The 135229-nt window shown below is 43.0% G+C and overlaps 1 protein-coding gene across 10 annotated transcripts; it reads left to right on the plus strand.

Annotated features, from left to right (window-relative positions):
- Positions 1-43528: 43528 nt before the first annotated feature.
- Positions 43529-120524, plus strand: TRIM9 (tripartite motif containing 9). 10 transcript variants are annotated; one of them, XM_063440366.1, is made up of 15 exons: positions 43529-44329; positions 75752-75847; positions 81448-81570; positions 84286-84396; positions 85820-85973; positions 94815-94972; positions 96031-96169; positions 108266-108367; positions 109234-109344; positions 109732-109767; positions 115093-115116; positions 116207-116510; positions 117059-117241; positions 117425-117587; positions 118420-120524. In XM_063440366.1, the coding sequence occupies exons 1-15, from the start codon at positions 43529-43531 to the stop codon at positions 118483-118485; spliced, it is 2571 nt and encodes an 856-aa protein (XP_063296436.1). In that variant the 3' UTR covers positions 118486-120524. The 10 variants fall into 10 exon arrangements, with proteins under 10 accessions (XP_063296436.1, XP_063296440.1, XP_063296437.1 ...); XM_063440370.1 differs by lacking the exon at positions 117059-117241; XM_063440367.1 differs by lacking the exon at positions 109732-109767.
- The last annotated feature ends 14705 nt before the right edge of the window (positions 120525-135229 follow it).

A 135229-nucleotide genomic window follows, 5' to 3' on the forward strand; every position in this document is an offset into this window, starting at 1 on the left:
TTCAGACGGATTGCGTCCATGCAATCGTTTCAGGGGAAAACTATTTACACAAAAAGGCCTAAAAATGGACCAATCAGTGTACTGCAAAATATATATACATAATATAGGTGGTTCACTGGCTTTGCATCTTTTCATAAGTTGTGTTTCAAAGCTGTTGTATACAGCAAACACAGACTCAAAGAGGGAGGGGGCCATGAGGGTGGGACCTAAGGACTACATAGTGCCAGGAAAACAAGTTTGTTTTCCTGGCACTATAGTGGTCCTTTAACATTGTATTGACTATACATAATATAATGTAATGTAATGTATAATATAATGTATATGTAATGTATATATAATATCAACCTTGACCCTCACTTCCCATCCAACTACCATTCGATCTCGCTACTGCCTTTTGCATCCAAGATCCTTAAAAGAGTTGTGTATGCGAGATTGACAGACTTCCTCGAGTCCAACTCTCTGCTGGACCCGCTTCAGTCTGGTTTTCGCGCTAAGCACTGACCAAAGTATCCAATGATCTTGAGCTGCAAAATCTCGTGGTCACTACTCTATCCTAATTCTCCTTGACCTTTCTACGGCTTTTGACACTGTTGATCAACAGCTTCTTCTCATCCTCCGCAATATCGGTCTACAAGATATTGCTCTCTCCTGGTGCTCCTCCTACCTCTCCCAGCGCTCTTCCAGTGTTTCTTTATCTGGCTCTGCTTCTTCTCCCCAACTCCTCCTCTCTGTTGGTGTCCCCCAAGGTTTAGTCCTTGGTCCCCAACTGTTCTCCATCTATACTGCCTCCCTTTGTAAACTCATTAGCTCCTTTGGCTTCCAATATCATTTCTATGCGGATGACACGCAAATCTACCTGTCCTCTCCTGATCTCTCCCCGTCCCTATTGACTAGTCTCTCTGACTGCCTTTTTGCTATTTCTAACTGGATGGTTGCCCACTTCCTTAAACTCAACGTGACCAACACTGAAATTCTGGTCTTTCCTCCCTCAAGTGTTGTTACTCCTGTGTCTGTCTCCCACCAAGTCAACGGTGCTACCATCAGCTCCACCATGCAGGCTCACTGCCTAGGTGTTCTCTTTGAGTCGGACCTCTCCTTCAAGCCTCATGTTCAGTCTATCGCCAAATCCTGTCGTTTCCATCTCAAAAACCTTGCGCTCATCCGCCCCTACTTAACGCCAGATGCGACTAAGGTGCTGGTCCATTCCACTGTCCTTTCTCGCCTTGACTACTGTAATCCGCTTCTCAGTGGTCTTATGTGCTCCCAACTTGCGCCGTTACAGTCCATAATGAATGCAGCGGCAAGACTCATCTTCCTGTCCGGCCGCACCTCCCATGCCGCACCCTTCTGTCAGTCCCTACATTGGCTTCCTTTAAGATATAGGGCTCAATTTAAAATTCTGGTTATTGCTTTCAAATCTCTACATAATGCTGCTCCCACCTATCTATCCTCCCTAGTACAAAAGTATGTCCCGTCTAGGCCCTTACGCTCTGCTGAAGACTTACGTCTATCTTCTGTCCCCCCACCTCTGATGCTCGCCTTCAAGACTTCGAGGGCTGCATCGTTCCTGTGGAACTCACTTCCCTCCTCCGTTAGATGCTCACCCGGTCTCCACTCCTTCAAAAAAAAAAAATCATTAAAAACCCACTTCTTCATAAAAGCGTATCAATTAAACTGTTAATAGCTCCCGACTCATTTTTCTCTTGTAACTGTCATTAGTCTAATACTATCCTTACCTTTTGTGTCACTTTACCCCACTCCCTCTAGCATGTAAGCTCATTGAGCAGGACCCTCAATACCCTCTGTTCCTGTGTGTCCAACTCGTCTGTTTACAACTACATGTTACTAACATAATATTATGTAATGTATAATATCATGTATATAATCATGTATATAACGCAATGTATAATGTAATGTATATACAATGTTTAATAGAATATAATGTAATGTATAATGTAATGTATAATATAATGTACATATTTTGCAGTACACTAATTGGCGCACTTTCCCACCATTTTTTTCACAGATCATTGAAGTGATAACTAGCCCCTACCAAAAGAGGGTAAATGAGGAGGATCAGTTAAATAATATATATTTATTTTGAATTCTTTTTTTTTGTTGTGCATACAGGCTTGTCATGCCACTGCAGCAAATACAGACATTTCAAGAGGCAGAATACCGTGGCATGTAATAGAACTGCCCATTTTTTAAAGTAATAAACAATTAGATACAAGTAATGTCTGATAATGAGAGGACAATAAGAGTGATTGAGACATACTGTCTAGGAATAACTTTATTTATATGTAATATCTCTTTAATATAGATTTTTATACTGCTCTTCATTTCCCCCTTATTTATTAGTCACTTTTCACTAGATCTGTGAGTAACTATCCCCTAGTAATCAATCAGCATTTTTCTCAATCAATTTTATTTATTTTTATTTTTTTAGCGCCATAGTTGGAACTCTGAATCACGTAACAAACTAAACTGTTTGTCCTTACCCTGTTTCATTATTGGTCCATATAGCGTTTGGGAGTTACGGAATTTGGTGGAACCACAGATCGCCCAGAATTCATGCAATTCATTTTAAACCAAATGCACCAATCTGGTTTCTAGTGAGTAGAATTTGTTTCTTGGATTCTGCAACTAGCCAACCCCAACAAACTCACTGCGTTGCAGCTTTATTCCCTTGTCAATACTATAAGTGAACACGACAGCTACACAGTTACTGTACTAAAAGATTTCATTAAATTGCCAAATAAAGGAAGGGGCCAAATAAATGCCACATTTAACTGATGGCCGTCTATGGCAGTAAGCTCTATAAAGTGGAATGGGAAGAGCCATTGCTACTGAATAATGTTTAATGTAATTCAGTTTTCATTGGAAGTGGAACGTTTTAATAAATACGGATTAAATGACCACTGCCTTTTGCAGAATCCATTTTTTGATATTTTCCTGTTTTTTTCTAAAAGAGGTCACCAAAGTCTCTTACTAGCCAGTCACATCATCTTCTTGTAGACTCAACCCTCCCAACTCTACCAATAACATTGCTACCCCCACTGAACCCATCATTCTAATTTATTTAGTAGAAGTATAGAATTTGAAGTGAGCGTTTAGCAATATTACATGAAACAAAGAATAAGATAGGGTAACAAAACCATGTACGATGGAAACGGTTATTTAAATTGCATGTAATTGCCATAAAAAAGTCTTACCACACCGGCTCTATCGCTCCAGCCATGACAACTCTTAATCTTATATTCCTGTTATAAGATGTATGCACTAAACTGGATAACGTTCATGCGATTTACATCCTCTCTGGGACACTACAGGCTGGGGGTGACCCGTCTTTCTAATGCATAATAGATCACCGTAGATAACAGTTTAAAAAGCCATTAAAATAATATACATTTTTTTTTTACATTTTTACATTTTCTGTAAATACTGCGGCTGTCCAGCTTACACATCAAGTTCTCATCGAATGGGTCAGTCTAAGCACCATAACAACTTTGCATACCCTGCACCCAGTCGCCCAAGAAAAAGGCTTTTAACTTTAGTGATTTATAAACATCATAGAGCTATAAGCCAATCCCACCGCCCATTGGTTTTCATGTTCTTATCTTGTGGAATTCTGTGCGTTTACAATAATCCGATTCTGTTGCGAGTTATGATAGTGTATTTTACTTAATAGTGGAAGAAGTGACGAGTCCAGGAGATTATGTTCTGGCAGGACAGCCACCGAGAGATCATGTAGCTTCATCATTCGTGTTTACAGTAAGAACGAATTGATATTTTCCCTGACTGGTTTAATGACAAATCAGAAAAGATACCGATTGTCAGATGTTTCCAAAGGCCACTTTCTCTATTTATATTTTCTGTGCTACAGCAACACCTGTTAGTTAAAAAAAAAAAATATGCCATCTCGCAGAACTGGCTGCTGGATCCCAATTAAAGAGATTCAGATTTGATGTCTGTTTCTAATTTATGCAACATGTAAATATGTGTCAATCAGCAAGTTTCTATCTTTACAAAAGCAAAACACAGAGAGCTATCATCTGATTGCATGCATTAACCCTTTCAGGGATCATTCAGGAAATGTGTCCCATTGGCAGGGAACTGCTACATTTCGCTATAACCTCCAAATCAGAAAAATCCTCAAATAACAGCTTTGCTATTTCTGCAGAATGTTTTTTTTGTTTTTTTTAATCTTGGTTTGCTGCAACTTCCTTATGTTGTTTAACTATATTGCCGATAATCCATTAATTCATTAATCCGATTGCTGATCACATTTCTGCAATCTCAGTAATTTAAACTTTCACGGGGCATCCCGAGCACCATAACTGTGACAGACCGCCTGGCACCCCAACTGGTTGCCTCCGCCAATCGCTGCTTCCTAGTAGCCTGGAGTACTATAAGCACCGCACCGGACACCATAAGCACCGTAGCCCCTTAGTTTGGCTGGGGTCTCGCTGTCCTCCACCCACCCTGGACTCAAGACCAGAATCCAGCTTCCAGTGGGTGGACCTCTCTTACTCCAGAGAGTCTAGCAGGTATAGCTGTGTAGCTCTGACAAGAGCTAGTGATTATAGCCAGTATAGCAATCCGAAGCAGGTATAGCTGGTATAGCTGATATAGCTGTTCCCTACAATCAAAAGACGAGGCTGAGTGTTGAGGGTGCAGTGGACTGATTTTAATGGGACCACACTCGGCCTTTTATGACAGTCCCCATGCAAGGGGCACTCTCCCCTGGACCTGAGAGTAACCCACAGTAGAAACAAATACACAATCACATTGACTCTCAGATCCAGGACACTTCCATACAAACTAGGTCAATCCCTCCTCTATATCTGTGAGATAATTGAGGCAAGTACTGTATTAACTCAATTATCTACAGGCAGAAAAAATAAACATTTTTATAAAACCCCCAAAATACCTTTAAAACAGACAAACCATCCCCACAAAAGTTACATCCTCCGATAGCCCTGATCTGGGTGACCAACATACCCCCAAATCACCCAGATCAGTTCAGGGGGTCCGGGAATTTGCTGGCAGTCATAATTTGACCGACAGCCTGCCCGCATGCCCCAAAACAGTTCCAGAGAATCAGGGTTTGCGGTTGGTCTAGTTCAGTAGTAAAAAACAAAACAAAAAAACACCGAACAGAGTCAATAGTCTTACCCTGGAGCTTGATCCCTTTGTTCGTGGGAACGTTTCCACCGAACAGTGCCTTTATAAGTGTTGTGGAACCGAACGCAGGCGATGCTGGAAGTCCAGCGGTGTTCGGGAGTTTCTGTGTCTATTTTCAGTTCCATGAGATTCATGCCCAAACACTGCTGCCTGTGTTCGTGGGAACAAGATGGCCACCACCTCATGGTCGTCTGAAGGAATTGTGGCAACCCAGACGAACACTTAGAACACTGCGGTGGAAATTGCTACAACGTAGCAATTAGGCTTCACAAGCTCCAGGGTGGTCTCCGGTTCGTGCGGCTGTTCGGTTCATGAACCAAATATAAAATCCCACGAACCAAGTCTGTTCACATAGTTTTTTTTAAGGGCCCATAGTCTTTTGGTAAGAGGCTGGCCAGCAGGCCCCTTCCAAGAACACATGATGAGGCTCAGTTCGTGACGAACTGCACTCAGTTCATTGCACTCACAAGGTGCCCGTAACAGATCACCTGGACCCCGACTGAGTATCTCCTTTGAAGGATGCTCCTAGCGCTTCCCGAGGGCTCCAAGCACTCCACTTGACACCATAAGCACTGAAGAACCCACGAACCGCCACAGCTTGGTTGGGGGTTTCGCCGTCTCCTACCCACCCTGGACCTACGACAAGGCTCCAGGCTCGAGTGGGTGAAACTCTCTTCCTTCAGAGAGCAAAGCAAGAACAAGCTCTTGAAAGAGCTTAGTGATTATAGCCAGGGGAGTATACAGCGTATAGCAATCCCCAGTGTAGATGCAGCCTTTTCCCCCCACACATGAGACGAGGCTCTATGTTGAGGGTAAAACAGGAACTCAGCAGTCTGAGGGTTTATTGGCACTTAAATACAGGTTTTACCACAATGTTACCACCCATGTGGACCTTGTGGTACAGAGGACAAAAAGTTGCAAAAAACAATCAGGAGTTACTTGTACATTTAGACACTCCCAAATGCTGCACACAAACCCTCCCCTCTGCTTGGGAGATAATTGAGCAAGATACTGTATTAACTCAATTATCCCCAAGCAGAAAAAAATAATTTTTTACACATTTCTCATAACATCAAAATAATACATTCAATTCACATAAAACTTATATTTTCCGAATGGGCATAATTATGGGAACAACATATTCAAAAATCAGAGCAATCGGTTCAGGGGTTCGGGAGATAGCTGGAAGTCACATTTGACTGACCGCAAGCATGGCTTTCCTGCCCAAAACAGTTCCATAGATTTGGGCTGTGCGTCCCCCACTTAGCAGCAGTCTTCCAGAAGTTCCAGAAGGGTGGCGCTCCTAACCCGGACATGTCCCTGGCCACCATCGTACTACTGCCAAAACCAGATAAGGACCCCATGTCTCCCGGGAACTATAGACCCATCTCCCTCATAAACCACGACATGAAACTCCTGGCAAAAATCCAGGCAGATCGCCTCAACCCATTCCTAGCGTCTCTGATCGATGCGGACCAAGTCGGCTTTATACCACATCGACAGCTATTCGAAAACACCCGTAAAAACATAGACTTGGTATGGAGACGCGGAAAAAGCATTCGACAGGGTGACGTGGCCGTACCTGTTCACCCTGTTGACTCACCTAGGGTTCCCCGAACAGTTCATGACACTATTAAGAGCGATGTACACCAACGTCAGAGCACAGGTGAAGATCTCAGGGGCTCCGCTCCGACCATTCCAGCTTTCTAATGGTATGAGGCAGGGGTGCCCTCTTTCTCCTTTGCTGTTTGTTCTTTCGCTAGAACCTCTACTGCAGGCGCTACGGCGTCATCCGGGCATAAAGGGAGTAATGTTGGGGGGGAGGGAGTTACTGGTATCGGCGTACGCGGATGATGTGCTCTTGGCTATGACTGACCCGGTGAAGTCCATGGGGGCCTTACAGGAGGTACTGAGTACCTTCGGGACCGTCTCCGGGTACAAGGCAAATATGGCAAAATCGGGCGCCCTCCCAGTAGGGGTACCCGCAGCAACAGCGGCCCTTGTACATGTCACGTACCATCTCAAAATTGAACAACAAGCACTTAAATACTTGGGCATTCGATTGACAGCCAAACCAGACAAACTTTATGACCAAAACTACACGCCCTTAATAAACCAACACCGCCCATTACTGGGGTCGTCAACAGAATAAAAGAAGTCCACCTAATGGACGACCTGACAGCCAGAATAAGGGGTCCCCAAAAAAAGTTTCAAAAGATCTGGGAACCCTGGAAAAACTCTAACTTGGTTAACTAACACACAACTAGACCCCAAGGGAAACCATCCGGCACCGGCAGCGGAACCCCCATATACCCCTCTCCCCCCCACTACTATCCCCCACCCTCTCTTTTCTTTCACTCTGTTTACTATCTCTTTCTTTCTCTTCAAGCCTACTTGGCTACATTAAAATATTTGACCAACGCAAGGCATTCACGGGAACAGACACATAGTATAGATGGCACATCGACAACTTAGGAGAGGGAAGCGGAAGTATAGGCCGTCACAACACCCCATGGCTTGCCGGGGGCAAGGCGGTCAACTTACCTGACACCAACAAGACAATAATTGGGTCGCACCGACCAAAGATACAGTTCTCTAGGCTAATGGGGAGCAGCCCCATAATATTATACGCAACGATAACGTGTTCACTAAGTAAACTTAGAGAGCCTACGTGTCACGGTAATATACCCCAACACGCAGGAATAGTTCACAGTCAAGAGACAAGAAACAGTGTTCGTCTTACCGGACCTTAGAATGGCCGGACTAGGACGAGAGAAAGACAGAGTCAGAACAAGCCGAGGTCAAGGGAACTGAGAGACACCGTAACGTAGAACAAGCCGAGGACTGGTACACAGAGGACAAAACAGCGGATAAGCAAGCAAGGATAAGGAGAGAGCGGAGTCAGGAACAAAGCCAAGGTCAAGCACCAAAAAACCAACTGAACGATACAAGCACTAAAGGGAACTGGACAGAAACCACGATAGGGCAAAGAGCAAGGGAAACAGGTGAGTATAAATACCCTTAAGGTTCACTTTGATTGGCCCCTGTCATATCCACGCCCCCAAAACGTGAGTGTATGGGGAATGTGGCCTGACAGGGGCAAATGGAAGACTGATTCTAATTTAGTCTCCCACTGTCCCTTTAAGAGCGCGCCCGAGACGCGCGGCGCGCTCTTAGTGTCGGGCGGGACATGTGACCGCTTCTCGCGGTCACTGCCCGCCTGACTGATCCCATCGTAGGCTGAGCCGCGCGCGGCTCGTGCAGGAGCAGGACCGCGCGCGGCGAGAAGGGAGGACCCCGGCCGGCCCCTGGAGAGGGTAAGTACCGCTACAGTACCCCCCCCTGAAGACACGCCCACCGGGCGGGGAGGAGCAGGCCTGGCAGGAAAACGAGCGTGGAAAGAACGCACAAGGCGAGGAGCGTGAACAGCGTCAGCGGAAATCCAACTGCGTTCCTCAGGCCCATAGCCCTTCCAATGTACCAGATATTGGAGGCGACCCCGAAGCAAGCGAGAGTCAATTACAGCCGCCACTTCAAACTCCTCATGGCCCTCCACCGAAACCGGAGGAGGAGGGGGAACATGCCGAGTAAAACGGTTGCACAGGAGGGGTTTTAACAAGGAGGTATGAAACACGTTAGGAATGCGTAAATTTTTTGGAAGATCCAATGCATACGAGACAGGATTAACCACATGCAAGATACGAAAAGGACCAATAAAACGAGGGGCCAACTTCATAGAAGGCACACGAAGACGAATATTGCGAGTAGAAAGCCAAACCCGGTCTCCCACAGCATAGGATGGAGCCGCCCTGCGATGCTTGTCAGCGTGAACCTTCTGGCGAGCAGCTGAGGCCACCAAAGAACACTGAACCTGCTCCCAAGTATTACGTAGACTAGCCAAATGTTCGTCCAGAGCTCGCATGCCCTGTAAGGAGAATGCAGCTGGAAGAACCACGGGATGCCAGCCATAAACAACGTAAAAAGGGCTGTTACCGGAGGATTCATGAGCAGCATTATTACGAGCAAACTCAGCCCAAGGAAGCAGGTCAGCCCAATTGTTCTGATGGTGGGACACGAAACAGCGAAGATACTGCTCCAGAGATTGGTTGGCACGTTCAGCAGCTCCATTAGACTGGGGGTGGTAGGCTGAAGAAAACGAGAGGGAGATACCCATCTCTGCACAAAACGCTCTCCAGAATCTGGAAATAAACTGGCTACCCCTATCGGACACGATCGAAGTGGGAATACCATGCAACCGAAACACCTCCCCGGCAAAGATAGAGGCAAGTTCCTTGGATGATGGCAATTTGAGAAGAGACACAAAATGAGCCATCTTAGAAAAACGATCCACAATCATCAGGATGACAGTTTTACCATTAGAGGGAGGTAATTCAACAATAAAATCCATGGATATATTGGACCATGGCCTCTCGGGTATGGGCAACGGATGCAACAACCCACAAGGAACTCTGTGGGAGGACTTCATACTGGCACAAGTGCTACAGGCATTAACGTAATCGGTGACGTCCTTGCGCAAGGAAGCCCACCAGAAATATCTAGAAACTGCTGAGACTGTCTTAGAAATACCAGGGTGTCCAGCAGTTCTAGTGTCATGATATAATGACAAGATGTCTCGTCTCTCTGGTATATCAACGAATAGCTTATCAGCAGGCCTCTCCTCAGGAGCCAAGTTTTGTTTAGCCTGAATAGTTTGTAAGAGAGAAGACGAAATAGAAAGAACAGTAGTCGCTATTATTCTGTCAGGCGGAATGACAGGGGTAACATCGACCTCGAGTTTGTCAGTAGTTTCGAATTGTCTGGACAGAGCGTCAGCTTTAGTATTACGATCACCCGGTCTGTAAGTGATTATGTAATTAAAACGAGACAAAAAGAGAGACCACCTGGCCTGCCTAGAAGACAATCTTTTTGCTTCACTAAGGTATGAGAGGTTTTTGTGATCCGTTAAAATGAGGATAGGATCCCTGGTACCCTCTAGCAGATGTCTCCATTCCTTGAGCGCCAAAAGGATAGCAAGGAGTTCACGATTGCCTACATCATAATTCCTCTCTGCTTTGGACATCTGTCTGGAAAAGAAGCCACAAGGGTGTAACGGCTTTTCAGGTGAATCTCTTTGAGACAAGATAGCACCTACCCCTATCTCAGAAGCATCAACCTCAAGAATAAAGGGCAGTGAAGGGACAGGATGCTGTAAAACAGGAGCAGAGGCAAATGTAGCTTTCAAGAATTCAAAGGCCTCGAGTGCTTCTGGTTTCCAGACATGAGTATTACCATCCTTCTTGGTCATTCTGGTTATAGGCGCTACAATGGCAGAAAATCCTTTAATAAAACGCCTATAATAATTAGAGAACCCCAGAAAACGCTGAATGGCTTTCAAACCCTGGGGCAGAGGCCATTCCATAATGGCAGACAGTTTCTTGGGATCCATACGAAAACCCTTGGCAGAGATTATATAACCCAAGAATTGGACTTCAGATTGATCAAATGAACATTTTTCGAGTTTGCAATAGAGACCGTTAACCAGAAGAGTTCTCAACACTAATTTAACATGCATGTGATGAGTCTGTAAATCATTAGAATAAATTAAAATGTCGTCCAAGTATACTATAACGAATGTATGTATAAATTGACGTAGGACATCATTAATAAATTCTTGAAAAACTGCTGGGGCGTTACAAAGACCAAAGGGCATCACAGTGTACTCGTAGTGGCCACTCCTGGTATTGAAAGCAGTCTTCCACTCGTGATCCTTTTTGATACGTATGAGGTTGTAAGCACCCCTAAGGTCCAATTTAGTAAAAACTGTGGCCTGTTTAAGCCTATCAAAAAGTTCTGTGATCAAAGGTATGGGGTACGCATTTTTGACGGTGATTTTATTAAGGCCCCTATAGTCAATACAAGGCCTTAATTCGCCATCTTTCTTAGACACAAAGAAGAACCCAGCCCCTGCCGGGGAAGAGGATCTTCTTATAAATCCCTTCTCTAGAGATTCCTTGATATATTCCTCCATAACCAGATTCTCCTGAGGAGATAAAGGATATATTCTCCCTTTGGGAGGCATCGTACCAGGTAATAAATTAATTGCACAATCGTAAGGCCTGTGAGGTGGCAATCTTTCAGCCTCCCTTTTATCAAAAACAGATTTAAGAGACAGGTACTGAGAGGGTATGACCGTAGGCACGGGAGGAATATGAGTAGAATTCAAAGGGGTGACTTTAACAACACAAGACTCTTGGCAAGAATCACTCCAAGAAACTACTTGTCCTGACTCCCAATCAATGGTGGGATTATGAGTACGTAACCAAGGATACCCTAACACGAGGTGAGAGGAAGGAGAAGTAATGATCTGAAACCGAATGGTCTCAGAGTGTAACACCCCTGTAGACATATGTAGGGGAACAGTCTCATGTGTGATAATTGGAGAGCATAATGGTCTACCATCTATGGCCTCAACGGCCAAGGGTGTCTCCTTCTCTCTGGTGGGTATGTTATTCTCCTTGACAAAACTGGAATCAATAAAGTTTTCGGCCGCTCCGGAATCAACCAGGGCTAGTATATTCCCTGCTATGCAGTCACTATCAAGGTGCAGGGAAACAGGAAGAAGTAACTTATTAAGAGGCAAATGTGAGGACTGTGATGTCACACCCAAGGCCAGTCCTCTATACGGTCTTAGGTGCGATAGTTTCCCGGACGCACGGGACATTCTTGTCTCATATGACCCCTCCTACCACAATAAAGACAAAGTCCCTCCTTTCTCCTATAAAGCTTTTCAGCGTCGGTAAGTTTAGCAACCCCTAACTGCATAGGTTCCTCCTCAGAACCTTTAGATCCCTCGGGAGTCTCAGCTCTAGGGGAGTTAAAGGGAACAAAATGTCTATTTCTGGACCTGGTATATAACCTGTCACGGATCCTGTTATCTATATCGATAAGATAGTCAATCAGGTCCTCCAGGGGTACAGGGAGGTCCTTAGCTGCTACCTCATCTAAGATAGTATCAGACAGACCTTCCATAAAGGCAGTAGTAAGGCCATTATTAGTCCAATCTACCTGTGAGGCAAGGGTCCGGAACTGAATAGCATAATCGGCTACAGATTTAGATCCTTGCTTTATTCTCATTAATGCCCTGGCGGCATTTTTTGACCTTTTAGTCGTGTCAAATGTTCTACGGAACGCTGTGAGGAAGCTATTGAAGTCGTGTACCATAGGCCCATTAGCCTCCCAAATAGGATTTGCCCATTCTAGCGCCTTATCCGTAAGCTGGTGCATAAGAAAACCCACCTTAGATCTGTCAGTGGGAAATGAACGTGGGTACATTTCGAAGTGGAATTCCACTTGATTAAGGAATCCCCTACATGTCTTAGCGTCCCCTCCATACCTAGGTGGCGGGGTTAGATGTGCAGAAGCATTAGACATATTAGCTGTGTCCGGTATAGGGTTTACAGGAGGCGTAGGTACAGGTACCGGAACAGATCTGGATAACAGTGTCTGGATGGCTTGAGCCATTTGATCCATACGGTGATCCTGTTCTGCGAATCTAGCCTCATGAGTGGCCATCTGTTGACCTAAACCTGCGGGGTCCATGGCCCTATCGTAATGTCACGGTAATATACCCCAACACGCAGGAATAGTTCACAGTCAAGAGACAAGAAACAGTGTTCGTCTTACCGGACCTTAGAATGGCCGGACTAGGACGAGAGAAAGACAGAGTCAGAACAAGCCGAGGTCAAGGGAACTGAGAGACAGCGTAACGTAGAACAAGCCGAGGACTGGTACACAGAGGACAAAACAGCGGATAAGCAAGCAAGGATAAGGAGAGAGCGGAGTCAGGAACAAAGCCAAGGTCAAGCACCAAAAAACCAACTGAACGATACAAGCACTAAAGGGAACTGGACAGAAACCACGATAGGGCAAAGAGCAAGGGAAACAGGTGAGTATAAATACCCTTAAGGTTCACTTTGATTGGCCCCTGTCATATCCACGCCCCCAAAACGTGAGTGTATGGGGAATGTGGCCTGACAGGGGCCAATGGGAGACTGATTCTAATTTAGTCTCCCACTGTCCCTTTAAGAGCGCGCCCGAGACGCGCGGCGCGCTCTTAGTGTCGGGCGGGACATGTGACCGCTTCTCGCGGTCACTGCCCGCCTGACTGATCCCATCGTAGGCTGAGCCGCGCGCGGCTCGTGCAGGAGCAGGACCGCGCGCGGCGAGAAGGGAGGACCCCGGCCGGCCCCTGGAGAGGGTAAGTACCGCTACACTACGGCTTGTCCGGGGCAGGACCATATTAAGTACTTGTCACTCTCTGTTAACCCATGTATGCAACATGCTATAACATGTGTAATCCGTGCAAGTTTATGTATGTAACATGTCGTGTCAAGACAAAATAAAGACTGAAAAAAAAAAAAAAGGATGTCCTAAATAGAGTTATGGAGGCTCCGTGTGCATCCGACAGGTTTCATCCTCAGGAAATTTTTTAAGGAAGAGCTTAGATGTAGTCCACACCATTCAGACTTATAAACACCACCAATTTGTGTGCACCTTGGTTCCCCAAGTGGGTTGAACCATATCAGGTTTGTGTAAAAACAAATTCCCACCAAAAATGTGGCCACCAAGATATATGGAGACCAATTTGGTAGCCATTAGGTTATGTCTTCTGTATATATATATATATATAATCCAGTGACTAACCATTGTACTCCTTTCCCAGACTGGCCATCATGTGGGGGAAGAACACAATAATAAAATGCGCATAAAAATTTACATTTTAATCAACATAAATATCATTCGCCGGTATCTTCACCGGCTCCATTCATGGACACCAAAAAGATGGCTGCTCGCATATACAGCGGCGTCTACGTAGCCACGCATGCGTGAAAAAAATGGCTGCTCACATATACAGCGGCGCCTACGTAATCGTGCATGCGCAAAATGAATGGCAGCTCACATATACAGCAGCGACTACCTAGTCGCGCATGCGCAGAACAAATGACCGTGCATGCGTAAAAACAGGCTTCACAACTTTTGCAAGTGAATTGCAACTGTTTGCAAGTGCATACAGATAAAGTTACATCATACAGCAGTTCTGTCACAGGGAAACAGTTCTCCATTAAATCAGAGATCAGCTGCCGCTCGGACTGTGTTGTATATTTGCTTCAGTGCCCATGCGGCAGCCAATATGTTGGCCGTACAAAGAGATGTTTAAAAGTGAGACTTTTGGAACACATTAATAATATAAAGAAAAAATTAGATACCCACTCAGTCCCCCTTCATTGTAATAGTTGTCCACTTTTTTTCCTGAAGGGATTGCATTGTATCGGGATAGAACAAATTCAACCCCACTGGAGAGGGGGTAATAAAGAAAAAAGATTGGCACAAAGAGAATCATTTTGGATTCACAGATTACGCACTCTTACCCCAAGGGGGTTGAATGTGGATATGGATATTGTTTGTTTTTTAAATTAATTAAGTGATAATATATTAATTTTATATATAAAAAAAAGCATGGATTTGTAACTGAGTGTATATTATTCATGTCATTTTATTTGGACTGAGTATATGACCACTTATGCCATTTTACACAATATGGATATGTAATTGAGCATATAAACATTTATGCCACTTTACACAATATGGATATGTAATTGAGTATATAATCATTCATGTCACTTTAATGGATTTTTCACCATGTCAGGGTATTAAATATCACTGTTAATATATGAATATATGAATTTACCAATAACTAACCATTGTCTTTGCAATATTATGACAGATATTATGAATGGGCAACTTAGATAGGAAGTTGTTTTACATTCATTTTAAGAAAATGTTTAGTTAATTATTTTTAGAGGACATATCATTGTTATTATGATTTTTAATATGATTCCCAACAGTCCTTTGTTCTAGTTATGTGTGTATAACTACTAGGTATAAGAAAAGCGATACTCTAGGCTGTCACTATGCTGTGGAACGCACGGCCATGTTTCCTCCCGAGCGTGGAACGCATGATGATCATGTGATGAATAATGGGACACGTGACGCACGCGTAACGTATGACATATGCGGAAGTGGAACGAACCCGGTATTCTATTCCGGTAAAGCGATCACACCTGGGGAGAAGGAACTTTGGACGAATGGGAACTGAAAGATGAGAAGACACCCACTATTCCACCAATGACTTGAAGGGATTAGCCCTATATAAGATTATTTGATTGTTAGCGTTTTTAGGATGCTGTTTTTTCTGCACTTGTTAATTGTTTTTTGCTGAAAGAGTTCCCTTAGGAAGTCCTTTTGTATAAGGACGAAATGTGTAGGGCCAGCAACTCTTTCTTATATTGCTTTTATGAACTTTTATTTGTATACCTCCTGATTTTATAAGTGAATAAATCGCCTTTGAAGTATTCCTTTGGCTGCAATTTGTGGATCACCTTGCTGACCTGGATACCCTATTGGCTATCACTCGAGGAGGGATAATTAAAGGAAAACAACCCCCCATTTACATCGAGGGGAGGCACCCATAATACGCTTTACTTTTTGGAATATGTGAGTGCATATTAATCACCAGATGTTTTATAGTGTCTAGCAATATTTGCTTGTTATGTTTTGTCCTCTATTGTAGGTACACTAGCAGAATCCCAAAACATCCTATCAATTATACAGTCTTGTTATATGGTTATCAGCTGGGAAATAACCTGGGGAAGCAGTGTACCAATCAGTTAAGTTTTTGTGTTTTATCACTTTCTCTCACGGGTGTCCGTGTGTCTTTGTTATTATATATATTTGTATAATGTTATTATATATTTGTACAATGTTATTATATATTTGTATAATGTTATTAAATATTTGTCTAATGTTATATATTTGTATAATGTTATTCAATATTTGTATGTTATTAAATATTTGTCTTATGTTATATATTTGTACAATGCTATTAAATATTTGTATAATGTTATTATATATTTGTACAATGTTATTAAATATTTGTCTAATGTTATATATTTGTACAATGTTATTATATATTTGTATAAAGTTACTAAATATTTGTCTAATGTTATATATTTGTATAATGTTATTATATATTTGTATAAAGTTACTAAATATTTGTCTAATGTTATATATTTGTATAATGTTATTATATATTTGTATAATGTTATTAAATATTTGTCTAATGTTATATATTTGTATAATGTTATTATATATTTGTATAATGTTATTAAATATTTGTACGTTATTATATATTTATATAATGTTATTTTTTTCTCCTAAATACTTATATCCAAAGTAATAGAAAGTCAGATTTTCTTGTTCCGATACTAGCAGTTATGCGATAAGCACAGGTTTGAGAATTATGAATTAGGATATTTCTAGCGAAGTTCTAAGTGCAGTGACAGGTTTCGTGGCTATATAATATAATGATAAAAACAATGTATACATGACATGACGTAATGTCAGAAGGAAGTCTGCAAATCGCTGCTAGTGCTCAGCTTTCTTATTCCCGGTCTCATTAGTGCCGAGGAAGACCAGCAGCATCTATAAAAATATCTCATGATTCATCTTTTACCTGCAGTAACTAAATAACAGAATTCATTAAGCATCATGTAATATCTGGGTGGATGGACTCCCCAACACAATGAAGATTTGTCACAAAGGCTGGTGAGCTGCAAATTAGTCCCATGCCACACAGAACTGGTTTTAAACATATATAACCCCTCCCCCCCCCCAAAAAAAAAACCCAAAACATACACTAAACCCTCAATGAATAATATTCTAGCAACCTAGTTTTCTACTCCACCCTTCCCTTTTGTGTCACTATACCCCACTCTCTCTAGCATGTAAGCTCATTGAGCAGGGCCCACAATCCCTTTGTTACCGTGTGTCCAACTTGTCTGGTTTTAACTATGTGTCTGTCAGTCCATCCATTGTACAGCGCTACAAAAGCTGTTGGCGCTTTATAATTATTAATAATAATAATAATAATAACATGTACTATGAAATTTAATTTGTTTAAAGAGGTGACTTTTTCATGGGTCGGCTTGGGAACATGTAGTGAGCACTTAGACTCTTAGTCTTAGAAAATGTAAGGAAGAAACAGGGTGGAGTGCACAGAGAGGGTGCAGGGTAGAGTGCACAGAGAGGGTGCAGGCAGGGCCGCCACCAGAAATTTTGAGGCCCCTAACTCAGCTCAGGATCTGGGCCCCCAGGGCCCCGCCTCCAAATACCGCTCACTGGGTCCGCCTCCAAATACCGCCCACAGGAATACACACACAGACACAAACACACACACTGATACAAACATACATAGACATACATACATGCATGCATGCATCCAGACATACATACAGGCATACAGACATACACATACATACATACATACATACAGACATACATGCATATATACAGACCTACTGGCAGACATACATGCATACAGACATCCATACACACATGCAGGGTAGAGTGCACTCAGAGGGTGCAGGGTAGAGTGAACTCAGAGAGTGCTGGGTAGAGCTCCCTCAGAGACTGCAGGGTAGAGCTCACTCAGAGGGTGCAGGGTAGAGTGCACTCAGAGGGTGCATAGAAAGGGTGTAGGAAAGACACAGTGTAGAGGTCACTCAGGAGAGGCCAGAAAGAGAGCACTCAGAGTATACAGAGTTGGCGCCAAGTCCCCCTTTGTATTTCCCATAGCAGTATACTAGACAGAGGGGTACTAGATGGAGGGGTACTAAATGAATTGGTACTAGACGTAGGGTTACTAGACGGATGCGTACTAGACGTAGGGTTACTAGATGGATTGGTACTAGATGGGGTACGGGACGGAGGGTTACCAGGTGGCGGGGTACTAGGTAGAGGTGTTCAAGGCCGAGGGGTACTAGACATAGGGGTACTAGACATAGGGGTACCAGGTGGCAGGGTACAAGGTGGTGGGGTACAAGGTGGAGGTGTTCAAGGCGGAGGTGTTCAAGGTGGAGGGGTACTAGACATAGGGGTACTAGACAGAGGGGTACCAGGTGGCGGGGTACTAGACAGAGGGGTACCAGGTGTCAGGGTACAAGGTGGAGGTGTTCAAGGCGGAGGAGTACTAGACATAGGGGTACTAGACAGAGGGGTACCAGGTGGCGGGGTACTAGGTGGAGGTGTTCAAGGCAGAGGGGTACTAGACTGAGGGATAGAACTCGGACCAACCCTCCATAAATCCATCCCTGCTGTTTGAACTCAAAAAAAAATGGAAGTGTTAATTCCACACACAGCTGTCATAGTGAATAAAACACACACAATACTCAACTCCAGAAATAGATCCAATAATATTTCTCTAAGCATCACAATCTCTGCCATTAACACACAGAGAAGATGGGGTCACCCCTTTACTAATCTCGGCTCCGTCAAAATGCACAAAGTCAGAAAATATAGTGATCTGGAAAGCAAGGCTCTCGCAGATTGGATTTAATGACAAATTAACTGAATGCAAATTAAGAAAGCGGATGAAACCCTTTGTACGATGTAAATGTGTGTCGTCAATAGAAAATCTGTTTTGACAGCGAGTTCGCTAGGCTTTGTTTATGCAGAGTATTATAAAAACAGCTGTCTGGTAAATCATGTCTCTGTGCTCAATGTTTTGTCATTTTGCGTTGGAGCCATTTAAAGTTTATGCATTGTCCCTAAATATTTCAGTCCCCATGTATAGGATCAGCCAGCCATCGCTGTTGTGCAGTACGGGAAGCTCTGTGTGTGTAGGTGTAGCTCCAAACTCGCACAGATGGCTCTATCGGAGGAGGTAGTTATGGACAGACAGATATGATTCATACTCTGTAAAAATCAACAACACCGCCTTAGGTTACTTCCAAACGTATCTTCACTGACAATCCAGGGAAACTTTAAAACCAAAGAGAGGTTATTTGGGATTCTCACTAAAAAAGTACATTGACAACACAGCTTAGGTATAAATAGTGATCTTGGAAATGTTGGCTTAAATTTTGCCATCTGGACTTTCATTCACAGGGTCACTTACTAAATCAGAAATTCGGAGGAAAGGCAAATGGCAAATTTAGGCCAAACTTTTAAAACTCTTCTATAGATTTAAGGTTTGCTATTTCCGATGTGTGTGCACTGTTCCTTAATCTGTAGTTTGGATATTTTTGGGGGTCTTTACAGAAGCTTCACTACATGTTCCAGGTGTGCCCCAAATTCCCTTTTTTCGGTGTATATGTGAAGCACAGGTGTGTAGAGGGAAGACGGAGGCTATGCTTTTACTTCTTTATTTAAATTTTATTATTCTTTATCTTTGTAATGCTGTAAAAATATTGGCCGTTTTACTGGTATGTCCCTTTAAGAAAAGGATGGCGCTGGTTATTCCAGTGTTTGCTCCAGTATCTGCTCCTGTGTATTTTCTGGTGTCTTCCAGTGTCTGCTCCGGTATCTGTTCCACTATCTTTTCCAATGTCTGTTCCGTTTTTTTCCAGTCTTTGTTCCAGTGTCTTTTCTAGTGTCTGTTCCTGTGTCTTCCAGTCTCTGTTCCAGTGTCTGTTCCGGTGTCTTCCAGTGTTTGTTCTGGTGTCTTTTCTGGTATCTTTTCTAGTGTCTGTTCCTGTGTCTTCCAGTGTTTGTTCAGGTGTCTTTTCTAGTGTCTTTCTGGTGTTTTTTCTAGTGTCTGTTCCGGTGTCTTCCAGTGTCTGTTCCGGTGTGTTCCAGTGTCAGTTCCGGTGTCTTTTCTAGTGTCTGTTCTGGTGTCTTATCTATTGTCTGTTCCGGTGTCTTCCAGTGTCTGTTTCACTATCTTTTCCATTTTCTCTTCTGTTTTTTTCCAGTCTTTGTTCAGTGTCTTTTCTAGTGTCTGTTCCACTGTCTTTTCTAGTGTCTGTTCCGGTTTCTTCCAGTCTCTGTTCCAGTGTCTGTAACGGTGTCTTACATTGTTTATTCCAGTGTCTTTTCTGGTGTCTTTTCTAGTGTCTGTTCCTGTGTCTTCCAGTGTTTAGCAGTTTCTGTTCCGATGTCATCCAGTGTCAGTTCCGGTGTCTTTTCTAGTGTCTTATCTAGTGTCTGTTCCTGTGTCTTCCTGTGTCTGTTCTAGCGTCTTATCTAGTGTCTGTTCCTGTTTCTTCCAGTGTCTTTTCTAGTGTCTGTTCCTGTTTCTTCCAGTGTCTTTTCTAGTGTCTGTTCGTGTCTTCCAGTGTTTGTTCCTGTGTCTTCCTACATCTGTTCTTGTGCCTTTTCTAGTGTCTGTTCCTGTGTCTGTTCCGGTGTCTTTTCTAGTGTCTGTTGCAGTGTTTACAGTGACTGCACATCGGCCTCAGCTGCTGGTCCTGATATAAAGCTCTCCGATCTTATCTTGTCCTTTCTCTCAGCGTTTTTAGTTATTTTCCAGGATCAGTCATTCCATTCACTGACGATACAGTGAGGAGTATTGAAACGCCATCCTGGGAATGTCCCCTCTGGTTCACTATCTGCCTATCTGGCTCTCAGAGATGATTATTCCAGAAAGCGAACTGCTTTTCCCGTGAAGGCTGTGACTGCTGACTCAATAAAGATATGGAAGTTGTTGATTTTATGTGAAGGTCAAATCAATACAAATAAATCTTCTCTGATCACTGCCGATGTACCTGTATGAATGAGTGCTGGCTGGCTGAGAATGATGGGAATACTAATCCATGGGAAGTAGGACATGAGAGGCACATTATCCCTGACCTGTCTCGCCCCTCTGGCATGTTTTAATCTCCTTTCCGTGTGTGGTAAAATCCTCATTGCATTAAAGAAATTGAAGCAATCAATAGCAAGCTGTCATGTGGTCAGCGATTACTGTAATAAACCTTGTCCTGCTCACGCTTAAATTGCACGTTGACGTCACTCTTTACCATTACGTGCAATGCTTGGGAATTTTAAGGCAGTCCAGGCTGTAACTACCAGCTACACAGGTTGCCATGGTAACAAGAGGAAGAATGAGGTGTAAATAGGTATCTTAACCCCTTAAGGGCCAAACTTCTGGAATAAAAGGGAATCATGACATGTCACACATGTCGTGTCCTTAAGGGGTTAAGCCAGTACTAAGTGACGGGCCCGCGATAAAGGCACAACAAGGCTGCTCCATTGTATTGTGTTTCTTTTATTTTTTGTTAGTGTGTGTGTATGTGTGGTTTTGGTTTTGTTGTAACCTGTGTAGACTTGGAAAGCGTCAGTGAAATATTAATGCCCAATGTTCCCTACCGGGACTGCTTCGAGAGTCGGCGCCTGACACGTCTTTTATAATACATGATTTATTTGAATTGCTTTATAGATTTTTTTTTTTAACCCTTAATGGTGATTTTTATATTCCACTGGGTGCACTCTGCAGTCAAAAGATTAACCCCTGCGTCATTAAACAAGGCGATATAGGTGATGGCTAATCTGTGCTGACCGGGTGAGGATCATGGGAAATAGCACCCAAAACAGCTTGGGTACCACTGGTCCATCTATAGGTTTGTGTGAATAACATCCATTGCTAAAATGTGGTTTGTTGACTGTGAACACAGTATATTGGAATAAATGAATTTTATGCAAAGATTGTGAATAATTCATATTATTGTTATTGAGGGGAGAATATCAGTCGCCAAAAGTGTGCCAAGGGTAATGTGGTGGCAATATGTGCCAATATTAATGTAGTGGCAAAATATGTCAAGGGGTAATGTGTTGGCAATATGTGCCATGGGGTAATGTGTTGCCAATATGTGCCAAGGGTAATGTGTTGGCAATATGTGCCAAGGGTAATGTGGTGGCAAAATATGTCAAGGGGTAATGTGTTGGCAATATGTGCCATGGGATAATGTGGTGGCAATATGTGCCAAGGGTAATGTGGTGGCAATATGTGGCAATATTAATGTAGTGGCAAAATATGTCAAGGGGTAATGTGTTGGCAATATGTGCCATGGGGTAATGTGTTGGCAATATGTGCCAAGGGTAATGTGGTGGCAAAATATGTCAAGGGGTAATGTGTTGGCAATATGTGCCAAGGGTAATTTGGTGGCAATATGTGCCAAGGGTAATGTGGTGGCAATATGTGCCAAGGGGTAATTTGGTGGCAATATGTGCCAAGGGTAATGTGGTGGCAATATGGGCCAAGGGGTAATTTGGTGGAAATATGTGCCAATAGTAATGTGTTGGCAATATGTGCCAATAGTAATGTGGTGGCAATATGTGCCAAGGGTAATTTGGTGGCAATATGTGCCAAGGGAATGTGGTGGCAATATGTGCCAAGGGGTAATTTGGTGGCAATATGTGCCAAGGGTAATGTGGTGGCAATATGGGCCAAGGGGTAATTTGGTGGAAATATGTGCCAATAGTAATGTGTTGGCAATATGTGCCAATAGTAATGTGGTGGCAATATGTGCCATGGGGTAATGTGTTGGCAATATGTGCCAAGGATAATGTGAGGGCAATGCTCTGTGATTTCTGAATCGAACAGTTTACTATCTATGGGAGAGTGTTGGAATCGGATCGCAGAGTGATTGTTTGAACTGATATCGATTTGTCCAGCAGTTGGAGTCGCGTAGTGTCAGTTGGATCAGTTTGGTCAGATAAGGCTAAAATGGAGACAATGTCCTAATATTCTCCACCCGCCACACCTCACGTGTACCACATACAGTCTGGCGAGACCTGAGCACGTGCGAATGGTTATTTAACTAAAGACGTTTGTGTGAATGTTAGCGCGGCATGAATGGTGGAATCATTAAGGAACATTGGTGTTTATAGACTCACTGATACAATGTGTCCTCTAGTTTTCTCAAACAACGGAGGGGGAAAACACAATGGCTGCACAGATAAATTACATTTGCTTTGCCAGGTTAAAAGCTTTTATAGAAAATGATAATCTTTTTCTTTTTTTTCCCCGCAACTTTCAAATGAAGCCAGCTCTGGTTGCCACAGTAACCGCACTTGTTAACAAAATGATTAAGAAATACAACTGCGCTTTGGCTCACGGTGAGTCACATACTCAACCACTACTGAGAGCGGGATGAAGATTGAACTTAAAGGCAGAACTGCAGCAGTGAAGGAGTTAAGTAAATTAGATCTTCATGTGGATTTCTCACAGATAACTCAAAAAACTACTTAGTAATAAATAACAGTAGAATGTTCACTTGCAATGCCTTCTGATAAAGATTTCTGTGATTGCTAATTAAAGGCACCCTGTCATACCTTGTGTCCCGCGCAGTCCCGATCCCGCCGTCCGCCCTCTCCTGTCAGACGGTGTGGATCGTTGTCAGGCGTTGCGCGCGCACACCTCCAGGGGCGCGCGCGCATCTGGGAAAGCGTCCGCAGACGTGCGCGCGTGCACAAGGTAACCGGCAGGGGTAGCGTTTAAACTACTCTTAAAGAGATAGTAGTCAATTGCTACTACCTATTTTATACCTCCCTCAATTCTGTCCCTGCCTATCAGCATTCACTTTACCCTATATTAACCTCTTTCTGACACTTCCTTGCCCTGTCGTGGTTTATTATAGCCCGAGAGTGCGTTCTGAGTAGTTGTCTTTTCTTTGGTTCCTGGCTTGTTTATCGGTTATTCTCATTTCTGGCTCCCTGACCTTGGCTCTGTCTATTCGCTTTCCCGTATCTCTGTATTCCTGACCTTGGCGTCTCTTCTAGGCCCAGCCGGTCTGTATCGGCTCTGCTAGGCCCAGCCTTATTGTATCAGCTCTGCTAGGCCCAGCCGGTCTGTATCAGCTCTGCTAGGCCCAGCCGGTCTGTATCAGCTCTGCTAGGCCCAACCGGTCTGTATCAGCTTTGCTAAGCCCAGCCGGTCTGTATCAGCTCTGCTAGGCCCAGCCGGTCTGTATCAGCTCTGCTAGGCCCAGCATTATTGTATCAGCTAACTGCTAGGCCCAGCCAGTCTGTATCAACTCTGCTAGGCCCATCCGGTCTGTATCAGCTCTGCTAGGCCCAGCCGGTCTATATCAGCTCTGCTAGGCCCAGCCGGTCTATATCAGCTCTCTGCTAGGCCCAGCCGGTTTATATCAGGTCTCTGCTAGGCCCAGCCGATCTATATCAGGTCTCTGCTAGGCCCACCCGGTCTATATCATGTATCTTCTAGGCCCAGCCGGTCTGTATCAGCTCTCTGCTAGGCCCAGCCGGTCTATATCAGCTCTGCTAGGCCCACCCGGTCTATATCAGCTCTCTGCTAGGCCCAGCCAGTCTGTATCAGCTCTCTGCTAGGCCCAGCCGGTCTATATCAGCTCTGCTAGGCCCACCCGGTCTATATCAGCTCTCTGCTAGGCCCAGCCAGTCTGTATCAGCTCTCTGCTAGGCCCAGCCGGTCTATATCATGTATCTTCTAGGCCCAGCCAGTCTGTATCAGGTCTCTGCTAGGCCCACCCGGTCTATATCATGTATCTTCTAGGCCCAGCCGGTCTGTATCAGCTCTCTGCTAGGCTCAGCCGGTCTATATCAGCTCTCTGCTAGGCCCAGACGGTCTGTATCAGCTCTCTGCTAGGCCCAGGTTGTAAGTGGGGATGCAGGTTGTATTAATCAGGAGCTGAAGCTATTTCATCCTCTGTCCATGGTGCTGAAACTGAATCCTGGAAAAATCACTTTAAGAAAACTGTGATCTAGATGTGAAATCTTTCTCTTCACATGAGTACCAAAAGCTGCTTCCCATGGGGGAAAAGGGGAACATGCAGCAATACCTGCAACCAGTATAAGAACTCAATATAAATTAGAAGTAAAAATCCACATAGCTAAACTGGAAACATTCTCCATAAATATCCAACAAAATACATTTCAAAATTAAGGACACTATGTCACCAAAACAACTTTAGCTTAATGAAGCAGTTATGGTGTAAACATCATGCCCCTGCAGTCTCACTGCTCAATTCACTGTCATTTAGGCGTTAAATCCCTTTGTTTCCATTTATGCAGCCCTAGCCACACCTCCCCTGGCTATGATTGACACAGCTTCCATGAAAATAAAAAGGTTTTCATTTGAATCACATCTTAACTTACTTTAGAAGTTTTTATCTCCTGCTCTGGAGATTGCAATTGAATCAAACACAGGAGGCTCCTCTAGGGTCTACCAAGCTATAAACAGTGCAGGAAATAAGAAATTCTAAATTAAACAGACTGCAATAAAATTATTTTAAACATTAGATCTCTCTTTACAGTAGGTGTTTAGGAAGGCTGTGTAAGTCACATGCAGGGAGGTTTGACTAGGGCTGTATAAACAAAGTGATTGGACAGACTAGATGGGCCGAATGGCTCTTATCTGCCCTCACATTCTATGTTTCTATGTGATTTAACCCCTAACAGGCAGAGAATTAACCAATTAGACTACATGGACATGATCTATACACCAAAACTGCTTCATTAAGCTAAAGTTGTTTGGTGACTATACAGTACTGTCACCTGCCTAATATCATGTAGGTCCCCCTCGTGCTGCCAAAACAGCTCACATGCACAAAGGCATGGACTCCATAAGACCTTTGATCATATCCTGTGGTATCTGGCACCAAGACATTAGCAGCAGATCTTTAAGTTGTGAGGTGGGACCTCCATGGATCGGATTTGTTGCTCCAGCATATCGCACAGATGCACAATCAGATTAAGATCTGTGGAATCTGGGGGCCAAGGCAACATCTTAAACCGTTTGTCATGTTCTTCTAACCAATCCTGAACATTTTTTGCAGTGTGGCAGGGTGTATTATCCTGCTGAAAGATGATATCATTAGGGAACACCATTGCCATGAAGGGGTTTGCGTGGTCTGTAATAATCTCTAGGTAGGTGGTACATGTCACAGTATCATCCATATAAATGCCAGGACCCAACGTTTCCCAGCAGAACATTGCCCAGAGTATAACACTGTCAGGGTACCTGAGGCCTCTACCTCTAAGGGAGGTAGAGACTTGGTGGTTTGCCCGTCCAGGCGAGCTGTTTCCTTCGTTCCTCGCGGTTCATCCAGTCACTTAAACACCGGCCGCGAGGAATCCACGTCCTTTTCTAGCAGGACGCTCAATACGTGACGTCATGACGCTATCACGAGCGACCTGTCACTCAAGTGTCCGATATCCAATCGGTACTTGTCAGAGGCGTGCTTACCATCCGGAGCCAGGGTATTTAAGCTTACTTCTCTCTTCAGCTCATTGCCCTGTCGTGGTTCTAGCTTGTCTAGTCACTCAGTGCTCTGGTATTCTAGTTTGCTCTATTTGGTTTTGACTCGGCTTGTTGTACTACCCTGCTTCTCTGTTATCCCTTGACCCGGCTTGTCTCTCGCTTATCTGTCTTCTCGTTCCCTCGACCTCGGCTTGTCTCTGACTATTCTCTATTACTCTCGGTACGTTAGTCCGGCCATTCTAAGGCCCGGTATACATACCTTTCCACTCTTTGTACTCTGCGTGTTGGATCCCTGTCCCGATCCTGACATTACAAAAGGGCCAATGGATCCTGCAGGTACAAACAGTCAGCTTGGTTCTTCGGATCCCAGGTTTGACGCCATGGAGCATAGGATGGATCAGATGGCTTTGGCACTACAGGCACTTTTGTCTCGTGCTAGTAATCCACCTGAGGAGACACGTACTCCTTCTATTTCTCCTGCAGTCTCAGGTCTAGAGGTAGCCACTGTAGGTGCTTCTTCCCGTATTACCCCACCAGTACGTTATGGCGGGTCACCGGAGAGGTGTCGTGGCTTTCTGAACCAGATTAGCATCCATTTCGAATTACAACCCCGCTCTTATCCTACAGATAGAGCGAAGGTTGGATTTGTTATTACTTTACTCATTGAAAAAGCTCTGAGATGGGCCAATCCTTTATGGGAGAATGATAATCCACTAGTCTATAATTATAATGCCTTTGTAGCTGCGTTTAGAAGAACTTTTGACCCTCCTGGTAGAAAGGTCAATGCAGCTAGATTACTGTTGCGCCTTAGACAGGACAATCGAACACTTGTGGATTATGCACTAGAGTTCAGGTCCTTGGCGGCAGAAGTTAAGTGGAACGAACAGGCTTATATAGATGTGTTTCTGAATGGGTTATCAGATGTAATTCTTGACGAGGTCGCTACTAGAGAACTCCCTGAAAATTTGGAGGATTTAATTTCTTTTATATCTCGTATTGATGAACGCTTAAGAGAGAGGCAGAACACTCGAGATAGGACCCGTAGACCCTCCTTTAAACTAGCGCCTACCTTTCAAAATTCTGAGTTCGAGGACTTACGTATTCCTGAACCTATGCAGATAGGCAGTACTCATCTCACAGAGAGGGAGAGACAGTACAGGAGAAGGGAGGGTTTATGTATGTATTGTGGAGTCAGGGGTCATTTACGCCTAAATTGTCCCAATCGTTCGGGAAACGCTCGCACCTAAGTCCCTCTAGAGGACAGGCCTTGGGTGTTTCTACTTTGTCCTCTATTCACAACTACAAAGAGCTCAGGCTTCTGTTACCCGTTTCTTTAAAGTGGGAAAAGGGAGTAGTTAAGACTATGGCACTAATCGATTCTGGAGCTGCTGAGAGCTTTATAGATCAGGGTTTTGCTGCCAAGCATGCTATTCCATCCCAGTTAAAAGAGACACCACTGGCGGTTGAGGCTATCGATGGTAGACCGTTACTTGAGCCTGTTATTTTCCATGAGACCATACCGATTAACTTAACTGTTGGCATCCTACATAGAGAGGACATATCCTTACTGCTCATTTCTTCTCCGTCTATTCCCATAGTCCTGGGGTACTCCTGGTTGAGGAAACATAACCCTATTATTAATTGGGAGTCAGGGGAGATAGTTTCGTGGGGGCAGAATTGTCAAGAGAAATGCTTGCGGAAGGTCTCACCTCTCGGCTTAACCAACACATCGGCTAACTCTGACAATCCTACAGAGACACAAATTCCGTCTCAGTATCTAGATTTAAAGGCTGTATTTGACAAAAAGAAAGCCGATACCTTACCCCCACACAGGTCCTTTGATTGCAAAATTAACCTACTCCCTGGTACCATGCCGCCCAGAGGTCATGTATACCCGTTATCTACGAAAGAGAACTCAGTTCTAGAGGAGTATATTCACGAAAATTTAGACAAGGGATTCATTAGGAGGTCCTCCTCTCCTGCCGGGGCTGGATTTTTTTTTGTTAAAAAGAAGGATGGTTCTTTGAGACCTTGTATTGATTATCGAGGCCTAAATAAGATAACCATTAAAAATGCCTACCCGATTCCCTTGATCACCGAACTCTTCGATCGTTTGAAGGGCTCTACAATTTTCACCAAGTTAGACCTCAGAGGGGCATATAACTTGGTGAGAATCCAGCAGGGACATGAGTGGATGACGGCATTCAATACTCGATATGGCCACTATGAATATACTGTTATGCCTTTTGGGTTATGCAATGCACCAGCTGTATTCCAGGATCTGATAAATGAGGTTCTTAGGGAATTTCAGCAAGATTGCGTCATTGTATACCTAGATGATATACTCATTCATTCTAGTGAGATTGAGACTCATCACAAGCAAGTCAGGAGGGTTTTGCACAAGCTTCTCCAGCATGGCTTGTACTGCAAGTTGGAGAAATGTAGCTTTGATCAAACCCAGGTAACCTTTCTCGGCTATGTGATCTCTGGGGAGGGATTTAAGATGGATCCGGATAAGCTCCAGTCCATTCTAGAGTGGCCTTTACCCAAAGGTCTTAAAGCCGTACAGAGATTTATTGGTTTTTCTAATTATTATAGGCGCTTTATTAAGGGCTATTCTTCCATTATCGCACCTATCACTAATATGACCAAACAGGGGGCTGATACTAAGAATTGGACTACTGAAGCTCTCCTTGCGTTCAAAACTCTCAAGGAGCTTTTCGCTTCCGCTCCAATTTTAGTTCACCCTGACACTTCTCTGCCTTTTCTACTTGAGGTAGACGCATCAGAGACTGGTTTAGGTGCTGTCCTATCTCAAAGGTTGGGTGTTGATAAACCATTACATCCATGTGGATTTTTCTCTAAAAAATTGACCGGTACTGAAAGCAGATATGACATTGGTGACAGAGAATTACTAGCGGTTATCAAGGCTTTGAAAGAGTGGAGACATTTATTGGAAGGTACATTACATCCTGTTACCATTCTAACAGACCACAAAAATTTGTCTTATATCGGAGAGGCCAAGCGTTTGTCCTCCAGGCAGGCTCGTTGGTCGTTGTTTCTTACCCATTTCAATTACGTTCTGACTTACAGACCTGGGTCAAAGAATTCTAAAGCCGATGCGCTATCTCGCCAATATGAGCCTTCTGCTTCAGTTGAACCACTTTTGTCCTCCATTGTACCCAAATGCAATATTATTGCTAATACCAGTCTCAAAATTCATTCTCCGCTACTTGACCAGATCTTGAAGTCACAACATCTAGCTCCCGAAAACACTCCTGAGGGAAGAAACTTTGTTCCTCCTGAACTTCAACTGGAGCTCTTACAATGTTTTCACGAAAGTAAAATAGCTGGTCACCCTGGTATTCGCAAGACATACTCTCTGATATCCAAGGATTTCTGGTGGCCTTCACTTCGAAAAGATATTGAGGAGTTCGTCGCAGCTTGTGAGACTTGTGCCAAGACTAAACTACCTCATGCATCTCCATGTGGCCTGTTACACCCCTTGGACATTCCTGAGAAACCTTGGTCCTGTTTGTCCATAGACTTTATCGTTGATTTGCCTGCTTCCAAGAGACAGACTGTTATTCTCACGGTGGTGGATAGATTTACTAAGATGGCCCATTTCGTGCCATTACCTAAACTTCCGACTTCTCCTGAATTGGCGGAGATTTTTGCGAGAGAGGTTTTTCGCCTACATGGGATTCCTTCGGAGATTGTTTCTGATAGAGGCTCTCAATTTGTCTCACGTTTCTGGAGATCCTTTTGTTCTCAAATGGGTATCAAATTGAACTTCTCCTCTGCCTATCACCCTCAGTCTAACGGAGCTGCTGAACGTACCAATCAAAAGATCGAACAGTATCTGCGTTGCTTTGTTTCCGAACACCAGGACGATTGGCTCGGTCTGATTCCTTGGGCGGAGTTCGCACACAATAACCTTGTTTGCGATTCAACTCGCTCTAGCCCTTTCTTCATGAACTATGGCTTTCATCCTTCGATTTTTCCTTCGGTTTCCTCTTCTCAGGGGATACCGTCGGTTGATGATCATGTCGCCAACCTGAAGAAATTATGGGATCAGACTCGGCAAATTCTGTTACATAGTTCCTCGTTGTTCAAGAAACACGCTGACAAGCATAGAAGAGCGGCTCCTGTTTTTGTTCCTGGGGATAGGGTATGGTTGAGTACTAAGAATATTTGCCTAAAAGTTCCATCTATGAAATTTGCTCCTCGCTACATAGGTCCTTACAGGGTTCTCACTCGTATCAATCCGGTTGCGTATCGCCTTGCTCTGCCACCTGCCTTACGCATTCCTAACTCTTTTCATGTCTCCTTGTTGAAACCTCTTATTTGCAACAAATTCTCCTCTAAGGCCTCCTCGCCTCGTCCTGTTCAGGTGGAGGGTCGGGAGGAGTACGAGGTCAGCTCCATCATTGATTCCAGAATTTCAAGGGGAAAATTGCAATATCTGGTCAACTGGAGGGGATATGGTCCTGAGGAGAGGAGTTGGGTACCTCAAGAGGACGTTCATGCTTCTCGCCTTCGCAGAGCATTTCACCTCCGCTTCCCATCTCGCCCCGGTTCCTTCCGCCCGGTGGGCGTATCTGAGAGGGGGGGTACTGTCAGGGTACCTGAGGCCTCTACCTCTAAGGGAGGTAGAGACTTGGTGGTTTGCCCGTCCAGGCGAGCTGTTTCCTTCGTTCCTCGCGGTTCATCCAGTCACTTAAACACCGGCCGCGAGGAATCCACGTCCTTTTCTAGCAGGACGCTCAATACGTGACGTCATGACGCTATCACGAGCGACCTGTCACTCAAGTGTCCGATATCCAATCGGTACTTGTCAGAGGCGTGCTTACCATCCGGAGCCAGGGTATTTAAGCTTACTTCTCTCTTCAGCTCATTGCCCTGTCGTGGTTCTAGCTTGTCTAGTCACTCAGTGCTCTGGTATTCTAGTTTGCTCTATTTGGTTTTGACTCGGCTTGTTGTACTACCCTGCTTCTCTGTTATCCCTTGACCCGGCTTGTCTCTCGCTTATCTGTCTTCTCGTTCCCTCGACCTCGGCTTGTCTCTGACTATTCTCTATTACTCTCGGTACGTTAGTCCGGCCATTCTAAGGCCCGGTATACGTACCTTTCCACTCTTTGTACTCTGCGTGTTGGATCCCTGTCCCGATCCTGACAAAAACTACCTCGGCCGGCCTGCCTTCTTCCCATAATGCATCCTGCTGCCATCTCGTCCCCAGGTAAACACACACGCACCCAGCCTTCCCCTGATCTAAGAAAATGTGATTCATCAGACCAAGCATCCTCCTTCTACTGCTCCATGGTCGAGTTCTGATGCTTATGTCAGCACTGAAGGCACTTTCGGTGGTAGAGTGGGGTCATCACTCTGACCGGTCTGCACAGCCCCATATGCAGCAAACTGCAATACACTGTGGTTTTGACACCTTTCTAATATGGCCAGCATCAAGTTTTCCAGCAATTTGAGCTACAGTACCTCCTCAATGTGATGCATTAGGCAGTCTAGCCTTCGCTTCCCGTGTACCTCAATGAGCCTTGGGCACCCAGGACCCTGTTCAACAGGTGTGCTTCCTTGCACCACCTTTGGTAGGAACTAAACACTGCATACCAGGAACAGCCCACACGACTAGCTGTTTTGGAGATGCTCTGACCTGGTGGTCAAGCCATCACTATGTGTCCCTTGTCAAAGTCACTCAGATCTTTTTGCCCATTTTTCCTGCTTCCAACACATAAAATTCCAGAACTGACTGTTCACTTGCTGCCTAACATATCCCACCCCTTGACAGGTTCCATTGTAACAATATAATAATGTTTTTTACCTGTTAGAGGTTTTAATGTTGTGGCTGATTAGTGTAGCCTGTAGAATTAGAAAATCAGTCATGGGCCGAACATTAGTAGCGCAGTCGGACTTTAGAGAGCCTTCTTTTGGACCAACGGCAGCAATCCGGGACACATACAGGGTTGAACTCCATGGCACACCATCTGTTGTTGCTTCAAATTACTGTTACTATCAGGGTTAGATATACAATGTGTTGTGTTCTGAAAAGTCATGCAAACACGAAAAAGGGTCGTCAATGAAATGTGCCTGCTGGTTCCAGTGATTTCCACGGTAATTGCCCCACTTTAAATACTTTAGATGACTTTTCAGAGCACACTATTTATATATAACCGGCAGTGTCAGTGTAGAACACAGTTCCGAAGGCTTCTCGCGGCTACAATCTCTGGATGGATTTGCGTAGTGCAGGGCTACCTGTCTCTATGATACATTGTCCCTGACTTTGTCCCATTCAGGACTCAGGACTCAGAGTGCATGTTATTCAACCTGCGTTGTCTGTGGGCGAGTTTTATTCTATAAAACAAAGGTTGAAACTACGTAAGTATTATTTCTGTCTCTCTACTTCACACACATATCATTATAATTTAGTTTGGAGTCTGACGTCTGAGAAACACTGTCACCATTAACAAGAGTCAGGAACGTACAGTGTAAGATTCTTCATATAAATTAAAGGAACCAACATATCTCGCTGTCACATCAGTATTAATTGCCATCTTAGCTAATTAGCTGATTTATTATGGGTTTGGTTCTAACAAAATACAACTATTTGTCAAAATCTGGCCAAAACTGTTATAGTTATTTATTTTCCAAACTGATCATTGAGATCCACAAGGATATCAGGAAATCCGGACTGTCTACGGCACAGATTTCTCTCCGTGCTCCCACCTCTGTTACACAAAGGGATAGCATTCTGTCGATTAATGTCATATCTCGCAATCAATCAATCTCTTGCTCACATTATTTGATAAGGCTAAGGGGTAAAACACTTTGTACAGTATGTTTTGTATTCACGTTGTATTTTTCTGTTACCCCTCTTTACCTTCTATGTATTGATCTGTACACCAATTTTACTTTACTTTAGGGGTGCCCGAAAGGTGGATCCCCAGATTATTTTAAACTACAGCTTCCATGATGCTTTGTCATAAAGCATTCTAAAGGCATGCAAAGCATCATGGGATTTGTAGTCCTACAACATCTGGGGATCTACCCTGCTTTACAGTATGAAGGTATCTAATTTATTAAGTTGTATTTGGGGGGGCGGGGCCTGACAGCCATCATGGCAGGACGTGCTCTTTGAGAGCTCCAGCGAAAAAGGACAGAATCTTGGCAAACCCGGCTACAAAAACGACGCCAGCACCACAAGGGATCCAAAAACGGGTCCAGAACCTTACCGGGAACAGAATGACACCCGACTTGCATCGCTCCGCACTGCAAGCACAAGCTCCGACCATGCGGCCTAAACTGGAGCGGAGCCCGAGGCCTGGGGGAGGCGGCCGATCCCCCGGCCTAGGACCTGCTCCCAAACGCAACCAGACGACTGCCCTGCTGCCCCCCCCTCTGGACCGGCGGGGGATATCCCGGTCCTCGCAGGGGACGATTTCCCCCCCCTCACAGCACCAAAAAGCGACGAAACATGAAGCTACCCGGGAATACAAAGGTCCAATCAAGATGGCGGCCAAAGCACGAGCGGCGCCACAACGCTCCCTCACTAAGCCACCGGAAAGCGTCTGGATATTCCTAGAACGGATCAGCAACCACCTCTGGAGCGAACTCCACATCAGAGGCCGGCACCTCCACTCAGCTATCGGTGCATTGGCGGTATGGATACGGCCAGCAACCCGACGCCAACTTGGCAGTTACTCAAACTCAGCCATTGGAGCGGTCTCAGGTCAGCAAAAGAACCGAGGACCGAAGCGGCGAGTGCGGACGACATCCCACCCCGAAACCGGCAGACGGTCCTGCGACCACCGGACCGGCACAAGCGAACCCACCCGACACACTCCCCACTCAGAGGTACCTGACCCTTCCGACCACCACAGTGCAACCCGGCATATGCAGACCCGCATGGCTGATCGGGGATCAGCACAGCCTCACGCCACCAAATCTGTTCGGCTCCAATTCCCCCCGCGACACCCCATCGAGACCGTTTGGCCACAGCATAATGCCGAGTGGTTTCTTACTGCTGGGCGACGGGCCTCAAGGACTGGCGTAGGCTGAGAGCCTAAGGCGGACTAGCTTCATGTGCCCCACTGGACTGCCGAGGACTCCGTCTCCTTTTCGTAATTAGAATTCAATAGTGTCTAACAACTGACCAAGTAATTCACCCAGTGGTACCCTTAAGCATTTAATCCATAAAGCATGATACACTAATTATCATCATTCTGAGGACACTATCACGAGATTCTTATTGGGCACTATGCCCTTCATGTATAATTTAAGCCTGTTGGATATGCAGTTCTGTTCTCCTAGTACAACTCACGCTAACCACGTTACTTATCTACATTTCTAGCCTACCCTATACGTCTAATAGCACTGATGTTTAGACGTGTTTGTTATGCTTGTTTAATTGAAAAAACACCAACAAAAAAGAGGCAGTCACTCAGGAGATTATGTCATTGTGCATTTTATTGCAATGTTGTTTTGTGATCATTTGTTATAACTCCATCTCTTTTTTCTGTACTATGACTCTTAATGCCTCAAATAAAAGAAAGATTGACAAAAGTTGTATTTGATCCTTCTTGTACTTAAGCGATATTCATTTGGACAGACCATACATATATCAAATGTATTTTTCATGTAATATCAAATAAAGTAAAAAAAAATTATTTACGCTATTGGGTGTGCAGTTGGCATTTATGGCTATTTGTATGTTTGACCACTAGGGGCAGTGGTTAGTGCAACCTCTTATACTCTTCTCATATTAATATTATTATTGCCATTTATATAGTGCCAAATTATTCCGCAACGCTTTATAATATTATAACAGGGGGATATTTAACAACATATAAGACAATTACAAAATGTTACAGGAACAATAGGTTGATGAGGACCCTGTTCAAAAGAGCTTACAGTCCAGAGGAATAGAGTATAAAAACACAGTAGGGCATCACGGGGGAAGGCAAACAAACATTGCACTGGGTTGTATCTAATCATCGTTTGTTTAGGAGCTCTAATAAATTGCTTATGTTAACCTTTGCAGTGCCAGTGGATAGAATAATGACGGCTTGCAAAGTGTTAACTCAGCATTTTGGTATGAAACTTATAACGCACAGCAAATTATGTATTTCTTCTCGTAGGTAAGAGTGTTTGTACACTTTAAGAATTATTAATGCTGACGTAGTTTCTATAGAAACAAACAATATATGTGAGCCAGATTTAGTTAGGGAAAACAGGCTCAACACCTACTCAAAATCTTTAAAGGACTTTAATGCACTCCACAAGAATCAGACAATAGCTCATTGACAATTTACATAACTACCTCATCTTTCCTTTATGTTGAGAAAAGGTTCTGAAAAAAGTCTCAGTATGGACGCAAGACAAATGAGTCACGGTGACTATAGTTCCGCAACTCCTGCTTCTCAATTCAAGAAAATGTCGATAATTTGTCCCAACAAAAGAACACTATAAGGACTGCCTTATCCCTCCCAACTTTCCCATCTTTGTTAATGTGTCTGGCTTTATGATCTACCTGTCCTACTAATTTAACCCTGAAAGCATGGAGCACATTATATTGCCCCTGCTGAGTGCTGTTTTTGAACGCTCTGATGTCATGCCACCGGGAAGTGATGTCCGTATAACAGCACAACCTGTAAACCTACAGACTTGCAAGCCTTGGGACTGTGTTGGATAAAATAAAGTCTGCAGACTGCACTTTACATGCTACACCTCTAGGATCAATGTCTATGACAGCATTAAAGGGACTACCTCGCTTCTTAAATATAGTCTGAGAGTCACCAAGGCATGTTTTCTGTTAAACGAATAATATTGATTTACTCTATAATGCACCACCCATAGTGCAAGCTTTAAACCTTTGCTCAGTTCTGGTTAATGCCGCTCACATTTTATTTTTGGTTAATGTAAGGAGTGCACCTGTCAGGAGTACCGGCTAGGACAATACTACCTGTAGGAGCGTATTGCCAAATTGAGGAAATTAACTGAATAAAACCTATTTGGCTAAATAATATAAGTCAGTGTCAAAATTCTGAATGTGAAGAAGTCACGGTGAAAACCAACAGAAAGTTCCGTCAGAATGGTCAACATTTAGAACTTTGACCGAGATTTGTTATCTAAGATAAATTTAAAAATGGGCAAGATACGTGGGAGTAACTAATGGGAGAATTATATTTAACGACTTATATCAGCTTTGTTACGTTGGGTTCTGATTGCTAAGGATGATGCACAACTCTCTCCTACTCCTACGGTGTTCTGTGTTCTATAGAGAAGATGTGGACGCCCACACATAACAACCCAGGTCTGACATCCGGGGCTGCAATGTTAGAAGCATCATGTAAGCACAGAAGCTGCAGCAAAGATAACTCACACAAACCTAAATACTAGAACTTACTTATCGCTGCTCTTAGCCATCCTTGTTTAGCCGGCTTGCTGGTGGCTGAGCTGCTTGGGGGTTGTAGTCTATAAGTTTGGGTCTTATTGACTTTCAGTGATATTTTGAGCTATGTACTCTTTAGTGTCCTCTCTATGAATGTCTCCAAAAACATAAAAAACATTGATACATTGTCATAAAGTGTTTTGGAAAGCATCGGCCTACACCGCCTATATTTTTGTTTTGCATGCGTTTTGGTTGGTCATGCCAGCCCTTTATACAAAAGGAAGGGTCTAACAAGATTTAATATTGCAGAACTGACACCAGCACAGATGGACCACCAGCAGAAAATGCCGTATCTTAAAATCATCTTACAATGGGATGTTCAAAAGAACAAACCCCAAAACGACTAACGCATGTTAAATCTTGCACTACACTTGGTCTCCTAGACTGACCTTGGGCCCAAATCGCAGGGAAATGTTATTTCTGACAGACGTGAACTAGGAAACGGCCTATATAACTATTAGTTCTTCTTCACCCTTTATCTCGATTAAATACATCATGTTAGAATAGTTTAGCCTTTTAGTAACTAGAAAAGGAAGCCAATGGTTCAGGGTAACACAGATGTGACCATGAAACACTGAATGTTCCTAAGGTGCTTTGTAAAAAACACAGTTTATTAAACGTGCTAACCTTTGGCTAATGCAAGAGAATGTCTTTTGTCCGTGAGAGATTAGAGGCTGTGAAATTACAGATATTCTGGAAATGCTTAGAGTCATTAACTGGCAGGGAATTAATGTGGGAGATAGACTTTCTACGCATCATTACGTTTTCTCATTTTATCAGCATATCAACATTACTTTACTAGACAGCCATGCATTTTGCTGTGAAGATCAGTATATCGTATTGGCGTCCTATACGTTTAATGCTGGTTTCCATAATGTAGGCACTGAGTTTCTTGGGTAAAATATGAAATATGAAAAAAAAAAAAAAGATTTAGCTTTACAAAATCCAATTGACTTTGATGGCGACTTTTGTATATAATTTGAAAAGGTGATCAAAAATATTAAATCGAAACTTATGTCAGGAAGGAATTTAAATATTAGATTGCGATTGCTATCACTAAACAGCACATTATCATGTCATAGCAGAACTGCTATATGAGACTGTAGTCGTTTGTTTTAATTATTATTTTCTTTATTTACAATAATAATTGCCATAAGTTGCCAGTGTAGCTGCACAATACAGATAAAAGTAGACGGATCTGGAACTTGAATATTGCAACTACGTGGACAGCTCGTTACAACACATGATGGAGATGTTGGGTATTAATGATGGAGTTGTTGCTATGTTGGTATTAATGATGGAGTTGTTGCTATGGTGGTATTAATGATGGAGATGTTGCTATGTTGGTATTAATGATGGAGTTGTTGCTATGGTGGTATTAATGATGGAGTTGTTGCTATGTTGGTATTAATGATGGAGTTGTTGCTATGGTGGGGTATTAATGATGGAGTTGTTGCTATGGTGGTATTAATGATGGAGTTGTTGATATGGTGGTATTAATGATGGAGTTGTTGCTATGTTGGTATTAATGATGGAGTTGTTGCTATGTTGGTATTAATGATGGAGTTGTTGCTATGTTGGTATTAATGATGGAGTTGTTGCTATGTTGGTATTAATGATGGAGTTGTTGCTATGGTGGTATCAATGATGGAGTTGTTTCTATGTTGGTATTAATGATGGAGTTGTTGCTATGGTGGTATCAATGATGGAGTTGTTGCTATGGTGGTATTAATGATGGAGTTGTTGCTTTGTTGGTATTAATGATGGAGTTGTTGCTATGTTGGTATTAATGATGGAGTTGTTGCTATGGTGGTATTAATGATGGAGTTGTTGCTATGGTGGTATTAATAATGGAGTTGTTGCTATTTTGGTATTAATGATGGAGTTGTTGCTATGGTGGTATTAATAATGGAGTTGTTGCTATGTTGGTATCAATGATGGAGTTGTTGCTATGTTGGTATTAATGATGGAGATGTTGCTATGTTGGGGTAATATTGATGGAGTGGTTGCTATGTTGGTATTAATGATGGAGATGTTGCTACGCTGGGTATTAATGATGGAGTTGTTGCTATGTTGGTATTAATGATGGAGTTGTTGCTATGGTGGTATTAATGATGGAGTTGTTGCTATGTTGGTATTAATGATGGAGTTGTTGCTATGGTGGGGTATTAATGATGGAGTTGTTGCTATGGTGGTATTAATGATGGAGTTGTTGATATGGTGGTATTAATGATGGAGTTGTTGCTATGTTGGTATTAATGATGGAGTTGTTGCTATGTTGGTATTAATGATGGAGTTGTTGCTATGTTGGTATTAATGATGGAGTTGTTGCTATGTTGGTATTAATGATGGAGTTGTTGCTATGGTGGTATCAATGATGGAGTTGTTTCTATGTTGGTATTAATGATGGAGTTGTTGCTATGGTGGTATCAATGATGGAGTTGTTGCTATGGTGGTATTAATGATGGAGTTGTTGCTTTGTTGGTATTAATGATGGAGTTGTTGCTATGTTGGTATTAATGATGGAGTTGTTGCTATGGTGGTATTAATGATGGAGTTGTTGCTATGGTGGTATTAATAATGGAGTTGTTGCTATTTTGGTATTAATGATGGAGTTGTTGCTATGGTGGTATTAATAATGGAGTTGTTGCTATGTTGGTATCAATGATGGAGTTGTTGCTATGTTGGTATTAATGATGGAGATGTTGCTATGTTGGGGTAATATTGATGGAGTGGTTGCTATGTTGGTATTAATGATGGAGATGTTGCTACGCTGGGTATTAATGATGGAGTTGTTGCTATGTTGGTATTAATGATGGAGTTGTTGCTATGGTGGTATTAATGATGGAGTTGTTGCTATGTTGGTATTAATGATGGAGTTGTTGCTATGTTGGTATTAATGATGGAGTTGTTGCTATGTTGGTATTAATGATGGAGTTGTTGCTATGTTGGTATTAATGATGGAGTTGTTGCTATGGTGGGGTATTAATGATGGAGTTGTTGCTATTGTGGTATTAATGATGGAGATGTTGCTATGGTGGGGTATTAATGATGGAGTTGTTGCTATGTTGGTATTAATGATGGAGTTGTTGCTATGGTGGTATTAATGATGGAGTTGTTGCTATGGTGGTATTAATGATGGAGTTGTTGATATGGTGGTATTAATGATGGAGTTGTTGCTATGTTGGTATTAATGATGGAGTTGTTGCTATTAATGATGGAGTTGTTGCTATGTTGGTATTAATGATGGAGTTGTTGCTATGGTGGTATTAATGATGGAGTTGTTGCTATGTTGGTATTAATGATGGAGTTGTTGCTATGGTGGTATTAATGATGGAGTTGTTGCTATGGTGGTATTAATGATGGAGTTGTTGCTTTGTTGGTATTAATGATGGAGTTGTTGCTATGTTGGTATTAATGATGGAGTTGTTGCTATGTTGGTATTAATGATGGAGATGTTCCTATGTTGGTATTAATGATGGAGATGTTGCTATGTTGGTATTAATGATGGAGATGTTGCTATGGTGGGGTAATATTGATGGAGATGTTGCTATGTTGGTATTAATTATGGAGATGTTGCTATGTTGGTATTAATTATGGAGATGTTGCTATGTTGGTATTAATTATGGAGATGTTGTTATGTTGGTATTAATGATGGAGATGTTGCTATGGTGGGGTAATATTGATGGAGATGTTGCTATGTTGGTATTAATTATGGAGTTGTTGCTATGTTGGTATTAAGGATGGAGTTGTTGCTATGTTGGTATTAATTATGGAGTTGTTGCTATGTTGGTATTAATTATGGAGATGTTGCTATGTTGGTATTAATTATGGAGATGTTGCTATGTTGGTATTAATGATGGAGATGTTGCTATGGTGGGGTAATATTGATGGAGATGTTGCTATGTTGGTATTAATTATGGAGATGTTGCTATGTTGGTATTAATTATGGAGATGTTGGTATTAATTATGGAGATGTTGCTATGGTGGGGTAATATTGATGGAGATGTTGCTATGTTGGTATTAATGATGGAGATGTTGCTATGGTAGTATTAATGATGGAGTTGTTGCTATGTTGGTATTTTTGATGGAGTTGTTGCTATGTTGGTATTAATGATGGAGCTGTTGCTATGGTGGTATTAATGATGGAGTTGTTGCTATGTTGGTATTAATGATGGAGTTGTTGCTATGGTGGTATTAATGATGGAGTTGTTGCTATGGTGGTATTAATGATGGAGTTGTTGCTATGTTGGTATTAATGATGGAGTTGTTGCTATGTTGGTATTATTGATGGAGTTGTTGCTATGTTGGTATTAATGATGGAGTTGTTGCTATGGTGGGGTATTATTGATGGAGTTGTTGCTATGTTGGTATTAATGATGGCGATTTTGCTATGTTGGTATTAATGATGGAGTTGTTGCTATGGTGGTATTAATGATGGAGTTGTTGCTATGGTGGTATTAATGATGGAGTTGTTGCTATGTTGGTATTAATGATGGAGTTGTTGCTATGGTGGTATTAATGATGGAGATGTTGCTATGTTGATATTAATGATGGAGTTGTTGCTATGGTGGTATTAATGATGGAGTTGTTGCTATGGTGGGGTAATATTGATGGAGTTGTTGCTATGTTGGTATTAATGATGGAGTTGTTGCTATGGTGGGGTATTAATGATGGGGTTGTTGCTATGTTGGGGTAATATTGATGGAGTGGTTGCTATAGTGGGGTAATATTTATGGAGTGGTTGCTATGGTGGGGTAATATTGATGGAGTGGTTGCTATGGTGGGGTAATATTGATGGAGTGGTTGCTATGGTGGGGTAATATCGATGGAGTGGTTGCTATGGTGGGGTAATATTGATGGAGTGGTTGCTATGGTGGGGTAACATTTATGGAGTGGTTGCTATGGTGGTAATATTGATGGAGTGGTTGCTATATTGGGGTAATATTGATGGAGTGGTTGCTATGTTGGGGTAATATCGATGGAGTGGTTGCTATGGTGGGGTAATATTGATGGAGTGGTTGCTATGGTGGGGTAATATTGATGGAGTGGTTGCCTTGGTGGGGTAATATTGATGGAGTGGTTGCTATGGTGGGGTAATATTGATGGAGTGGTTGCCATGGTGGGGTAATATTGATGGAGTGGTTGCTATGGTGGTAATATTGATGGAGTGGTTGCTATGTGGGGGTAATATTGATGGAGTGGTTGCCATGGTGGGGTAATATTGATGGAGTGGTTGCTATGGTGGTAATATTGATGGGGTGGTTGCTATGTTGGGGTAATATTGATGGAGTGGTTGCCATGGTGGGGTAATATTGATGGAGTGGTTGCTATGGTGGTAATATTGATGGAGTGGTTGCTATGGTGGGGTAATATTGATGGAGTGGTTGCCATGGTGGGGTAATATTGATGGAGTGGTTGCTATGGTGGTAATATTGATGGAGTGGTTGCCATGGTTGGGTAATATTGATGGAGTGGTTGCTATGGTGGTAATATTGATGGAGTGGCTGCTATGGTGGGGTAATATTGATGGAGTGGTTGCTATGGTGGGGTAATATTGATGGAGTGGTTGCTATGGTGGGGTAATATTGATGGAGTGGTTGCCATGGTGGGGTAATATTGATGGAGTGGTTGCCATGGTTGGGTAATATTGATGGAGTGGTTGCTATGGTGGTAATATTGATGGAGTGGTTGCTATGGTGGGGTAATATTAATGGAGTGGTTGCTATGGTGGTAATATTGATGGAGTGGTTGCTATGGTGGGGTAATATTGATGGAGTGGTTGCTATGGTGGTAATATTGATGGAGTGGTTGCTATGGTGGGGTAATATTGATGGAGTGGTTGCTATGGTGGGGTAATATTGATGGAGTGGTTGCTATGGTGGGGTAATATTGATGGAGTGGTTGCTATGGTGGGGTAATATTGATGGAGTGGTTGCTATGGTGGGGTAATATTGATGGAGTGGTTGCTATGGTGGGGTAATATTGATGGAGTGGTTGCTATGGTGGGGTAATATTGATGGAGTGGTTGCTATGGTGGGGTAATATTGATGGAGTGGTTGCTATGGTGGTAATATTGATGGAGTGGTTGCCATGGTGGGGTAATATTGATGGAGTGGTTGCTATGGTGGGGTAATATTGATGGAGTAGTTGCTATGGTGGGGTAATATTGATGGAGTGGTTGCTATGGTGGGGTAATATTGATGGAGTGGTTGCTATGGCTGTTTCTGGTTATATAAAGGGATAATATTAGTTATATGAAGGTGCAGACTGGGTTCTGTAATACACGGTATTGGAGGAGGGGGATGGGAAAGATGGAGGCTGATGGCTGAGACATTATTATTGGGAGGGAGGGAAGGGATGGATGCTGATGCTGTAGCCATGGAAGCTGACTGATGTCACTAAGCCCCGCCCCCAATTTGCCCCTCAGGTTTAACCAACCAATGACAGAGCTGGAAGGGGCAATGTCGTCACTGAGTTCCCGCCCAGGACCCTCCTATTCCTCCAGTGACAGACTGTAAGAGGGAGTATTTCTCCTAGCCCCTGCCCAGGAGCCGCCCCCTCCGCCAATCACAGCCCAGTTGGAAGCCGTCCGCCAGTCACAGCGCTGTTCGGAGCAGTATCCCCGCTCGCCCCGCCCTGTCCCCCGCCCACCGCTCCAATCAGAGCCCAGTCAGTAGCAGTCCCCTCCCCTGTCCCCGCCCCCATCGCCAATCAGAGCCCAGTGTGTAGCATTACCCCGCCCACGCCCCGCCCTCTCCAGCCCCGCAGTGCCGGCCGGCCGGTGGGGGGATTGCAGTCGCTCCATGGCAGAGATGGAGGAAGAGCTGAAGTGCCCGGTGTGCGGCTCTCTGTACCGGGAGCCGATCCTGCTGCCGTGCTCGCACTCGCTGTGCCTGGCCTGCGCCCGCCATATCCTGGTGCAGACCCCGGACTCGGAGCTCCCCCCCGGCCGCCGGGCCTCCGCGCTCTCCGACTATGACTACCTGGACCTGGACAAGCTGAGCCTGTACAGCGAGGCGGACAGCGGCTACGGATCGTACGGCGGGGGCGTGGCCAGCGCTCCCACCACGCCCTGCCAGAAATCCCCCAACGGAGTGCGCGTCTTCCCGGCCCCGCCCCCAGCCCCGCCCCAGGCCACGCCCCCGCGGAACGCCTGCCTCACCTGCCCGCAGTGTCACCGCAGCCTGCTGCTGGACGAGCGGGGGCTCCGCGGCTTCCCCCGGAACCGCGTGCTGGAGGGCGTGATCGAGCGCTTCCAGCAGGGCAAGGCGGCCGCGCTCCGCTGCCAGCTCTGCGAGAAGAACCCCAAGGAGGCGGCCGCCATGTGCGAACAGTGCGACGTCTTCTACTGCGAGCCCTGCCGCCTGCGGTGCCACCCGCCCCGGGGGCCCCTGGCCAAACACCGCCTGCTCCCCCCGGCACAGGGCCGCATCAGCCGCCGGCTCAGCCCCCGCAAGATCGCCACCTGCACCGAGCACGAGCTGGAGAACCACAGCATGTACTGCGTGCAGTGCACCGTGCCCGTCTGCTACCAGTGCCTGGAGGAGGGCAAGCATGCCAGCCACGAGCTCAGGGCGCTGGGGGCCATGTGGAAGCTGCACAAGGTGAGACCTGGGAGGGGGGGGGACTGCACAAGGTGAGACCTGGGGGGGAAACTGCACAAGGTGAGACCTGGGGGGGGGGGGAAACTGCACAAGGTGAGACCTGGGGGGGAAACTGCACAAGGTGAGACCTGGGGGGGAAACTGCACAAGGTGAGACCTGGGGGGGAAACTGCACAAGGTGAGACCTGGGGGGGGGGGGGGGGGACTGCACAAGGTGAGACCTGGGGGGGGGACTGCACAAGGTGAGACCTGCGGGGGGGGGGGAGGAGGATTGCACAAGGTGAGACTGGGGGGGGGGGACTGCACAAGGTGAGACCTGGGGGGGAGGGGGGGACTTCACAAGGTGAGAGGGGGGGGATGGGGGGCCGGGGGGGGAGGAGAACTGCACAAGGTGAGACCTGGGGGGGAGGGGGGGGGACTGCACAAGGTGAGACCTGGGGGGGGGGACTGCACAAGGTGAGACCTGGGGGGGGGGGACTGCACAAGGTGAGACCGGGGGGGGGACTGCACAAGGTGAGACCTAGGGGGGGACTGCACAAGGTGAGACCTGGGGGGATTGCACAAGGTGAGGAATGGGGGGCTGGGGGGACTGCACATGGTGAGACCTGGGGGGGACTGCACAAGGTGAGGAATGAGGGGGAGAGCAGCCTGACACCCCAGTCTAGATCTTCAAGAGATACAGCATTGGGATGGAGTGAGAGCTTGGTCCATATATTTGGGATGGAGTGAGAGCTTGGTCCAGATATTTGGGATGGAGTGAGAGCTTGGTCCAGATATTTGGAAAGGTGTGAGAGCTGGGTCCAGGTACCTGGGATGGAGTGAGAGCTGGGTCCAGGTACCGGTGGGATGGAGTGAGAGCTGGGTCCAGGTACCGGTGGGATGGAGTGAGAGCTGGGTCCAGGTACCGGTGGGATGGAGTGAGAGCTGGGTCCAGGTACCGGTGGGATGGAGTGAGAGCTGGGTCCAGGTACCGGTGGGATGGAGTGAGAGCTGGGTCCAGGTACCAGTGGGATGGAGTGAGAGTTGGGTCCAGGTACTGGTGGGATGGAGTGAGAGCTGGGTCCAGGTACCGGTGGGATAGAGTGAGAGCTGGGTCCAGGTACCGGTGGGATGGAGTAAGAGTTGGGTCCAGGTACCGGTGGGATGGAGTGAGAGCTGGGTCCAGGTACCGGTGGGATGGCAGAGGATGTGAGTGCAGGTCTGGGCAGAATGTTACAGTGTTGTATTATTTGTAACAATCCACTGATATTTTCTGATACTATTTACTGTTTGTACATTATTTATATCTGTGTTTGGATTCCAATCCTGACCACCTCAGGCTGGTTTTGGTCGTTCGTTCCCATCATTCTGGAGATGATAGGTGGTATTGACCAGACATTGCTTGCCCAGCCTTGGCACATGCCACCCACCAGGACCTTCCCTTACTGGCCATCCCATTCTAGATCTTCATGAGACCCAGCACTAGTAAGAGCGGGATCCAGGTGCCGCTGAGATGGGTGAGGGTGTGAGAAGAGTACAGTATTGTAGTATTATTGGTAACAATTCATGGTTGCCCACCCGTGGCATGTTCCATCAGACCCACCAAATAATAAAGTGCCCGCTCGCCATGTATCTCCGTGTAGGTATATTTGCATTTGTTGTGCCAGTTTGTACGTTTGGTATTATACCCCCGTACCCACTGTCTGGTGATCAGTTCCCATATGAGCCTAGCCAGTCACACAGTTATGGTACTTTTCCTGTGACAGATCTGATACACTAACTGTCATGATGGATTCACTAAGGCAGCAAAAATAATCTCTGCTTATCTAAATGTTCGATGATATAATGTCAAACTTTGTATATATCCCTATGATATCACATATACACATGCATGGGATCCTTAATTTTCACATGTTTGGCCATAGCTTCAACAACTGGAAGGCTATTCCAGGTATCTACTACCCTTTCTATATCACTGTTACTGCTCCCACTGGAAGGCTATTCCAGGTATCTACTACCCTTTCTCTATCACTGTTACTGCTTCCACTGGAAGGCTATTCCAGGTATCTACTACCCTTTCTATATCACTGTTACTGCTCCCACTGGGAGGCTATTCCAGGTATCTACTACCCTTTCTATATCACTGTTACTGCTCCCACTGGAAGGCTATTCCAGGTATCTACTACCCTTTCTATATCACTGTTACCGCTCCTACTGGAAGGCTATTCCAGGTATCTACTACCCGTTCTATATCACTGTTACTGCTCCCACTGGAAGGCTATTCCAGGTATCTACTACCCTTTCCATAACTGTTATCCTTTGCAGCTTTCTCTGGAAGGCTGTTCCTTGTATGTACTATCTCTCTATATAGGATGACTATGCAGTGTGAGTAATGTATCACTGAAATATCTGGGTTGGCAAGCCTTGTGTAATTTGGTTTTAGTTTGATGGCTCCTTCTTTCTAGAACACTTTGTTTGGTTCCATGTTGGGTTGATAGTTGCCCATTTTCACATGGAGTGACTGACTGCATTGCAAGGAGATCTCTTACATAATCCGTCATCTTTACATAGCGCGACGCCAATCTGCCGAACATATTCTACATCAGGGACAGAACTGGGAATTTATCTGGACAGGTTTCTGGAGAGAGTCACACGGGAGCTCCGATAGAAACCACACAAGCTGTTTACTTCAAAAACTAATCTAAATCCAACTATAGACAGTTCTGGAGAATTGCTCATTATAGGCCAAACATTGCTGAGATGGAAAAAAATCCTCCAAATTATATATTTTTTCCCCAACTTGATTTATTGTACTTTGTCAATAGTCCACATTAGACGATATAGTAAATAAACCGCCGTGGAATTTTCACATTTCTCAATTAGATGTGTGTTCCAGATGTTATCACAATACAAACAGCACTGGTCATTATCTGGATACCAAATGCATCTCGAAAAATGGAATTGCAAATTTTAGGTCTAAATAGTAAAAATGAAGATTTAACAGTTGGATAAATTCTCCACCTTGGACTAGTCTGCTTCAGGTTTGCAGTTCCCTTGCTGAGTTTACACAATGACCAATGTAGTAAATATTTTGGTTTTTTTTTTTATCAAAACTGTTATTTTTGTGTCTGTTCAATAACCCATGCCATACTCTGCCGAAATGGGGTTTATTTACTAAACTGAGAATTACGGGAGATAGGGAAATTGCACAATTTAGGCCAAACTCCACTGTTTTTCATTTTCAACTATTTTGAGCTAAAATTGCAATCCCTCTGTCATTTTTTTTTTTCACAATTTCCAATTTAGTAATTTGTATCCTTAGATTTCGTACCAATCCCAATAATGCTAGCTGTCCAGGCCGGTGAGTCTGTTAACGCAGAGAGAGCCAGGTCAGCTGAACATTCTGGGCCTGTGACATGGTAATAGTCCTGCCTGAGATATTCGTAGCCGTTTAGGTGAGAGAGTTAAGCTGTGTAAAAGCCACGTGACCCAATGAGCAATAGGCCTGAAGACACACTGTATTTATCATTGTATTTATCACAATCTGCTCTAGGTCTGTAGAAAGCCGTATCGCAATGCAGTGCAATGCAGGCAAAACGCTGAGGTGGTAGGAGGCCTACTAATGTCTGCATCACTCTCTGCTAAGCAGTGGCGCAGTACAGGTTAATATATTAACCCTTTCAGGTCGGAGCATTGATATGCTGCTGATTGCATACCAGATGCTATGTGTATGTTCAGGCAGCTCAGGGGTTACACCTCCCCTGGGGAATTAGACAAAGGAGATTGAATCCTGAGAATGAGAGGGGAGGGATGAGTGACAAAGAGGGTATTTTTTTTGTTTGTTTTTTGTCATACACGGGTCTGGGGGCTCTAACGGCAGGATTGCAGTACTCCCACTCTCTGACAAACCAGCAAGGAAGCAGACATTGTTACTCTTTATAGAGAGCCAATATTGCCTGCCGAGCTGTCACATGTGTTAAAAGGAAACTGTCACTTCTCTGGGAATTACACCTGTGAGTAAAACGTTGAAACTCGTTCTGAGACTTCATTTTTTTTTTTAAATGTATAGTAAAGGTTTAACGGTTGGCATTACAATCCCAATCAGACCTGAAATGGCCAGGAAACACATTCCTTTGTAGGAGATACTGTATAGAAACATTGATTTCTCCGCTTCTCTAAACTGACTGACAGGTGTAAAGGGCGGAGCTTATAACAATGACTGACAGGTGTAAAGGGCGGAGCTTATAACAATGACTGACAGGTGTAAAGGGCAGAGCTTATAACAATGACTGACAAATGTAAAGGGCGGAGCTTATAACAATGACTGCCGGGTGTAAAGGGCGGAGCTTATAACAATGACAGGTGTAAAGGGCGGAGCTTATACCAATGACTGGCAGGTGTAAAGGGCGGAGCTTATAACAATGGGCGAATTAGTAAATACCTCCAATGGTGACATCGCTGCTGGGAGGCCGGTAAATGGTGAGCTCTACTACCTGAACCTGTCCCTTGCGGGCGCGGCCATCTTGATCCGATGGGTCCTTTTCAGAGCCGACCTCACTGCTGTACTCTCGTGCATGCGCAAGAGTACAGCATTGAGGTCTATGGGGGATAACACGAGATCCACCATAGACACAACCCATTCCCCGCAGCCGTCTGTGATGGCTCTTCCCTGAGAGAAGGAGAAATACAGAGACATTGTAATTTAACTCTTTTGTCAGGATTGGAATTTCAGTCACAATGAGTATTTAATAAAGATTCTATATTGATGAAATATTCATTTTTCAGGGGAGAAGGAAATGCTGCTTTACGCGAGGAATCCTAGCCTCACAATGGTTTATACAGGAAACTTGGAATTCTGGAGAAATGACAAGGAAAATGCTCATTTTAGGCCAAAATAAAAAATGTCAGATGTTTTAATTTTTTATTTTATTTCTAAATTGGCTGTTTTGCCCCATATGTTGTAATTTCCATGATGATTCTCTAGAATTTTAAGGTTAGTAAATAATGTCTTTCTGAATGGCTGGCTTCCTAAAGTATTGCATAACAATTGCTTAAATCGCTCCATTCTATGTTTCTATTATTTTAATAACATTTGTGGAATTGGATATATTAAAGGGACACTTGGCACTGTAACTGCTTCATATAATTGAAGTGGTTATAGTGTCTGGAGTCCCCTGACGCTGTTCTTCCATTCAGGATAATCGGTTTTTAATGGATGTTGCAATTGTCCTATGTATCCCGGCGATTTTCTCCCCAAAACGCAGGATACCATAAAATAATGTGGGGCAAGTCTTACAATGGACCGTGTAATAGGAACAGGATGTACCCTCTTGATGTCACTCAGAGACTATAACGGGTGTGAAAGTCTACACCAGCAGCTCCCAGTCCTTAAAGTACACCAACGGTCCAGGATCTGGCGGTATACACAGTGTAACAGAACTGGTAAATACCTATATAATGGACTGTTGGTGTACCCAGGAGCGTAGTGCATCCCAAACCTTGAAGATAGGCCCAGGACTCATTGCCGGGCTGGTTCAGCTGGTCGTTTGACTCTCTCTGTGCACAGAAGTCAGTCCTGGCCGTGGTACCTAACAGGAGATATTGCTGATGGTGAACTCTCGGAGATCAACCTAAAATATTTTATGGCTAGCGGTAGGACTGAGACGGATCCTTTTTTGAACTAATTTACTGTACACATTCTGCTAACTGCCATTTCCTGTTACCCTCACGACCATCAGCCTGTCTCCAGTTTGGCTGAGATTGATGGGAATTATATTCAAGGAACACAGTTTGAAAGCTGTGTTTGTCATGGTACGTTGAGAACGCCACGCCAGTTGTGGCGGTGTATATTGGACATTCTGACCATGTGATAAAGCAGTAATTAATCTAATACCAGGCCTTCCAGCAATAGAATGGTTAATAAAGCACTTTAGAGGCAGTGGCCATTCAGTGAGGTAATGGGGGCGGAAATGATTTAGATGCAGACAGACTGCTGATCCTGGGTAATGTTTACAAAATAAGCAATTTAGGGCCCAGGCTTTGCAAATACTTCACTGTACTGTCTTATCAGACGGGATGAGCTGACTATTGTAGGGTACAGACTTCAATATAGCAACGTAAAGATAATGTGCTGATGGCTAGATTACTTGTAAAATTATACCGCCGTTAGAAAGATTAGCTCCCGTTACAAGGCGTGGGTGAAATAACCAGGTAACCGGGCACTGAGTGACATTACCAGGTAACCGGGCACTGAGTGACATTACCAGGTAACCGGGCACTGAGTGACATTTCCAGGTAACCGGGCACTGAGTGACGTTTCCAGGTAACCGGGCACTGAGTGACGTTTCCAGGTAACCGGGCACTGAGTGACATTACCAGGTAACCGGGCACTGAGTGACATTACCAGGTAACCGGGCACTGAGTGACATTTCCAGGTAACCGGGCACTGAGTGACGTTTCCAGGTAACCGGGCACTGAGTGACATTACCAGGTAACCGGGCACTGAGTGACGTTTCCAGGTAACCGGATACTGAGTGACGTTTCCAGGTAACCGGGCACTGAGTGACATTTCCAGGTTGTCAGGCACTGAGTGACATTACCAGGTAACCGGGCACTGAGTGACATTACCAGGTAACCGGGCACTGAGTGACATTTCCAGGTAACCGGGCACTGAGTGACGTTTCCAGGTAACCGGGCACTGAGTGACGTTTCCAGGTAACCGGGCACTGAGTGACGTTACCAGGTAACCGGGCACTGAGTGACATTTCCAGGTAACCGGGCACTGAGTGACATTTCCAGGTTGTCAGGCACTGAGTGACATTACCAGGTAACCGGGCACTGAGTGACATTACCAGGTAACCGGGCACTGAGTGACATTACCAGGTAACCGGGCACTGAGTGACATTTCCAGGTAACCGGGCACTGAGTGACGTTTCCAGGTAAACGGGCACTGAGTGACGTTACCAGGTAACCGGGCACTGAGTGACATTTCCAGGTAACCGGGCACTGAGTGACATTTCCAGGTAACCGGGCACTGAGTGACATTTCCAGGTAACCGGGCACTGAGTGACGTTTCCAGGTAACCGGATACTGAGTGACGTTTCCAGGTAACCGGGCATTGAGTGACGTTTCCAGGTAACCGGGCACTGAGTGAGGTTTCCAGGTAACCGGGCACTGAGTGAGGTTTCCAGGTAACCGGGCACTGAGTGAGGTAACCGGGCACTGAGTGAGGTTTCCAGGTAACCGGGCACTGAGTGAGGTAACCGGGCACTGAGTGAGGTTTCCAGGTAACCGGGCACTGAGTGAGGTTTCCAGGTAACCGGGCACTGAGTGATGTTACCAGGTAACCGGGCACTGAGTGACGTTTCCAGGTAACTGGATACTGAGTGACGTTTCCAGGTAACCGGGTACTGAGTGATGTTACCAGGTAACCGGGCACTGAGTGATGTTACCAGGTAACCGGGCACTGAGTGACGTTTCCAGGTAACCGGGCACTGAGTGACGTTTCCAGGTAACCGGATACTGAGTGACGTTTCCAGGTAACCGGGCACTGAGTGACGTTTCCAGGTAACCGGGCACTGAGTGACGTTTCCAGGTAACCGGGCACTGAGTGATGTTTCCAGGTAACCGGGCACTGAGTGACGTTTCCAGGTAACCGGGCACTGAGTGACGTTTCCAGGTAACCGGGCACTGAGTGACGTTTCCAGGTAACCGGATACTGAGTGATGTTACCAGGTAACCGGATACTGAGTGAGGTAACCGGGCACTGAGTGAGGTTTCCAGGTAACTGGATACTGAGTGACGTTTCCAGGTAACCGGGTACTGAGTGATGTTACCAGGTAACCGGGCACTGAATGACGTTACCAGGTAACCGGGCACTGAGTGACATTTCCAGGTAACCGGGCACTGAGTGACGTTTCCAGGTAACCGGGCACTGAGTGACGTTTCCAGGTAACCGGGCACTGAGTGACGTTTCCAGGTAACCGGGCACTGAGTGACGTTTCCAGGTAACCGGGTACTGAGTGATGTTACCAGGTAACCGGGCATTGAGTGAGGTTTCCAGGTAACCGGGCACTGAGTGACATTACCAGGTAACCGGGCACTGAGTGACATTACCAGGTAACCGGGCACTGAGTGACATTACCAGGTAACCGGGCACTGAGTGACATTTCCAGGTAACCGGGCACTGAGTGACATTTCCAGGTAACCGGGCACTGAGTGATGTTACCAGGTAACCGGGCACTGAGTGAGGTTTCCAGGTAACTGGGCACTGAGTGACATTACCAGGTAACCGGGCACTGAGTGAGGTTTCCAGGTAACCGGGCACTGAGTGACATTTCCAGGTAACCGGGCACTGAGTGACGTTTCCAGGTAACCGGATACTGAGTGACGTTTCCAGGTAACCGGGCATTGAGTGACGTTTCCAGGTAACCGGGCACTGAGTGAGGTTTCCAGGTAACCGGGCACTGAGTGAGGTTTCGAGGTAACCGGGCACTGAGTGAGGTTTCCAGGTAACCGGGCACTGAGTGAGGTAACCGGGCACTGAGTGAGGTTTCCAGGTAACCGGGCACTGAGTGAGGTAACCGGGCACTGAGTGAGGTTTCCAGGTAACCGGGCACTGAGTGAGGTTTCCAGGTAACCGGGCACTGAGTGATGTTACCAGGTAACCGGGCACTGAGTGACGTTTCCAGGTAACTGGATACTGAGTGACGTTTCCAGGTAACCGGGTACTGAGTGATGTTACCAGGTAACCGGGCACTGAGTGACGTTTCCAGGTAACCGGGTACTGAGTGATGTTACCAGGTAACCGGGCACTGAGTGACGTTTCCAGGTAACCGGATACTGAGTGACGTTACCAGGTAACCGGGCATTGAGTGACATTTCCAGGTAACCGGGCACTGAGTGACGTTTCCAGGTAACCGGGCACTGAGTGACGTTTCCAGGTAACCGGGCACTGAGTGACGTTTCCAGGTAACCGGGCACTGAGTGACGTTTCCAGGTAACCGGGCACTGAGTGACGTTTCCAGGTAACCGGATACTGAGTGATGTTACCAGGTAACCGGATACTGAGTGAGGTAACCGGGCACTGAGTGACGTTTCCAGGTAACCGGGTACTGAGTGATGTTACCAGGTAACCGGGCACTGAGTGACGTTTCCAGGTAACCGGGTACTGAGTGATGTTACCAGGTAACCGGGCACTGAGTGACATTTCCAGGTAACCGGGCACTGAGTGACGTTTCCAGGTAACCGGGCACTGAGTGACGTTTCCAGGTAACCGGGCACTGAGTGACGTTTCCAGGTAACCGGGTACTGAGTGATGTTACCAGGTAACCGGGCATTGAGTGAGGTTTCCAGGTAACTGGATACTGAGTGACGTTTCCAGGTAACCGGGTACTGAGTGATGTTACCAGGTAACCGGGCACTGAGTGACATTTCCAGGTAACCGGGCACTGAGTGACGTTTCCAGGTAACCGGGCACTGAGTGACATTTCCAGGTAACCGGGCACTGAGTGACGTTTCCAGGTAACCGGGCACTGAGTGACGTTTCCAGGTAACCGGGTACTGAGTGATGTTACCAGGTAACCGGGCATTGAGTGAGGTTTCCAGGTAACCGGGCACTGAGTGACATTACCAGGTAACCGGGCACTGAGTGACATTACAAGGTAACCGGGCACTGAGTGACATTACCAGGTAACCGGGCACTGAGTGACATTACCAGGTAACCGGGCACTGAGTGACATTACCAGGTAACCGGGCACTGAGTGACATTTCCAGGTAACCGGGCACTGAGTGATGTTACCAGGTAACCGGGCACTGAGTGAGGTTTCCAGGTAACTGGGCACTGAGTGACATTACCAGGTAACCGGGCACTGAGTGAGGTTTCCAGGTAACCGGGCACTGAGTGAGGTTTCCAGGTAACCGGGCACTGAGTGAGGTTTCCAGGTAACCGGGCACTGAGTGAGGTTTCCAGGTAACCGGGCACTGAGTGAGGATTCCAGGTAACCGGATACTGAGTGAGGTAATCGGGCACTGAGTGAGGTTTCCAGGTAACTGGATACTGAGTGACGTTACCAGGTAACCGGGCATTGAGTGAGGTAACCGGGCACTGAGTGACGTTACCAGGTAACCGGGCACTGAGTGACGTTTCCAGGTAACCGGGCACTGACTGTTGTTACAACAGAAAAAAACTCAAAACGAGAAGAAAAATAGCAGAGTTGTAGAATTTTTCCAGTTTGAATATTTATTTTATAAAATTTGCAAATTCCCTCAAACATTCTCAGCCATTCCCCAGTTAGTGAATACACCCCTGTAGGTTTTTTTTGTTTTTTTTTACCCGTGACTGTGTACATTCCCATAGTGTAGGATGGAATTCATGTAACAGATGCTACCCAGGAATTTGTCCCATTGTTATTTTGCGACATCATATATACAAAGGGCTAAATACACATTCTATCAGACTCACTTTGCATCGTCCTCCCTCTCTCAACCCCCACTGCTTTGTGCCCACGTCTTAACCCCCTCCTATTGTCCTCAGCTGTACATTAATGAGACGCCTCTAATGCTTCACGTTGCCTGCAGACTCCCATTTCTTTGAGCCCATGCTGTGTGCATCAGAGCACAGCGCAGCACTGGACGTATCCCTAAAACGTCCCACAAGAGAAAAGCACAGAGCCCTGCCTTGGAGCCATCATACAACACAATGTGTAATGTCTAATTCAGTTTATCACTTGGTTTTCTAATCACCTCCACCAGCCAGAGCTCCCAGAATAATGTATCAGAACTGGGCTATTCTCAAGGAAGAGATGTGATTGGCCTGGAAAACTTGCATTGTCAATCTATCTTTAAAGGGGTAATATTACTTTTATACCACTCAATAAAACATTGAGCATTACCTATAACTCGTGTTAACCTTTGTTTCCTGAGAGGCTCCATTTTTATTTTATTTTTAAATGTACATTAAAGAATTAGAAATAAATATTGTAATATCGTATCACTTCTGTTCTTATACTTTTCTATCTGGTTTCTGTATGCGGACTGCCTGTCACAATACCTGTCCCCTCTCCAGCCTGCCAGGTGTAAAGGACGGGGCTTATAAAAATAAATGACAGTGCTGCAAAAAAGGGGAGGGCTTGCAATGGCTGCAGATGGCTTGTCTGCAGCTTTTACATCCTCCCCCTCTCCCCGAAACACTCGCAAATACACGTTTCCAATAGATTATAAAAAATAAAGACATTTTCAATTGAGAGTCGCTTTAGGATTATTGTTATTTAAGCTTTTAAGTGCTGGCTACTACAGAGGTTTCTGCATACGTTTTAGTAATATTATTGGGAAAGAATATCTATATGTTTGTTGTGCGTTTTGGTATGTAGCATGTGATACAATATAACTAACTCACTGGGGTATGTTTTGCAATTCAAAGATTATGAAAGATTTCAAAACATAACAGAATAACAGAAAAAAAAAGCACAAAATGTAAAACGGATCAGCTGCACGAGACTCCCATCATGACCTCAAAATACCTTCATCATATAGATTTATTTTCAAGTCATCCTTTTATTACAGGTAATTCATTTATTTTAGTAAACTATTCTTACAGGTGTTTGTGATTACATTGTGAGTCTATAAATCTAATACGTAGCCAACGCACACAAATACATGGGACTCAAATACCTCAAAAATAATTCAAAGGATCACTATAGGATCATGGACACAGACGTGTATTCCTATTAGAAACAATATCTGGCACTGTAAATATAGTAAAAACTCATCTTATTATCAGTGCTGCACGATGCAATCAATTCTCATTATCTCAGCCAAGCAGCCGGGGCTGATGGGGCAGAGCCGAACACCACCCTGGTCACTCAACATCTCCTCATAGAGATTCAATCAATGCATCTCTATAGGTAAGGTTCAGCGCCTCCATGCAGAGTGTGGAGACGGTGAACACCATTGCTGCACACTGGGCAGCACGGATCCAGGAAGCACCTCTGAGTGAATGGCACTAGATTGTTCCTAGGGAGCATTGCAAATATTGCCTTTTCTCTGTAATGGCAGTGTTTCCATTAAAAAGCCTGTAGAAACGGAGTATACTCACCAGAACAACTACATTAAGCTGAATATTATACATTAAGCTGTATACTGTACATTAAGCTGTATATTATACATTATGCTGTATACCGTATATTAAGCTGTATATCGTACATTAAGCTGTATACCGTGCATTAAGCTGTATATTATACATTAAGCTATATACCGTACATTAAGCTATATACCAGACAATAAGCTGTATACCATACATTAAGCTGTATATTCTATATTAAGCTGTATACCGTACATTAAGCTGTATACTGTACATTAAGCTGTATACCATACATTAAGCTGTATACCATACATTAGGCTGTATACCAAACATTAGGCTGTATACCATACATTAAGCTGTATACCGTACATTAGGCTGTATGCCGTACATTAAGCTGTATACTGTACATTAAGCTGTATACCATACCTTAAGCTGTATACCGTACATTAAGCTGTATGCCGTACATTAAGCTGTATACCATACATTAAGCTGTATACCATACATTAGGCTGTATACCGCACATTAAGCTGTATGCCGTACATTAAGCTGTATACCATACATTAGGCTGTATACCAAACATTAGGCTGTATACCGCACATTAAGCTGTATGCCGTACATTAAGCTGTATGCCGTACATTAAGCTGTATACCGTACATTAGGCTGTATACCATACATTAGACTGTATACCGCACATTAAGCTGTATGCCGTACATTAAGCTGTATGCCGTACATTAAGCTGTATACCATACATTAAGCTGTATACCGCACATTAAGCTGTATACCGCACATTAGGCTGTATACCGTACATTAGGCTGTATACCGTACATTAGGCTGTATACCGCACATTAGGCTGTATACCGCACATTAAGCTGTATGCCGTACATTAAGCTGTATGCCGTACATTAAGCTGTATACCGTACATTAGGCTGTATACCGCACATTAAGCTGTATGCCGTACATTAAGCTGTATACTATACATTGAGCTGTATACCGTACATTAAGCTGTATACCGTACATTAAGCTGTATACCGTACATTATGCTGTATACTATACATTAAGCTGTATACTGTACATTAAGCTGTATACCGTACATTAAGCTATATACTATATATTAAGCTGTATACCGTATATTAAGCTGTATACTGTACATTAAGCTGTATACTGTACATTGAGCTGTATACCGTACATTATGCTGTATACTGTACATTAAGCTATATACTGTGCACCCTTCCTTTCAGTCCCGCCTGAAACCGGAACCTGAAATTGAATTTCCAGTACCGGCGGGACTGAAAGGAAGTGTGCACACAATAGTGTGCACACTTCCTTTCAGTCCCGCCGGAAACCGGAACCTGAAATTTTAGTTCCAGTACCGCGGTGCGCGCTGAACACCGGCCCACGCTTCAAGACAGGTAAGTAATTATTGGATATCGGCGTATAACACGCACCCACGATTTTCCCCCTATTTTTAGGGGGAAAAAGTGCGTGTTATACGCCGATAAATACGGTACATTTCACTTTTCTAATCTCTCTGAATGCTCCGTGGCAAAACCAAACCAACAAAATAAAGAGTATTCTATACCATTAGTTTTTCGAGATAACTTTCCTAATTTGAAGCTTAATAGGGTCCATTAGAAAGGGATCGAATTGCACTTGTATGTAGTTAGACCGCGTGAGCTTTTGATTAGACTGGATACGGAAGAGGTTTGGAAAAGCAATAATTCAGTGTTGGTATGGTAATATAATACATGATGCTTTGGGAGTTGAAGCAGTTTTACTTCTATTAAGCTGTGTACGTTTATTTTGTGGTCAGTGGCTTGCGAGGCCTCTTACTCCGGTACATTACTGCAGGAACCTAGTCCTATAATGAAATATTTTACTTAATCCACAAAGGGTTTGTATCGTGAGGCTTCGCTGCTCAGGTCTGGCCGTGTAGATATGGATTCATTACATCGCAACTCGGCATGGGTAAAGCCGACATCGGTAGAGCAAAACAAGACTTTGAGACTTCCTGCAGGACGATGTAATGGAATAACTTATAGATTTCATGGGTATTAGTGCTAGGTAATATGTTGTTTTATGGTTTTACTAATGCATGAGCCCATCTGCCCAACTACTTTAAAATCACATACAATTAATTAACTGTTTCAAAGCCAGAAGGGTGCACCAAGCACTTAGTTTAGAATTCTTATTACTGTTTATTTCAATAAAGAATTTGCAAGTTTGTTACAATTAAAGGAGCACTACAGGGTGAGTTAGGAACACAAACATGCATTTCCCTATAGTGTTAAAAAAATCATCTTGCCCCCCTAAATATATTAATATCTTTTATTCAAGTCTGCTGCTGCTAACTCTGCCCCTGATCTACCTCCTTGGCTGACATCAGAAGTGTTGATCAAATCCAATCACAGTCCTTTCCCATAGTATTGGTTGAGACTGTCAAAGAGGCAGATCAGGGGCAGAGCCAGTGCAAGTCAAACACAGCCCTGGCCAATCAGCATCTCCTCATAGAGATACATTGAATCAATGCAATGCTATGAGGAAAGTTCAGTGTCTGCATGCAGAGGGTGGAGACACTGAATGTCAGTCACACTGTGCATCACTGCCCCAGGAAGGATCTCTAAGAGCCATCTGAGGAGTGGCCAGTAGGGGTATCCGTAGACTGTAATGTAAACACTTCATTTTCTCTGAAACAATCAGTGTTTACTGCAAAAAGCCTGAAGGCAATGATTCTACTCACCAGAACAAATACAATAAGCTGTATACTATACAATAAGCTGTATACCGTACATTAAACCGTATACTATACAATAAGCTGTTATTGTTCTGGTGAGTATAGTGTCCCTTTAAATCTGGAGCCAGGAAATCAGGTAATGAGGAAACATGGCTTCATTCACAATAATAATAAAAAGGTTTGCATGCCTGATCCATAACACCAGATCTCAATGTTAGGCAGCACCTGAAAGACAAATTTATTATAAAAAGCGCCGTTAATGGATCTTTATGAATTCTTGATGTAACGTCACCTGGGATTTTATATATTGTTGTTGTTCTTCAATGTAACGAAACTGAAAGTGGGTCCGAGAAAGTATCAAACACAATTAAAGAACTGGATTAGGAAGAAGAGTAACAGTATGGGGGGTCCATGAGAGCTGCTATGGTTATTATAACCAGAATTACTTAATGTCCACATTTGGGCAACTTCACTGAACATTCCCTCCCACAGAGAGAGGTATTCATTACAGGGTATTTCACTGTTAACGCAGCTACGCTTTCAAATTGGCTACTCTGGCCTTAAATTTTAAAATCTCACTTAATTAAATAATTGGTCAAATGTTGCACAGGTTTTTCCTTCTTTGTCACTCTGAAAATTCCTCTCTGACATGTGCATCATACTAACTCACTTAACTAAACGAGAACAAAAACTGTTACAATCTAGATCTCATTAACTAAAACATTTGTGCTGTTTTACATGTGCCATGAAGTTGTCTTTTTCTACTTTTATTATTGTACTTGCCCATGCTGTCGTGGCTGCGCAAGCTCTTCTGTTATAACATGCACAACAAAAATAAAGAATTAAAAAAAAAATAAAAATAATCTTAATTATTACAATATAGCTGTATAACGGCATACAAGGAAATCTTTTGTATAAATGTTTGGTTTGCACAGTGGAATGTTTTTAGTAAAAGATACTTTTTACTTGGCATTATGGAACTGAAAGTGCACTTAGTAAACATACAAAATTATTTTCTGAAATTAGAATTCATTGTGAAGGCCAGAGTAGCCAAACTGAAAAGAGAGCTGAGAAATGCATTAGTAAATTGGAAATTCACTTTGAATCATCACTTCAGTGAATAATCCTGAAAGTTTGTTACTCCAAGCAAAAAATAAATAAATACTAAAATAGAAAAAAAATAAAATAATTGGTCAAATGTAAATAGATGGTGCCTTGTGTTTAGAGGAAAGTCATGGTCACCTCAACAGGAGAATGGGTTTGGTAAACCGAGGAGTCAAACACGAACGACTACTAAAATGGAAATATCAGTTACCTCAGTTTTGTAAATTTAACAGAAAATGCTAGAGTTATAGCTCTTCTTTTATTCCTTGAAAATTCAAATTCACATACACCCATAGTGTCTCCAAAGTTGATCCTCTCTGGAAGAGTGAGGACAATCGTACAAATCCATTGGTGACGTTTAGATTTTGTTCTGACCCTGTGCACCATCTCAGTGCAGTGAATAGAACTGATATCCTACTGGGTATTTAAACATTTATAAAATGCTGATTAGAAGATAAACCCCCTTTTTTTTAAGTTATACCCATATTTATGCACAAAGTATCGACTCATCTTACATCTAAATAGTCAATGTAGTTTGGAGAAAACCTGTTAATGAATTTTTATGTTTTCCCCAAGGCACTTGGTTTTGTAGCAGGTTTGATAAAAGTGTAATTAAGACCCTGTTAAAATCTTTATAGATCAAAGAGTTGTAACTAATTGCTTGCTCTGGGATTTCCATTGATGGTATTCGAACCATGTTACGTTGGAAGAGTCTTGGGGGGAGAATACACAATGCTCGATGATCCTTCTGTGGGAACTTTGATACTCAGAGCTGTTTAGCGATGATCTATGAGGTTCTAGTTCATTTTAGTCCCATAACGTTTCACAGAATGAAACAAACAAAAAACTCACAAACCTGCAATTTCACTTATTTGTACTGATTAGACAAACTAACAGCTTTGCCTATTTAAGAAGCCATTGGCAAGAATCTTGGATGACACAATAAGGAAAACACAGTATGTTCCTGTGTTCTGAGACTAGTTAGAAACGAGATCTCTCTAGAAGGGTACTGAATCATAGGGGTGGACATGTACCCAGTACCAGCAGTTAGAGGGTGTAGTGAATAATTGGATTCTGGAGTCACCAGGATATCTGGACTGCGTTTGAGTCAACAGCGTCACCAGTTCCTCTAATCTCAATTTATCTCAACAACATTGCAGAACAACCTTATATCCTAAAGGGCTACTCCAACTTCTTAAAGCACTGGCTTTAATTACCGAAACCATTTCTGATGTAATTCTCCCCCTCTAAAAGTTTAGAATTAATAAATACTAAAATTTATATTTGTATCTACATCTGAGTCATAGTACTCCCTGCAGACTGATCCTCCTTGCCTGAAGTCACTCCTTCTCGCTAGAGAGTGAGGTCAGGGCGGGTGGACTGTGGAGAAGACAGGGGCGGTACGAGGATGGGGGCATGACATTATTGGCTGTCTGGTACCATCAGGCTGTGCATTCTGCTGTCAGTTTTGCACAGAATTGACATTAGCCAGCCTGGAACTTTGTCCATTGTGAAACAACTCCAAGCACCATAACCACTTGAAATCACTGTGCTTGGAGAAACCCTTTAAGAGTTCCACGTGATGTGAGAAGCGTGGAATACTTAATGCCTCGTTTATTGTTATCGAGAGTAACACCGTTGTTAATACATAGTTGCAGTGTAACACCCGGAAGGTGTATTTTCACTTTCCTTTTCACTTCTTACAGGGAAATCTCTTACTAATTAAATCTAAATATACTGATAAAACGTGTTAAACTACATTAGCTGTGAATGGATTACAGTATAACGAATCTCTTACTGATTAAAACTAAATATACTGATAAAACGTGTTAAACTAAGCTGTGAGTGTATTACAGTATAACGAATCTCTTACTGCAGCTCACACAGCAGACGCTTTCTGTTTATAAGTAAAGAATATAAACTTTATCCTAAAATGTCAAATGTTGCTAAACTCTCTGACAAATGCCATTGTATGCTTTCTGTGCAATGAAATGTCACTGTGATTTCATTTGAGCTGTCACAGTAATATTGAACGCTCCATGGGCCGCACTGAGAGGGAATTCTGCCAAACACAGCCACTTTGTTATTTTCTCTCTCTAACTAGCAACATCACGGCAATAAAATTAACCCATATCGGGGTTTATTCACTAAACACTGCATTCAGAAATTAAGCCTAACGTGACCAAACTGAGACTATAGCAGAGTTGGAGATATTTTCTAAATCACAGTTTTTGCCTAAACTTTGCAGTTTGTTTTCCAATTTGTACAAAAATGTTAGGAGGGCGATTTCCTCCCAGTCGGTCCCATCGCAGTATCCCCCCAATACGTCACAAGGTCCTAGAGAGGTAATGTATTTTACAGGGTGTGGCTGGAAGTGTGGCCAGGGGTGGGACTATTTCATTGTACGATTACTTCCTGACCTCTGATAGCCATTCAGGGAGCTGAGCAATGCGTTTATTTACACAGACTGCTTTCTAAACACATTTATTGTAGTTTAAAGGGCTATTCCAACCCTTTTTTATAAAATCTTTTTTGTTTTGATTTCTGTAAAATAAAGTATAAACTTACCTGGAACCCAGCCGAAGGCCGAGTTCCCCATGCTGGATTTAACGTACTGTCTGACGTCACAGCCTTTCTCTCCGGGGTCCAATCACGTGCTTCTCGTATAGAAGCATTTTACTGGACCGTTCAACTGACTCAGAGTGATGGCTTCCTCTTGCAGGCGCACTCCCAGTGCTCCCAGTGCTGCTTGTAAATGGAGCATCTTACATCTGTCGCCAGTAAGGAGTGCGTGCACACAAAAAGTGCAAATATCTTTGTATGTGCAGTGTTTCAAAATACACATTCTGCTAAAAACACAAGTGGTAATGTGGTTGGAATAATCCTTTAAAATGACTGGGAGTATTATTGCTGTGGAGCTCTGTGATACACTCAGACACATTACTGGGAGTATTATTGCTGTGGAGCTCTGTTATACACTCAGACACATTACTGGGAGTATTATTACTGTGGAGCTCTGTTATACACTCAGACACATTACTGGGAGTATTATTGCTGTGAAGCTCTGTTATACACGCAGACACATTACTGGGAGTATTATTGCTGCAGAGCTCTGTTATACACTCAGACACATTACTGGGAGTATTATTGCTGTGGAGCTCTATTATACACTCAGACACATTACTGGGAGTATTATTGCTGTGGAGCTCTGTTATACACTCAGACACATTACTGGGAGTATTATTGCTGTGGAGCTCTATTATACACTCAGACACATTACTGGGAGTATTATTGCTGTGGAGCTCTGTTATACACTCAGACACATTACTGGGAGTATTATTGCTGTGGAGCTCTATTATACACTCAGACACATTACTGGGAGTATTATTGCTGTGGAGCTCTGTGATACACTGACTCACCAACAACTCCGAGCTTAGAGCAATGGTGGACTTAGATGATGTAAAGAATAGCGTAATATGAATTGTTAATCTTTCTTTTTTATTTTATATCCTGTATAAAAATATAAAGCCTGCTACCTCTCCCAATTAATAAACTCCATTTATTTGCCACTTCCCGAGTGACCGTATAGTGATTTCTCATCCCCTCCCGTGTTTCCAGTAATAAAGCGTGTCGTACCCGCAGACCGTGTTAGATTAGAAACCGACGCTATTTTTGCTTTAAAATTAAATCATTACTTTAAAGGGACTCTATAGTCACCATATAAAAGCAAGAAAGACAGGTCCCCCAGCCTTCCTTCTTGCTTTTATATGAACTTTCATTCATTAAAAAAAAAAAATCGGTGTTTTTATATTAAAAACTTACCTCCGTTCCAGCGCCGAGCTCCCCGCTAGGCCGCGCCCCCTTTTTCGTCAAAATGACGAAATCGCGGGGCCCAATGGGACGGCTTCGCGCTGGACCAATCGCGTTCTTCATAGAGCGGCATTGAATGCCGCCCTATGAAGAACCTGAGCGCTTTACCGCGCATGTGCGCGGAATGCGCGTTCGCGAGCTGAGCTGTCTGACTGACAGCTCAGCTCGCTTTCTAAAATTATCAATAATAATTTAGGGCCCCCACCCGCCCTGTGCGGCGGGTGGGGGCCCTAAAATTATCAATGAGGGGGGGGACCTACTGTCCCCCCCCCGGCCCCCACCCCTGTGCGGCGGGTGGGGGCCCTAAAATTATCAATGAGGGGGGGACCTACTGTCCCCCCCCGGCCCCCACCCCTGTGCGGCGGGTGGGGGCCCTAAAATTATCAATGAGGGGGGGACCTACTGTCCCCCCCCCCCCGGCCCCCACCCCTGAGCGGCGGGTGGGGGCCCTACAATTATCAATGAGGGGGGGGACCTACTGCCCCCCCCCGGCCCCCACCCCTGAGCGGCGGGTGGGGGCCCTAAAATGATCAGTAAGGGGGGGGACCTACTGTCCCCCCCCGGCCCCCACCCCTGAGCGGCGGGTGGGGGCCCTACAATTATCAATGAGGGGGGGGACCTACTGCCCCCCCCCCGGCCCCCACCCCTGAGCGGCGGGTGGGGGCCCTAAAATGATCAGTAAGGGGGGGGACCTACTGTCCCCCCCCGGCCCCCACCCCTGTGCGGCGGGTGGGGGCCCTAAAATGATCAATAAGGGGGGGGACCTACTATCCCCCCCCCGGCCCCCACCCCTGAGCGGCGGGTGGGGGCCCTAAAATGATCAATAAGGGGGGGGACCTACTGTCCCCCCCCCGGCCCCCACCCCTGAGCGGCGGGTGGGGGCCCTAAAATTATCAATAAGGGGGGGGGACCTACTGTCCCCCCCCCCGGCCCCCACCCCTGAGCGGCGGGTGGGGGCCCTAAAATTATCAATAAGGGGGGGGGACCTATTGTCCCCCCCCCGGCCCCCACCCCTGAGCGGTGGGTGGGGGCCCTAAATACAAAGGGGGGGGGACCCTAGTTAACCCTCCCCCCCCCCAAAAAAATATCTCCCTACCTACCCCCCTCACCCTAAAAATAATGAGGGGGGACCATTAACTAAAAACCTGTAAAAAAATGAGATAAAATCAACTTACCATTCGATGTTTTCTTTCTTCTAAAATCTTCTTTCTTCAGCCCCAAAAAAGGCCAAATAAAAATCCATAATAACCGACGCAATTAAAAAAAAAAAAAAAAAAACCGAGCGCAAAAAAAAATAATCCATCTTCACCCATGGAGGGCTCCGCGCAGACTGAGCTCCGCAGGGCGGGGGAAGGCTTATAAAGCCTTGCCCCGCCCTGCAATTAGGCTAAGAACACTCTGATTGGTGGGTTTAAGCCAATCAGAGTGCTCTTTGTCATTTTACAAGCGTGGGAAAGTTCTTTGGAATTTTCCCACGCTTGTAAAATGACACAGAGCACTGTGATTGGATGGATTTCAAGCCATCCAATCACAGTGCTCTGTGTCATTTTACAAGCGTGGGAAAATTCCAATGAACTTTCCCACGCTTGTAAAATGACAAAGAGCACTGTGATTGGATGGCTTGAAATCCATCCAATCACCGTGCTCTGTGTCATTTTACAAGCGTGGGAAAGTTCTTTGGAATTTTCCCACGCTTGTAAAATGACAAAGAGCACTGTGATTGGATGGATTTCAAGCCATCCAATCACCGTGCTCTGTGTCATTTTACAAGCGTGGGAAAGTTCTTTGGAATTTTCCCACGCTTGTAAAATGACAAAGAGCACTGTGATTGGATGGATTTCAAGCCATCCAATCACAGTGCTCTTTGTCATTTTACAAGCGTGGGAAAATTCCAAAGAACTTTCCCACGCTTGTAAAATGACAAAGAGCACTCTGATTGGCTTAAACCCACCAATCAGAGTGTTCTTAGCCTAATTGCAGGGCGGGGCAAGGCTTTATAAGCCTTCCCCCGCCCTGCGGAGCTCAGTCTGCGCGGAGCCCTCCATGGGTGAAGATGGATTATTTTTTTTTGCGCTCGGGTTTTTTTTTTTTTTTTTTTATTGCGTCGGTTATTATGGATTTTTATTTGGCCTTTTTTGGGGCTGAAGAAAGAAGATTTTAGAAGAAAGAAAACATCGAATGGTAAGTTGTTTTTATCTTATTTTTTTTTTCTTTACAGGTTTTTAGTTAAAGGGTCCCCCCTCATTATTTTTAGGGTGAGGGGGTAGGTAGGGAGATAAGTTTTTTTTTTTTTTGGGGGGGGGGGGGGGGAGAGAGGGTTAACTAGGGTCCCCACCCCCTTTGTATTTAGGGCCCCCACCCACCGCTCAGGGGTGGGGGCCGGGGGGGGACAATAGGTCCCCCCCTATTGATAATTTTAGGGCCCCCACCCACCGCTCAGGGGTGGGGGCCGGGGGGGGGGCAGTAGGTCCCCCCCCCTTATTGTGAATTTTAGGGCCCCCACCCGCCGCACAGGGGTGGGGGCCGGGGGGGGACAGTAGGTCCCCCCCTATTGTGAATTTTAGGGCCCCCACCCACCGCTCAGGGGTGGGGGCCGGGGGGGGGGGCAGTAGGTCCCCCCCCTTATTGTGAATTTTAGGGCCCCCACCCACCGCTCAGGGGTGGGGGCCGGGGGGGGGGCAGTAGGCCCCCCCCCTTATTGTGAATTTTAGGGCCCCCACCCGCCGCTCAGGGGTGGGGGCCGGGGGGGGGCAGTATGTCCCCCCCTTATTTTTTATTTTAAGGCCCCCACCCACCGCACAGGGGTGGGGGCCGGGGGGGGACAATAGGTCCCCCCTTATTGATAATTTTAGTGCCCCCACCCGCCGCACAGGGGTGGGGGCCGGGGGGGCAGTATGTGCCACCCTTATTTTTAGGGCCCCCACTCACCGCTCAGGGGTGGGGGCCGGGGGGGGGGGGAGGAGAGTAGGTCCGTCCCCCCCCTCCCTTCAACCACTATTGTGGCCAGACAGCATCCCTGTGGGTTCGGGCTTCAGCTGTCAGCTGAAGCCACGCCCACAGCAGTGCTGACAGGCTGTCAGCACACAAAGCGCGTTCACAGTGCTTTGTGTGCTGATAGCCCGTCTGATGCATTCACCCAGAATGCATCGGACGAGAGGCCTTTTTAGGGCCTCTGAACTCGGAAGTCCCTCTGGTGGCCGTCTGATTGACTGCAACAAGAGGTGTTCCAAGCTTACAATGTAAACACTGCATTTTCTCAGAAAATACAGTGCTTACAAGAAAAAGGCTCCGGGTAGCTGTAGCACTCACCTAAACAACCTCATTAAGCTGAAGTTGTTCAGGTGACTATAGTGTCCCTTTAAGGTATAAAACAAATATACATTGACTGTGACATGGAAGTGGCTGAAACAGTGTATGAGTCTCCATATTGAAAAGCCATGAACGTGTCACTAAGAACGAGAGCGAAGCATTCTGGGCATCTCCTAGAGCGTCATTGTCTGTTTCCAGTAAACAGGGATAATTATTGCTTTCAGTGCCATTCATTTATGTGTGCTTTGTCAGGAATTCAAAGTTCATTTAAAGTGAATTTCCGGACACAAAAGCCAGATTGGAAGGATTTCACATTGGTTCACTGATTTTAGCATAAAGTGTGAAATTCGCTTTGTATTCACTTTGACAATCTGACCACTCTCGCCTTAATGAATAACCCTGTAGGTCTTTAACTGATCACGACCATCCCTATAAAATTCCCTCAGTAATTAACTAATTATTTATTTCCTCTGGTACCCTGGGAATTCAGTGTACTTCCAAACAGCACAGTCCGTGTACCTCCCAACAGCATGGGAAAGCCAAACTAATGTATACATTAAAAAATATCCCCAGCACCATAACCACTACAACTCGCTGTGGTACGAGTACTGCCTTGGTGTTGTCACAGTGTAAGCTGTCAAAGCGTTTACACAGATTTTATCTGGCTTTGTAGGGTGCACAAGGTCCATGGGGTCTTTCTTGCGATGTTAAAGTGAATGTTCAGTTAGCACACCAAATTTGGATGCATTTTATTGGCTGAGAGCATCAGCCTGCCGCTGTGGTTATGGTGCTTGGATTGCCCTTTTAAAGGAACACTATAGTGACAGAAATACAAACATGTTTTCCTGCCATTATTGCTGTGATAACATAATTTATGTATCTGGCCCCCCGTAACCAATGTAAAACGATTTACTCATCCTTATTACAGCACCGTGCGGGTCTGTTGCAGCTTGCCTCGCCACCATTCCACCTCCTTGGCTGAGATCATCAAAATAGACGATCTCAGCCAAGCCAAAAATATTGAGAGGCTATTGCGCATGCTTTGCAAAACGTCATGCAGCACTGATCGCGTCTGAGTGACTGCCACTAGTCAACAATGTCTTAACTTTACATTAAAATGCCTGCAAAGACAGACTCACCAGAACAACTACAATAAGCTGTATACTATACATTATGCTGTATACTATACATTATGCTGTATACTATACATTGAGCTGTATACAATATATTATGCTGTATATGATACATTATGCTGTATACTGTACATTAAGCTGTATACCATACATTATGCTGTATATGATACATTAAAATGCCTGCAAAGACAGACTCACCAGAACAACTACATTAAGCTGTATACTATACATTATGCTGTATACTATACATTATGCTGTATACCGTACATTAAGCTGTATACTGTACATTAAGCTGTATACCGTACATTAAGCTGTATACTGTACATTAAGCTGTATACCGTACATTAAGCTGTATACTATAAATTAAGCTGTATACTGTACATTAAGCTGTATACCATACATTATGCTGTATACCATACATTATGCTGTATACTGTATATTAAGCTGTATACCATACATTATGCTGTATACTGTACATTAAGCTGTATACCATACATTATGCTGTATACTGTACATTATGCTGTATACTATATATTATGCTGTAGTTGTTCTGGTGACTATAGTGTCCCTTTAAGCTGCAAAGTGTTTTTACTTCTTACCGATTACAAATAATGTGTGAAATGCATGCAATTCCCGTTTTTAGAGTTCTACGATCACTACAACAGCAGCAGTTTAAACAGATTAGATTCAAACAGAATTCTATATCATTAAAGATGACATGATATAAGAGTTCATGTGATGTAAATACCCCGAAGCATTCTGGTGAGAGCGCCCCCTGCAGGCTGCGCATACAATGTATCAAACTGCGAACCTAGCCACAGCGTGTCCTTTCTCTCCATGCAAACAGAACGGCTCAAAGATTTCCTAACTGTATGGTGCGTGGTGTTTAAACCATCTCCGTCTAGAAGTATATTCTGCTATTTGTCTTCCTTTACGATTCAGAGAAAGAAAATGACAAGAGTGTACAAGTTCAGCTGGCAAAGGTTCATGGGATTTGTAGTTCTGGAGCAGTCAGGATCTTACCGTGTGACCAGTCCTGCAAAAAGATTTGATTTATTACATTGCGAAATGTGGTGTATTCAAGTACAAACGTGACAAATTATTGCCAAATAACCGAGTTGACAAAGTTCCAAAGCAGACTATTTTACCCTACGTTTTGAAGATTTAGTTTCAGCTCACTGTTTAGTAGATAACCCCCCCCCCCCCTCAGGAAGAAGGTGGGGGGGAAATCGCACGCCAAATATAAATGTCAATTTTGCAACTGGATAGAAATCAATGCCAGTTAATGATGGGTGCAGCGCAGATTAATAAGTCTATAGGTAATATTATTTATTACGTGACCTCCATATTGATTACCAAAACGCCAAGAACTGAGACATTACGTGTATTGAGTTTCAGAGAGCTGGGGAAATAGGAGCTAAATGTTCTCTCTCCCCTGTGGCACAAAAACTGTTAAACAAATTATCTGAAAATGAGTGAGAAGCACTATGCACTTACAGACCGAGTTATGTTTTATTAGACGGTCCTACATCTAGGTCAATCACAGGCCAACAAGCGTCACGGGTGTGGCACATATTTTGCTTTGTAAATCACAGAGGAAAAGTTAAATGTGCCAGATCATAGGAATAAACAGCTCTGCAGCTCCTGTTAGCACAGTGATGGCTTATGTTGGTAAATTAAATGAAACATGATCTAGTAGCTGTCTGTCCATTCCACATTATGGAGATCCATCAATAATGCTGCCCCGCAGTATGAAGAATTCACATTCTGCTAGGGGTAATCAATATATTCTGATCAATGAGGGTATTATGGGATTCCTTCTGTCATTAAGTAGCTTTCTGGCTGAGAACTATGAGAAATTATACTTCTTACAACTTTGGAAGCCGAGATTTGCGATCACTGGTCTGGATAGATTGGGCTAACTCCAATTGATCCATACTCACAATACGATTAGTCTTTGATATCTTGTATTTGCACACAACAAGCAAACCGCAGTTCATGAATGTATGTACTTATCCCCTTGTTCATACTTGTCAACATTTACAAGCATGAAGCCAAGACAGGTGGGGTTCCGCAGGGGTGGGGCCAGCATTGGAGGGTGCCAGTAATGCAAACCAATGACACCAGACTTAGAGGGCTGGTGGTCTGGCTAGCAAGCAAGACAGGGGTGCCCAGATTCGGACTGCGATGAATCACCAGCATCTGGGCTGAAATGTCCTGGAGTTCCCTAGTCCAGCAGCAAGTACAGTTACACATGCACTCGTCTCCCCAAAAATGGACAGGGTCATTAATGGCCTTTTGGTCGCCTAACTGACGCTGGATGACCTCACGCTTTGCATGAGGACATCCAGTGTCATCCAAAATCTCATAGGAAAGCATTGATTCAATGACCCAGCGCCGAGGGATATGATGGAAGTGATAAAAAGGGCTTTTTAACGCTTTATGCGCTGCGGAGGTGGGGAGGGCGCACAAGCAAGGTGGGCAATATAGGGTACTATATGCTAGGAATACAACGTTGTATTCCTAGCCTGCAGTTTCTCTTTACATTTATCTCATCTTCTGTGGGAAAATAAATGTTAGGGAAATCATATATCTGTAACCAGTGCTATTGAGAGATTTCTGCAGATTTTAATCAGTTTTGGGTTTAAAAAGATTAGAGGTTGTTTTTCCAGGTTGGCTTTTTGTTGTCTAAACTTGCCTAAAATGTAAACATTTATTGTCATTAGACACCAGTGTTATGTGCAATAGTTTATGAAATCGAATGCTTAATTATGAAAAAAATATATTTTAATGCTCTTTGTGATAGAATCTCCATTAAATGTTTTAATTCAGTTAAAAAAAGGTTTTTAGTACAAAAAAAAAAAACAGCACAATTACAAGTGTTTAAATCTCACTTTTAAGTTGGAATCCATGGTAACCAGAACCCGCCTATCTAAGGCTATATATAGACCCTAATTATATTGAGAACAGGCGTAGGTGCTAAGCGCAATTTTCTCTGTGGGAGCAACGAGCAGGCGCCCCAGATTCACATTGTGATTGATTAATTTATTGACATTGTGAGAGCCGCTTCTTAAAACGGGGATTATTCGTTAAACTGTGAATTGTGGAGAATTGAGCTCGGAATTGGGTTTTCGCTGACTGTTACAACACACAGAACACGTTCTTTTTCAGTTTGTTTCAGCAAATTACAAACCATTTTATTTAACTACTCTAGATTTCTAACTACTCTAAGTTAAATATTTACTTGGAAAATCGGATGCATAGGTAGGACCAAGGATAGAAACAGCGTTTTCATGCACTTGCTGTTCAGGGACACCTAAACAATTAAAGGAACTCTAAGCATTAGGAATCCAAACCTGCCTGTCATCAAAAAGTTACTCAATATAGTATCCCTTAAATATTCTGAAATATTAGCATTGAAGCACAACTACTGGCCTCAGATGAGAAGCAGAACTCCTCCCTTTTAACTTGTGATGTCATGTAAAGAAATGGCACTTCCTTATTCCATATTGCAGTGTTTGTATGACTTGCAATGTGTATCTCAAAGCATTATATAGGACAAGGTACTTTGCTCCCTTTGTCAACCTCCCAGAACAAACACTGTCAGAGGAGATGTACTATGTCTGATTAAACATCATGTATTATTCATTTTACATAGTTTGTTAGGTTTCTCCAGGTTTAGCGAGTTTTTATTTAACAGAATCCCTAATTTATAGCTGGAGAGTAACTGCTCACAGCTTTTATAAAGGGAAATCCCCATGATAGTGAATTCAGAGCTTGATATGTGATGAATATGTTTAACTACCAAACAGAAAATTGCCAAATGAGCCACCAAATTACAAATAACACAGTAACTGGTTTTATTTATTTTAATGCAATTTGTTTATTCCAGAGTAGTGTTTACAAATTATAAAATTAAGGTTTATAGAATGTACCGGTAAAAGGTTTTGTTTTTTTAATGGAATAGATTTACAGAGGCGCCGATATTAACATTTCTTATATTATATCAATAAAGCCAGTTCCCAAAGTGCTAACAAATGAAATGTATTTTTGCCTTTACTTTTATACCGTTAAAAACGTCCAATATGGCGCCCAATGTAGGAGGTGGCTCTGCTCCCATATTGGAATAAAGGGTAATGTTCAGTTAACAATAATTTGTTTTCACAGATATGATTCAGACACTGAATAAACCTCTATACTTTTGATATTGCTTTATTCATTGATTGCGTAGTGTGTGTCCCTTTACATGGACACGCTGTGCATCATAATCATTACAGCTCATTGTATTTCTACAGCTCATTGTATTTCTGCTACTCATTTTATTTCTACAGCTCATTCTACAACTTCAGCTCATTGTATTTATGCAGCTCATTCTACAACAACAGCTCATTGTATTTCTGCTACTCATTCTATAACATCAGCTCATTGTATTTCTACAGCTCATTCTATAACTACAGCTCATTGTATTTCTACAGCTCAATCTATAACTACAGCTCATTGTATTTCTGCAGCTCATTGTATTTCTGCAGCTCATTCTATAACTACAGCTCATTGTATTTCTACAGCTCATTCTATAACTACAGCTCATTGTATTTCTACAGCTCAATCTATAACTACAGCTCATTGTATTTCTACAGCTCATTGTATTTCTGCAGCTCATTCTATAACTACAGCTCATTGTATTTCTGCTACTCATTATATAACTACAGCTCATTGTATTTCTACAGTTTATTCTATAACTACAGCTCATTGTATTTCTACAGCTCATTCTATAACTACAGCTCATTGTATTTCTACAGCTCATTCTATAACTACAGCTCATTGTATTTCTACAGTTTATTCTATAACTACAGCGCATTGTATTTCTGCAGCTCATTGAATTTCTACAGCTCATTCAAAAATGTCAGCTCATTTACAGCTGATTGTAATGTTTATGATGTTATAAATCGCGGGGGGCACATCCCCCAATTTAAAAAAAAAAAAACAACTAAACAGTATTTAGTTTTTTACAACGCCATGACTCCCGGTGGCGCCCATAAGCCACACTGACAATGCAGAATTTCACAATACCAGTTTTGTCTCATGAATGATGGCGCTGTGCCAGCACGGGAAAGTAACACAAATATTTAGTAAAATTGTTTATTGATATTGTTCAGTGACCTGGATCATAACTCCGCAGAGATGCAGTCAAGGCCTCGGGGGATTTACAATGTTTTGTTTTACAAGAGCAATCATGTGTTCACCACGAGTCTTAGAAAAGGGTTTCGATATATTATTACTAGGTAGACAAATCAATAAAAGGCGATATATCGAGAGGAGAAGGAAATAGCGGCTTCGTTGTTTTGGTATTTTGCCTGAAATACCCCAATTCTCTATAAATGGCCTTATTTAGACACTGTGTTTGTGTGTGAATTAATATGTTGTGTATTTCATGTCAGCCTGTCATTCTTTTTGTAATATCATTGAATAGATAAAGCTATCATCCAAAGGCAAAAACATCACAGAGAGACCACCAATCACACGCTGAGCTCCCCTCCCCTCCCCAGCCATTACCCCCATAACCAGACATATATTACCCCTGTACTATTCAGGAGGTGCGAGAGCACGATGTTTTGGAGAGTTTGCCCTGAGTTGAACTGATGAGTCCCAAGTTCTGATTAAACATTGCACGCACGGTTACATGGTGTTGGTTAATGAGCTCTCAATATGCAGACCCGGGCTGTGTAGAATCTCTTTTCTGTTCGAGGCTTGGATAAGTGAGGCTGTGGGGAGCTAAAACTAGCCTGCAGGGCACCGTAGGGGGTAAACGTGCCATATCGATACAGTAAGTGATTCCGCCCCCGGTTGGTTTTACATTAACCCGGTTTACGGTTTCTTTTCATCTTCTTGGTGATATTTGGTTGATCCTGGTTACCCTAAGGATGGGTAATGCGATCAGAGAAGGTTTAAGATACCACAGAGCCCCAGGCACGTTACCAATCTGGGGCCCCATCTACACTCTTCGTTTAGGGATGGTGAATGGGACCACGCTTGGCCAAGTATCTCCATTGCTCTTGGCTCTGGTCTAATCCCCAGGCGGCCCCTTTTGTCACATTATGGTTAGTCCTGCAATGATTTCGATGAGTAATATGATACAAGCCTTCTATCTGTTCAGTTGTTCCTGGGAAGAGACTCACCTGTATTTAGCGAGTTTTTTCTGATTGATCCATGACAGTTTTCCAAGACCCTGCGGAGGTCAGTGACAGCCGTCCTCTCCTATAATCACAAATCTCCTCACACCATCTTTATTTTTCAGCCTTCCATTCGTCTTTAAGCAGCCCGATTTATTCAGCAGCTGCGTACGCTGTCCCAGCTCGACTAATTCCATTCCCGTACACAATCTGATGAATCTCCGGGAGAAAGCAGACAACTAATTACATTTCCAGAGCCCCACAGAGACATGCAATATTAATTCCAATTGCCCGAGTCTTGAAGGTCATTTAGGGAAGATTGCAGCAGATGATAGAAAACATTGCTATTTATTTATAGCGGTCTGACTGATCTGTGGTCTGCACGTTTACCACTCAAACAGTTCATATTTAATAACAAAGTAAGAAAGTGATTTTTATTTAAAAGTGTGTTTTAAATAAAAAAATGAGGTGACTAATTGTTCTTGTTTAATATATGTGTTTACAGATACAGCAGCCGAGTTATTTTTCTACCTTCTAAGGACACTATAGTCATAACTCTATCTTAATGAGGCAGTTTCTGAGTATAGGGCATGCCCCTGCAGTCTCGCTGCTCAATTCTCTGCCATTTAGAGGTTAAATCACGTTTGTATCTGTTTATGCAGCCCTAGCCACACCTCCCCTGGCTGTGACTGACACAGTCTGCATGGAAAAAAAACACTTCATTTTTCAATCAATCAAGGTTCTAAAGTCGAGCATTCTATTGGTTTCCATGGTGATTACTCCTTTCAAAATGTTACCCCAGAATGACTATTTATCCATATTCCGTTGTTGCCAGGATATTATGGGAGAGTCTGATAGAGAAAGCTGGACTTGTGGATGAATAGTTAATAAAATGGACCGAGCTCGACTCCAAACGAATGTAAACATTTCTGTTCATTTCCTCCTGTTTGCAGATCAGTCCCTCCCCCAATATATCCCTTGCGATTGCACGTTTTGGTCTGTCCCTCCATTGTGTTTTTAAGTGACCCGTTCGTGTTTGTTTTTGCAGAGTCAACTTTCCCAGGCCCTGAGTGGGTTGTCAGACAGAGCGAAGGAGGCCAAAGAATTCCTTGTACAACTGCGGAATATGGTCCAGCAAATCCAGGTACATTCATCCACTGACAACAAGGCAAGGAGACAGAATAATCAGTTACTCCCCACTCCATTCATGTCATTTACATCATTCTGCTTCCTGACGTTGGCAGACAAGACACTAGAACAGTCGGATAGAAGTTCATCCATGCATTTGCTGCCATGCATTGACATTTCTAGGATCACAAAGCCGTGGGGGTTACAGTGAGCTGTGTCTGTACAATGGGTTTAGAATTAACAGTTACACTTTTTTATTCTGTTTGTAATATTATTTGTGTCTATTGCGTCATGAAGGACTAACAGAGTCGTGTATAAAGATACACAAATTACCTAAACAGTAGGCCTTGAAAATCTTTATATCTGGAAAAAGCTCAACCAGGATACCCTATAAAGTGTAATAGTTTATTAAAGAAAATATATAAACTAATATAAAACCGTCTCCTCCTCCCCCCATCAAGGTGGCTACTTACAAAGTGCCGATACACCAGCACTGAAGAATTTGCACGTTATATGAATAGAACATCTCCGAGTTCTCATTGTCAACTTTCTCCGATTAAAAATATTGTCATGCACACAGTAGTTCAATATGCACTATTCTCCAAAATAGTGTCAGACAGGGTTCCCAAAACATACAGCATGGGTATCGTGTTAATCCTACGTGTTTCGTAGGTTTGCACCTACTTCTTCAGGGCTATAGTACGATCACCCACCCTCCACGCTATTTTAAATGTTCTGAAGTTAGCGGTTTAGCTCCCCTCTGCTCCTAAACCGAGCTACATCAAACTGAATTCAATACATTATATTCAAAACAATAAATACATATTAACTAAGAGTAGCACGTAGTTTGTTAAATATCGTCTCAATACATTATAACAAACTATATATATATTGTTGCAACTTTAATGATTAGCTGCATAGAAAATTTTTTTATATCTTTATATATATATATATATATATATATATATATATATATATATATATATATATAAACACCAAAGGAATATGAAATCCAGGACATGTCACTTGATCCTGAGGAAGGTCCCTGCGTGGACTGAAACGTTGATCTCTTTCACTTAATGGAATAAAGAATTTTTCATTGCAAAGACCGTGAGTGCAGCCCTGGATTTCATATTCCTTTGGTGTTTATCTACATCCCCATTAGGACTGGCACCCGGCAAGTACACTAAATGCTTTAATGCATAAGAATTTTGAGCGTGAGTGCAAGGATTTGTATATTTTTATATTGATATATATATATATATATATACTCATTGTACAGCGCTACGGAATTTTCTGGCGCTATATATGTAAAATAATAGTACATACTAGATATTTCATAAATGCAAGTCTTAACATGTTTGTTGTCTATTTTCAGTGTAAATCCATTAAATAAAACAAATACCATTAAATCAATTAAAAATACATAACTTTATACAATTGTTTGCAAATAAATAATCCGAATAATTAAAAAGCTTGTATTTAAACCTCCGATTATAAAATGTAGCCAATTTAAAATCCCAGTACAGTTCTGTGGGTCTTAAAATGTTAAATCTACCTCCTTCTCTTTGGGTGGGTGCAATTATTTACAAACGTTTTACTCCAAGACCCCAATGTTTTAATCATTTTATCCTGAGCAATAATAGGCCAGTGTTTCCATAGGGTATTTTTAACTTGTTAGCTGCAGTGTTCATTTTGTCGACTAACAATTTTAGTCGACAATTTCTTTTAGGTTTAGTCGACTACAACTGGATTATTGCCAAAATTAACACTGGTTAGCTGCTGCATTAAAAGTGATTAAATTGGTTCTGTCCAAAAACATTGTCTTGTCTCCTGTCATTCTTAGTATCACTATGTGTGAACGTAGTTCTGTCCATTCGCATAATCTCTTCTTGATTATGATTTAGCCGATAAGAACTATAGTGTTTGGATATAAATCTCGCAGTGAGTTAATTAATTTCCTCCTTCAATTCTTGAGGTCTACTACGTTGACTTTGTATTGACTTTTTGGAATATTTCGGATCCATTTTGAATGGTGTCCACTGTGAGTAGTAAGAAAGACATTTCAATCTTTTGAATGTCTATGGGTGTCTGTGGTTTCCCTTCTTCAAAAATCTTCATATATCCGGGGAGATAAATTCCTGCGAATTTCAGACCCGTTTTATTGCTGTTTGTATATTGTATAAATTGTTCTAGATTTTCCTAATTACCCTGCTATATTAGTAGGATATAATGTATACATTTAGACATTATAAAAGAGTATATTGTCACAAAATGGATTGTTTTTCCAAATATAATATGTTTCCCACAATTCCATAGTAAAGTAGCATAGCCTGGTGCTAACTTTGTCCCCATGGCTGTTCCCATAATTTGTAAATAAAACAGATTATTTAATTTAAGATAAATATGTTAGAAGACGAAGGTAGCACAATTAAGAATAAACTCTTGATGTTTAAGGGTCAATGTGTTCTTTTTAAAAAAAAATCTCAATACCTCTCTTCCAATATGGTGGGCTATATTTATGTATAAGGCTGTGACATCCAAACTCCGTAATAGTTATCCTTTAGAGCCATTTATATCAGGTGTAAGGCTCAACAGATGGGATGTGTCTCATAGATGCAACCGAATAACCATAGGCTGTAGAAAACAATCTAAATAAGTTGAGACATTACTAGTAAGTTAGTTTATACTGGATATGATTAGGGGCCCAGGGGGGTTAATCATACTTTTGCACATTTTGGGTAAGTGATAAAAGATAGGGATACTGGGAAATTAGGCAATAGAAATAGATATTCCTTCTTTATTTGAGAAATCCTTCGTCTTAGCTAAATCTAATAATCCCTTCAGTTCTTTGGAGTGTTGAATCTCTGTAATTTAATGCATGTTTGTTCATGATCCAAAAGTCTATAAGCCTCCCTAGTATAATCCTGTCTGTTCTGTATAACAATTGCACCCCCTTTATCAGCTCTCTAATTTGAGTTCGATCATTATTTTGTAAATTTGTAAGGGACATCCTCTCTTTTTGAGTGAGGTTATTGTCATTTGTTCACACATGTCCTTAATGTCTTGCAAAACTAATTCTCAAATATCCCCCTTGGCTGCGGTAAAAACTATGCTTTTAAACTGAATGAGAAGAATTTAGAATCCACTATGTTATATACTTATGCACATAATGTAATATTATATTCTACTAATTAAATGTAATTATTTACCACTGAGCACAGTCTAAAGAGACCTTTAAACTGCGTAAGGTTTGTGGGGAGCTGATGTGTGAGAATTGGGGTGAGCGAACCTAAGGCATAAGAGCTGCACGTGGTATATGGGAATTAATAGGGGCAAGGGGCTTGGAAACAGCTGATGCAAAAGGACTGAGAAGGGAGGTAACCCCTCGAGGTATTAGGGACTATGGATCTATGGGGATCAAACGGTGGAGCTATTACTGAGGTCACAGAGATCACAGGGTCACTGTTCTAATACACTTTGACACTACGATGCATTCCAATACATTTTACCTGAATCAATAAAAAAGGGCCTCTTAGCTTACGTTAAATAGTATAACTTAACTGATCACAATACTTCCGAAGAAGAATTATCAAAACTTTAAAATACGCATCTGACACTGCACAAATTCAACAGCAAAAAGGACTCATTGCTCCCACCTGTCTATCCTCCCTTATACACAAGTATGTCCCGTCTAGGCCCTTACGCTCTGCTGAAGATTCCTCCCTTGCAACTGTCACTAGTCTAATACTATCCTTACCTTGTTGTGTCATTTTACCCTATTCCCTCTAGCATGTAAGCTCATTGAGCAGGGCCCTCAACCCCTCTGTTACTGTGTGTCCAACTTGTCTGGTTACAACTACATGTCTGTTCATCCACCCACTGTAAAGCGCTGCGGAATTTGATGGTGCTATATAAATATCATAATAACAATCATCATCTCCAAACGTGTCTGTGTTTGGCAATGAGCAAAACAAAATACCACAAACATCTCTGCCGAGTCAATGGCAAGTAAAAGCAACCTTAACTATTGCGCACCAATGAAAGGAAATAAAGTACAAATAAGCACTGTAACAATGTAATAACATAGCATAATAATAACAACAAATAGGTGTACTGGACATTATACCCAACACAGCTGTAAAACCGGGTCAGACAGACAAACCAGATCTTTCATAGACATCCATTTTGTTTGGCGTTAAAGGGACACTATAGTCACCAAAACAACTTTCGCTTAATGAGGCAGTTTTGATGTATAGATCATGCCCCTGCAGCCTCACTGCTCAATTCTCTGCCATTTAGGAGTTAAATAGCTTTTTTTAAATGCAGCCGTAGTCACACCTCCCTGCATGTGACTTACACAGCCTTCCAAACACTTCCTGCAAAGAGTCATCTAATGTTTACACTTCCTGTATGGAAAATACTGTTTAATTTAGAATTATTTATCTCCTGCTCTGTTAATAGCTTTCTAAACCCTGCAGGTATGCAATTAAAGTTCAATTTACAGAGCAGGAAATAAAAATTTTACAGTACGTTACATCTGATTTAAAGTGAAACCATTTATTTTCATGCAGACTGTGTGAGTCACAGTCAGTGGAGGTGAGGCTATGCCGGCATAAAAAGAAACAAAAATGATATAACTCCTAAATGGTGGAGAATTGGGCAGTCAGACTTCAGGGACATGATCTATACACCAAAACTGCCTCATTAAGCTTGCAATCTCAATGTATCAATTTCGAGATTGTGAAATTTACAAAGGTGACTGAAGTTTTAAGTGAATGACAATTTCTTACTTTAGCCACATTACTGTTAGAAAACGGTTCTAACTTTTTTGGATTGTAATCGCAATACCATCAAAAGTCAAAAAAGTTACCTGTTCTGTCACTGGATTGTGATTTACTGCTTAGCTAGTTATTCTGTGTTTTTTTTTAGTTTTTTTTTTCATTGATTGTTATTACCTCTTGATTTTGATCAGTGAGTAATTATAACAATAATAATTAATAAGTAATGAATAATCAACTTATAGATAAGTTATAGAGAGACTGGCCACTTAGAATCCTCCCTGTTCTATGTTCCCTGTCTCACGGTGTAGGATATTTACAACATTCCATTTAGAATCCCCTGTGTTTGTACAGGGTGGTCCCTTGTTCAGTTGTGTATTTCTCTAGATTTTACTATTTTAAAAATGATTTTAAAAGCTTATCTAAAAATATTACAATCAATGCCATTATTTGCCTGCAGAGCTTACCATCTAACATCTCTGCTTCCATATTCCTTATTGGGTCATTGTATAGATCAGGCATAGGCAACCTTCAACACTCCAGATGTTTTGGACTACACCTCCCATGATGCTTTATCAGCATTATGGCGGATGTAGTTCACAACATCTGGAGTGCCGAAGGTTGCCTATCCCTGGTATAGATCCTGCACTGTATCGAGGGCTGGAGAGTTTTGTCATTGCTGATACATCGAATTGTTAAAGGGCATTCTACATGGTATCTGGAATTGCAGTATTAACTCTGTTTAGAGAAGGACCCCTTTAATATCGCTGACCCGTTGTAGTGTGCAGTGTAACAGTGATGTATCATTTATCCTATTGGTCTGTGTATACTGCAGGAGAATAGCGTGGAGTTTGAAGCCTGTCTGGTCGCCCAGTGTGACGCTCTGATTGACGCGCTGAACAGGAGAAAGGTTCAGCTTCTCGCTAGGGTTAACAAGGAGCACGAGCACAAGCTGAAGGTACGCGGCGTCTGATGGAATTAATGTCTTCGTTCATAACGTATGAAATAAACAATATTTATATCTTAAAGCAGATGTTAATTTATATTATAATAACTTATGTCATGTTTTCGTTCTAGAAGTCAGTAAATGGTTCACAATCCTTTAATCTTAAAGGGACAATCCAAGCACCATAACCACCGAGGTGTACGTCTTATTACATATCATGCAGCGTATCGTACAGATTACCGTACAGCACATTGTATTGCATTCATACAGGGTATTCAATTCTAAGCACCATAACCACCGAGGTGTACGTCTTATTACATATCATGCAGCGTATCGTACAGATTACCGTACAGCACATTGTATTGCATTCATACAGGGTATTCAATTCTAAGCACCATAACCACTAAAGCGCACTGGCTGTAAGGGGGGGGGGGATTACGACCCCTCAAATCCGCTAAACAATGGTTTGACAGAGAAGTAAATTTGGGGTCAAAATAACAGATTTGGAAAAAGTCATCAACTCAACTCACTGTTTGCGTATTTTTTCTGTTTAGTTTCAGTTGAAATGAGTGCTCAAACCTTAAAGGACCACTATAGTGCCAGGAAAACATACTCATTTTCCTGGCACTATAGTGCCCTGAGGGTGCCCCCACCCTCAGGGCCCCCCTCCCGCCCGGCTCTGGAAAGGGGAAAAGGGGTAAAACTTACCTTTTTCCAGTGCTGGGCGCGGAGCTCTCTGCCTCCGATCCTCCTCCGTTCCGCCCCGTCGGCTGAATGCGCACGCGCGGCCAGAGCTGCGCGCACATACAGCCGGTCGCATAGGAAAGCATTTACAATGCTTTCCTATGGACGCTTGCGTGCTCTCACTGTGATTTTCACAGTGAGAATCACGCAAGCGCCTCTAGCGGCTGTCAATGAGACGGCCACTAGAGGATTTGGGGGAAGGCTTAACCCATTTATAAACATAGCAGTTTCTCTGAAACTGCTATGTTTATAAAAACAATGGGTTAACCCTAGCTGGACCTGGCACCCAGACCACTTCATTAAGCTGAAGTGGTCTGGGTGCCTAGAGTGGTCCTTTAATGTTTACTGTGTTGCCTCTATTAACAAACTGGTTTTGTTTCTGTAATAAATTATCACAGTGTGCGTCTCTCTTGCCTGTGATCAGTGCAGTTGTGGAATGAATCTGTGTTTCTCACAGAAATCTTAAATTATTTTATGAGACGTGGAGAATTGCCAAAGGCAATCACAGACGAATCTAAAATTAAATTTAAAAGCAATTACAGCTTTTCTTTTCTCCACTGGCATGTTCTCATAAAAAGGCCCTAGGTGACTGTTTGACTGTTCTTTGTGACCTGTCGGTAAATTGATTCCCCCCTCACCCTCCGCCCCGAACCCAGCTGCCAACCTGCTAAATGGACAGAGAGGGAAAGATAAATTATAGAGAAACTGGCCACGTAGAATCCTCCACGTTCCCCGTCTCATGGTGTATCTGTTGATATTTGCAACATTCTGTTTAGAATTCCTTGTGTTTGTTAAAGGAATACTCCAACCGAAAAGCAGTATGTTCATAAAACATTGGTTTTGATTAGTATATTCTTTTTTGTGGTGGTCCTCCCCCCCATGCAAAAAAAAAAACCAAAAAGGTTCCTGGACTGATGTCACTTCCCCCATGGGAGGGTAGGTTGACGGGAGGACATGGCCATGGGGGAGGATGCCACCATGCGATGTCTGGTGCCAGCTTGATGTTCATTCTGGTGTTAGATGCCAAATTTGCACCTAGTTCACATTAGCCAGCCTGGAACAGCCTGGTTCCCATCTGGCTAATGACGCCCCAATGTCGTGGCCAGAGTTCGAGTTTTATAGGAGTACCTTGGGCAGCAGAGGGATTCATTTCCTTCTGTGCAATTTATAGCGAAATTCTGCACAAAACATAAACTGTAGTGGTGATGGTGCTTGGAGTAACTCTTTAAAGTAACGAGTCACTGATTTCCTTCTTTAGGAGTTACAGACGGTCATGTGTTACTGGATCACTTTCTCTCCAGATAACATAAAAGGCCCCTCCATAATGTCCTGTTTAGTGCACGAATATTTAAATTGAATAGTTCATTTTCTGCCCTCACTCCATCCCTGCTATACCATTATATAACGCAGGTAACAACGTAAGCTGATAATGCCTTTTAATGGCAGTGTATGTAAAGGATACCTCGTCCAGGGCATCGTTGGATTAATCCATCACATGTTATGGTTTATCTAATCCCTCAGTCAGTTTGCAGATTATTTTGATCCATTGGAGGTCAAATTTCCTATAAATGGGATGGGCTATAACAAGATCCAGTATGAAGGCAAGAGTTATAATATGGCAGTAAAGATGATTTACATCCCATATCTACATCCACACCCTTTCCAACGGGGTAATACTACATCGTGAAACAGATTGACAGAGGATACTGGACAAACATAGAATTATATTCTGAACAGATATCTTTAGGTAGTAACAGTATTTTATCCTGATCACCGAATGAGGTATTATAGTTACATCGGCTAGAAACATCACTAAATATGAATATTCTGCAAATATTAAGTTAGTAAACTCTGCCCCCTACTGATTGGATATGAGTTTACATTTGTTCTTTTGGGTTTATATTTTTAGATAAATTGTTTTATTTTTCGATGTTTATACTTATTAACCGTAATATGGTTTAATATCTACTGCGTCCGGTCTAGGTTGTGCGCGATCAGATCTCTCACTGCACTGTGAAACTGCGCCAGACCACAGGATTGATGGAATATTGCCTCGAAGTTATCAAAGAAAATGACCCCAGTGGCTTTCTGCAGGTGAGCGCATGTTCCCATCGTCTCGGACGTGTGTGGGAGATGTATCAAGGCAAAAGAGGGGCAATTCTGGGTTTCCATGGTGACTGCTCCGTATTTAGCGCATCACTCAGAATAGCATCTGTTTGTGTCTTAATAAATCTTCCCCACTGAATGTTTAATGAGTTTCATGCTCATGTAAAACCCACAATAAGAGTATATTTATTACCTCGGATGGAATGTTTTAACATTGAATATTTTTATCGTATGTGGAAGAATTTGTTGATAAACTAGCATTATGTATTGTGAGCCATTCTGGGGACTGTACCTTAAAGGGTTAATTTTATTTAAAACATTAACTGGAGTATCCGTTCCTTTAACTAAAGTGTACTTAGTGCTTGACATTTTGCTACTGTAAAGAAAGTAATCAGAAATGGCGAGAGCATTGTTTAGAAGATCAGTGTATAATAGTCTGTGGGGTGAATCATGTACAAACAATGTTATAATGTATCAGTTACACCATAATCAGTACCAGACGGACCGAGGAGACCACAAATTTTGAAACAGATTAAATTTCCAGCAAGTTTTATTCCAGCTCGCTTATTTTGGCGTAAAATTCCCCTTTTAGTGAATTTTCAGCGGACAGTACTAAGACCCAGTATCTTTGTGAATCCTGGTTACATTGCAGATCACAGTGCTACCATTAGACGTGACGCAGACAGGCCGTGTGTTCCTTTGACTAGACATAGTTCAGGCAATATAGTGACCATTTCCAGTGACTGTCACAGTCATGCCTTGCTTCCACAATGTCTGAGAAATATTGAAATATTAAAATGAGCATAGCTACAAGTGTTGTATTTAATAAGTCCCAAAACTAACCTCAAATTAATTTCTTCATCCATCAACCTGTTTCACACATTTATCCCTCTCTCTCAATTCTCAATCTAGCTCTCTAGATCTCTCGATATCTTTCTTAGACTGTCACTCTATAAATCTCGCTCTCCCATTTTGTCTTTCTGTCTCTCTCATTCTGTCTGTCATCTTGACATGTCGATTATTATTAACCAGGATATTTTTACCTTTTTTTTTTTTTTTTTTTTTTTAAATAAACATAAACTGCTTTTATTAATGGTTTTTAAAGTAGGATAAAAAAAGATTCTGTTCAGAATAGTAGAGCGATGTGGGACACATTGTCACACTATGAGGAGGTAAATATCCCAGGGCCGGACGTAGCTGTCACTTATCGATGGAAATGTAGCGGCTGGGTCGATGTTTGAATATTAATACTTAAAACCTTGTGCCAGGCAACAAATGGCTTATCTTATGGAATTAGCATATATTGTAATAGATTTCATTTGGAAAACCGCAGAGTAACTTTGCCAGCAAGGAATTCATCATCTTATAGTAAAATCTCTATATATATCTAAATGGATTTATCTTACATTAGATTTCAGACGCCCTTATACGACGAGTGCACCTCACCGAGGACCAATGGGGAAAGGGAACGCTTACTCCGAGAATGACAACGGATTTCGACCTAAATCTCGACAGCGCGCCTCTCCTCCAGTCAATTCACCAGCTGGATTTTGTGCAGATGAAAGGTAAGTACAAATAGCACCGTTCGTAATGTATGTATGTAGACAGAATGCTAGACTTTAGGGGTTTGTCTGAAATGTGAGATGTGATGAATGAACAATGAAATTAAAACGATTGCCCTTAATAAACAGCCATGACAATGTGTGCAATTGGAGAATTTTTTCAGTGTGAATATTTTGGTTTAAATCCTAGAATAAAGGAAAGAGGAAGGGCCAAAACTAAGCCCAAATGGAGAGTAATGGGGGAGGGAAGTCCCTACCTTTTAATGATCCTAAAGGAAAACACAAAATATATAAAATAGATAGGCAGGGCGCATAGCGAGCAGCTGTCTTAGTATTATCCCCCCAGGCTTGGTCCAGTATTACTCCCCTGCCTATCTATTTTATATATTTTGTGTTTTCCTTTAGGATCATTAAAAGGTAGGGACTTCCCTCCCCCATTACTCTCCATTTGGGCTTAGTTTTGGCCCTTCCTCTTTCCTTTATTCTACTATTATCTAAGGGTTATTCCCTATGTTGGGAGAGTAATTTTTTGAAGGCCTCTGGCACTGACTCATTGGCCACTTTATCTGACCTCTGAATCGGCGCCGTTATTACTTTATTGGTTTAAATCCTGCATTCACCTTAATTTCCAGTTTATTAAATAAATCCCCTAGTTTCTATAATGCCGTCAAGATAACGGTCTGAACACGTGTACCCATTCAGTGCTACCTTTAACATCTGCTTTCTTTGTGAGATCTACAAATAGACCACTGTGGTCAAACTAACAACTCTATAAGCTGATCAGCCGCAACATTAAACCCACTAACAGGTGAAGTGAATTACTTTGATTATTGATTTGTTTGCTGCGTATGGGGCTGCGTAGCTGCAGACCAATCAGAGTTCCCAAAATGCCCCTGTTCATTGCTGAAAGCACCTTCAAAGAGGACGTGAGCATCAATTGCACCATGGATCAATGGAAGAAGGTTGCCTAGTCTGATGGCCAAAGTGCGAGTGCATTGTTTACCTGTGGAACAGATGGCAACAGGATGCACTATGGGAAGAAATCAGGTCGGCAAAAGGGGGCAGCGTTATGCTCTGGGCAAACCTTGGGCGCTGGGAAACCTTGGGTCCTGGCATTCATGTGGATGTTACTTTGACACGTACTACCTACCCAGAAATTGTTGCAGACCACGTACACCCCTTCATGGCAATGGTGTTCCCTGATGTCAGCAGGATAATGTACCCTGCCACACTGCAAACCTTGTTCAAGAATGGTTTGAGGAACAGGATAAAAATTTCAAGGTGTTGCCTCGGCCTCCAAATTCCTCAGATCAGATTGAGCATCTGTGGGATGTGCTGGAACTACAAACACGATCCACGGAAGCCTGACTTCGCAACATGCAGGACATAAAGGATCTGCTGCTGACGTCTTGGTGCCAAAAACCACAGGACACGATCAGAGGTCTTGTGGAGTCCATGTCTCAATGCATTGAAGCCGTTTTGGCAGCAAGAGGGGAACCTGCACGACATTAGGTGGTGCTAATGCTGTGGCTGATCAGTGTAATACTTCACTAATCTTTGGCAGAGAATTATGGGAGTTGTAGTTAAGGTGAGGTGGCGGGTTGCTAGGCAGAGACAGATGTATCAAGATGAGATGCAGTCAGTAGTTTCTATCTGAACAGTAAGGGAATGGTGTCTGTGAAATGGATAAAATTGGAACAGAGGGGGCATGATTTTGCGTATGTGCTGCTTGGGAAATGTGGGAGCTGTGTGGGTACCGTGAGTGATTGCTGCTGCGTAGGCAATGTTTCTGAGTGTGCAATCATAATGTCACTCACAGATCCTTGCATTCCTGCCAGTAAGGCATTGGAAGAATTTGTATTTAATTATTTCTAATTAGAGTGTAATGTGCAGGCCGAGCATCGAAGCCTTGCTGTCTGGAGAAATCACATCTGGATCTGTCCTGTACGGAGACACGTTTTATTTCTACTGCTAATATTTAATGTAATTTAAACATGAGCACAAGAGAGTCATTGCCCATCATAAATACATGCTTACATTTGCACATTTTGTTTTTCTTTTTTTAAATGACTAGTTGAATCTTCTTGGTGTTACGTTGTATTTTATAATGTTGAAGTTCTGCCTTAAATTGCAGTGTGAATGGTGTATACATGGATAATGAAATACTGAACGTGAAGGTTATTAAGAAAAGACTGTCCTGTCTACTTTCCATATCTTTTTCCTTCGTGATGCTGGCATGCTTTACTGAACGTTACTGTCAGCAGAGAGATACGTGAGGCCCACATACAATAACTGTACTTAATATCAAACTGGACTAGAGAGAAATCCTTAAATAACCTCATATGTCTAAAGCCTTTGGGTTCAGTTACAGTCCTCAAGATCGTGCCTATATATGGTTATCAGACCACGGGACAGCCAGTGACATCAAATGCATTGTCAGTAAAAAAATAATATTGGATTAGAAAAATCTCTCGGTGACATCACAGAATGGCTGGGTCTGTTGCATTATGGAACTCCTTCTGTGACATCAAATATTACCTGGGGTTATAGAATTCCTTCTGTGACTTCATAAAATGCCTGGGTAATGGGGTTATAGAATTATTCTGTGACATCACAAAATGCCTGGGTAATGCGGTTATAGAATTATTCTGTGACATCATAAAATGCCTGGGTAATGCGGTTATAGAATTATTCTGTGACATCGTAGAATGTCTGGGTAATGAGGTTATAGAATTATTCTGTGACATCATAGAATGCCTGGGTAATGGGGTTATAGAATTATTCTGTGACATCATAGAATGCCTGGGTAATGCGGTTATAGAATTATTCTGTGACATCACAAAATGCCTGGGTAATGCGGTTATAGAATTATTCTGTGACATCATAAAATGTCTGGGTAATGAGGTTATAGAATTATTCTGTGACATCATAGAATGCCTGGGTAATATGTTTATAGAATTATTCTGTGACATCATAGAATGTCTGGGTAATGAGGTTTTAGAATTATTCTGTGACATCATAGAATGCCTGGGTAATGCGGTTATATAATTATTCTGTGACATCATAGAATGTCTGGGTAATGCGGTTATAGAATTATTCTGTGACATCATAGAATGTCTGGGTAATGTGGTTATAGAATTATTCTGTGACATCATAGAATGTCTGGGTAATGAGGTTATAGAATTATTCTGTGACATCATAGAATGCCTGGGTAATATGTTTATAGAATTATTCTGTGACATCATAGAACTTCTGGGTAATGAGGTTATAGAATTATTCTGTGACATCATAAAATGCCTGGGTAATGAGGTTATATAATTATTCTGTGACATCATAGAATGTCTGGGTAATGCGGTTATAGAATTATTCTGTGACATCATAGAATGTCTGGGTAATGAGGTTATAGAATTATTCTGTGACATCATAGAATGCCTGGGTAATATGTTTATAGAATTATTCTGTGACATCACAGAATGTCTGGGTAATGAGGTTATAGAATTATTCTGTGACATCATAGAATGCCTCGGTAATGGGGTTATAGAATTATTCTGTGACATCATAGAATGCCTGGGTAATATGTTTATATAATTATTCTGTGACATCATAGAACTTCTGGGTAATGAGGTTATAGAATTATTCTGTGACATCATAAAATGCCTGGGTAATGAGGTTATATAATTATTCTGTGACATCATAGAATGTCTGGGTAATGCGGTTATAGAATTACTCTGTGACATCATAGAATGTCTGGGTAATGCGGTTATAGAATTACTCTGTGACATCATAGAATGTCTGGGTAATGAGGTTATAGAATTATTCTGTGACATCATAGAATGTCTGGGTAATGAGGTTATAGAATTATTCTGTGACATCATAGAATGCCTGGGTAATATGTTTATAGAATTATTCTGTGACATCACAGAATGTCTGGGTAATGAGGTTATAGAATTATTCTGTGACATCATAGAATGCCTCGGTAATGGGGTTATAGAATTATTCTGTGACATCATAGAATGCCTGGGTAATATGTTTATAGAATTATTCTGTGACATCATAAAATGCCTGGGTAACGAGGTTATAGAATTTGTCTGTGACATCACAAAATGCCTGGGTAATGCGGTTATAGAATTATTCTGTGACATCATGAAATGCCTGGGTTTTATGGGCTTAATGGAATCTCAGTTATGTCATAGAATGCTGGATTTTATGGGGTTATTGGAATCTCAGTGATGTCACAGAATGCTGGGTTTTATGGTGTTATTGGAATCTCAGTGATGTCATAGAATGCTGGGTTTTATGGGCTTGTTGGAATCTCAGTGATGTCATAGAATGCTGGGTTTTATGGGTTTATTGGAATCTCAGTGATGTCATAGAATGCTGGGTTTTATGGGTTTATTGGAATCTCAGTGATGTCATAGAATGCTGGGCTTTATGGAATCTCAGTGATGTCATAGGATGCTGGGTTTTATGGGGTTATTGGAATCTCAGTGATGTCATAGAATGCTGGGTTTTATGGGATTATTGGAATCTCAGTGATGTCATAGGATGCTGGGTTTTATGGGGTTATTAGAATCTCAGTGATGTCATAGAATGCTGGGTTTTATGGGCTTGTTGGAATCCCAGTGATGTGATAGAATGCTGGATTTTATGGGGTTATTGGAATCTCAGTGATGTCATATAATGCTGGATTTTATGGGGTTATTGGAATCTCAGTGATGTCATATAATGCTGGGTTTTATGGGCTTGTTGGAATCTCAGTGATGTCATAGAATGCTGGGTTTTATGGGGTTATTGGAATCTCAGTGATGTCATAGAATGCTGGGTTTTATGGGGTTATTGGAATTCCAGTGACGTCATAGAATGCCGGGTTTTATGGGGTTATTGGAATCTCAGTGATGTCATAGAATGCTGGGTTTTATGGGGTTATTGGAATTCCAGTGATGTAATAGAATGCTGGGTTTTATGGGGTTATTGGAATCTCAGTGATGTCATATAATGCTGGATTTTATGGGGTTATTGGAATCTCAGTGATGTCATATAATGCTGGGTTTTATGGGCTTGTTGGAATCTCAGTGATGTCATAGAATGCTGGGTTTTATGGGGTTATTGGAATCTCAGTGATGTCATAGAATGCTGGGTTTTATGGGGTTATTGGAATTCCAGTGACGTCATATAATGCTGGGTTTTATGGGGTTATTGGAATCTCAGTGATGTCATAGAATGCTGGGTTTTATGGGGTTATTGGAATCTCAGTGATGTCATAGAATGCTGGGTTTTATGGGGTTATTGGAATTTCAGTGATGTCATAGAATGAGGGGTTTTATGGGATTATTGGAATCTCAGTGATGTCATAGAATGCTGGGCTTTATGGGATTATTGGAATCTCAGTGATGTCATAGAATGCTGGGTTTTATGGGGTTATTGGAATCTCAGTGATGTCATAGAATGCTGGATTTTATGGGGTTATTGGAATCTCAGTGATGTCATAGAATGCTGGGCTTTATGGGATTATTGGAATCTCAGTGATGTCATAGAATGCTGGGTTTTATGGTGTTATTGGAATCTCAGTGATGCCATAGAATGCTGGGTTTTATGGGGTTATTGGAATCTCAGTGATGTCATAGAATGCTGGGTTTTATGGGGTTATTGGAATCTCAGTGATGCCATAGAATGCTGGGTTTTATGGGGTTATTGGAATCTCAGTGATGTCATAGAATGCTGGGTTTTATGGGGTTATTGGAATCTCAGTGATGTTATAGAATGCTGTGTTTTATGGGGTTATTGGAATCTCAGTGATGTCATAGAATGCTGTGTTTTATGGGGTTATTGGAATCTCAGTGATGTAATAGAATGCTGGGTTTTATGGGGTTATTGGAATCTCAGTGATGTAATAGAATGCTGGGTTTTATGGGCTTGTTGGAATCCCAGTGATGTCATAGAATGCTGAATTTTATGGGGTTATTGGAATCTCAGTGATGTCATAGAATGCTGGGCTTTATGGGATTATTGGAATCTCAGTGATGTCATAGAATGCTGGGTTTTATGGGGTTATTAGAATCTCAGTGATGTCATAGAATGCTGGGTTTTATGGGGTTATTGGAATCTCAGTGATGTCATAGAATGAGGGGTTTTATTGGGTTATTGAAATCTCAGTGATGTCATAGAATGCTGGGTTTTATGGGATTATTGGAATCTCAGTGATGTCATAGGATGCTTGGTTTTATGGGGTTATTGGAATCTCAGTGATGCCATAGAATGCTGGGTTTTATGGGGTTATTGGAATCTCAGTGATGTCATAGAATGCTGGGTTTTATGGGGTTATTGGAATCTCAGTGATGTTATAGAATGCTGTGTTTTATGGGGTTATTGGAATCTCAGTGATGTCATAGAATGCTGTGTTTTATGGGGTTATTGGAATCTCAGTGATGTAATAGAATGCTGGGTTTTATGGGGTTATTGGAATCTCAGTGATGTAATAGAATGCTGGGTTTTATGGGCTTGTTGGAATCCCAGTGATGTCATAGAATGCTGGGTTTTATGGGGTTATTAGAATCTCAGTGATGTCATAGAATGCTGAATTTTATGGGGTTATTGGAATCTCAGTGATGTCATAGAATGCTGGGTTTTATGGGGTTATTAGAATCTCAGTGATGTCATAGAATGCTGGGTTTTATGGGGTTATTGGAATCTCAGTGATGTCATAGAATGAGGGGTTTTATTGGGTTATTGAAATCTCAGTGATGTCATAGAATGCTGGGTTTTATGGGATTATTGGAATCTCAGTGATGTCATAGGATGCTTGGTTTTATGGGGTTATTGGAATCTCAGTGATGTTATAGAATGCTGTGTTTTATGGGGTTATTGGAATCTCAGTGATGTCATAGAATGCTGTTTTTTTGGGGGGGTTTGAAATCTCAGTGATGTCAGAATGAGGGGTTTTATGGGGCTATTGGAATCTCAGTGATGTCATAGAATTCTGGGTTTTATGGGGTCATTGGAATTTCAGTGATGTCATAGGGTGCCTAGGTCCATGATATCGTAGAAATCTCACAATGGGTGCTGCCACGTTTATATTATATGTTATATAATATCCCCAGGGTGAAACATGTAATACATAGCTTGCAGATCACAAGTAGGAAGCTAGGGGGCGCTGCCTGGCCTGAGACCGGAGTACTGTAAATACCAGCCGGGAATAAACTATTTGCTGATTTTAATCTTGGCAAATTCCGTGTCCAACTCTCACCCTAGTAACAGTCTTCATCGCTGAGAGTTTATGCAAGGACAGACATTGTTCTTACTTTCTGCCGTGTCATTCACAAGTAGGCATAAATCTCAGCTATTACATTAACTCCCAACAATCTCAGCCGTTAAATTAAATCCCATCAATCTCAGCTTTTACATTAACTCCCAACAATCTCAGCCGTTAAATTAAATCCCATCAACCTCAGCCTTTCAATGAAATCCCATCAATCTCAGCCAGCTATAGGTTTTCCGTTTATGGTTTTATTTAAGCACCAGAAAAAACAGGATGTCTCTGTAAACCCTTTATAACTATTTAATGGTAAATAGAAAATCTAAAGTTTTATAATAAACATCGCTCCCTAGCGTATGTAGGACTACAACTCCCAGAATTCTCTGTCAGCGAATTTGGATTCTTTGTTCTACGTGCGGAATGTTATGCCATGCTGTGTAAAGCTATGCGTGAGTCTGCAGTGGTCTCACATTTGAGTAAATATCCAGATACAGAGGGTCGTATTCACTAAAAGCAAAATATTAGAGATTTGACAAAGGAGTTGGAGATTTTAGGCCAAAAAATCTAAATTATGGGAAATACGAAAAATCTCCAATACTGTTTTACCAGCCTGGAGTTTTTCACCTGTCATTTGCAATTCTTCTCAAATCTTCCGAATTCCCAAATTAGTAAATAATCCCCAATGTGATATAGAATATTTATCCGAGGCGGCTCATTAATCCCCCATCGCTCGCACTGCGCAGTATTGCAGTGTACGAGCAGAAACAATAAACTTGTAGTTATTTACAGAAGGGGTGTGTAAATTAATTAAATATTGACTTAAAATACAGTTAAGCTGGTTACACCCCTGATATCAGTAATAATTATCGCTGGCACGGCTCCTGTTTATAAACTGCGGATCGCGTTGTGTTTGGCCCGTATACCAGAATAGAAAGCCATTTTGATGAAGCATTAGCTATTCTATAAAGCCCCTGGTATTACTAACGACATTTATCGTGGGCTCGCTTTCCCGTTGCACACCTTTGCTGAACACATCACAACATGCCTGAATCAGTTACATAGTCCCTGCGTTGCCATCCTTGGTTAGTACCCTAGTGTCGCGCTTATTAAAAGGTTAAATATCCACTTAACACGGTTCCTATTGGGTTATAAAATCCTTCTCTTTCTCAGTGTTTGGTTATTGTACAGGTATGTTAAATGTGTCGGACTTCCTACGGGACCAACACCACTGTGTGTCATCTAACCATTTCCAGAAGTGTTTATTTTTTTTAATTGCTCTCAATGTGTTATTTTTACGTTCCACGGGATATGATAAACGCTCTAAGATGGATGAAGAACATTAACTAAGCAACAAAAACATTGGCCTACTCGCAAGTTTTGTAAATAAATAAGTGTGTATGTGTGCATATATATTTAAAAAAAACATAAAAAGAAAAAGTGATCTGTCTGCTTGTTTTTGATTGTTATTGGTTTCAGTACCATGTTAACGAAGCAGTCCTGTACCTAGAGTTTAGGAGTTATTTATAGTGGGCTTTTTTCGTGGTGGAGACTCATGTTCCTTCGTTCCCGAACTCACATTATGTTTTATTCAGTTCCCTGTCTAGTACCAGCACCCCCAATTCTGCAGATGGAGGAATGTTGCACCCACAATAACAGTGCCACCTTGTCGTGGAAGCAGCCGCCGCTGTCCGTGGTACAGGCCGAGGGATACATTCTGGAGCTGGATGATGGCAATGGCGGACAGTTCAGGGTAAGAGACCATTTACGTGGTGTGTAACTAAGTATGTGGGGGGTACGTTTTACTTTAATTATCTGGTGAATCCCTCACACTGACTAATGCAATGTAAATGTGTTACTACGGTCGCTCTGGTATAGACATCATTAGTCTTTAGATTAGTTTAGAGTGCTCGGATTTACCATCTGTCAGGATTACAGTTGATCCAGCATGCAGAATAGTATCGCACCGAGGACTAAAGGGAACGTCTAACCAGACCTTAGAATGTCTGGACTTAACGTACCAGAGAATAGTCGAAATACTAGCTGAGGTCAGGAACACAGAAAGAAACACAGTTGCAAGGAATAGCCAATAGTCAGGGATACCAGAAATCAGGAAAGTCAGAACAAAACCAAAGTCAATAACCAAAGAAACACAGATAGAACAAAAGACGGCGTTTAGAGAACATGTATAAATGTAGGCTTTGTTAAATTTGCTTATTTTTACTTTAAATTGGTCACATCTATATTTTCCATTCTTTAAGGACCTAATATTAGTTTACTCTTTTGTTACCAGAAGAATAAAAAGTCAGAACTTTGCAACATGTCTGTCTATTTTATCTGGAAAAGCTACGAAAAGCTATTTTACATTAAATCCTTCCCAGTCTACAAATGCTAAACGAAAGCCTAGCTAAGTGTCCAGGGGACAATTCAATCAATGAATATGGTGAAAAGCAGCCTTGGGAATCATCAGAACGCCAACTGGGTTCCCAATTATTTTCGAGTTGGTCTAGGGATGCTCTAAGGGCACAAAGTAACAATAACAATAATAATATTAATTTAAAAAATGCTTTGCCATTGTTGATCATCCTCCTCCATCATCTGTACTTTGCCAATGGTGTCATTAACATCAGGTCCAAGATGAACAATTTTCCCCCTTCTCCCTGTCCATGATTTTATCCTTATTTTATCATCACCCCTTTTTCTGCACTCTCGTTATCTATTGGATAAGGCAAACCCAAGCAGTCCCATGAATGCATTGTATCGATGTCCAACGTTCAGTCCAAGTTCTAACAGAGATCCTTTCTGCCACAGGAGGTGTTTGTTGGGAAAGAAACCATGTGTACCGTGGACGGCCTTCATTTCAACAGCACGTACAACGCTCGCGTCAAAGCCTTTAACAAGGCCGGGGTCAGTCAGTACAGTAAGACTCTGGTTCTGCAGACCTCGGAAGGTAAGGACGTGACTACATTAACATCTAGAATCTCTTCACCATTATAGAAAAATAATTATAAAAGAAAAACGTCACGCTGCACTATTTTGTGTAAAAAAAAAAAAAGTTTGTAGATCATAGATTTTGGTAAAGGGACATTAGATATTATAATTGCGTTATCATATATTTCAATAGTGTCTGTAAAGAGGCAATCACAATTTTTTATATAAAATAGTTTTCATTGTAGGAAAAGTGCACATTAAAGGCCATATTTACACTGCAAAGACATAAATAGTGCTAACCAGGGGCGGACTGAGAACCCTCAGGGCCCCCGGGCAAAATAAATCAAGGGCCCCCTTACAGGCCCCACCCATACTCCGCAGCAAGCGCCACCCATGTCCCGCCTCCATGCACCGCCTCCAGCCACACCCTACACAATCTTTAGACACAAGGAACAAAAGTGCAATAATCCCTTCAAGGCCCCAGTAGAGACTACAATTGAGGGCTAATGGGCCATGGAGGGGGGTCTTTCTAGCAGAGGCTATCTCAGTGTCCTTTAGAGAGTGTGTTAGAAAGAATCCCCTCCAGGCCCTATTAGAGACTACAATGGAGTCTAACAGGCTTGGAAGGGGGTCTTTCTAACAGAGGCCATCTCAGTGTCCCTGCTGGAAACAGTCGCCTCCAGGCCCCAGTAGAGACTACAATTGAGGGCTAATGGGCCATGGAGGGGGGGAGCATTCTAGCAGAGGCTATCTCAGTGTCCTTTAGAGAGTGTGTTAGAAAGAATTTCCTCCAGGTCCCATTAGAGACTACAATGGAGTCTAATGGGGCCTGGAGGGGGGTCTCTCCAACACTCTGGTTCCTATTCACAATATAGCAACACAACATAGCTGATACCTAGGCCAAGTTGGCTCCTCTTACCTTAATTACTGTTGCTGGCTGGCAGTCTGTGGGCTTGCTGGAAGGCTGTGGGCTTACTGGCTGCGGCTGGCAGGCTGTGGGCTTGCTGGCAGGCTGTGGGCTTGCTGGCTACTGCCGGCAGGCTGTGGGCTTGCTGGCTGCGGCTGGCAGGCTGTGGGCTTGCTGGAAGGCTGTGGGCTTACTGGCTGCGGCTGGCAGGCTGTGGGCTTGCTGGCAGGCTGTGGGCTTACTGGCTACTGCCGGCAGGCTGTGGGCTTGCTGGCTGCGGCTGGCAGGCTGTGGGCTTGCTGGCTGCGGCTGGCAGGCTGTGGCTTGCTGGCTGGCAGGCTGTGGCTTGCTGGCTGCGGTTGGCAGGCTGTGGGGTTGCTGGCTTTAAGCCTAACTGGTGGCCTGTAGGCTGGCTGGCTGTCTACTGGCCAGCCTGTGGGCTGGCTGGCCTGTGGGTTGGCTGGCTTGCTGGCTACTGGGGCACTCGTAGATTATTTAAAGAAATAATCCATGCACAATAACCACTACTACTCTGTGTAGTCGTTATGGTGCCAGGAGGGCCGGGCCCCCCTCCCAGAGTAAGTAGTCAAACCGTTTAAGAACAGTTTGACAACTTACCTGGGGTCTGCTGGGATATGAGGCTGTAGTAGGGTATAGGAGCAGTGGTGCAATGTGTAAGGGGTGCAGTCTGTGTGACAGGTTCAGTGTGTGTGAGGGGGTGTAGTGTGTGAATGTGTAGGGTGTGTGGGGCAATGTGTGTACGACGGGGCTGTGTATGTGTGTGGCAATGTTAGTATGGGGGGCTGTGTGTGTATGGGTGGGCAGTGTATGTGTGTGTGAGGCAATGTGTGTAAATGTGTATGGTGTGTGTGGGGGCAGTGTGTGTGTATGGTGTGTGTGTGGGCAGTGTGTGTGTATGGTGTGTGTGGGGGCAGTGTGTGTGTATGGGGGGCAGTGTGTGAATGTGTATGGTGTGGGGGCAGTGTGTTTATGGGGCTAAAGTTCACTCTCACCACTGCGACCACCTTACTCCCCCTTCTTACTCTCCCCATCTTCTTACTCCCCCTCCCCCTCTTCTTACTCCCACCTCTTCTTACTCCTCCCTCTTCTTACCCCCTCCCCCCTCTTCTTACCCCCTCCCCCCTCTTCTTACTCCCCCTTCCTCTTTTTACTCCACCCTCCCCTCTTCTTACCCCCTTTACTCCCCCCTCTCTTCTTAATCTCCCCTCTTCTTACTCTCCCCTCCCCCTCTTCTTACTCCCCCCTTCCTCTTTTACTCCCCCCTCCCTTCTTACCCCCTCTCCCTCTTCTTACCCCCTCCCTCTTCTTACCCCCCTCTCTTCTTACCCCCTCCCTCTCTCTTCTTACCCCCCTCCCTCTCTCTTTTTACCCCCCTCCCTCTCTCTTTTTACCCCCCCTCTCTTTTAACCCCCCCTCCCTCTCTCTTTTAACCCCCCTCCCTCTCTCTTTTAACCCCCCTCCCTCTCTCTTTTAACCCCCTCCCTCTCTCGTTTAACCCCCCTCCCTCTCTCTTTTAACCCCCCCTCCCTCTCTCTTTTAACCCCCCCTCCCTCTCTCTTTTAACCCCCCCTCCCTCTCTCTTTTAACCCCCCTCCCTCTCTCTTTTAACCCCCCTCCCTCTCTCTTTTAAACCCCCCTCCCTCTCTCTTTTAACCCCCCCCTCTCTCTTTTAATCCCCCCTCCCTCTCTCTTTTAACCCCCCCCTCTCTCTTTTAACCCCCCCTCTCTCTTTTAATCCCCCCTCCCTCTCTCTTTTAACCCCCCCTCCCTCTCTCTTTTAACCCCCCCTCCCTCTCTCTTTTAACCCCCCCTCCCTCTCTCTTTTAACCCCCCCCCTCCCTCTTTCTTTTAACCCCCCCTCCCTCTTTCTTTTAACCCCCCCCTCCCTCTTTCTTTTAACCCCCCCCCCCTCCCTCTTTCTTTTAACCCCCCCCCTCCCTCTTTCTTTTAACCCCCCCTCCCTCTCTCTTTTAACCCCCCTCCCTCTCTCTTTTAACCCCCCCTCCCTCTCTCTTTTAACCCCCCCCCCCCCCTCCCTCTCTCTTTTAACCCCCCCCCCCCCTCTCTCTCTCTTTTTACCCCCTCCCGTAGCGTGGCCGAGAGGCTCTGCGTCCGCGGTGCCGACCGGATTGATAGGAAGGTGCGCGGAACAGGAGTTTCTGTTTCCTGTACCCGGCCGGACTGACAGGAAGGTGCACACTCAGTGTGTGTGCACCTTCCTATAACTCCGGCCGGCACCGCGGACGCAGAGCAGCTCGGCCACGCTACGGGGAGGGGAGGTGAGAAGCTGCAGCCGCCTGAGCGCTCTTAAGAGAGCGCTCAGGCGGCTGCAGTATTTAAAGGGGCGGCCGGGCCCCCTGATGGCGGGCCCCCCTCCCGGCCGGGCCCTCGGACCATGTCCGAAGTGCCCGACCGGTCAGTCCGCCCCTGGTGCTAACTAGGTACTAATACGCTCAGCTCCAGAAATCGTAGGTTCTGATTGATTTTAGCACATGACCTAGTCTGTGTTTGTCATTATTGATAACTGTTAGTGAGGGTGTCAGAATTATGATTAATTGGAAGCTCACTGCCTCCACCCTGAAAAAGTGTCATTCTTAAATCGTTTTTATAGGTAAATCTACTGTTGGTTGATTAGTCGCGAATATAGTTTTAAATATGTTTTTTTTTTTTAAAGAACATTTCAAGAGGTTGATGCTTTAAAGGGATACTATAGTGCCAAGGAAACAAAGCTGCAGTGCCCCCCTCCCTCGCTCACCCCCCCATCTGTGTCACTTACCTGAATCCAACACCGATGTCCCTCGGCGCTGGGTCAGGCTTCGATATGATATATGATATGCTTTCCTATGGGGATTTGATTGACACTGGCTGTCCTCATGCACAGTGTGAGGAAGTCCAGCATCATTTGGCGACTTTTCGTGGCCTAACCACAAGGAAGTACCGCTAGTGGCTGTATAGAGTTTCTCAGAAACTGCAGTAATAACCACTTTACGGTTAAGGGACATGGGGCATTGCTCCCAGACCACTCCAATAGGCTGAAGGGGCCTGGGTGCCTATAGAGTCCCCTTTGAATTGCAAAATAAGTTATTATTACAGGCACGATGAGAGTATTACGTGCGCACTGAGATTTTTACATGCACGTTTAGAGTATTACAGGCACACTGAGATTACTACATGCACGATGAGAGTATTACACGCAAGATGAGAATATTACATGCACGATGAAAGTATTACATGCAGGATGAGATTATTACATACACAAAGATTATTACATACATAAAGAGATTATTACATGCACAGTGAGTTTATTACATGCACAATGAGATTATTACATGCGCAATAAAAGTATTACATGCACAGTGAGATTATTACATGCATGATGAGATTATGACATGCACAATGACAATATTACATGCGCGATGAGATTATTACATGCGCAGTGAGATGATTGCATGCACAGTGAGATTATTACATGCACAATGAGATGAGATTATTACATGCACAATGAGATTATTACATGCACAATGAGATTATTACATGCACAGTGAGATTATTACACGCACAGTGAGATTATTACACGCACAGTGAGATTATTACATGCACAGTGAGTTTATTACATACACAAAGAGATTATTACATGCACAATGAGTTTTACATACACAAAGAGATTATTACATGCACAATGAGTTTATTACATACACAAAGAGATTATTACATGCACAGTGAGATTATTACACGCACAGTGAGATTAATACATGCACAGTGAGATTATTACACGCACAGTGAGATTATTACATGCACAGTGAGTTTATTACATACACAAAGAGATTATAACATGCACAATGAGTTTATTACATACACAAAGAGATTATTACATGCACAGTGAGATTATTACATGCACAATGAGTTTATTACATACACAAAGAGATTATTACATGCACAATGAGATTATTACATGCACAATGAGATTATTACATCGACAGTGAGAGATTATTACATGCACAGTGATATTATTACATACACAAAGAGATTATTACATGCACGGTGAGATTATTTACAGGGCTCCACACACATAGTTACGTGGTAACAATGGCGAAAAATCCTTTAACCCCTTAAGGACACATGACATGTGTGACATGTCATGATTCCCTTTTATTCCAGAAGTTCAGTCCTTAAGGGGTTAAACAGATTATGCACTTTATCACTATAACTTGCTCACATTTCTTTGTGATGTTTACATAGCTTTCTGTTCATTACTCCTGAACTTTCAATCCCAAAATGTATTATTTGCCATCCTTGTTACTAATCATTACACAATGCTTATCCCAATAACATGTACATCACAAATCTAGACCATTGCATTTTTTTTTTAATTTATCATTGTTATAGGTGTTTTCATTTGTCACTCTATTTGGTTTCAGACAGTTGTAACTGTGACTGTATTTATTACGTGTTATCGCTGGCAAACATTTGTAATCAACAATAATAGAATTAATGATGTTGTATATAAAAATCGTTAGGTCTGTTGCCATTTTGTGTTTAGTCTCAGTATGGACTTGTTGAGAGATAAAGAGGAGTTGGAGCCCAGAAATGGGCCCAGTGAAGCCAGGCTTGGCAATATGACATTGCGAGCTGCGACATCACATACATAGATTGACAATTCATTTCCCCAGGCAGGAGGCACGTGGAATAAGGAAGCTGTCCCCCGATATTGCTCAGTCTCTTTACAGAACCGCCATGCTGTGTAGGTTCTCTTGGACACACAGCAGCACCTAAACTGGGGGATTTTCTTTCTTGACCCCCCAACCATTGTATCACAAAGCATTATGGGAAATATGAGCAATAATTATTTGGAGACCTAAACCGGGACTAACCAAAGTGCAAGCTATCTCTAAGTTTCTCTAAGCTTTAGCCCATTCTCATATACTCTCTTTTTGTTACAATGCTTGGACTCTACCCAAGTTTAAAGGGTAATCTAGACGTGGACCCCGTGCTCACTGTGCCTAGAGGGGTATCAGCTACACTTCGCTGACGAGGCGCAAAGAAGGCCGAAACAATTGTCTGGGGTTGCTGTATCTCTCATGCAGAGAGAACTTGCTGGCATTTCGGTTATTGATTGCCCTTATCAGTGGGATGAGTCTGATAATGATATAAGTTCTCTCTGTAATGAGCAAAAACATTGAGACCTGAGCGTGGACTAACCGAAGGGCAAGCTATGGAGTTTCTCTAAGCTTTTGCCTGTTTTCAGAGTTCTAGCAATAGCGGAGGGAAGGGATAGGGTTCATCTGCCATGTTTTATATCGTTACAAGTGGTAGGAATGTAATGTGTGTATGTATATCTCTCTTTGTTGTTATATTTATTTGTGTGCGTACATTGCTGTGATCATTCATTATTTGTAGTCATCGGTAAACACATTGCAATAATCTATTGGCTTTTCTAAAGTATTTGGAAAGTCAGACTGAGATAACGGCGCAAATAAAACATTCATAGATTAGAAAATTATGGGAAATGTAGTTGTCCTAATAAACACACGTTATTTGAGTCTCTCAGCCCGGGCTGTATAGGCTGAGAAGCATCATTGGGGGCTATAATTCTACGACAGCAGGGGTCCACCTGGGTCCAATCCTGCTTTATCCTGTGAGCTGGATTGTTCGAGAAGAAGGGTACCGCTGCCCTTCAATGGAGTGGATGCTTTCTGACTTAATACATTATGAATTATCTGGCGCTGTCTGAACATCGTATTGGCAGTGTCTGTCGTCTATCTATACACCGCATGGAATCGGCTGGTAGTTTTAGCACTTATTGGGCCCCACTGCATCCACTGGGGCACTCTAGGGAGGTGTCACGTTTGTGACTGTACGTGTTGGATAATATAAAGCGGCTGAGGTCATTCGTGCGTCCTCTGGCGTATCGACGCTGTTTGTGACTGTACGCGTTGGATAATATAAAGCGGCCGAGGTCATTCGTGCGTCCTCTGGCGTATCAACGCTGTTTGTGACTGTACGCGTTGGATAATATAAAGCGGCCGAGGTCATTCGTGCGTCCTCTTGCGTATCGACGCTGTTTGTGTTTCTGTCACCATTTTGCGTTTTGTTGTAAAGTGAATCTGTCACCACAGTAAATCTCTGCGTTAATCAATACATCACAAAAGCTGTCTATATGTTGTGTTACATGTTTGTTATTTAACTGTTCAGCTGTAAAGATCTTTTACTTTTGTATGAATTATTTTATACTAAGCAGAACTAAGACACGTTTAAAAGTAACAATGTAAATATTACAGGTTCTCTGTGATTTGCTGCTAGAAACTTCGCATCTTCAAAAAAAGAAGAAAAAATTAACCCCTAGATGAACGAGAGAATTGAGATAACGGATTGCAAGCTTTTTCAACCTATTAAAATGCAGCTAGAATAAGAAATCATTATGTTCTATGTGAACAAAAAACTACCAATGGCCAACCCAAATCTGCTATAAAATGATTAACTCAATGGGATAAAAGGGCATACATTCAATAACCTGTACATATACCGCTAGTCCAATTGGCTGCATCCTCCTTCTGCTTCCTTATTGGCTGACTGTAATGTGTGTTTTATATACACAATATGAAGGGAAAAGAAGGGGAGTTGGGGGGCACACCCCGGCAGGGCCGGACTGGCCCACCGGGATACCGGGAAATTTCCCGGTGGGCCGCAGCAAGCTGGGGCCGGGCAGACTGCAGAGAGACCTGTCAGTCTCCCTGCACAGGGAAAATCAATTTCGCAGACATGCCCCGCCCCCACAAGCCACGCCTCCTGCCCTGAAGCTCCGCCCCGCACGCAAGCCCCGCCCCCACGCACATTGTTGATGCTGGAAAGCTGCTCACCGGACCAGCAGCAAAGGTATTTATATTTACCTTTTAACAGCTTCCCCTAGCCACCTTACAGCCCCCTACTGCCCACTTACCCACCTCACAGCCCCCCTACCCACCTCACAGCCCCCCTACCCACCTCACAGCCCCCTTACCCACCTCACAGGCCCCTTTACTGCCCCCTTACCCACCTCACAGGCCCCTTTACTGCCCCCTTACCCACCTCACAGGCCCCTTTACTGCCCCCTTACCCACCTCACAGGCCCCTTTACTGCCCCCTTACCCACCTCACAGCCCCCCTACCCACCTCACAGCCCCCTTACCCACCTCACAGGCCCTCTACCCCCCTCAAAGCCCCCTTACCCACCTCACAGGCCCCCTTACAGCCCCCTTACCCACCTCACAGGCCCCTACCCACCTCACAGCCCCCTTACCCACCTCACAGGCCCTCTACCCCCCTCAAAGCCCCCTTACCCACCTCACAGGCCCCCTTACAGCCCCCTTACCCACCTCACAGGCCCCTACCCACCTTACAGCCCTCTTACCCACCTCACAGGCCCCTACCCACCTTACAGCCCCCTTACCCACCTCACAGGCCCCCTTACAGCCCCCCTACCCACCTCACAGGCCCCCTTACCCACCTCAGGGGCCCCCTTACAGCCCCCATACCCACCTCACAGCCCCCTTACCCACCTCACAGGCCCCCTACCCACCAAACAGGCCACCTACCCACCTCACAGCCCCCTTTAAGCCCCCTTACCCACCCACAGGCCCCCTACCCACTCACATGCCCCCTACCCACCTCACAGCCCCCTTTAAGCCCCCTTACCCACCTCACAGGCCCCCTACCCACCTCACAGCCCCCTTTAAGTCTCCTTACCCACCTCACAGGCCCCCTTTAAGCCCCCTTACCCACACCACAGGCCTCCTTCCCACCTCACAACCCCCTTTAAGCCTCCTTACCCACCTCACAGGCCCCCTTACCCACCCCACAAGCCACAGGCCCCCTACCCACCTTACAGCCCCCTTACTCACCTCACAGGCTCCCTACCCACCTCACAGGCCACCTAACCAACCCCACAGGCCCCTTACCCACCTCACAGACCACCTTATCAACACCACAGGCCCCCTACCCATCTCACAGCCCCCTTTAAGCCCCCTTACCCACCTCACAGGCCCCCTACCCACCTCACAACCCCCTTTAAGCCCCCTTACCCACCTCAAAGGCCACCTTACCCACCCCACAAGCCACAGGCCCCCTACCCACCATACAGAACCCCTACCCACTCACAGCCCCCCTACAGCTACCCTATCCACTATACAGAACTCCTAAACACCTCACAGTCCCCCTACCCACCATATTAGAAAAATAAATATATATCAATAATATGTAAGGCCCCCTTACCCACCTCACAGGCCCCCTACCCACCAAACAGGCCACCTACCCACCTCACAGCCCCCTTTAAGCCCCCTTACCCACCCACAGGCCCCCTACCCACTCACATGCCCCCTACCCACCTCACAGCCCCCTTTAAGCCCCCTTACCCACCTCACAGGCCCCCTACCCACCTCACAGCCCCCTTTAAGTCTCCTTACCCACCTCACAGGCCCCCTTTAAGCCCCCTTACCCACACCACAGGCCTCCTTCCCACCTCACAACCCCCTTTAAGCCTCCTTACCCACCTCACAGGCCCCCTTACCCACCCCACAAGCCACAGGCCCCCTACCCACCTTACAGCCCCCTTACTCACCTCACAGGCTCCCTACCCACCTCACAGGCCACCTAACCAACCCCACAGGCCCCTTACCCACCTCACAGACCACCTTATCAACACCACAGGCCCCCTACCCATCTCACAGCCCCCTTTAAGCCCCCTTACCCACCTCACAGGCCCCCTACCCACCTCACAACCCCCTTTAAGCCCCCTTACCCACCTCAAAGGCCACCTTACCCACCCCACAAGCCACAGGCCCCCTACCCACCATACAGAACCCCTACCCACTCACAGCCCCCCTACAGCTACCCTATCCACTATACAGAACTCCTAAACACCTCACAGTCCCCCTACCCACCATATTAGAAAAATAAATATATATCAATAATATGTAAGGCCCCCTTACCCACCTCACAGGCCCCCTACCCACCAAACAGGCCACCTACCCACCTCACAGCCCCCTTTAAGCCCCCTTACCCACCCACAGGCCCCCTACCCACTCACATGCCCCCTACCCACCTCACAGCCCCCTTTAAGCCCCCTTACCCACCTCACAGGCCCCCTATCCACCTCACAGCCCCCTTTAAGTCTCCTTACCCACCTCACAGGCCCCCTTTAAGCCCCCTTACCCACACCACAGGCCTCCTTCCCACCTCACAACCCCCTTTAAGCCTCCTTACCCACCTCACAGGCCCCCTTACCCACCCCACAAGCCACAGGCCCCCTACCCACCTTACAGCCCCCTTACTCACCTCACAGGCTCCCTACCCACCTCACAGGCCACCTAACCAACCCCACAGGCCCCTTACCCACCTCACAGACCACCTTATCAACACCACAGGCCCCCTACCCATCTCACAGCCCCCTTTAAGCCCCCTTACCCACCTCACAGGACCCCTTACCCACCCCACAGGCCCCCTACCCACCTCACATCCCCCTTTAAGCCCCCTTACCCACTTCACAGGCCCCCTTACCCACCCCACAGGCCCCCTACCCACCTCACAGCCCCCTTTAAGCCCCCTTACCCACCTCACAGGCCACCTTACCAACCCCACAGGCCCCATACCCACCTCACAGGCCCCCTACCCACCTCACAGCCCCCTTTAAGCCCCCTTACCCACCCCACAGGCCCCCTTACCCACCTCACAGGCCCCCTACCCACCAAACAGGCCACCTACCCACCTCACAGCCCCCTTTAAGCCCCCTTACCCACCCACAGGCCCCCTACCCACTCACATGCCCCCTACCCACCTCACAGCCCCCTTTAAGCCCCCTTACCCACCTCACAGGCCCCCTACCCACCTCACAACCCCCTTTAAGCCCCCTTACCCACCTCAAAGGCCACCTTACCCACCCCACAAGCCACAGGCCCCCTACCCACCATACAGAACCCCTACCCACTCACAGCCCCCCTACAGCTACCCTATCCACTATACAGAACTCCTAAACACCTCACAGTCCCCCTACCCACCATATTAGAAAAATAAATATATATCAATAATATGTAAGGCCCCCTTACCCACCTCACAGGCCCCCTACCCACCAAACAGGCCACCTACCCACCTCACAGCCCCCTTTAAGCCCCCTTACCCACCCACAGGCCCCCTACCCACTCACATGCCCCCTACCCACCTCACAGCCCCCTTTAAGCCCCCTTACCCACCTCACAGGCCCCCTACCCACCTCACAGCCCCCTTTAAGTCTCCTTACCCACCTCACAGCCCCCTTTAAGCCCCCTTACCCACCTCACAGGCCACCTTACCAACCCCACAGGCCCCATACCCACCTCACAGGCCCCCTACCCACCTCACAGCCCCCTTTAAGCCCCCTTACCCACCCCACAGGCCCCCTTACCCACCTCACAGGCCCCCTACCCACCAAACAGGCCACCTACCCACCTCACAGCCCCCTTTAAGCCCCCTTACCCACCCACAGGCCCCCTACCCACTCACATGCCCCCTACCCACCTCACAGCCCCCTTTAAGCCCCCTTACCCACCTCACAGGCCCCCTACCCACCTCACAACCCCCTTTAAGCCCCCTTACCCACCTCAAAGGCCACCTTACCCACCCCACAAGCCACAGGCCCCCTACCCACCATACAGAACCCCTACCCACTCACAGCCCCCCTACAGCTACCCTATCCACTATACAGAACTCCTAAACACCTCACAGTCCCCCTACCCACCATATTAGAAAAATAAATATATATCAATAATATGTAAGGCGTATATGTATGCATGTCTTGCCACCCCAGATGACTGAGTAATCTATAACACACACACACACACACATATATATATATATATATATATATATATATATATATATATATATATATATATATATATATATATATATATATATATATATATATAATGTGTTTATATATTACTCAATCATCTAGGGTGGCAACACATAGCCATACGTATTACATGTGACAATACATGGCGCAGTGACTTATGGGGCTGGCATAGATTTTTTCCAGGGCTGCTTTGTATCCCCAGTCCGGCCCTGCACCCCGGAACATGAATTTCTCGGTATTGTGCAAGTGGTGCTGCCGTAACGACCAAAGTATATACATATGTATGTTTTATTATATATATTTGTTGATGTTTAACTTGGTTCTAGAACTGGGGCAGGACACAGAAGAGAGAATTCAATTCCAGAGAGAAGGGAGGCTACTTAGCTTGTCTGCCACAGATGTCTCGAGAATAATGAGTCCTGTGCCAGGTAGGCTCGGATTTAATATTAAAATACCGTATTACTGAACAGTTTTATATGAGATGTTATCTCGGCAGCTTTTATTTCTGTATTGGTGAATGTAAAGTGTTTCTTAATGTGACAGATTCACTTTTACCCCTTAAGGACACATGACATGTGTGACATGTCATGATTCCCTTTTAATCCAGAAGTTTGGTCCTTAAGGGGTTAATAAGCTGGTCGGACAGCTTACTATTTCAAGGTGACATAATAATAGAGGTGTCCACAAATTCTAGGCTTTTTTGTAACCGTTTTAGAGGTATTTGAGAGACAGTCTTAACACGTCGAAACATTGGCATAGTGTGTAGAGGGATCTTGCCCATGATCCCCTGACAAGTATTTTACCACTGGAAAGGTGATAACATGCAAGGGGGACTGAAAATTGGTCATTCCCGCCTCACTCACGTGTTTACGGAGCCGCCAGTCAGGGAAAGCCATGCAAAACATCCTCCAGAAGAGATCTTGCAATGGCTTTACACAAGTGTGAGAACATTAAAATGATGTGCTTTCTGTTGTTCCAAGAACAAACTGTCCCACCAGATCCAGAGGTCTTGGGAAGTATTGTTTTTTTTTTTACATTTTGCCGAAGATTCTAAATTAATTTTCATACAAGTAAACTTTCTTCCAGAAGTAGTTTTTTTTATAGAATTTCATAGACACTGTGTTCTCAAGAGAGAGACAAAGGGCTGAAAATGTTTTTTTTTTTTTGTTTGGATCACCTAAAATCCATGGACACGTGTGTAGCTTTAACTGTGTCCTTGGTTATTCGCAAGCTGTGAATTTGGATTGCACAGACACACTAACAGTGTTTACATGCATGTCTTTCCTTGCCCCAGGTCCTTATCCTCGAATGTCAACTACACTTGCAGCTCGACTGCAACTCAACTCCATCCCCTCTCCACTCGAATTCCTTCAACACCCAGAACAGGAATCATGTGTTTCCCCAGGTAAAAGCCTTGTTCAAAGCTCGTTACTCCAGGACAAAGCAGAATGCAATGTCTGCTAGCTCCGTGATTCCAGAACAGAATTTTACATATAAATTGTTCACAAACTCTTCCCAGTTAGCCTTTATTATTTGTAACAATTTCTCTTGGTTATAAAATAAATGAGAATAACATTTATTTGAAATTTGAGATGTGTTGCGAACACATAATCTTATGACAAAATAGTAAATTGGTGTTTATATTGCTGTGCCTAGACTTAGAGAGAGACTGAAAGTATTCCCTCATCCGTAGCAGAAATATTGGGGGATATAATGTACTGGGTATTATACAAATATGATAGGTTTATAACCACTGGGAGTTGATCTACTTATTGTATTCTTGTATGTGTAGATACGTGGAGAGAGCACCCATGGGTCTGGGTCAAAGGTAAATTCAACCTCATCCATTTATTCCACAGCAGACAGCACATGGGTTAGGTGTAAACTAAAATAGATTGTGCCTAGATCACATTATAAACATAAATCCATAAAAAAAAGGAATGAAAACCAACCAAAGGGAAGCAGAATTCTTAGCTGATCATACACATGTTCCAGTGGTAAAATACCCCGTTTATAACTTTATCAAAACTTACAAATTATTCAAGGACAGACTGAATCTAAGATAGATTACCATAAAAGGGTATTGTCACATATTCTAACCACCATTTAGTAATAGAGTAATAACAGGAGATTGTCTTCTTCCCATTTACTTCCTTAGAGTCTAATGTGCCAATGGTGTAGATCCAGAATAGATCTCTATGTAATAGAAGATCCCACACTGTTCCTATAGTTTGAGGGCACTGAGTACGTAACTATAACATATAGCGGAGGAGATCGTTACAGTCTTTTATTATATATGGAGGAATCATATGATATAAATTGGCTACTCACATGTTTTAGAGCCACTCCATGCTCAGAAATGACAGCTTGAATAGTGAGCGATAAATGATGCTCCTACCATAGCAGAGAATAGAATCAGCTCAGGTAATCAATATTAAATAACCATAGCTGAAAAATGTATATATAACATGACATGCTGCCGGCTTTTTATTCCTAAAGCTTATGCCAACAACAAATATACATGTCATCCTTAATGCCAGTGCTAGACGGAGAGCATAATGTTAGTAGTTACCTACTGCACTCACATTTTACAGAGCAGAGCCATGTGACATTGAAAGATGCTGGGAATCTCCAGGACCCTTATTATCCATATCAGAGAAGAAGCATAGCCACTACTTTTTTTCTTTATTTGTGACGGAATCAAAGATATTCAATACAATGAAAAATAACTGCTCTTTGATAACATCCTGTACAGACATTATAAATGACTAGTAACAAAGTCAAATTAGTGAACAGAAGTAAATTAAAAATAGAAAGTGAGATGAAGGATGTGATCTGCTCTGGGTACCAGCCTAAAGACAGCCATGGGATCCAGTAATGTAACACCTACAGGAAACATTAAAATACATTGTCTCCAAGCAAGCGCAACACATGGGGGGCCGGCAGCAAGCGCTTACTTACCTTTCCAGCAGTTCCTGCAGCTCCCCTGTCTAAATCTCGCGAGTCCCGCAGCCGTCAGAGCGTTGCCACGAGTTACCATGGCAATGCTCCGCACGGCACGCAGGCCGTGAGATTTACACAGGGGAGCTGCAGGAACTGCTGGAAAGGTAAGTAAGCGCTTGCTGCCGGCTCCCACTGCACACCCATAGCCCCCCTTCCTTGGCCAGGTAACAAGCAGGGAGGAGGGCCAAAAAATTAAAATTAAAAATGCCTTTCTCCCCCCCATTTTACACAAATCACAACCCTTCAGGAACACACACTACACACGCTGTATATAATGTAGTGTGTGTAAATAATGTAGTGTGTGTAGTAGTGTATGTAAATAATGTAGTGTGTGTATATAATGTAGTGTGTGTGTAGTGTGTGTGTGTGTATAATGCAGAGTGTGTAGTGTGTGTAAATAATGTAGTGTGTGTGTGTATATAATGAACACACTACACACTCTGCATCATATACACACACACACACACACTGTATTCATTATATACACACACACTATACAAACACACTGCATTCACTATACACACACTGCATTCACTATACACACACATTATACACACTGCGTTCGCTGTACACACTACATTCACTATACACACACTACACAGTCACTGCATTAACTATACACACTACAGTCACTGCATTAACTATACACACTACAGTCACTGCATTAACTATACACACTACACAGTCACTGCATTCATTATATACACACTACACAAACACACACAGCTCCCCTGTCTAAACACACTGCATCCACTACACGTGGCATGTATATTTTGTGCATTTACCTTTAGAAATAGTTTATTTTTTCAAAATGGTAAATGCACAGAATATCGTCAAGTTATCGGCTATCGGCCTGAAAGTTCACAGATTATCGGTATCGGCTCTAAAAAATCAATATTCGTCGATCCCTACTTTTAACCTTTCCTGGTAAGTTTTATCCTGCAATCCATGAACCAGTTTAGTAGCCCTTCTCTGAACTCTCTCTAAGGTATCAATATCCTTCTGAAGATACGGTCTCCAGTACTGCGTACAATACTCCAAGTGAGGTCTCACCAGTGTTCTGTACAATGGCATGAGCACGTCCCTCTTTCTACTGCTAATACCTGCTAAATGTATTGAATCATGTGGAAAACATGAAATCACCATCTCCATGCGCACGTTTATGTTTGTTTCTACTCTTTCGCTGACATGTCTGCATTCACGCAGAGATGGGGTCTGACAAGCAGCTCTCACACCTTGAAATCTCACTATTTAGGGATTTCCTGTTCAGAATATTGATACATTCCATTCTGGCGGCTTCCGGACCCTTCTGGTTAGAACTGATTTGAAGTAAGCATAACCTTTGGCGTGTCCGCTGTGGACTGCTTTTCCCATTAAATCCTAGCTAGATGAATCTAGGATATAGGAATGTGCTCTTGGCCCGTTGAGTTTTTGACACCTGTATACCACGTTAGTTATTACAAATACAGTAACATGGTTGGATTGGGAATGGGAGGACATTACCAGCCCGTGGGGGCTCCTACTCTTGTGCAAGGGATTCACTAGAGAATATTATTGGACATTTCCCACAATACTTTAAACGAGAGCAATGCACCTGATCCTTTTCCCACAATACTTTAAACGAGAGCAATGCACCTGATCCTTTTCCCACAATACTTTAAACGAGAGCCAAATAAGCGGAACAATGACATTTTAGAGTAAGTTGAACAGACAAAGCCTTGGTCAAACAATCAGCCATTCAGGACAGAGCTAAACACAGCCCATCCAGTTTAGAGAAGACAGAAATTCCCTGGAGGTCCTGTAACTCTGTATTACAACCTGTGCATGTTTGTGGAAGTCCCAGGCGTGGTGAGGGAACCCAACGCATTCTGGGAATCTGACTCTCATGTAACAGATGATTCAATAGAAAGGGTTTTCCTTTTTATTATTTTATATTAGACACCGAAACATAATGATCTTTTTTTATAAAATTCACAATGCCGGACTGTTTTATCAGCACAAAGCCTCGTATTTTACTGGGAGCAATCCCTACTATTAAATCAATGTGGGTTGTGAATTGGACCCTAAGCAGCCTATAAATTCTAGTATCCCTTATTGTTATTATTATGGATCCCTGTTAACCAAATCACCAGTATTTAAAGTGAAACCAATATTAACCTCTCTCATGTGTAAGGTGTACCTAGTGCAAACATAAAAGACCTCTCTGACAGTCTGCCAGGATAACTGATGACACGCTCGATATTCTCTGACACGCTCGGTCTGATGTGCTTCTGAATTTAGACCCTTAGCCGTTTCCATGGTAGCAGAAAGCGATGGAGAGAGATACAGAATATAGATTTGTCAGATGGAATGATAATTTTGGTTCTGTAATAATTCCCCAGATCTTTAAAATAAGGAGTTAGTGTGAGACTTGTGATCCCTATTACAGACAGAGTGTATTATTTTTATAGTTTATTACTAAAGTTTGTAGAGAATCGGTAATCGTGGGGTGCAGAATGTATCTACTGCGAGAGAATGCAACGTATGATGAGTCAGGATTTCACAAATCCAATCCAGCTCGGAACTCCGTAATCTAACGAGTTAACCAAAAGCTTACAAAACAATATCACATTTGTATTCGCCAGTTATACGTGTCAAGAAAAGATCTCTTGCGCAAATAAAATCTACTTCCGTTCCTCAAAAAAGCAGTCACGCCCTAATGGGAATGTAGAGAGTCTGTGTTTGCATCCACGTAGAATATCTGATTATTAGGAATCTTCATTATACTGAGAATGACCAATCGTGGGGAAAATAGCTGAATTGCAGAAATTCTTCAAGTCAGCTTTTTTGATCTAAATGTTGTCATTTCATGTTTAATTCTTGGTTTACCGGAGGGATCTCAAGCTCTGGCCCCCTAGATGTGATTGCGTACAACTCCCAGAATTCATTATATGGAATAGATGTGCAGAGGATCATGGGAGTTGTAGTTTTGAATGATCTGAATTGCTGTGAGATCTGATAATACGATAATATTTAACTCACTCCTAGACAATCCCAAGTGTTTCCACAATCAGCATGCAATCAATTAACCTGCTGATTAGAAAGCACTCATTACGCTAGTTTCCATGGCGACTGCAGGTCCTTAAATCGTTAGTAGAGTTCTTTATACGTGTTTACAATATGTCTCTTTAGGCAAATCAGCTTGTTGAGGTGCTTTAGGAGATAGTGTCCCTGCAGCCTTATATCAAGAGAAATCGCCATTTTAAAGCCCCTCTGGGTAACACCCCGGCTGTCAGACAGCCATGAGGGCACCCTTCTCACTGTCCTGGAGTGCTTTCTTCAGGTAGTGAGGGCTTCTCTCAGAAGAGTATTGGTATCACTGTGTCTATAAACATCGCCTGCACAGCACACCCATCATCCCAATGTGATGGAGGATGCTATTGGATAGTGTAGTTGCAGGCTCACAAGGCTACGCTCCATAATATAAAAAATTAAAATAAAAAATGAAGTTAGCTGCAGCACTGCACAGTATGCCGATGGAGATAGTGGACACGGCAACGTTTCAACACACTCGGGGTCTTTGGCTGCAGACTGCAGAAAGTACGTACTTTCTCCTGATTTATAGATAAGTACCCACTGTTAAATTAAAGGAACCCTCTATTGGGAGAGAAATGGATTTGGATTTTTCCCTTTATCACCGGAGTTTGATATACATCTATAGAGAGATTGCTCCAAAGCTCTTCCAGAAAAATATTCTTAAACTCGACTGATGGCTGCACTTCTACGTGATATCAAACAACAGATTATAAAACTTGAAAAATATGAAACCTCTTTTTCTGACTCTTTTCCAGTTTATTCAATAACTATCTGCTAGCGGTTTTCCACCACGGGAAATAAAATATTACAGTTCTTTATCCCCTCGTAATCTTTTATTCTGTCTTTACATGTTGTCTAAATCAGGAATTTAAAAAGAAAACGCGGATACATTAAAATGCCTATTTGATAGTTTCTTTTCTGTAAAAGAAAAATGTCCACATTGTTGAAAGTGGTCTTCTCGGAGAGGCCGACTCCTAGCAAGTTACATTTTAGAGAGAAGGCAGGTTTTTTAGGATTATTCCGTCGTACCAATTCACTGTTTTTCCCCCCACGCTATGCACTGGATGTCTAACAGTTGATATAAAGAAACTGGTGGCAGGTACGGATCCTATTTAGATTTTAATGCATGTGAAAGAAATGGTTAAAATGCCTTGTGTGTTGCTCTCAGCATTAATACATTAAAATTATCATTGACTGCTGTTTGTTTGGCTGATACTCATTGCATGGCAGCTTAAATGGTTAAACAGGTTAAACAGTACAATGATTGGAAATCCTAAAACATGTTTAACCATGGACTGCTATGTAACTCACATCACACCTATCTGCAACTTAGTATTTAGTAGAGAAATTTCTGGTCTATGTTTTCCTCCTGAAATTTAAGAGAAGGACACTTTCATTTACAGGTTGTGGCCAGGGGTAGACTTATTCTAAAAGCAAATACACCAAAAAAATGTTTCATCAATTATATATGATAGAATGCTACAAATAACAAAGCATTCATTTTAAAAAAATGAGGCAAAACTTGCTTTAGCACCGTTTCATTTTTAAATAAATCCTAGCGGAAATACTAACGCCGTCTCAACATGATTTGCCAACATGCTTTGGGGATAGATTCTACGTACACTCTCAAAAGATCGACTGTATCCAACAGGTTCCTGGCAACGCCTAAATGTCTTACCATATTGTCAATGCCAAACATGGAGTTTAGTTTTGTAAATGGTGAATTGCATTGTCAAAATTATAGGTAAAAACAAATAAATAATTTTTTCCTTTTCATCTGATCTCTTTCGGTTGAAATGTCACGACTCGGTTGACATTTAACCACCCTTCATGGTTTTGTGAATAGGTTGCTGTTGGTTGGAGAGTCTAACAGAGAATAACGAAGTGGTATATTAAGGAATGCATTTGGGAAATGATGTGTAGAACTACATAGAGGCACCGCACACCTCTACACAAACCCTCACTCTTTTGGTCACTGCCAATAAACTTGTGTTAGGAATTTTGAGCCATATATGGAGCATCTTTTGACGTTTTATTATTTTTCTGATTTCTTTTTAAGTCTAATGAGCATGGCTAAATCATCCTCCAAGCTTAAAGTGAATTTCTTGTTTACATTATATGTCTTTCCTATGCTGGTTGCTTCACAGTCACACTGATATCTAAAACCATTTCAAATTTCTGTTCTTTAGTTGCCTGGTTCGCCTTTGATCCCAGCTCAGCGCACTCAGACATTATCTTCTCCAATGACAATCTGACCGTCACATGCAACAGCTATGATGACAGGGTAGTGCTCGGAAAAACAGGCTTCTCTAAGGGGCTTCACTACTGGGAGCTGACCATCGACCGGTATGATAATCACCCAGACCCAGCCTTTGGCGTGGCCCGTATTGAGGTGTTGAAAGATGTCATGCTGGGAAAAGACGACAAGGCTTGGGCGATGTATGTGGACAATAACCGCAGCTGGTTCATGCATAACAATTCCCACACCAACAGGTATTACCTTCATGTTTTAAGAGTATTATTGTCTGTACACGAACGTGGCACACATTGAGGTTCTTAAAGGGATACTATAATGCATACAATTAATTGTCCCTTATTTACTGTTGTGGTTTCAGAATTCTGTCCTTTGACATTTAATATACAATAATTTGACTGTAGCATTCCCTAGAATCGCTTGAGTTCCATGACACTTAACTCCATTATTCATGTAAGAATGCCAAATTAAATACATTTCTTCAGAATTTGCCACAGGCTACAACATACTTAGGCTAATCCTTGATGGATAATGACTGACTTGGAGCTAAGATGGAGTCGCCCAGTGTAGAGGTAGAAAGTCTCGGACAGATCATGGACATCTGTAAAAGCTCAGCCATAAAGTATCATAAAACTTGAAAAAAAAATAAAGTTGAAATCATTTAGCATAAAGTCACAAAAACTGTACTTTTTAAAATCTCAGCACACTAATAAAAAAAAACAAAAAAAACCTCTTGCACGGCAATCAAAAAATACAAACAAAAAACATGTTTTCTTCTCCGTGATAGTGTTCCTTTAATGATCGGTGAAAGCAGTTCTGACAGCTGCCACCCGGGAACACAACGATCTAGGAAGAATCCAAAGGCTCTGTCAGTAGGAAGCCTGAGACTTCATTCTGCATCTTTCAAATCCAACTTTTCTAAAACCATCATCGCCCGATACCCATCAATGGATTTCATCCCATTTAGAGGGTGGGTTGAAAGAACATGCATGATGAACCCACAGCCTGGCACAGTGTTGTAGTGACAGTATTGAGTATTGTCCAGCTGTCCTTAATGTGTTAGGACCATCTTTGGAAGGGGACCTTCTAATAAGATATTGACTGAATCATGTGACATCCTTTCATTAACATTTAACATGACTTTTGCTAACAGGACTGAAGGTGGAATCACGAAGGGAGCGACCGTTGGGGTTCTGCTGGACTTTAACAGAAGAACTTTGACATTCTCCATCAATGAAGAACAGCAGGGACCAGTTGCATTTGAAAACATGGAGGGATTATTCTTTCCTGCCGTGAGCTTGAATAGAAATGTTCAGGTACTGACGCATTTCACATAACATTTCAAGATTTCTAAAAATGGAGCAATCACCTTGGAAACTGCTCTGTTTCTGTGATGACTGACATTACTAAAATCATCATCATCATCGCTCAATTACTTATCAATAATGGCATAGGCCATTAGAAATTATGCAATAAATGCACCAGACTACTTTAAATCCAAGTTTATAGAAATTTATAATAATCAAATAGTTTATGGAATCATTTCAAGAATAAAAATTTTGAATCCTTAAATGACCAATTCTAATTGCGCAGTAGATTAGTGTATAAATATAAATAAAAAAATTAATTTGTAACTAGAATAGTATAAATCGTTGATGTAAGTTTGTAAGTAAGCAGTCCTTAAATTTTAATGAATTCTTAAAACCAAGGCTTGAAATGTCTTGTGGAGGAGGGATGTTTCGGAGCACAACACAGGGCTTCTTTGCAGGCTGAATTAGCAACCTGCAAATCCCTGTTTGTATCTGTGGTTGGTATGAGCTAAGTACGTTTTTTATTTCCCCACTGTGTGTGGACAATAAGTCCAAATACAGACATTATTTGTATCATTTAATTGCATTTTTTTAGTAAGCTGCTTACAGTAGGTACATCCACATTTATACCAATACTTTATTATAAAATAAAAATAGTAATGTATTAGTCTTTAACACTTTTTATTTAGCAATTAAAAAAAAAATTTTAAAGTATTTTTAAAATGCAAAACGCGTCAGTGGAGGTAAGTCGAAACTTGGATATGGAGTGGTTTTTTGTTTGGAAGCGGGAGGTGGAAATGGGTGTCCATATAACTCACTGGATTTTCCTTTGTTTTAGGTAACACTTCATACTGGTTTGCCGATTCCAGAGTTCTATAGCTCCAGAGCGTCTATACAGCCTTAAAACAGGCAGTGGGGTGGGAACATACTTTTCTCTGCCACCCTTTACCTTGAACCCTCATAAGCAGCAAACAAGCATTTAACCATTTGAAAGCCAGAAAAATGAAAACAAAATGGCAACTTGGACATCGGATATCCAGAAGGATATAAGGATACGGGGAAGTAGTAGCAGGTCTCTGCGTACAGAGCAACGTGTTCTTTCAATGTGAATTTATGCTTTAGTGTATTTCTCCCCTGACCTACAGATTATTCTAGATAGCCTGAATTGTTAGGTCTGGTTTATTTTTGGTTGTGCGATACATTATTATTATTATACATATTTTTTTTTTAATGTACAGAAATACATGCTGTTGTCATTGAAAACAAACAAAAAATATATGTTGATTCAGTGGAGTGCCAGAGAGACTTGGAATTAGTTTTTTTTTTTAAAGAAACTACAAAGCAGGATGCTAATGTTACCAGCAAGAAGATACGTCCACACCTCAGACGTGAATCAAGAACAGGTTGTAATTGTCAGGGTTTGACTAAATGTGAAATGCCAGTGTTGCACACAAATGGTTGTTTCCTGATATTTTGTTACAATTAATAATAGGACATTCATTGCTCTTATCATAATATCCATCAGATCCACTGAATTATGGGAAGAAACTCTTGTGTCTGTACTCTAATCCTCGATGGACAATGACTGACTTGGAGCCAAGATGGAGGCGCCCAGTTGTAGGCTAAAGGAGTGCAGTTTTCTACATTTTGAATTACATTTTTTACACATTTGTTTCATGTAGGGATAAGTAATCATAACATTAAATAACCTGGGAAGGGACAGTCCCCCTTTAAAGGGACAGTACTGCCCAGCATGAGCTCATATAGTATGTTCTGTTTAAAGGGACAGTAATTCTGTCCGTGTCAGTGCTGGTTATATTATTCAGGGAGTGACATTTCATAGCTTTGAATAATAGTCATCAATCTATCAGAATTCACAAAATCATAGTTTACAGCAATCCAGCTGCCATTGGAACCATCTACAGCAGTGAAAATCCCAATAATTCTTATCTAAATTTACAAAACCGTTGACATCTCCACATTGAGAATTATACAATTAAAGTGACGCTTGAGCCTTAACTCCACTCCCTTTGATTCCACGAAGGTCCGTGCCTGTAGGTGCCTCCATTACATTCCGCTGTATCATTGTTTAGTGAATGGAAGGAAGCGGCGGTCATTACATAACCAGCAATACGGAAGAATTTGTAACAACGCAGAAAACAAATTGAAAAGATGTCACATCAGTATTTCAGAGATAGATGAATGAATGTAAATAGGTGATTTTGCCGTTTGTGTTAAATATACATTATATAGAAAGACGACCGTTGCTAATTTATTTTAACGGGTGCTATTGTGTCCACTTTACTGTATATCCATTAGCTAATCTTAGCTACAGAAGAACTCTGTTGCCGGACAACGCTGACGCGGTTTATTTTCCAGAAGAGACCCGATGGCTGGGCCACTGAGGGTTTAATGACACCCCTCTTAGGAATCCTCTATACCCTAACAAAGCTTTTAGAATCCTAGTGACTTGTATCATGTATTCCCAATTGTACGTGTAGCTATCGCTCCCCACAGCCTCTGTATGAAGGAAGAGAAATTATGTTTGCCGTTCCAATAAATACATTTTATGAATGATTCTAGGCGTTGTATAGCGTTTCATTCATATAGCAACCAGATTATTATAATTTTGTTTTATAGCAAAACCTGCTAAACGCAGTTCTGCAAGGTTTTATTTAAAGGAGCACTATAGGGTCAGGAACACAAACATGTATTCCTGACCCTATAGGGTCAAAACCACCATCTAGCCACCCTGGTCCCCTCATGCCTCCATAAATATAGTAAAATCGTACTTGTATTCAAGCCTGAAGCTGTAACTCTGCATGCTGTTTGCCTCAGAAAAGCAGTCTTCTGACATCAGAAGTGGTAGCCTGATCCAATCACATTGCTTCCCCATAGGATTGGCTGAGACTGACAAAGAGGCAGAGCCAGCACAATTCAAACCCAGCCCTGGCCAATCAGTATCTCCTCAGAGAGATGAATTGAATCAATGAATCTCTATGAGGAAAGTTCAGTGTCTGCATGCAGAGGGAGGAGATACTGAATGTTTGGATGCATTTTAGGCAGCCATGACCCAGGAAGGATCTCTAACAGCCATCTGAGGAGTGGCCAGTGAAGTTATCACTAGGCTGTAATGTAAACACTGCATTTTCTCTGAAAAGACCGTGTTTACAGCAAAAAGCCTGAAGGGAATGATTCTACTCACCAGAACAAATTCAGTAATAGTTGTTCTGGTGACTATAGTGTCCCTTTAAGTAAAGAAAAAACTTTGCTAAAAAGCCATCAATGAGACGGTCCTGAGAATGTATGCAGGGTGGTAACAACACGGCAAAGTAACGGTGGGGGTGGGGGGGTCGGAGAGTTCATAGGAGCTACATCTTGAGGATTTAACTTACAGATATCAATTTTAAAAATATGTATATTTTGGGGGGGGGCGTGGCCAACAGAGATCTATCTGTTGGGCTCTGTAAAGGCCTAACACAAAATAGACACGAGCCGCATTTATCCCAGTTTTTGGAGCCAGACAACTAACCCCCTTCACATCCAGAAGTCATGGGACGAAAAAACAAAAAGAATAACCGCCCAGAAGCTCCCCGTCTGCCGGACATACAGCTTTCTTTTGAGAGCGCAACATCTCAGCAGCGACCAGAGATGGCGCCTGAGGCCCAGTGCGACTCCAAGGCCTCACAAGAGGATGAGGAAGCTCTTCTTACTTCCCCACAATCCGGAGACACATTTCCCACATGAGAGTCGGAGGAAGACTCGTTCCCATCAACGAAAGGGGACATAAAGAAACTCCTCACGGAGCTGCGGCAGGTTTGGAAAGAGGACCTCCAGGTGGTCCAGACTGAAATAGGGGTAGTCCACCAGAAAGTGCAGGAGATAGAGGCAGGAGAAACCTCCAGAGACAAAAAAATCCAAAAGACACCTACAGACCGATTGAAGGCCTTACCGCTCAGGTGTAAAGGTTGAACCACACTGTCACCACACTGGAGATGCGTCAAAATCTAAGTCTCAGAGGAGTCCCATAGACGGTGGGAGGAGAGGTACTCCTGCAATATGTCCACAACCTCCTATCCTCTGTAGGCCTTAAGAGAGACCTTGACCCTCCCCAGATCACCTCGGCATTTTGTGTATGTAAGCCAGCTTCGGCGCCCGAAAGAGTACCCAGAGATACTATTGCCATAGCCCGAGACATAGCAGTGAGGACTGCGATCATGACCTGTTTGCGGGCACTGGGGTCGATACACCACGGGGGGTCACACAGTGACTATATATGCCGATCTCCCATTTACAGTTCTCACAGAAAAACAGAAGCTGGCACCGGTAGCCAGAAGGCTCAGAGATAGCTCCATCAAATACCGCTGGGGAACGGAGGCACCCTTCTGGTCAACAGGGGGGGAGAGAGCCTCACGCTGACCTCGTCGGACGACTCAAAAGCCTTCCTAAACACCTTGGAACTGGTCGAACCCTATGCAGACGGATGCCTGCACTTTGTCCCAAATGAACAAGAATGAACATAGACCCAATAAAATAAAGAAGAGTGCTGTCAAGTAGCAGAGACCTTTGTCCAGAACCGCTGTCTTAACGCAGGTCAAGCTGCACACACAGCCCAACGCTACGTGTTATTTTATCATGGTTTCTTTTATTTTCCCCTATTCTCTTCTCCTTTTACTATTGGCCACATATACCCAGGGACACGACACCAGCAGCTATAAAAGTTCTAATACTAGAGCCTGATGTACTGCACCTGGCTTTCATATCTCCCACCCCTGAATATTGTCAATGTTCCTAAGTTCATGTATATTTTGCTTTTATGTATACTGGAAAAGTCGCGTTCAGCATATACAAACCCAATAAATTGCAAATTAAAAAAAAAATGTTTATATATATATTTTGTTTAATTTTCAGAATGAATGTTTATTTAAACCAAAAGACTATAAACCCTTACCCTACACTGTGTACCCTGTGCCTGCATTTAGTAATTGGAATTATGCGTCATATCTTGGAGTTTAGTGAATAATCTGGATACATTTGAAAACTGCTTTATTTGGCTGGGACTGACGTCAGTGCTAATAGACCCCAAATTTAATCCCTCTTGGCATATATAGGTAAATTACACTCACCATATTAAATAAACTTTACCTGAGGGAAAACGTGACACACAGACAGATCATGCTACACGTTGCTTCCTGAAGCCCTCGTTATGGGTTTGCGATGGATTTTGGATTACATTTTCAGATTATTTCAGGACAGGTTTATGTATGAACACACCTCGTAAAGGCCACAAGGTAAATTTAGGAAGTTATTTTCTATATAATCTATTAAAGGACCACTCTAGGCACCCAGACCACTTCAGCTTAATGAAGTGGTCTGGGTGCCAGGTCCAGCTAGGGTTAACTAATTTTTTTTATAAACATAGCAGTTTCAGAGAAACTGCTATGTTTATCAATTAGTTAAGCCTTCCCCCTAATTCTCTAGTGGCTGTCTCACTGACAGCCGCTAGAGGGGCTTGCGTGATTCTCACTGTGAAAATCACAGTGAGAGCACGCAAGCGTCCATAGGAAAGCATTATGAATGCTTTCCTATGTGACCGGCTGAATGCGCGCGCAGCTCTTGCCGCGCGTGCGCATTCAGCCGACGGGGAGGAACGGAGGCGGAGAGGAGGAGGAGAGCTCCCCGCCCAGCGCTGGAAAAAGGTAAGTTTTTACCCCTTTCCAGAGCCGGGTGGGAGGGGGTCCCTGAGGGTGGGGGCACTCTAGTGCCAGGAAAACGAGTATGCTTTCCTGGCACTAGAGTGGTCCTTTAAGATAAGTTTGCTACTTTTAGTCAATATAGACGTAGGGGAAAAACCATTGCTCTGCGGAATTGCCCTAACCCCCAAGTAATTAAATTATTATCACACCATAATTCACTACTTATTGAATCAAAGCATATCACGGCAGCCGAGCCGGACGTTAGGTTAGTCAGCTCTAAGTGGAGATAATGGATTTGGTTTTCAATAGGTTTTATTGAATGATAAGGACAGATGTGGTCAGATTCAAGAAATCAAATGAAACTAACCGCATCTCTGGAAATAACTATAGCGGCAGTGTCTAGGATTATAATGCTGGCTGTCGGTAACAGGTGTAGCTGTGAACCGCTAAGGGTGTCACTATAGACCCATGAGCAGAAAAAATGCTACTAAATACCAAAATGAAGTATATACAAAAAGTGACTGCTAAATGCAAAAAATAAATAAAGTATATACAGTGGTACTAGGATTCCACGCCTGTCAATAGAAGGATATGTATAGGTAGGGATATAATGAGCCAAATGGCAACAGCAACTCACCCCTAATTATCAGCTTTAATATAGTGCACTATAAGGAGATGAGAAAAATCCCCAAGTCCCAACCATAAATACCTCCTATAGAGATAGTAGTAGATACAAGGTAAACAGAGGCTCCAAATGAGGCTAGTACAGGGGTGAAGGGAGATTGAGGAGGGTATGCAGTGTTAATAGCAGTCAAATTCGGACTGCTAGTTTTAAATTTAAACAACCTCTCTCCCTGTAAATCCTGTACAAAAAGGATTATAGGTCCCCAAATCACAACCATAAATACCTCTTACAAAAAAATACTAATGATAGGTAACAGGTGTAGCTGTGAACCGCTAAGGGTGTCACTATAGACCCATGAGCAGAAAAAATGCTACTAAATACCAAAATGAAGTATATACAAAAAGTGACTGCTAAATGCAAAAAATAAATAAAGTATATACAGTGGTACTAGGATTCCACGCCTGTCAATAGAAGGATATGTATAGGTAGGGATATAATGAGCCAAATGGCAACAGCAACTCACCCCTAATTATCAGCTTTAATATAGTGCACTATAAGGAGATGAGAAAAATCCCCAAGTCCCAACCATAAATACCTCCTATAGAGATAGTAGTAGATACAGGGTAAACAGAGGCTCCAAATGAGGCTAGTACAGGGGTGAAGGGAGATTGAGGAGGGTATGCAGTGTTAATAGCAGTCAAATTCGGACTGCTAGTTTTAAATTTAAACAACCTCTCTCCCTGTAAATCCTGTAGGAAAAAACAAATTGGGCAATTTGTTTTTTCCTCATATCACGGATATGAGCACTGGGCACTGGTGGTTTTAGCACCATGTTAATCACTTAATGTATATTTGATTTACTCTTTTTCTATGCCTGTCTAGCTAGATTAACAGGGAGAGAGGCTTTATAAATTAAACCAGCAGTCCGAATTTGACTGTTATTATGACTGTCTACCGTCCTCAATCTCCCTTTACCTCTGTACTAGCTCCAATTGGAGCCTCTGTCTACTCTGTATCTATCATTAGTATTTTTTTGTAAGAGGTATTTATGGTTGTGATTTGGGGACCTATAATCCTTTTTGTACAGGATTTACAGGGAGAGAGGTTGTTTAAATTTAAAACTAGCAGTCCGAATTTGACTGCTATTAACACTGCATACCCTCCTCAATCTCCCTTCACCCCTGTACTAGCCTCATTTGGAGCCTCTGTTTACCCTGTATCTACTACTATCTCTATAGGAGGTATTTATGGTTGGGACTTGGGGATTTTTCTCATCTCCTTATAGTGCACTATATTAAAGCTGATAATTAGGGGTGAGTTGCTGTTGCCACTTGGCTCATTATATCCCTACCTATACATATCCTTCTATTGACAGGCGTGGAATCCTAGTACCACTGTATATACTTTATTTATTTTTTGCATTTAGCAGTCACTTTTTGTATATACTTCATTTTGGTATTTAGTAGCATTTTTCTGCTCATGGGTCTATAGTGACACCCTTAGCGGTTCACAGCTACACCTGTTACCTATCATTAGTATTTTTTTGTAAGAGGTATTTATGGTTGTGATTTGGGGACCTATAATCCTTTTTGTACAGGATTTACAGGGAGAGAGGTTGTTTAAATTTAAAACTAGCAGTCCGAATTTGACTGCTATTAACACTGCATACCCTCCTCAATCTCCCTTCACCCCTGTACTAGCCTCATTTGGAGCCTCTGTTTACCTTGTATCTACTACTATCTCTATAGGAGGTATTTATGGTTGGGACTTGGGGATTTTTCTCATCTCCTTATAGTGCACTATATTAAAGCTGATAATTAGGGGTGAGTTGCTGTTGCCATTTGGCTCATTATATCCCTACCTATACATATCCTTCTATTGACAGGCGTGGAATCCTAGTACCACTGTATATACTTTATTTATTTTTTGCATTTAGCAGTCACTTTTTGTATATACTTTGTTTTGGTATTTAGTAGCATTTTTTCTGCTCATGGGTCTATAGTGACACCCTTAGCGGTTCACAGCTACACCTGTTACCGACAGCCAGCATTATAATCCTAGACACTGCCGCTATAGTTATTTCCAGAGATGCGGTTAGTTTCATTTGATTTCTTGAATCTGACCACATCTGTCCTTTTTGTTGTTTGATTTTGTATATATGGGGTTATGCCCCTTCTTGAGACATCTGGAGTCTCTAATTGGTACACCAGTCTCTGAGTAGACACTCGGCATTACTTCCTCGGGTTATCCGGGGTTGTTGGCACAGGTGTACACCCAGAGACACTGAACTTTTTGTTCTCTGTTTTCCTGTTTATTGAATGATAATAGAAATATTCTAAAAAAAAGTTCTCAACTATTTACTACTATTCACCGTTTATTAAATTACACAATAAATTATTGATATCTCCATTTAAAGACCGCTGGGGGGGTGGCATAGCAGGCAGATAAAGATTAGCAGGGTTATTCAATAAAGGGAGAATTTGAAGTGGGTTTTAAGTTTAATGTTAAGTTATGTGTCCAGATTGGTTACTTTGGATTCAAATTTGAAATTCATTTTATCATCTAGTTATCTATTTAGATTTGCATTTTGTTTCTCGAACAGATCAGTGTTCTGCAAGAGTAACGCTACGTGTGACAGGACAGGGATTTAGCTTTGATTACACGGAGGTATGCAAACCATTTAAAATGAAATCTGTACATAAATCTGCATAAATTACAGCTCTACGCAAAATAATTCATCTTCACTGGAAAAAATAAAAACTACACGGGAAGCAAAATGTACTTTATCAGGTGTGAAATCGCTGCACAGTGTCACTAAAATGGGAAATTGTAGAGAACTGTCAACCAGACTGCAAAATATACAATACAATAGTAGAGTAGAAAAGAATTAGCTAGTAATGGGATTTTCCCCAATTAGGTTATTTTTAGCCTAATTTTTGCAAGGCCAGATTCTTTGTAGGGGAAGCATCATTTTAATGGGAGTGTTTGGCAGACTGGACAATAGGTGGAGCTGTTTCATGTGTATGTAGTTATAAAAAGTAACGTTTTTCACGATTCTCTGAGTCTATCTCTAAAGACATGTATTCATGACATGCTTCTATTTATTGGTAAAGTTTAACGTCCTGCATCCATATGAATCCTGCTAAGTTTATTTCAGCAGCCTTTTCCTGGTAATCTTGGTGTGATAATGGATTGATAACGAGTAAAAAAACTGCAACCAAATATCTATTCACTACATGTGGCTCAGAGCACTTCCAATACAGGACGTAGGAAGTTATCAGATCTGTCACATACGTTACATTGCCATGCGTATGTGTTTGTTCAGTTTATGATGCATTCTTGCACAATTTCATACCTCTCAAGAGTCCCTATTTTGAAAGGACAGTCCTTATTTTGGGCATTAGTCCCTCTGTCCCTCTTTCCTATCCTAAACTTCCTCTTTTCTAGGAGCTCCATATTGTAGGTGTGTTTGAGTGTATAACAGAGCTCCACGGCAATTATACGCCTAAATTACATTTTAGCATCAACAAAATGTTATTAGCAAATCACTTTGAATTTCTCAGAAAACACCCGCCCATGGCTGCACCCCTCACATTAAGATGTCCCTCTATCCATCTGAAATGTTGGGAGGTGAGCAATTTTCATTACGGTCCCAGAGAGGTAAGCGGGCTGGTTCTCAAAGCAAGGGCCAGCCTACCACACACAGGACAGGTTTGTATAATTGATAATTATGGATAAAATAATTAGCAATTTCCAATTGGTAAATTCAGCTCTGAGTTTTCTCAGGAGCAGCTAACGCTGGGTAATTTAATACACAAAAACAAGTCCTGTGCTCAAACTCCCATCACTGCTGGGTGGCAGCAATGACCACAGTACACATCATCCCCAATACATACAGTAAAAACCAAAGAAAGAAAAGTTACCTATGCACTTCCCAAATCCCTGTGTATATTTATATAAATTGAGGTTTTTAGTTCCCCTCCAATAGCCACTAGATGTAAGCCCATCTGCCACATTAAGGCAAACCTCTTACGTGGGTTCTACACTAACAATTTACCTTGCTTCTTCCAGCTTAAGGTTAGTTTCAAGTGATCCTCTTAACAAAACGCATGGATGAGTAGGTCTGATTCTGGTCATTTGTCTTATTCATTCATTACGCAAGTGGAATCATCTACAAGGGAGATACTTTCTAGACCAGCAGTAGGCAACCTTCGGCACTCCAGATATTGTGGACTATATCTCCCATAATGCCCTTAGACCCATAACACTAGCAAAGCATCAAAGGCAACTTCCCACAATGCCTTACTGCATGTGCTTTAACCTGTTTAAAGTTGTAAAGGCTACATTTCACCTATATTAGCAATATATTTGCAAACAATGGCGCCATGATATTTGGACCCTTTAAAATCCAAAGAGCAATTTAAACAATTAATGCAGTATATTAATTTCCATGGCCGTTAGGCCGCATATCGCTTCGACTGCCAACGCAAAGCCCCAGGTAAATAGTGAGGCACACCCATACGTTGTTATACAGGGAGGACCTGGCTGTGTGCCGCTGAGCAGCTGCATAGTATTAATAATCAGTCTCAGATAAAAAACATCTGAAATGTCAGGTTCACTCATGCATAACCTTAATCTGTGTGGAACTATGAACTAACCCACTTATAGAAACATTTATTTATTTTTTACCAAAGGAATGCTCAAGGCACCATAACAACTTTATCAGAATGAAATTGTTATGATTCCAGTTGGTCCCTGGTACAGGCTTACCTTAAGGGGTTGAACCGATAACAAAAGGTTTAAAAAGTCTTCTCTCTGGCTTTGTTCAGCTCTGACCCCTCCACATCTCTCGAGTCCGAGGCTTGAACCAGGAAAGCTTGGACTGGAGTCTAAATAATAGAAAAAAATGTCTGAATCAAAAGGCGCTAATTAAAAAGAAAATAAGGTAAAAAAAAAAATTGGTGAATTACAAAGTAAAAGCTGCTATCACTATGTGTGGGTGCTTCCCGAACACAACACTCCGAACGCTAGTGTCCAGTGAAATATGTAGGTACGTAGTGAAAAACAAAATCACACAAACTGGAAGCGCCAAGTGTCAGCGGTAACAGCACAAACCCTTTCCAATGTAAAAATGCAACTATCACTCAAAACCATAGAAAAGAAATATACACGTAGTGCAACGTAATTCAGTGGGTAAATAAACAGAGCATGAGGGTGTACGAACGAGCATTCACATAGACAGAGCCTCATACAAATGCACAAACAAATCTGCTGTTTTGACCTAAATTTGATTTTCAATGTTTAGTGAATATACCCCTATAGAGGTTTTGCTTGTTCCCCATCAATAAACAAAAGTAACTTTGTATTTATAGTGATATCCATGTGTACAGTGCCCACTAGTGGTGACAAAGAATAACAAAATATGAGTCACCGTTTTTGTTTTTTTAACAACTTTGAACCCTTTCAGTACCACTCACTCCAAAGGGACACTGTAAATACCCAGACCACTTCAGTTAATTGAAGTGGTGTGGGTGCTGCCTGTGACCCTTTTGCACTTAGTGCTGCAATGTAAAACATTGCAGTTCCAGAGAATGTTTACATTGCAGCTCTAAGTCTGACCTCTGTGACTGTCTAAAAGAATGTCTAACAGAAAGCAGCTGGGTGCGCTACCGGTATCCAAACGGAAGGTCCGTTATCTAATGCTGGACGTCCTCATGGACCTCCAGCGTCAGATTTTCCCATAGGAAAGCATTAAATAATGCTTTCCTATGGGGAGGTCTAATGCGCATACGCATTAGGTCTCCCACGCCGGCTGACGGCGGGGGAGGAGCCTGACCCAGCGCCGAGAAACATGGCGCTGGATTTAGGTAAGTGGCTGAAGGGGTATTAACCCCATTCAGCCCCGCATGAGGGGGGCCCCCGAGGGAGGGGGGCACTCCTGGAGTCTATAGTGCCAAGAAAACGGGTTTGTTTTCCTGGCACTATAGGATCCCTTTAAAAGCAAAGCTGGTTTAACCATAAGGTGACCACCTAGAATCCAATACCATAAAGATACACGTCCAAGCTTCACCCTATTTACCATCTTTATACTCAGAGTGAGGAACCTGCCCGGGCCCTGTGGGGCCCTTAATCCTTCTGAGCTTTAGAGGGACACTATAGGCACACAGACCACTTCACTTCCTGGGTGCAGTGTCCACGGCCCACTTAGTCCTGCAATGTAAATCATTGCAGTTTAGAGAAACTGTAATAATCATTTATATTGCAGGACTGAGACTGCCTTCAGGGAATGCTGGACAGTTTGTTTTCTGTGGTGGCTACTAAGCCTAAAAGACAAACATACCAACTTATAAAAAAAATTACGTCAACATCTTATTTTAGCCCTTGTATTTTGTGACCTGTAACTTTCAAAATAAGCTGAAATCCTATACATGTGATGTACTCTATAAATCAAGACACACACATGAATTTCTTTTGAATTACTTTTTCTAAGCTGAGCATATTATGCACACACTATTATTGGCAAAACTGTAGGAAAAATTTGTTTTGTTTTTCCATTTTTTGGCATTTTTTTTTATAATTAATGAGAATTTATCTATGTATATGTGACATAAAATTAAAGCCATGTTTGTGCTCTCAAAAAACGGTATATAATATGTGTTGGTGCAATAAAAGACAGAGATGCAAATTGCTTTTGAACACAATCAGCAAATAATGCAAAAATGGCTTGTGTCCTTAAGGGTAAGACAAGCTTTTGAAGCGGTGTCCTTAATGGGTTAATAAGAATTCTATTAATTATAATGTTTTCTGGCCGGGACCTGTGACTGATTGTGGCCACCTCGGCCGATCCAAAGTATAAATCATGATAGGGTCGTAGTGAAAAACGATAATTCACTAAAATAGTTATTTCTCTATAGAACATGCATTGCTTTCATGTTAAGATTTTGCACAGTCACAAACACACTGCATGATCCCTTTTTTAGAATTTGGCGATGTTTGTATATTTACTCACTGTGCACTCCGCGCCTGCGGTTAAATGATTTAGAATGAAATACCACGCAAAGATAACATTGTCCTAAACAGCTTAGCAGAGAACTGAGCTCCTCAATTCAATATCAAAGTACTAGATACTCCACAGTAATATAGATTACAGGAGAAACTGTGACAGAGTGAATCACAGAGCTCCACAGCAATAAAACTCACAGTAATGTGCAGGGTGTAAGAATGCATCACAGAGCTCCACAGCTATAAAACTCACAGTAATGTGCAGTATATATGAATATATCACAGAGCTCCACAGCTATAAAACTCACAGTAATGTGCAGTGTATATGAATATATCACAGAGCTCCACAGCTATAAAACTCACAGTAATGTGCAGGGTGTAAGAACGCATCACAGAGCTCCACAGCAATAAAACTCACAGTAACGTGCAGGGTGTAAGAATGCATCACAGAGCTCCACAGCTATACAACTCACAGTAATGGACAGTGTATATGAATGTATCACAGAGCTCCACAGGTATACAACTCACAGTAATGTGCAGGGTGTAAGAATGCATCACAGAGCTCCACAGCTATAAAACTCACAGTAATCTGCAGTATATATGAGTGTGTTACAGAGCTCCACAGCAATAAACCTCACAGTAATGTGCAGTGTATATGAATGTATCAGAGCTCCACAGCTATAAAACTCACAGTAATGTGCAGTGTATATGAATGTATCACAGAGCTCCACAGCTATAAAACTCACAGTAATGTGCAGTGTATATGAATGTATCACAGAGCTCCACAGCTATAAAACTCACAGTAATCTGCAGTATATATGAGTGTGTTACAGAGCTCCACAGCAATAAACCTCACAGTAATGTGCAGTGTATATGAATGTCAGAGCTCCACAGCTATAAAACTCACAGTAATGTGCAGTGTATATGAATGTATCACAGAGCTCCACAGCTATAAAACTCACAGTAACGTGCAGTGTGTATGAGTGTATCACAGAGCCCCAAAATAATAAAACTCACAGTAATGTGCAGTGTATATGAATGTATCACAGAGCTCCACAGCTATAAAACTCACAGTAATCTGCAGTATATATGAGTGTGTTACAGAGCTCCACAGCAATAAACCTCACAGTAATGTGCAGTGTATATGAATGTATCAGAGCTCCACAGCTATAAAACTCACAGTAACGTGCAGTGTGTATGAGTGTATCACAGAGCCCCAAAATAATAAAACTCACAGTAATGTGCAGTGTATATGAATGTATCACAGAGCTCCACAGCTATAAAACTCACAGTAATCTGCAGTATATATGAGTGTGTTACAGAGCTCCACAGCAATAAACCTCACAGTAATGTGCAGTGTATATGAATGTATCAGAGCTCCACAGCTATAAAACTCACAGTAATGTACAGTGTATATGAATGTATCACAGAGCTCCACAGCTATAAAACTCACAGTAATGTGCAGTGTGTATGAGTGTATCACAGAGCCCCAAAATAATAAAACTCAGTGCTGACCCACTGCACTTCCTCTGTTATTCCATTGGTTGAGGGTTTATAATTCCTTTTTCGGCTACGTTCCCATCTCTCTTCACATGTTTAATAGTTGTAGAGTTAAATAATAATAATAATAATAATAAGAGAACGGGGAGCAGACGGGGGCACATTGACACCCATCAGTCAGCAGGTTGGCCAAGGTTAATCCTATTCCCACACCCAATGTGCTGAGCTGCACGTTGCCCCATATAGATATATCACGATGCCAAGTCATAGTGCCGAGGCTGTGTTTGAGCTAAAGAAAAAACCCGGGACCAGCGGTCTGTGCCCAAACATGTCTTAAAACTGAACAAACTAATGTCCCAAATATAACCCTGGCGCACAGCTAACAAGCTCAGGGATTAAATCCGTGCATTATGGAACAAACACATTGGGAAACAGATCTGGATCTAAATAAGCGGGAGTGACAGGGGGGTGATGGTGGCATTGTGCTGCCCCTCAGTGTATTCCAATCCATCTCCCTGACCAGCCACTTCTTCCTGCTGGACACACAGACCAGATCTCGGAATTCTATGGTGGGGATGGCAAGGTTATAATGTCACCTCCAGGCAGTCTGCCTCGTGTCACAGCCATGATTTCACTACACTTCACTAAATGGTTACATGATCTTTATAAAAGAGAACCTACTTCTGTCTTATATTGGGTGAAATACCTCGCACTGGATGAGAATATGATATAATAGGCATAACGGAAACATCGTGGGATGAGACACATGACTGGGCAGTTAACTTAAATAGGTACACGTTATTTAGGAAGGATAGGAAAAACAGGAAGGATGGTGGGGTATGTTTGTATGTCAACCATGAGTTAAAGTCAAATCGTAGGCATGTGGAGTGTGACGAGGAAAATGAGGAAGCTTTATGGGTAGATATCTGCTTGGGGCAAACAAAGGGAAATCAATTATTGGTTGGGATATGTTATAAACCACCTAATGTAAATATTAATGAGGAAGAACTGCTGTTAGAGCAAATTGGGAAAGCTGCAAATCGGGGTAACACATTAATTATTGGAGATTTAAATTACCCGGACATAAATTGGGATAGAGGGACTAGTACTTCAGCTAGGGGAAATCAGGTTTTTGAATGCGTTAAGTGACACCTTTATGTCACAACTGGTACAAGCACCAACTAGAAAGGATGCTTGTCTGGATCTCATTATAACAAACAATTTTGATCTTTTGACCAACATTCAATTAGGGGAGCATTTGGGAAATAGTGATCACAATATGGTAATTTTTTAAATAAACTCAAAAAAGCAAAAAGCATGTGGGGTATACTAAAATGTATATTTAAAAAAAAAAAGCCAATTTCAATAAGATTAGGGAAGCTCTACAACATATCGACTGGCATATATGAGGATCCTATGGCAAGAGATATGCAAATGATTGCTGCAAACACCTTGCAGATAACTTGTGATTGGATGACTCGAGACAAGGTGCTACAGCTGTTAAAGAAAATTAATGTAAATAAAGCTCCGGGGCCTGACGTTATTCACCCACGAGTACTTAAGGAGCTAAGTGGGGAAATAAGTGAACCTCTGTATTTAATTTTTCAAGATTCTTTTGTTTCAGGTATTGTACCGGAGGATTGGAGGAAGGCAGATGTTGTTAATATATTTTAAAAGGGTTGAAAATCCTTGCCTGGAAATTATAGACCTGTGAGCTTAACTTCTGTGACTGGGAAAATATTTTAAGAACGATTATAGAAGGGATAATATTCAGGAATTCATTGGGAAGAACTTTGTTATTAGCAATAACCAGCATGGTTTTATGAAACATAGGTCATGTGAAACTAACCTAATTGCATTCTACGAAGAAGTAAGTAGATTTATAGATCAGGGTGTTGCAGTGGATGTGATCTACTTGGATTTTGCCAAGTCATTTGATACGGTTCCTCACAATAGGTCTTCAAACTAAAATAAATTGGTCTAGATGAATATTCTTTTTCTTGGGTAGAACATTGGCTTAAGGATAGAGTACAACGCGTCATTAATGGTAAATTTTCAGGCTGGACAAAATTTGTAAGTGGTGTCCCTCAGGGTTCTGTTTTGGGACCGCTTCTATTTAACATATTTATAAATGATCTTGAAATAGGAATTGAAAGCCATGTATCAGTGTTTGCAGATGACAAAACTCTGTAAAGTCATAAAATGTGAGCAGGATATTGCTTTGCTGCAGAGGGATTTGGATAGATTGGGGACTGGGCACTAAAATGGCAGATGAAATTTAACGTAGAGAAATGCAAAGTTATGCACTTCGGGGTCATGAATGCACAAGCAACTTACACTCTAAATGGTAGTGAATTAGGGATAACCACACACAAGAAGGATTTGGGAATTGTTATAGACAACAAATTAGGCAGCAATATGCAATGTCAATCTGCAATTGCTAAGGCCAGTAAGGTTTTGTCATGTATAAATAGGGGCATAAATTCTCGGGATGAAAATATAATTTTGCTTCTTTATAAATCGCTGGTAAGACCACACCTTAAATATGCCGTGCAATTTTGGGCACCTGTTCTAAAGAAGGATATCATGGCACTAGAAAAAGTGCAGAGATGAGCTACAAATTGATAAAAGGAATGGAGCATTTTAGTTACGAAGAAAGGTTAAAACAAACTGAATCTCTTTAGTTTGGAAAAACGGCGCTATTCGGGGCCAGTACAAACCATTATATGGAAATCTATTCATAAACAGGGCTATACATAGGACACAAGGTCACACATTTAGGCTGGAAGAAAGGAGATTTCATCTAAGGCAAAGAAAAGGGTTTT

Source organism: Pelobates fuscus, chromosome 13, assembly GCF_036172605.1.
Source record: "Pelobates fuscus isolate aPelFus1 chromosome 13, aPelFus1.pri, whole genome shotgun sequence".
NCBI classification, from domain to species: Eukaryota; Metazoa; Chordata; class Amphibia; order Anura; family Pelobatidae; genus Pelobates; species Pelobates fuscus.

What these genes read in the sequence shown, in the direction of transcription:
- TRIM9 (XM_063440366.1), top strand. Translation starts at nt 43,529, where the DNA reads ATGGCAGAGATGGAGGAAGAGCTGAAGTGCCCGGTGTGCGGCTCTCTG. An exon ending in CCATGTGGAAGCTGCACAAG is followed by an intron (nt 44,330 to 75,751) that starts GTGAGACCTGGG and finishes TTGTTTTTGCAG; the next exon opens with AGTCAACTTTCCCAGGCCCT. An exon ending in CCCATGGGTCTGGGTCAAAG is followed by an intron (nt 109,768 to 115,092) that starts GTAAATTCAACC and finishes GATGTCTAACAG; the next exon opens with TTGATATAAAGAAACTGGTG.